Genomic DNA, 140,000 nt, shown 5'->3' on the forward strand with positions numbered 1-140,000 from the left:
CCAGCTATAAGGAGTCTATTTTCACATGATGATGAGATGATGTGCTATCACAATTATTAAAGCCTGTCGGTCACTATTGTTGACTTCCTGGTTTGCTGTGTAACTGTGGTGACAGAGAAGGAATAGGATGTACAGAACACAGCAAGAGGAACAGAGTAAATGTAGCGAGTCCTCTGCACAAAACATCACCCCGTGTGCCATTTTCAAACCGTAATTGAGAGTCCACTATCCTCCTGTGCTGCCTGTCCCTGAGCTGCTTCAGTCCGTGACACTTCTTAGGACACACTTTCAAGAAGATCACTCAAAAATATGTCATTTTGGTATCTTCAAGGAATCTGGGGCTCAAGCTGAAGACTTCATCTTCTTTGTTTCCATCTTTTCTCGTGCTTTTTTCTTCCAGAAGCGTTAACCGTCGAAGAGCAGCTCATTGCATTAGTTGCATTTGACAAATGTTCCTATACTGCATGCACTGCCCGTCTTGGAATCTTCTGCTAATTAATGTGCGTGATACAGGCTCGCAGATACATTTGCAATTGGTTCTTAATAAGTCTGCAGAGGAAGATAGCGTGAATAGAAATTTCCTTCGTTATCTTGTGACCGGTACAAATGGTTGTATAGCAAATGTAATTTCCAAGACATTTCCTTATCTCTGCCCTGCTTTCCCTTTACAAAAGCACTGCTTCTCATACTTCTGGAGCAATATGATCATGAGATGAATGACAACTATCCCTTTGTTTCATCTTACAATTGTGCCGCTGTTTTTTTCATTCTCTTGGAGCACTTCAGCGAGGATATTCTCAAGGAGTTGCACATGATGGACACGAGTAGGTGCCCTTTGCTACAGCTCAAAGAACAAAGCAGTGAAAAGGAGCCGTGAGTTTCATGATTGACAAGCTACAGCCGAGCCCTCTGTGGGGTTGTTAATCTCCCCCTGCGACTGCAGGAATTATCTTGCTGGACCTACTGCCCTTTCACTAAGAATAAGAAGTCAAGTTTGGGAATTAGACAGCACAAGGACGTGCTTCATCACGTTTGAGCTGCACACCGTTTTAAGGTGAAACCTCATTTGTCTAAATAACAAAGTTGGGCTGAATTTGCCAACAGTTTCATTCGATCTAAATTTAAACCAATTTTTAACAATGCAGTGTAAAGGAGACGGGATAATAGCTTCCTGGGGGAGATTGGGTCGAAAGTAAAAAAGGTCTTCAAGTAGCCGAGAAACTCGACCGGAGGACCTGACAGATGAACTGGTGAACTACACCGCGGGTGAACAGAGACGGGGGCGGTTAAGATAATTGTAACATCACGCTTCGGATTAAAGAAATCGTTTGACATTGACAACATTACAGTTCTTTGGTGCCGAGACTCAGATGAGAAGATCGATCTCACATTAATGTGGTCATCGGCTCGGCTCTGATCAGGTCCTGCTTTCTTTGTGTATTTTGGTCTTTTGCCCACTTATCACAAAAAGCGGGACAATGTGTAAGATGTGGGTAACAGTGTCAGAGATGTCTACTGACGTTAGCATGCTAACCGATTAGCGCCGGCCTGTCCTGGGAAACCCCACGTGTTCCTCTAGAGGCGATAGTGAGTCAGTGTAGCGCCCGTCTGACCTCTGAGTACAGAGAAGGAAGAAGTACAGCTGCCTAAGTAAGAGGTTTGTGTACCTTTTGATGTTTATTGGATTTGATCTAAAGCGGCAGAAACAACGACTCATGTTGTCACTTCATCGTCCTCGCAGAGTACTTTGCTACTTTGTGCTGGCGGAAGATGAGTCGCTGCGGCAGCTGACTAAAGCTGTCGAGCTGACCGCTCTGCTCCCGGGTGGCGTGGTCTCCTGGCCGCGGGGGGAGGATGAGACGAAGGCAGACATTTTGACATGTCTCAGTGGGGAACATGCAGGTGCAAAAAAACAAAAAAAAGATTAATGATGGCTGGAATCCATTTCCCAGTTTCATGGAAGTGATATGGTGCATGCTGTCACACTGTCACACTGTCACACTGTCGAGGCGTACTGGGACAGCTGCGTAGAACGGAACCATTGTCAATGTTGGTAACACCTGTGTTTTTCAAGCCAAACCGTCTGCTGTGAAAATAACTGTGGTTGAGAGGGATTCATAACAAGTGGAACCATCAATCAAACGCTGTTCTGTTCTTTACAACCGGGGGCGTGGCCAATGAACAAGACGGGAAACATTCGAAATACTCATGAATATGTGAATGTTTCGCATCAAAATGACTCAAACCGGTTGCAAAACAGTTTCAACACCTTTTCAATAAAGAAGTTCAAATGAATTACATGTTGACCAGCGTGTGTCAGCGTGTGTCTGACGTGAACAGCAACAGAGCCTGTGCTACTGTAAGATGTATTATTCAGTGGATTTCAGTTCCCTCTTGTACAATTACTCAGCAAACTGTTGTTTTTGTTTGTTACTTTCACACAGAACACGAGTATCGACATCATTTTTGTTTCCTGAACAAAGTCAGTTTTTCTGAGCACCAAGAATAAAGTCGTCAACCAATCACGTTGCTCCGAACGGACGTGATAGAGAACAGCGACACTGAGGTTCTGTAGCAAACAAAGACAGACAACATTATTACTCTTTTCAGTCCACTCCTTCAGTTCTTACCTTTCAAAATAAAAGCCCTAGACATATAAATGCGTAACTGTTTATCGCTCAATAATAGAGCTTTCAGTAGCTTATATGCTGCACAACAACTTACATCAGACAGACTGACAGACGCTGCTCCGGGTCAATATGATCGCGGTAGTTGTTCGTCCGCCTGCGACAATCTATCTATCTATCAAACAGTGTTGCAACTACAGTATTTAGCATTTTTTTATGTTGTTTATTCATCATCACACTCACTCACAGGTGTGTAAAGGGCAAGGCCTTCAGATGTTATGGACACATTTAAAGTATTTTTTCTACTTAGTATTTAGTCAGTAAAAGATACCTCATTCACACTACACATTCTGTCCATAGTTGATATAGAAATATTCATGAGTGCAGTTTTACTGTCTGTATTGGGATTTACATGCACATGTAACCATTGTGAGCAAAGGTTAGGCTATCTTCTCGTTCAGCCAAGGTAAACAATAGTAGTTGTTACTGAAATGTGTTGCATCTGCCGTATTATTATTCCAGTCACTTCTGTGCTCATGCTTTTGTCTTTTTTTTGGTCTGAGTTTCTCAATCTCTCACTTCCACTTGAGAGCACGCTGTTGGTTAATTGGATTTTTTTTTCTCCCTCGGCCAGCAAGAAGAGACATGCAGGCTTGTGACAGGGGCAGGGCACACACACACACACACACACACACACACACACACACACACACACACACACACACACACACACACACACACACACACACACACACACACACACACACAAACACCTACGAGCACACACACACGATGCATACCAGATCCATTCGCATTTGTCTTAGTATGTGCTAATTATAATTTCCATCAACACTGTACTTGTAATTACTATCATTATGGTGATAGAGTTGATTAGCTGTTGATGTAAATGTGAGTGAGAGAGGAAGCAGGTTAGAGAGTCAGAACCATTAACACTGTTCACTTATTTTTCTGTAAATATAATCAGCAGATGCATCAGGTGTCACAAGAGTTTAAACAGGGCTTCACAAGTGCACATGCATTCATCAATACGTGTTAACGTATTGATGAATGCATCATTTTTACTGATATTGAGTGAAAAGCTTATAGCTCCATTATGTTCTGGCTGATAGACGTCACGATGAGCAGCCAGCAGAGAGCAAATGAGGATTTTAATTTCCTTTATTTCTTTCCCTTTCTTTCCTGCCTTACACTTATTATTATTATAATTTTGTTTTAATTCACTTTCTTTATTAGATTTTCAAGAAACAATTCATTCAAATATAAATATACAAAACATACACAACACAAATAATCTGTTTAAATGAGAGATATTATATATATATATAAATGATCCTATAGCTGGTAATTACTGCTTCCCACCTGTTAAATCAACATAAGGCTTCCTCCGCTGACCCACTATATTAATAATAATTACATTATTATTATAATAATTATACCAAGCTAATTTTATGTTCAAGATAATTATTAGAAGGACCCCATACGTTTTTAAATAGTTTTAGTTCTCCCTTAACATAATGTATTTTTTTCTATGGAGATATATATATATATATATATATAAATATATTTTACTGTATATATATATTTATTTTAATTGTATATATTTTATATATATATATTTTTTTATATTATATATATATGTATATTTTTTTATATATATATATATATATATATATATATATATATATATATATATATTCTGTAAGCTTTTTACCAATGATCCTTTGCCTGTAACAAAAAAACAGATTTGCTCTTTCTTCTATGCTGTGTTATGTTACTTTGGATAACAACCTGGCCCATAGTATTTTAACATTTGCTTTACGCGTCACACCCGAGACCAACATGCTTCCAACAAGGCACGAGTCCAAGACTTAAAAAAAGACCGGAATCAAGTAACATACAGCTCTGAGGAGAACTGGAGGGGAATGAAGTGTAGAACAAAGCTCTACCAAGGTAGCCATTATGCTAGCTGCCAGGTTAATGTGTCGCTAATACAACATTTTAACTGTTCATTCACTGGTGGGATAACTTATTTCTGTTATTAGACGATTACTGTGGGACTTCTCTTTACTGGTGAAACATTAGTTTAGTTTGGCATATTTATTGTATTCATTATTTATATTGTGTATTGTATTTACTCCTGTGTAATTCATTTTTCATTTATTTATTTATTATTAAAAAAAAATATATATATATTATTATTATTAATTATTATTATTATCATCATCATTATTATTATTATTATTATTATTATTATTATTATTATTATTATTATTATTATTATTATTATTAAGATGTAAGCAAGAATATCAAAATTCAAACAAACGTTTAGAAAACTCATCTGTTTTATAATCTTCACGTGGAGCTGATCATCTGTGTTTACTGCACTGACGTTAACAGGGCTGTAGTCTGTTACGTCTGTAACGTTAAGTTTGTTTATTGGACTAAATCTAAAGTGGCAGAAAATAGAAAACGACCAAAATAGTCGCGTCGTCTTCCGGGGTGGCGGTGGACCTGTCAGTCAGACTGCTGATGTCTGTAGATATCTCTGCAACACAACACACAGACGTCTTTGACACGACGTCAACACTCTTCACACTCTGTTGATAATGTTAGTTCATTATTTTAATCTTTTTAAAAATGCTGGTATATCTTACACATTGAACCTTTAAATAACTCCAATAAGATGCAGCTCCTGCAGTGGTCTCTGCAAAACAACAACAGCGGAAGAAGCAGTGAACTGCACTGACAGCTCGATGGATGAGGTGGGAGTCATACGGGCTTGAGGTGGCCTTGCAGCGTTATGTATATTTCTACCCTGAGTGTGGAGCCTCCGCAGGAAGCATCTCATCAGTGGATGTCTGCGGGCAGGCTCTGCTGAAAGGTACTGAAGTCCCACCTTGTCTCTCGGCAATAGACTGAGTTCACCTGCATGAGTATATTGAGGGTTCTTTTGTCACGCTTCCTGAAAAGCTGAAATATGTTCCTGTGGTTTTCTGCCCGTCTCTGGTCATTATTTGAAGTTTTAGAAGCTTAAATTGGCCTGAATTAGCCGCACTTGCTGTTGCATCTTTTTAATGTATTCTTATTAGCTTCCAAAGCCTGCCTCGCTCTCACCCTACTGACTCAGTGTATGTCATTAGACGAACAATGAGTACCTGAAATAATTGATGAACAGCACCATCTCCAAAATACTGCTTGCCTGTGTGAGTCACACACCTCTCCATGAACCAGCACGCATACAGTGCAGCAGTGTGTGTGTATGTGTGAGGTTAACACACAGCAGTACTGCAGTCATTATACACATCTTTACATTGAATCCTCTAATATATTAGTTTCAGTCAAGTAGCTCTCACACAGGAAGTAAAAATGGTGCATAAAAGGAGCATCGCAGACACTACAGCTCATTAACTCAAGAAGTTTTGTGCAGAGAAAATTTCCTTTCCAACTTTTCCTAATGCTAAAAAAGGTTCCTGTGCTCCCCGGAGTTTGTGTAGGTGGCCCTGAAGTCAAAACAGAAAGTAACGCATCTAATGAATAAGCAGTGGCGGTGATTCTAACCACTTCATCTCATTTTGTGTGTGTGTGTGTGTGTGTGTCTCAGGGACAACGGAGGGAGATATCCAAAAAATCATGGAGGGCAACAGTTGGTGAATGGGATACATGTGAATCAATCTCTGGTAATTTAAAATGAGTACCAGCTGTGAGGCTGTTACCAACATGGAGTCATTACTTTACTTCTGTCATTTCATTACATCAAACTGATGGAGGCTCACTCATCGCAACTCGTGTCTGGTACTGTATATTTTCTGCCCAATTTAGCATGATTGGCATGAATAGTTATGCACTGCAACCTCTACGTACGCAGATGGAGCCCTTTCAGAGTCTGCACAGCTCGCCTTTGCAAAGATGAATGTTGTCATTAACACACATATCAAAAGCTGGTACTACTCGCATGACTGTTTTAATATGTGACTTGACTGTAAGGCAGGGATGCTGAACTTGCCAGTTTTGTAAAATGCCAGGATGTCAGGTTTCATCAGATAAAATGAATAAACATTAAAATGCCCATAACGAGTCTTTCTTTGAATTTCTTTTTATTTCAAATGAACGGAATGAGCCCTTACCCCAAGTGAAGGAGTTCAAGTACCTCGGGGTCTTGTTCGCGAGTGAGGGGACGATGGAGCGAGAGATTGGCCGGAGAATCGGAGCAGCGGGGGGTGGGGGGTGGGGGGGGGTTTACTTTACCGCACCGGTGTGACGATAAGAGAGCTGTGCCAGAAGGCAAAGCTCTCGATCTACTGGTCGATCTTCGTTCCTACCCTCACCTGGTCATGAAGGCTGGGTCATGACCGAAAGAACGAGATCACGGGTACAAGCGGCCGAGATGTGTTTTCTCAGACGGGTGGCGTCTCCCTTAGAGATAGGGTGAGAAGCTCAGCCATCAGGAGAGACTCGGAGTAGAGCCGCTGCTGCTTTACGTTGAAAGGAGCCAGTTGAGGTGGTTCATCTAGTAAGGAGCCACCTGGTCGCCTCCCTAGGGAAGTGTTCCAGGCACGTCCAGTTGGAGCATATATATCCTCACTGGCCTGGGAACGCCTCGGGATCCCCCAGTCGGAGCTGGAGGATGTGGCTCGGAGAAGGGACCCAACCCCGGACGACTCATTAACTAAACTTCTTAAAAGAATGTACTTGGCACACGGATCAAGGACGTCTTCATGATGAATAAATCAGATGTTTTACTGCATTTGAGATGTAAATGCTTTGGTTACATTATATACAACATTAAACTGGAACCTCTGCCATCATGCAATCACTCAAATTAAGATGCAATTCTGGCCCCTTGTTTACGCTGACAAAAGAAATGTAAATCCCATTGTGAATAGAAAACGGTCACCGGCACCTCTCTGCTGTGAGGACACGTATTTTGGCAACTTGCTAAATAAACTCCAGCAAAGATAAAAGTTTCCTCAAGTCAAAAGGCAGGCGAGGGTCAGAGGCAGGTAGACATATCGGGAAAACTTATCCAATAACGGATGAGACAGAGAATCAGGCAGGCAGTGTGAAGCACTAGGTGAATGCAAACTAGACACTCTGGCAGACATCCCGGTATATATATACTGCTGGACTAATCAGGCGAGCAGGTGAGTCAGCAGGTGGAGAAGGAAGTGTCTGCATCTGCAAAGACAGGGAGGGTTAGTATGTTCTACACAACTAAAGCAATGTTTAGGATCTACTTGAAGTCCTGACTAAATAACATTAAATGTGGTATTAAATATTGTCTTTATATTGCGCTTCCATCAAGCTCCTTTATTTCTAGTTGGATCAGTAACTTGTGAGACTCGCTGCATCTTATTAACATGATACTAAATGATTGTGTTATCATGCATGTAGCCATCATCAAATGGGCCTCTTGCAGGATGCAGCCGCTATCATTATCATCGTAAACGTATATGTGGTACTACGGGTGTAGCAACAGCAACTGCACATAGTTAGCACGGATATGATTGATGGTGGTTAAATGATAATACCGTCACCAATGACACCTGTGTGATTGGAGTGGGACACAATCACTTAGTGACATTTCTGACCTCGATCCCCGACCACATGTTGCCACATTGAATATAATTGCTGCTCACAATAGCTGCATACAAACGTATTGGGAAAAACCACATGATTTTAATGAACTGTGGAGCAAAAAGGGGGAAACCGGTTAGCATAGATAACAGGAGCGCGACCACAACCCACAAACCAACCTCACACCTGCAGGCAGCAGCCTGCTGACAGAAAGCTGTCATAGAGGTAAAGTATAAGAGTTATAATGTATAATTTCATACGTAGATAGTGTCACGTACTGCTTACACGTTGACTGAAATGTTGACACTTAAAGGCTCAACTTGTTTTTTAGGGCTAAAAACTGAAGATCAACACCTTGGATCTATAAATATTGAAAAAAGTCTGTGATGTGCATAACTTTGCATTTTTCAGCACAGACAAACTGCTATGAATAATTCATATAGAAGGGATGCGCATGCAAAGTTTCCATAGTGCAATGTTTTTGACAGTTTTGTCATGTTAGACTCAATCATGTTAGACTCAATCACATCACATCAGATAAAGCTTCTATGTTTTGTTCTCAAGGGACAAGTGACGCTTTGTGTTTTTAAATTGTGGAGGACTTGACAGTTTTAGTTTCAATTTAAGGTCGACTTACTTGCTCGTTCTGGAGCTCTCGAGTATGCGCATCAGCAGATTGAGTTTGCTCAGTTGCCAAAGATGTCGATGGATTGTTCTGTGCGTTTATTCGTCCCAAACAGCAAACGCACAAACTGTACGTTACCTGTAAGCTAGCTAGCAGCAGATGGTGCGATGCCATTGTTCTGACGGCCAATACATCTGAAACCACATCGGTCTGAAAAACCAGATATCCTGAAAACAAATGTTCTTATTGGACAAATGGACATTTTTTTTGACTATTGTGGTTTCGAAACAACGAGTCTTCGGCGCCCACCAACAATGTACGTGGGAGTGTGTGTTTGTGTTTAGCCCAGAACTCCCCAGAAACTCTGGTTCGGTCAATTACTTCCCTCCAGTCCCTCTCCTCTTTCCTCTCGTGTATCTGTACGTTCATGAAGGCAGTGATGAGCCGGTACGTTTAGTCTTCACCTGCAGTGTCTGCGGAGGAGAAGATCCTGATTTCAAACATGAACAAAGTGCTACCCGACAACGTTATGTAAATTGTCGATGAAAGTGCAGGTTACTTACTTACACGATATTTACTAATGAGCGAGCGACTCTCCAGCTTGCAAGCGTTGACAAACCCAGAGTGACGCGTGGGAAGTGACTTCTCATCCATGTTGGTACAAAATGTGCGCGAAGGAAGGACGCTGCTTTTTGTATCGTGTTGTAAAACCCTTGAAGCTCAGAACAAAGCTAAACGGTGAATACACCAGAATGGTACCGCAGGTGTTCGTACCTTTTTAATGCATCAATTATTAGAACACAATACAGCCAACATAAAGTGCTCATATCAAATGACCATGTACTGGACAACATGTGCATCCAACTCGATGCTCGATGCTTGCTTCTAGAATATGAAAGACTTGATACATAAACAGGAAAAGTAGGTCAACATCGAAAAGAAAAAAAAAAAGACATTAAATGCAAAAGTAAAGTGTGAAATTGTATTTGCTTTTGTTTGTGCACACAGTGCAGGCACCAGGAGGCACCAGGATGAGAAGGACGCTTGGAGTAGCAGGTGCTAAGGGCACTGCGTACCAAACTGTTTTCTTTGAAAATATCTGTACGGGCAGTTGAATTGATAAGCTGTACAACATGAATACATTTACATATGCTACAAATAGAATGTCAGACGCTTTTCAGAGTCACTCGCTGCACTCCTGACATCCTGTGTTAGCAGAGGATGCAGCGTGTGCACACGATCTTTATGATATCGGATTTTAAAAAAGGTCATTGGATTATCATGAGCACTCTGGTTGGTGTGGCAAAGAGTTGCTTTTACTAAATAATAAAGTGTCCCTGATTATTATTATTATTATTATTATTATTATTATTATCTTACTTTACATTTTGTATGAAATTGCAGTCATTAGCTGATTTGCAATTACAACTAGAGTGCGGGACTATTAAATGAACGTGTGTTACATTCAAGCCCTTGCCAGACAAGTTCACACAATGTTGATTAAAGCTATCGCTGCCGGGGGAAGCTGTATTTCACAGTATATTGGAGTTGTGCTGACGGTTGATGCATCTTATGTCAAGCAGCCAGAGCTGGAGGTGGCGGGGAGCGATATAGCGACGGAGCAGCAGATAAGCTACGGCGGAAAATCCTAAGAAGCGTCCAAAAAAAAAAGGTTTCCGGAGTGGATGCTCCAGATAAAAAAAATAAACTTGGTGTTTAGAGCAAAGCATTAAAGTAAAACTAAAGTTACATTAATTAACCGACGTCAGTCCTGCAGTGCATGCATGATGTTGAGATTGATGCAACGCTCTTTATGAAATCAGATCCAAATATATTTCTTCATTATTATTAATATTATTTCATTGATCTTTGTGTGCAGCAACCACCCACAGACATGTTTTTATGGTTATGTGAGAGTTAGTGATTAGCGCGACCATGTGACCACGTCTAAAGCCTTTCATGTTTTTGTTATGAGATCTCAAAACTTTTTTTTTACCGTCTTCTTGTAAATGCAATATTCATCAAAAATAAGTACAGGATATAATTAGATGAACTGAAAATAGTAAATTAGTTTTAGAATATTCTATACTGTTTTCCTTGTAATTGCCAAATTAGCATAGGCGTGCTGTATTTCATATCAACTTCCATAACTCATGACCATATCGTGCAATTGCAACACAATTATTCTCCAAGACATCCAATCAAAGTATATTCATGTCCAACACCAAGACGCATTCAAATGCTCTTCAAGCTGAGGTACGCAGCACATTTCTGGTGTCAAATGTTTCATTATAACCTTTCAGCATATTGTAATTCAGATGATCTGAGAGAAAGGCACAACACTGTCGAAGCAGCAGGCTAAACTATTAGAAACATTTCTTCTCCTCCAATCAAATGGTTTGATATCTCAAAGGGCTTTACAGGCCACAAGACTGCAGAGAGAACAGGTACTCGTAAAGGTTACAGTATGAAGCCTGTGCAGGGAGGGGCTTAGGACATAGAGGGCTGCAGGAGGAGGGCAGTATTTATTTAATTTTTTAAAGGCAACTTCCTGCCAACGATAAGCTGCATACCCCAGCTTTAAGTCAGCAGTTGACACAAGTCTGACTCGATTTTGCACCAAAAGCCCTTTTACTTCTGGACATGGTCAGCTACAGCATAATTCAGTATATGGATTTCTTAAACACAAATGACAATGGTGCAATGACGACATACAACACCTGTGAAAAGTGTAATCTAGTCAAATTCCTCATTTTTCCCACCCTTTTTGCAGCTATAATTAAAAATAAATGAAACAAGAAATGCATCTTTTCACATGCCAGGGAGGACCTGGAGGACCTGGAGGACCTGAGAACAACATGGAAGGCTCATGCCATCCCTCTCCAGATCCCCACAAGGTTGTAATCCCTCACTGGCTTCCCACCAGCAAACACGTGAACACTTTTGGACTTTGTATTGAAATGACTTGCTGGGAAGAAGACGCAGATGATCCTGTTTAAAGTTGTTAAAGTCAAACAACAGAGGATTAATCAATATATTCACTTTTATTATTAAATTATACATCTATACAATAGATCCTTAATAAAACTGCAGCTATACAAATCATTAAGAAGAAGTAACCACGTGATATTGCCTATTGCAATACAACCAAAACACTCTGAGAGGTATGTATTCATTCACTGATACTGGAAATCTGCAGACTATCACATCTTGAGACATACTTAGATAACGAGGACATGCACAGACGGGGCCCGAAGGATGAAGACCCCTATCTCTTGACCATGCCACTCTCCCGTGTCGTTTTCAGTCACGTAATCTTTAGCCAAACGAAAAGCGGTGGGGCTCCAGGAAAGTATATTTAGTCTTTCCATCCATACGTCCATCAGTGCATTGGTATGGAAATTGTTGGATCGCTTTCCTTGATATTTTTGTACAAACATTTATGATCCCCAAGAAGACAAATTATAATTACTTCATTCATTCATGACAGGATAATCAAGAAGAAAAACCACCAAGTGCCGCATTCCACATTCAGCTGTTCTTCGGGCTCAACCCTTACACTTTGCTTGTTAAGATCAAAGTACAAGTGGCGTTGACAAAGACAGCTAACCTGCCTGAGAGCGGCTGAAGCTGATGGATAATGAGCCGAGCCTGACTTTGAACCTTTGCTTTTCCTCTGACTCCACCTGCAGGTCAAAGTGTTTAGCCCCACTGGTGCGTAAGGATCTTTATAAAAAAAAAGTTTAATTTCCATGCTTTAGTTTTTGTTTAATGATGTGTTGTGTGCATTACAGCTTTGCAGGACCGCTAGGTTGGCTCTAAACTTGTTGCCTTGTTAGTGTGTATGGATTATTTTCTTAGTATCAACCAGCGTCAGATGTGTATAAAAAGTATTCTGCTTGAAATGTATAGAAAACCCCACTTATCCCTGTAGTCCAGGTTATACATAAAAAAACAGATTATGTCATGTGACATACAGTAGTGGCCTTTTTATTTGTTGCAAAAAGCTCTAAGCACTGCTGGCTAGCGCTGCAAAACAATGGACAAACTTAACTTTTGTTCCTTTTTGAGTCCGTTGTGCAACAAACAGCACAACTTGGCTTTTTCATATCAGTAAACTAGCAATTTAAATAAAAGCATTACAACCTTAAACAGTGGAAGAAACTCGCTCAGGTATTGTGACAAAGTGTAGTAGAGAAGGATGTGACTGACACATTGACCCTCGGGCTAACTGTAGCTGCACAAGCACCAATAAGCCTGCTGCTGTGATTGATTGCAAACTTAACTCGCGGGCTGTCTGAACCAGTTTCCTTAAGTGCTTGCTCAGCTCAACACTTCCTGTACACACCGAACTGCTGCCCGTGTGCCAAAGAACACCAAAGATGCCGCTTGGAAGCTTCGCCGTAGTGGTTACCAGTATCACTGTATGCATTGGATTTTAGCCGATACGATTACTGGCCGTCTGCAAAGGTTGATAGTTACACTCCTTACTGCACGTGCTTGTGTACGACTGCTTTAATATATTTAACTAGGATAATCCCTCACATTCATTTCTCCTTTCTGCTACGTTCATGATACAATATACGCAAACGCTTTTGGAATTTAATGTGCTTAAAAAAAGAACACACGAGCTGAATCTGCACAATAAAAAAAGAGAAGAAAATCCACGATGTCATGACATCAGCTAAATATTCCCTCCGACTTAATACACGTGGTCTGAATGAAGACTTGAAAACCTGAAACACTTGAAAGTGTTGGGTCTGTACAGAACGACAGATTACAGGATTTAGGTTCCTCAATTTAAATGCTGTCGCAAAAATGTGAAGTGAAATTAACATTACCGAGAGTCAGCCATTACTGACGGTCAAACTGGCAGATGTCGTGCATGACTGGGAAACTTTACTCTTTGTAGTGTGGGTTGCAGAACTGAATGACAACAAGCTCCTCTCTATGTAAATGTGATTGCTTTTGTGCAAATCACATGAATAACTTCTAGAATGTTCAAATAAAAACTTGTATGCAAATTAGGCACTCATACAGTATAGGCAGTATTGTCCCCTTTACTTCTTCTACAACATTCACCACCACCGAAAAAACAAAGACAGCAGCGAATGCACGCATATCTTACAGGCCTGGCCTACATTTCCTGACTCGCAAGTACAATTTAGAAGAGTCCCACCGTCACGTGGAAGTAGTCAGCATTTGAGGGTTTCAAACTAAATGTTTTAAGTTGTGCGCGTTCGCGATGGACGGCTGCTTTCGCTCATTGCACTCGCGGTGTCTCTTTGTCCACCCCTGCAGAACATTCATCTTTTGCTTTACACATTTTGCAACGACAGAAACCACAGCAGCTTGATTCTGACAGTTTCACCAACATCAAAAACACGAACGGCTGTAAAGATTCAGCCGCTTTGCTTGCACTGGAGCATTACGAGAGTGCACTACGGGCTACAGGCTTTTGTTGTTGTTGCAGTGTCTCTGGGAGACTTCCAGGGCAGAGAGATGTTTTGTAGTGAGAAGTCCTGCAGCAGTGCGTCCACCTGTCAAGTCCTTTATAAAGAGAGAGGTAAGTTTGTGGCTGGGGTCCACAGCGTGCACTCTGTGGTCAGATGTAGTACTCCTTCATGTTGTCCCTGACTGTGTTTTGGAGGTGCAGCTCTGTCCTGTAGTCTGTGTACATGCTGTGTCTGTTCTCCTCTTCTTTGATGCTGCTGCTCCTCTGGGCCCGCCGCTGCTGGTAGAGGAGGCGGCTTATCACAGCCAGAGCGCACACAGCGATGAAGACCACCGCTGTGACCACACCTGAGAACACAGCAGGGCAGACGGATTAGTAGAAACCAGGGGTCAATGCTGCCCCGCAGAACTGGCCCCTTAAAGCTTTTTCTGTTCCTGTTCTTAATTAGTTACAGTAAAGTCCATTTCCTTTAACTCGGTTGTTGCAGTTCCTTTAAACACAAAACGTTTAGACACAAAGTACAAAACCCGACGTCACGCGCTCATTCTCCAGAATACATAATATCAGCACAGAGTTTATTCATTTCTGAAGCTACGAGCCTCTTCGTCAAAGCTCTACACACATCTCTTTCATCTCACTTCAATCAAAAGCACATAAACTCTTCTAAAAATGCCATTTTCGTGTCACAGCTTTACAGACAAACGTCTCACAAACAGCTCGTTTCACACGCCGCCCGCACGCTGCTCATTTGTGCATGCTGTAAACACAGACAACACAAATACAACGGTGGAAACAATACAGTGTATTGCAATTACTCAAACACCTCTTGCGCTAACTCTCTCTCCAAAATTGGCCTCCGCTCAGTGATTTAATTAGTTACAGGTGTTTTCACTTGTGCATTCTGGGTGCAGGTGATTGATAATTGAGTGTGGGAACTCAATGGCACCGTTTGACAAACAACACACGCAGGCTTTTAGCTCTGAACCATAACTTTGTGTAGTTATTTTGCAAAAATAGGGCGTTTTAGAGTTTCAAACTTGGCGATGTGTTTATGGTTTAGCATATCAAGTACAAGCTCTTGTATCTTGGCATTGCAATGAAAAAACTGTATTGAACGTCGTTAAATCCATCATTACACAACTGATGTTCTGAGCTTCTGCTAGTGTTCATGATTTTAATGGGATTGTCCTTCATTGTGTTGTGTTTGGCTGCATTACAGTATGCACACGTGTTGTTTCAGATTATCACAGCAAACCTAGAAGAGATTAAAATGCTTGTTGTAGATGCAGAACATCATTTGATACATTGAAACACCATTTACTTCACATCACGTATTAATTCTGTGTAAATTTAAACTATTAATTAGCTTTTTGTATAATCTAAATCGAAAATGACCGTTGAGTGCTCCATGTGTTAATGCATTACCTCCTTTGACAGCTCTTTTCATTTTTCATGCTAAACCTGCTTTTTAAATGAATAATTGTACAATTTTCCATTTTATCTTTATTTCTCATATAAAAACACATTTTGAGGATAACACAATAAAGTCGATTAAGTTCCAAAATATTCTGCAGTTTTAAACTGATTTTATAAATTAAAAAATGTCTTTATGTAATCCTCGATCCTAAAGGAGAAGAACACGCTTTGTTCCCTTTCTTGTCGAGAGTTAGATTAGAGGATATATTCTCTCTTGTGTCTCTATGATAAAAGGGGGAGGGGGGGGCAGTAACTTCCTGGAGTCCCACACAACACCCTGTAAAATGTTGCACTCACACTAAACACACAAGAAGCAAAGTGTTGATTAGCTTTAGAGTCGCTGGAAGACATATTGTGCTACCTTTGGACAGATGCTAGCTGTCTCCCTCTGCCTCCAGTCTTTATGCTAAGCTAAGCTAACCTCCTCCTATCGATCGCCATATCTAACTCTCAGCAGGAGAGAAAATGTTTCTTAAACATGTTACGTTCAGCTCTTAACATGCTGCAGTTCAAGTGTTGAACAGCTCCCGGGCTCCTTCAAGGTCCAAACTAAATGTTGTTCAAACACCAGTTTATTCTTTAGCTTGAAGCTTCTCAAACTCCCTCAGAAAGCTGTTATCCATTCCTTCTACATTTGGGTTTAAATCTAAAATGCATTTCCCCGAAATGTCAAGCCGTTGGTTTAAATTATTTTATCAGTCTCACACTGATCTTGCGGATCAGCTCGGGGCATCTCTGTTGTCAACAACAATGTGCAAGGAGACGTAAAAAAGCAAAAAGGTTTCCCGTTTAGAGAGCACACAGAAATCATCATCATCATCGACTTCAATTCAATTTCAAACAAAACTGCGTTTTTGGCAGTAATGAAAATGAGCTTAAGCAATGACTGAGTTATCAAGAGACCAGGAAACAAACAAACCTATTAAAGATGGAGGCAAATGGAGAGAACGACAAAGAACAAACAACTGGGATTCATTTTCAATTAAGCAAAAGAAAAATAAACCAGCAAAGAGGAGTGAAAAACAGACCTGCTATCACAGCCAAATCCTTCTGGGTGCCGCTGCCGTGCTGCTCTTTATCCTCATTTGCTGTTACAGTTTGATCTGGAGAAGCAGAAACAGACACATTCACAGTACGTTAATATCTCTGGTTGCCACCTTTACCTGCGTACTTTGTTACACTTCACTGCTAAACTCTTTGTTAAATGACTTTTAAATGTCATGGTCTCATCTCAATATCATCGACTTAACTTTCCGTCCCTAATAAAGACGCTCAAAGCCGAGCAGAGTCAGCAGGAGGGTGAGGACGATGAAGGGTGATCTGCCGTGTGCTGGCACATTTAACCTGAGCCAAAGTGCCACACTGGATCAGGTGTGACGGGTGAATGAGCCTTGAAGAAAGTGTCTGGTGGCTTCGTTGCATGTTACAGCCTCAGCGGCAAAAACAACGACAACATTTTCCTGATGCTCTGAACGAGAGAGTCTCGGCGCCGTCGGCCAACTCTGAGCTCAATCTGCTGCCTCAACAGACGGGACGATTAGGAAAGCATCTGAAATGTATTTATCTTTTATGATGTATGTTTAAATATGTTGTGGGCACAATGGCATTGGCTAGAAGTTTGGTGTACCTCTGGTGACTGGCAGACTGTGTTTACATCACTAATGCTTGGTGCTCAAACACAGTTAAAGTTGATGGACAATGTTTCACTGATGTTGAATCTTTAATGTTAAAATGCCGGCCGTACTATCTGCCCTGAGCCCTTTTTGCATTTCCATGATTTTCTTGTGTAGCCTAATGGACTAAGCTACAGCTGCGTTGCACAAATGATCCTTGAATATTGAATATTGAATCCTTGAATGTAGGCAGAGCCCGGCCGTCCTCTGGGAGTCACTACCTCTGCTAACTCAACACTTTTTTGGTTAAAGACTTTACTTACTGCACCTTATGAAAAAAGCTCAAACCACAACTATGTGCTCCGCTACAGTGCATACTTTCACGCAAAACAAATATTCATAAAAATAATTGGGAATAAATGTATTTGAAGTGTAAAAAGACATTTGTGTCACCGTTACGACGCAGGCAGCTGCGCTGGTGAAACTTGAACTGAATCTGTTCTGTCTGAACAACACAGCTGGAATGTGTCCGGCTTAGACAGACTGTAATTAAATTCACAAGTCACGAGGTACAAGTCAGTTCTAAAAACTGTAAGAGTGCAACAGGAAGGCAATTAAACCGATAGTTCTGCTTTGATTCGCTCATTTTCAGAAAGCCTGCGGCACAAAAGACATATTTGTGGGTTAGCAGCTATTTTTTCAGGCTCCACTCTGGTTTTCTGGAAGCACAGAACTATGCCACTTCTAACCAGGATGGATCACCATAGAACCTCCTGCTGCTTACAGAAGAACCTTTTCCAACGTAATCAGATCATGTCTACGGGACTCTGACAGACACGGGGTTCCATTAGCAACATTTCCACCTGATTCTGTCTTCAAGAAACAGAAAACTTCTGTTCGACGCTCGTCAACAAACTCACGCCTACTGTTTTCTGTGTCACTCACTCACACACACACACACACACACAGACACACACACACACAGACACACACACACACACAGACACACACACACACACAGACACACACACAGCCTTGACTTCTGTCTGTGTGTGTGACGCCATAGAGAAGTGGTCGAGGAAGAGGAAGTTTTTAAGAAAGAGGCAGATACTTAATCAGCAGAACAACAAGGGCTTGAAATCTTGGCGTAGAATAAAAGAGAAATTAATTAGGACCGTAACTATCTTTATTTTTTTTTTATTGTTGATTTATGTGTCAATTATTTTTTTTAATTAATCTTTAAGTCTATGGAATGTGAGTTCATTGTGAAAATCACCCTCCATCATTTCCCTTCAAATACTTCCTTTGTCCCTCGTTCAGTTTACAGATATTTCCTGCACAATAAACATAAAGACATAAAGAAAAGAAACAGCAAGTCCACACATTTAATAAGAAGCTGGAACGAGACAATGTTGCCGAATAAATAACTGGGAAGATTAATTAATTATCACAAACTAATTGATTAGTGGGAACTGGACTGTCACTGAGTTTTCATCTCACTTGTGTTTGCAGGCTTAAAGAAAACCACGTTTTAGAATTTGATGGAAATAATCAGTATTCAAGCGACGTAGAGGAAACCTCAAACGCACCGCATCCAGGATTTTAGTCAACAGTTTAGAAAAGAAACACTCAAATGTGTGTGCATCAAACAGGTACCGGCCGATGTGGATCCCAGAGTGTGTCGCTCAGCGTGTAGCTCGACCTGGTAATGAGTGTTTTGTGTCAGCGTGCGAGGGCGAGTTAAACAGCTGCTGTGAGTGTTTTTACCTTGCAGTGTGTGCGAGGTGGACTCCGCCAGCGCTCCGCAGTTTGATTGGACCAATGGACCGCGGATGGTGACCAATGAGCTTCCTCGATTAGTCAGCGCTGCCTTCAGCGGTGCGACGTGATTGAACTGGACCGAGGAGAGGCAGCCGATGAACCCTTTAGAAGCCGCTTGCATCACTTCCTCGTTGAGGTTCTCTCTCCCTGCAGAGATACAGTTCACACGTGTTGTTACCGACGGTGACATCTCTTGAATCACCGTCATTAATAAGCATGCAAATCGGGGATGACGTGGGAGTTTTTATTTTAGCAATTTCCTGAACACCGTGGGAGGACTTACTGGTGACTTTGCCCAATGTCAGGGATCTGATTAAGATCAGCTCTGCATCGGATGACAGTGTGTACTTTCTGTGGATGTCCTGGTCGATCTGGTTGAGTGGAAAGAAATCAAATAACAAGGCAATTACAAGAAATCTAAACCGAGGTTACACCAGCAGCAGCAGCAGCACATTTCAATACATTATAGATTGAGAATCGTCTCCTCTACAGCTTCATGCAAAACTATATCCGCCCACAGTTAGCTTTGAAGTGATTTAGGCCTTTCACTTCTGCACTACACCACGCTGACTCCGTTGCATCGCTCAACTTGATCATCTGCAATAAAACACTGCAAGGCTTTGATTACGTCCACTTCCGTTTATAAAATGCTTACATAGCCAGCGGATGAGCCAGCTAAGAATAGATTTCATTGCAGTGGAAAATTAATTTGAACATCATCTCTCTATTGTCAAGTCTTTATATAGATTCCAGTTCCTCGCCGACATGCGATGAAGTTGTGTCGTTGTACGGTATGGATACAAGTGTTGCACATTGTAATAAAGTAGGCCTTTCCATTAGTTCACATTGTCGTAGAAATGTCACATATCTTCATTGTTCTGTTGACGAAGGTGATCACAGCTGGCAAACGCAATCTGTCTTTGAGATTGACAAAATCAGATTTACTCAAGCTCCACCTCCAAGCCTTTTAGGGAGCTGTCAACCACATCTAACAGACTCCATCAGCAGATGGAGCTCAGTTGTCATCATGTGTATTAAGTGTGGAAACTACAGTCGTGTGATAACCGCCAGTCCTATATATATATATATATATATATATATATATATATATATATATATATATATATATATATATATATATATATATATATATATATATATATATATATATATATATATATATATATATATATATATATAGAGGAGATTGTTATCCCTGCCAACGCAAAACACTGTTCTTCACCGCTGAGCAAATTCCATCTGAAAACGAAGACTGTTAGATGAGGCTGAAAGCTCTGCAAAAAGCTGGTAAGTGGGCCGCGAGTAAATATTATTTTGTCAATCTCAAAACCAGATTATGTTTATATTTGAGCTATGAGCACCTTTGTCAACATAATACAGCTCAGCCTTTCTCTACGCATCAGAGGGAATGCAAAATGTATTGTAAGTATTGACCGGGAGTGCAAAACTTAAAGGGGACATATGATGAAACATTTACTTTTGGGGGGGGGGGGGGCCGCCTAGCTCAGAAAACATGGGATTAAACATCTTGAGAACTACTTTGCCATTTTTCTCCTAAACCAATCAGAGCAGACTTTTCAGGAGGAGGGTCTTAAAGAGACAGGTGCTAAAACGGTGCGTATCAGAAAGAGGGTGAATGCAGGTATATTCAGACAGTGTGAGAAAAACAATTAGTTTTTTGCACATTAAAGCCTGTAATCATGTTGGGGGGGGGGCTCTGGCTGCTCACCTGCACATAAAGGTTTTTTCCCACTCGGTGGATTCTGATTCGATGGAGCCGTCCGTCTGCCAGGTTAGTGAGGACGGGGCTGAACACGTCTGGACTCCTGTCTGTCTGAAGGTGATACCAGATCTGCAGACTCCCTGGACACAAAGCATGAACAGACATGTAGCGCTGTCCTTTGTACAAACCTCCGTAGAAATCCCCATCCAAGTGCTTTAAGATGAGCGATTCACCATCGCGCTCAATGCATATTCAGCTGGAGTCAAGTCCACTGACATGAAAAGCACACTTTGGCTTTAAGTATGTGAACATTGCATAATAATGCCAAATAAGAGAAGAGAACACACACATTTGCTGAAAGGATGTGGCTGCTTATATATAAATAGTCGGCTATATCTAAACTTCTTCATTTGCTTTTTGAGATATTCAAATATGTATCTCATTGCTCTTCTCCCACACAGAATAAGTCAATATGTGCTCAGTGTTCCTCCCACACACACAATCGCTACCAGATCAAAGAGGCAGATAGCTATGCATTGTCAAGTGGAGCTGGGTCAATATTACAATTCCCGGTCTGTAGGTGAAGGGCTTTGCGTAGTGATTCATTTCAAATCCTCAGAGTGCTCCTATAGATGAAGGTCACTGTGGATGAAGTGTCTCCTCTGCCCTTCAGTGTTTACAGAGACCCGAGGAACATGGGATCTCTGATTTAACATGAGAGAATGTCTTAGGACACAGACACCGACTCTGACTAACAACTGCCCTGTCACTCAATATGATACTCTTAAGTTTGGACTCAGCGTAAACGCTGTCAGCGAGAAGCTTTGAGGCTTTTCTGTCAGAAGTTGAGAATGCTGAGATTCTGTGTTGACAGCAGGAAATAGTCTGTAACAAGTGAAGACCTTGTTCGGAAGTTTTCTGCAGACTTGAAGTGAAGTCCTTTTTTTTTTTTTATCATTTTATTGTTTTGTTTACTATCATAGGCAGGGGTTACAAACATACGGCCCGCGGGCCAAAACCGGCCCTCCAGAGGGTCCAATCCGGCCTGTGGGGTAACTCTGGCAGAGTGTAAAAATGACAGAGAAGACATTTGTCCACTAAATGTTTTGTAAGTTGTAACACGTGCATAATGTGTAAATGATAAACAGAGGTATAATATTGTTGACATTTCTTAAGAAATTTCAGGCTGTTCATTAAATGTGAACATTTTCAGAATGTACAGAATGTAACTAAAATAAATGGTCATTATTTGTAGGTTATTATGCTCTGATTTTACTGGTCCGGCTGAACTCCAATGAGTTTGACATCCCCTGATCTATCAATGCTTTCTCATGTAGGTACAAGGAGTTTTATTGTGCATATGGTCTGGTTTAATGTATTGGACTGTGAGACTCCCAGTAGAGGAAGATGCAGAGGAAGAGCAGAACTGCTGAGGGGATATCTATTCATTAGCCTATAATCAGTTTGCACAGAGTTGTGTGGGCGGCTCCGGTATTATATTCATGCTGGAAGCTGTAACACAGTAAGATGCACATTAGCTGTGTGTTCTCTGTCAGCCTCACTTTCGGTTCTGCTTAACACCTTTCCACATGTTGCTTCTCATGTATTTATGTGTTAATTAAGTGGCACCAGAACCCAGAAACACTCCGTATTTCGCACAATGTTTTGACAGGCTTATCTGCACATGTCCATGCAATCAGTTCTCGCCGTCGCGGCTACACGGTTGCTTGAGTGCAACGGGTTTTATGATTGAATCCTTTTAATTTAAGTGGATTTTTTTTCCGCCTAAAAATAACAATCTCCAAGTGAACTCTGGTCTATCTCATTTGTGGTGCGAACGCAAAGTGGACCGGCTCACTGTCAAGGAAGCGATCTCCTATGTAATTATGCCAAATGATTCAGTAACCATGGTAACACATTGGTGTCAGCATATCTTATAATCAGTAACTGAAAAATAAGGGGTTACATCAAAGAATCAGAGGGGTGTTGCACTTATATCCTTCCCCACAATCCCAGGTTTCTATCTGTTCGTCATTATTTAACACTTATTTCTAAATAAGATAAATGAAGAAGTGAGGTGTGACTTTGTTTACCATCGGTCCATGTAGTGTAGGACGACGAGTCACAAAAGAGTTTCCTTTCAATCTACCCGTCTCACAACTCTGTGCCGTCAGACAGAGGTTAAGTGAAACTGGACGGTCACACACAGCTAATAACACATAACAATAAAATGTTTTGTTGCATTAAAGATCAGCAGCGTTCTAATTTTAGCGCCTTGAGAATGCTTTTAGCTTTGAAAGGCGCTTTACAAATATAATGTATTATTATTATTAAATGACAAAGTGGAATTTGAAGCGGAAGAATTGCGCCGATTACACAATTTGAACAAAACGGCCAAAAATAATCAGAAAGAGAATAAAATAAAGAAACATTAGCACTAATTTACTTCACATTTAATCACTGAGCTGGAAAAATTGACTGCTCATCCAATGTAGCCGAAAAAATTACTTTGTCTGAAGGCGTCATATGTCACATAAGAAGTCTTTGCTTTCATGTGATGATGTAAACTGTGCAGCATTTAATATGACTTGAAATGGTTTTAAATAGCTGTGGGCAAACAACTGCATCATTCTTGAACTGAGATGCAGATGTGAAGTTTCCATATGAACAGAATACTGCGACTGACGCTTTGCTTTGGTTGGTGTAACGAGGTGGAAGAATTGTTTGCTAACAATACATTTGCTCACCTTATCCGGCTGCTTAGACTAAGTCGCTGTTTAGTTTTTTCCACGTCTGCGACAAAGGCAACTGATAACATTCAAAAATAAAGTATATAAATACTTAACGATATATATCATTGCCAAAAGTTGCGTGGCAGGTCTTTTGTCTTTCACACTGTTAATGTAAAAGCCGTGTGTACCGTTCTTGGCCAGGATGACAGCGATGTATTGCTGGCTGAAGGTGCTGACAGTGAGCAGCATGGCTGGCCTCTGGGAGGTGACGAAGCTGAAGGCCACGTCCTCTCTGGCTCTGCTGCTGCTCTCTGTGGAAACACTGGAGGCCTGCGAGCTTCTGTTCTGCATCACTGAGAAGGGCTCCTGGAAGGTGTAGGTCACCGAGGACTCCGTGTCAAAGGACACAGACACTTCTGCACATGCACAGGGACACACACACACACAAAAAATAAGAGAGTTTCAGTGCCGGGAGCACTTTCACAACTGTTTTTGAAACAAGATTAAAAGACTGAAACCCAGCTCACGGCCCCCAGAGGCTGCAATGTTCAGCAAAAACTCAGCATGTGAAAGTGTTAGCTGGAAAGATCAGCACAAGCTAATCAGAAGAGGGCTGGAAGACTGTACTCCCTTAACAAGCCAGCTTGTGCATATTCCATGTTTTGTTCTGTGAAAAAGACACATTTGTTACCTTACAAATTAAATGCATGCTCCTGGAGTGGGAAAGGGAGGAAAGTCACAGTATGCAAAAATAATATCTTATTATATCACTGTCTTGTTTGCAGTGGTGGGCCGTCAGGGCCAGCAAGGCCTTCTCTGCTGGCCTAAACATCATCAGAATATACATTTCATTTTTATATATGTTTTCCACAAATATGTATTAAATTATTCCCCATAGTCTATTCCCTTCATTTCATCTTTCCTCTTGGTTGCGTTGCTTCCAGCCTCAGATGGAGATGTGGAGGGCTGGCCTTTATGTTAGAGCTTTTATCCAATCATATTTCAGCCATGATGTGTTGCCAGGGTCCAAGAGATCTGCCCTGAGGCCTTCAGAATCAACAGTGCGGGCGCCTGTCGCTTAAAGTGAACGGAGACAAAACTGTGGCGTTAACCAATCAGATTTCGAGTTGGCGACATCGGGGCCAGCTAGCAGGCGTACGGTAACGTCAGCACGTCCACGTCTTTTGATTGGATACGCACTATTGAGAGGCAGAGCTAGCAAACTGAACTTGAACGAGCTAGTTTGTGTAGATTTCTACAAGCTGTTTATTTTTTCAACCCACAATGGCTGAAGGAGGAGAAGAGATCGATGTGGTTGACTCACAGCCGCCACTTTCAAATCACGAACTACGAGCGGTACCCCCGGCTCACAGCCTACGAGAGGCACTGCACATTGTACTGCTGGGAATGCCTGCTATTTACAACTAAATGTTTCGTAAATATTAATATAACTCTGTTGTTAGGGTGATGCAACGCCCGGTTATACTGCGTTTCTGTCTAAATGTATAGTTTCTAGAGCCATGGCGTCGTAATGATAATAGGACTGTGTAGGACATCACTGAAGGCTTAGGTGTGAACGGCCCGCCTCTGCTTGTTTGCCATTGCTGCAATAACACATTTACAATGAGAGTGCACGAGTAGAAATAATAATAATAACTTTTTTTATACAGCACCTTTAACAACAGAGTTTACAAAGTGATTCGATAGACAAAGCAAAAGAGAGAATTAAGAGAAGACAAAGGACGCAAAGACATAGTCGAGAGAAGACAAAGGATGATAACAGATAAAATAGAGATTAAAAAAAAACTTGTCATTAAAATAAATACATAAAAATAGCAATATAATCAATTAAAAGACGACATCACATAAAAGCAAGTCGATAAAATTGAGATTTAAAAAGGAATTTAAAAGAGATTACTGATTCTGCTCAGGCAGGGCCGAGGGGGTGACGGGGTCGCCTTTAGATCCAACGACACCCCCTAAACATCTGAGGATGCAAACCGGCTCATGGGGGGGGGGGGGCAGGATTGGTGTGAAGTTATGTCGTCTGTTGAAACCTGCATATCATTGTTGCTGGGTAAAGCACAAACATATGTGTGCAACATTCATTGTTAATCAGACCGGCTCTTTGATTACGCAGTACTTTCATTTTGTCGAAACTTCAACAACACAGAGCTTTGAGAATCTGCCGTCACGCCGCTGAAAGCATTTATCTCAGAGCTGCTGCCTCCTGGAAGTTTAACTCCCAGAGGGACACGGATCAGAGGGAGAGTCTATGACCTACGCGACACGTCTGATAGGCACCGCAACACAACGTGGCTAACTGTGCTGAGATCCACGTTGTAATAATGCAGAAATATCTTTCAACAGCAGTCGGATTAACTTCATGCTTGACATTGGCGCCGCTTTTATATCCGATGCTCTGACAGAGAGGAAACAGTAAACAGTGCCGTGTGGTCTGCCACATTCTGCAGCAAGAACTTCCATCTCTTGTCGCCCGAAATACGTCTTCAAACTATTTGTCTCTTCTGCGTCTGTGTGTCTGTTTGCTCAGCCTGCCGCTCAGCCCGGTTTCGCATCGTGTCGGTGTTTGTGCTCCGTACTCACACACTGCCGGAGATAATTTCCTCTAATGCATTTTAAATGTTCTCGGAGTCTGGAGCCAGGACAAGTATTAATTGCCCCTTGCATTACTTGCATTTTTATTGATGCGCTGTAATGAAATAACCTTGGCAATGATCGATTATTTATTTGTTGTAATCAACATTGCCCTATTAAAAAAGAATTACATTAAGCGTGGGAGCTTTTGTTGTCGGCACTCACCTTGGTCACAGGTGGTTCCCCCGTAGGCGGACTGGGAGCAGTCGCACACGTAGCCGTTGCTCTTCTCGATACACCGGCCTCTGTTGTGGCACAGGCTGCTGGAGCCACTGCAGTAGCCGGGACAACCAGAGGTCACCCCCGGCGTCATCTTGGCCCGCTCCTCCAGATCGAAGCTCACGCCGTTGACAGTCAGAGTCCTGATGCAGCCCAGGAAGCCTCTCTGCTGGGAAGCTGTTCCGCCTGCAAGCAGAATAACCGTTAGTCACATCTAATGCTCGCCGGCTGTGCTAGGAAGCATCTTTGAGGATTTTATTACCATGATTCCCTTTAAGGCTGATGAGGATTTACGATAAAAATGTACTTAATTGCCATTTCCATCTAGGGCAACTCTGTAGGCACTTAAGCACGAGAAACCTCATTACCAGTAAAACACAATGTATTAGATGAGACAGCTTTTCAAAAGACATCACTGTGAGATGCAACAAACATTTGTTACGTGGCGACAGCTGCTAATTTACACCTCATAGAGTTGTGAGACTGATGACTTCTGATGGAAAGGTATCATTCTTTCATGTCTGTGATTTATCCCAAAAAAAAGCCCACACTAACAGGTGGGTATAATTTCCTCTCATGATCCCACGAGGCTGATAAATGAGTTTTTTAATTTGTCTGGCATATGTCAAGGGGTTTGGTGTATTATGATGGCACGAACAGCGGGGATATCATACATACTAATGTTGCTACTGCTACCATCTAACATGATAGTCACTTCTAACAGGAGGGGGTCTCCGTTTCCTGAACCCCTGCTGGCACACATACATACTAACCTTATTAGCGGTAATCATAGACGGTATATAAGAGGTTGACGTAGGCACCGTGAAGTTTGTGCCCTAGCCTAGTTTTCAAGCCTCAAGTAGATTTTTGGTTGTCGCCATCTTTTTTGAAACCAAGACTCGTGAGGGTGACCAAAATGTTACAATTAACTTCCATGAACTGAAAACACACCGTGAAAGGGTTAAAGACACCGGATATTTGGGTTGCTATTAAAACAAGCTGCCTGCTGATGGTCTGGAACACACAGGACATGTCTCACTACCTGAAACAACTTTGTGTATTCTGGGTTGGTGCTAGTAATGCTAATAGCTGCGTCATGTCAGCTAGATTTAGCCAACTATCACACACACTGTGATATTTAGTAATTGCCTTTTGGAAATGATTGGAACTCACCACTTACACGTCATCGTCTACAGTTAAGAACATGGCTTACAAGCCACCACATCTGTCAGCACTAGTGTCGATGCCTTCATCATTTGGTAAATGTCATGTCAACATACACCTCGTCTGCTCCTAAACTGCCCTTTTGCTTGACTTCCCGCGGTGCTACTGCTGCCCTGTTGCTTGACTTCCCACGGTGCTATATATAAATATATATATATATATACACAGACAGGTTTTTTGCCCTATAGCTTAATTCATCCTTGATTGTGGAAACCTGTCTATACAGGAATAAACATTAAGTAGTTAAATTCAACGTATACTTAAAGAACAGGATGTATCACTGTTGACTAAAAAAAATATTATTAAAAAAAAATAGAAAGAGCTTTTGAATAAATAATTAACAGCCATATTGTGTTACATAATACACGGTGAAGCTATTGAATATTTAAAACATTTTAACAGTAGTAATCCTACGTGGAGTACTTGATAAATTCAACATTAGTATTAGAGTACTGTACTTGAATATCATATTAGAGAAGTTTGAACCCACCAGGTTAAATAAAGGTAAGTGTAGCTTAACATACATTTAGAGTAGCAACAAATCTCCTAATGGTATTTTTATTTTATTAAATCATATTTGAGCACTTTTCCAAACCAGCAATCAATTTTGAAATGGCAGGAAAAGCTTTAATAACGAACACAATCACATATTCAAATGAACGTTATGCTGTAAAATGACACCTTTGCACTTTCTTATGAAAACAATTAAGTCTTCACCAAATGACAAGTTCTTCTGAGATCAACAGAAGGTTATTGCTTCCGTTTCCTCCTCTGATAAATGATTTCTAAAAAGTAAATTACCCATTAAGTGCATGAACTGTAGGCCTACAGTAAAATGGAGAAGACGTGAAAAAAAAACCCCCCACTTTTTTTATTTTTTAAATGGGGTCTGTCCCCTCCAGAGGGTTGGCGTATTATTAAGGAGACACATTAAAATGTCAGAGGGGGGGAAGGCTGCTGCAGAACTGAGAGAGGAGAACGAGAGCAGCTACGCTTCTGAACCAGAGCAATAATGAAAAAATAATAAAATACATTACTTCTTCACAGAAGCTTACAGGGCAGGTTTGTGGTTTTTTTTCAAGGCAGTTATTGTTAGCTGTAATCACTTCTCTACATTTTACGTGTGAAGAAATACCTTTGCAGTGCGACTACAGTACAAGACAGAGGGATATAAAATACGCAGTCCTCGCTCTGTGCAAGTTCAACCACAGAGTTCTGCAGAAGCCTCGTGTTAAGCTGCAGCCTTACGTTACAATGCATTTCTCTCCACACTTCTTACAGCGTAGTTGAGCTACGAAAGGATCACCTCAAGGACAGTGCGTAGAAGAGGGATGATTACACATGACCAATACCTCTTTCAAAAGAATACATATCGATATGTGAGTGCTGTATTAAAGACGTGACCCTTCCCTTTAAAAGATGTGATGTGAATGGTGTTGCTCCTGATGATAAACCCCACATAGAAATATCGCTGACTCTGCAGTTCCCCGTTTTAATATATTTCAGCTCATTACTTTGGTTTTTTTAATTGCCCACAAATTTACAGTTTTGGTTCACTCTCGCTAACCTCCTTTCCAGCAGCGGACAGTTACAGTCGGTACAGATTGATATAAACCTAAGACTCTTAATATGTTAACAAAATGAAGCAACGATGTTAACCCTGGCCTTTTTCAATGCTCAGATGTCTTTTCATGAAGATGCACATGAGCACATATTTAATGAGATAATGCCTCATTTGCATATTTACATATGACATGTTTGAAAACTTGTAATAGAAAAAAGAATTGTCTTAATGTAAGTGATCAACTTGGGACGTATCGTTTAGATAAACTGCCTTAAAATAATATAATATTGCACTTACGTCAATGTTGTTCACTTAATGCAGGTTATATTGCATTATTATAATATAATAAACCCGTCTCTGGTGGTATTCAGTCTGACAGCAAGCCTACCTACAAACAGCTGGCTGCTGAGACGTAAGCGGAGGTGTCCGTCAGCCGGAGCCTCCAGGAAGCGGAGGGGAAGCTGGTCGACCTGCAGCGAGGCCTCCTTGGCGTTGCGCTCTGCCCTCACGGAGTGCCACTGTCTGTCATTCAGAGGGAGGTGGGACTTCATGGACAGGACCGCTGGACCGTTTCCCACATCAAAGGAGAAAGTAACCACTGAGGGAGCTGGAGGGCCAGAGGGGGAATCACACACACACACACACACACACACACACACACACACACACACACACACACACACACACACACACACACACACACACACACACACACACACACACACACACACGACAGCCAGGTCAGACTGAATGAGATATTAGCTTTTTTATTTTTCATGTTCTTCTCTATCCTCCCTTTTCTGATGCAATGTGATACAATGCTGCTGGGAAAACTTGATGACCTGAATAGATTTATGAGGGGCCTCCGCTGACAGCACGTCAATATTTTACAACGTCTCCGATGCTGCAGCAATACATAATGGCTCCAGATATGCTGAGAACTCCTCCCTCCGGTTTGTGAACAAAACCCAGTGTAATCAAGAATTTCAAATCCTTTTTTAACACCTATAATAAATGAACTAATCCACTGCTGCCGCCTCTCTCAGGACGGGATAAGTATTCATTACTGTACATTTACTGTTTGATCACGTCCCTGGATTCTTTATCCTCAAAAACCTTAGAACAACAGTGTATTTCTTTATTGGAGAGTCAATGATTTGTGACATTTTATTTCCTTTTTCCTCTCCAGTATATCTGCGAGGCACTCTTCGTCCATCGTGTGTGTTCATTCAGCTTTGCAACATAGGTAGTCAGGAAATGCTTTTAACGTCTCCTGTGACAGCCTCACACAGCTGTTGACTGTGTCATTAGGATTGCATCACGCTGTGCAGACCTGACAGCCTGCTTCTAGGGGAAATTAAAATGTCAACTACAGTACAGCGAGCATTTCCATCGGAGAAAAGCGCCAAAAAAAGAAATATCACCGACAGCTTTTGTGGGTGTTCTTATGTGTGCATGCCCTTGTTATGTACTTCACTTCCCCTACTTCTCTATTCTGGTCTGAACGTTGACTCACAGCTGAGCTCCACTCTGATGAAGTCCTTGAGGCCCTGGTTCTCCAGAAACACTCCTGAAGGAGCGCTAGTCTTGAAGTAGAAGGAGATATCAGAGGCGAGCTCGCCCTGTAGGGTGGGGAAGTAGAGGTAGGAGGATTCCTGGTAGAAAGACGCTGCGTTCCATATAGACTCTGAAATGAGAGGAAAGATGAAAGTCAACTTGAGATAGGAAGAGTACCGACTGAAGGAAGCAGTGATATAAACGAGGAGGCTTATTTGTCTCCTCACATTTGCAACGGCGACATAAGAGGAAAGGAGTTAATGAAATGTGTAAACAGGAAGGTGTTTGGTGTCACAGGTCTGACTCGACCTGTCTGAGAGGTTGGAACAACAACATGCACAGACATCACGGCACGGCAACAGGTCCATTGTCAGGAAAACATCAAAACATATTTCAACCGACAACTAACGCTGTTGCTTTCCGTGGCGAGACCCGTCTTTGTATCTCACACTGCATGCAGATTTCCACCAGCTTTTCAATGAGCAGTTTTATTGGAGCGCATTAAAATGCCAAGAAGCTTTGTTAGGAGAGCTCATTGCTGTGGGATGCTGTGATACCCGGGTTAAATGATGATGTCAAGAAAAAGACCATAAAAGTAAATCAGTTTCTAATATAAAAACCACTACGACTGAGAATCTTTTATTAGACGAACAAAAGGCATAACTCACGGTAATAATATCGTCTGGAAAGTAAATGTTATTTTACCAAAAAGCTATTTGTACCGTCAGCAAAGTGTTTGAAATACAACAAGTGTACAGAACATGCTCACACATGCATTATATAATAGTCCCGACTTATAATAAAAACGTCTCGTAATGTGTAGAAATAGTTGAGAAGGGAGGAAGTAAAATGGGTCACATCACAGGAAGTATTCTAGATGTCCTGTGCAGACACATTTCATGTCTTTAGGAAACGCTCTCTCCACTTGAATTTAAAATCAAAATCATGGCGGTCTGAACTACATTTGACTGCAGATGAGCTACTAAAAATTCCCTGCCCTTTGTCCAAAGCTCACTCTGGGACATGAAGGAGAAATATCTATAACATCTTTCATGTTCCATTGCTGCTCCCCCCCCCCCCCTCCACCACTAGCCTCGTGTTTCCCCCCATTCTGGCACTCCTGACTGGCTGCACAACACGAGTTTGTAAAGCCGGACCTGCTGGCAGGATCAGCGGCTTGTACGAGGTTACAGTCCGCACAGCCAGTTGTCTGACTTGCGACAGAACAGATTCATTTTAACTTCCTACCCGTGGATAAACAGACGAGGCATAAGGACGCCATCTGAGCTGCGTTTGCCTCTGATCGACCCTAAACCTGGGAATCAAGGTATCCATCTGCAACCAAATCTGGCACAGTAGCTTCAACACTGAGGTGATCACCTACTGTCTCCATAACAACGCAGAGGGCCGACGTGGTAGACAGCCTGCGAGCCCGTTCTGTTGGTGTCGCCGATCACTATCTGGCTCACTGGCAGGTGGTCTTTATAGGAGAGGATTCCCGAGTCATTAGCCCTGTGGCACACAAAACAACACAGAATAAATAGTAACACAGTGCCCTCGGGGTGGATGCCTTTCTGGGGATTCAGATAAAAAAAGGCGTCCATTCCTCTGCATTAGCACAGAGCGGAGAGTAAACACATAAAAAAAAAAAAGGGAGCAATCTATCACAACGCAGACAGCTGCCTCTGGAAATATGCAAACGGAAGTGAATGTAGAGAAGCTTTGCAGTGGATTAACAATCACTGAACAAAGACATTCAGAGCGTCTAATACAGCTAAACTATAATGCAGCCTTTGTCCCCCCCCCCCCACCCTTCCGTGCTTAAGAATTAGGATTAGATTGATCATGATTGTAATTGTGTTTTTGAGCCGTAATAAATCAATTTGGAGTAAACGCTGGTGTATGAAATTATGAATTTCGGACTAAATCAATCTGAATGTTCAGAAGATGGACGAGAAGAGAAACAGATTGTGGACTCTGAGCTGCTCTGTGATTTAGGAATATTCAATTTAAATTGATTTTTGTTGAACTCCCTGATTGATAAATTGGCTAATTAATCATTGAGATATACAGATACAGCACAGAGAGATCACCGGTGCTCGCAGCTACACAGTTACTTTTCACATTACAGTTCTTCATACCTTTTCTGTCCTGTTGTTTCAAACTGTTCTGATAAAAGTGAAGGATGAAGTGTTTCTTTATGTTCTTAACATGAATGAACTCTTGCATCGTCACAAAGCTGAACTCATAAATCAATAGCTTAGCTCAACCTTAAACATCTACAGCAGTACAAAATGCAGAATAAACATGAATACAGCAGAAATAATCATCCAAAAGCATCATATATATATATATATATATATATATATAAATATATAAATATAAATATATATATATATATATATATATATATATTATATATATATATATTATATATATAATATAATATATATATATATATATAAATATATATATTTATATATATATTTATATATATATATATATATATATTTATATATATATATATTTATATATATATATATATATATATATATATATATATATATGATAAGGAACTTTTCATACTTTATATGTATAATAATATGATAATACTTTGAATGCAGGAGTTTTACTTCTTCCACCTCTGCTTTGTGTTGCTGCTGAATTGATATAAATGGGGTGGACAAAATAATAGAAACACCACTTTCAATAAAAAAAATATTGCAAACAAGGAAGAACATATTCTCTCTAGACTACATGTTCCAAATTCTGTGCGTGTGTGTGTGTGTGTGTGTGTGTGTGTGTGCACGACGTACCATGCGTCTGCATCAGCGTCACAGTTGCAGAAGTAGTTCATGTCTATGCAGTTCTCCTCCAGGCTGCAGGAGCACTGCTGAACTCCAGGCAGGAAACCTCCCCAGTAGCTTCGCTTCTCTCCTTCCCAGTCCAGCCACCACGTCAGCGGGCTGCCATCTGTAACAACACACCGGACAGTCGGTGAGCGCTGATGCCTGCAGTGCCAGAGCTCGTGCAGGTCAAGGTCAGTCACGGGTTATATGTGGAGGATTGTATTGTTTTGCTTCACTGGCTCTCAAAAATGTGAAGAAGAAAAAAAAATGCGTATGGAAAACAAAAACGAAAGATTTCTAAATAAGCAATGCGACAGTAATACTGTTCCGTGAGAGGCAGCTGTGCCGAGAGGGTTTACATAATACCACACATTATAATGAGAATAACATCCAGAATGAAGGTAGAGTCACAACATCTGGCAACACAAAGAAAAACTAATATTTGGCCACAAGTCAACAGATTGTTGTCGAGTGTTTTAGGCGCTGGGAACGATTCAAACACTCATTCGTCCATTTGTAAGAATTTTCAATTCAAAATACAAGATATAATATATACATAAAGGCAGCTGCATACACTGGCTAAGTGTTGCATTCATACTGAACATATGCAGCACATACACACGTAGACATAAGTATATAAACATCCAAGTATACACGCTTTATATACATTACATCTGTTGCACCTTATTTGTATGCGACCGTGTTTATCTGCGTAGTTCACGTGAAACAAACTAATCACTCTTTTGTTATTTAACCAAAATTTTCTTAATAGCTTAAATGGATTTGTTTTAATATTCTGCCGGCGCTCGTCGACAAGTTGTCTGTGTGAACATGAGGCGAAACCGTAAAGGCATAATTCATTACCTCCACTATGGGGTTAAGTGGTCATCTGTCACACAACGTGACCGTGCATGGAGATGAGGCCAGTCAGCGAGGAAAAGCCCATTAAGCTACATGTCACAATACATAATCAAGTGTCACATGCTAAGATGCTTTGTCCTACCCAGCATGCATTATGGCTGCACGAGTGTATATGTATGGACACACATGACACATTAAGGTGACGCAGCAACGGATGTGCCATCTCCATGTTCAATTCTGCGTGCGTTCTTCTCCAAACAGGATCTGACTAACACTCTAAAGCCCATCATCTCAAGGCACTTGGAGGGGGGGGGGGCTTTAGTCTGGCGCTGAGGGGGCTCTTGCAAATTGCTAAAAGGGGGCCAATTTTTTAATTAACGCAGGAAACTAAGTCAGTGGCTGACTTCAATGGTCCCTGTGGAGTAACAAAAGTTATGTTTACAAGTTATGTATGTGATGCTTAAACGTATAAGTGTGTATCCTAAAGCTCTAAGGATGAGTGCTCTGTATTGTCAAATCCAGCATTAATGTTTCCATAAATGTTTACTAGCTTGCGGTATTTCTTCATCACTGTTTTTTCTGGTGCTTTGTAGCAGATCTGAGGCATGTTACCACCAGCTGTTGATCAGTGGATCAGTGTGAAACCATAGACTGTGTACGTGACGTGTGACGCAAACAAAATGCAAAGAACCGCAGCGCCAGGACATAATAGAGGTAAGAATCTCCAAAGGGCGCCTTTAGGACAAACAAAACAGGCTAGTCTCATCCTACTACGTAATTTTAATATTTAAAATGTACATTTTGAAGATTGCTTCTGTGGTTTAAAAGTTCTGTGCATATTATAAAATCCACTTCAACTGCTTTTAACTAAAAACACAAGGAAACAAACTCCATTGGAATCTAAATATTCTGTAGGTATGATATAGAGACATTTGTGAGAGTGAATTAACTCCTGAGGTCCTCCCAAACACCGTTATTCAACACATGTGTGCTTACTGTATGTGTGGCCTGTGTACTCACCAGCAGAGACCTCTGATTTCGGACGTCCTGAGCTGTGGAGGGTCAGCTGCAGCTGGCTGTTGCTGATCTGTAGCTCCAGCCTGTGTGGCTCCGGGTTCAGCTGCACAGAGAGCAGCAGCCCATCCGGGTTCCACGTCCGAAACTGGAAGCGAACAGAGAAACCTCCCGTGGCAGACGCCGCTGACGGAAGTGACAGGAAGCTGCTGCTGGAGCTCAGAAAGGTGCAGGCCACCAGCTGGGGCTGCGAACACGAGAAGGTCACGTTGCCCTGGAGGACGACAAAACCCAAGGACGCAGTTTTACACAAATCTTCAGCTACATGTTACGGCGAGTTAGTCTCAGAGGGATGTCCATTGTGACATGTCTGGATACAAACGTCATGTTGATTTGCACAAAAAGGGAACAGATGGGTAAAGAATTATGAGCAATCATGAGTTGAAACCCCAATAAACATATTTAAATATAACCTTCAACTAGTTAAACTGAATTATTTTGCATCAATTGTCAATTTATGATCAGCAGCATTTTGTACTACCCTGATAAAAATATGAATTCATAATAATGTGCACGATAAAACATTATGATTAAATGAAATGTTTGACATTTTGAGAAATAAGCCTATTTGTTTCTTGCCAAAGGTGAGATCGATACCACTCTCATATTTCTATCCATTATATGTTATATCTCAAACAATATATAACATTTTAGTGAGCTTCAGAGGTGCTGGTAGGCTGATTTTACCTTTGGACATAATCAGACTAGCTGTTTCCACATGTTTCCAGTCTTTATGCTAAGCTAATATAACAGGCTGTTGTCTGTAGCTTCATATTTCATTGAAAAAAGTCAACTCACACACTTATCGCCTCTGCATTGATTTATTGGAGTCGACGTTACGTTGAAAAAGACCTTTCTCAAGACATAATTAATCATAAAGTGGCACAGTGCATAGCCCTCATCCTACTGACATGTTTAACATTTAAGGGTCCCTGGGATCCCAAGAATAAACTACTGTAAAAAACAACCAATAGCAAAGTATAAACTTTTTTCCTCTCAAAACATTATTAGTTTTGTACTCAATGCCAAAAAGAAAAAACAGTTACAGTTAAACGTACAATATGTAGCCTAATTTTCTGTCACTAGGGGGCTCTCAATCAAAACAATAACGAAAGACATTTGTCATTGCAGTCAGCTTCTCCCGATTAGAATTACTTCATTGTTCATCGTTCAAGATATTTTTACCAGGAGTCTAATAATCCGCAGAGGTCTCCTCCTCTTCAAAACAAACAGAGCCGATGACTAAAGCTCAATAAAGCAGTTTCACTTTAAAAATCAGTGTTTCCCCGGTGAACACAGGGCGGAGCAGCTACGAGCTAAAGGCTAAGTTTGCTTTGCTTTAAAAAAAACAAGGATCAAACGTCTGACTAAAATCCTTCATCCAATAAAAACATTTAGTTAAGAAGGAACGAGATCGAGCAAGTGTATCGTAAAATTGTGGTTTGGAACTGGACGCAAATCTATTTTAGCTAGCTAGCTTCTGGCAGACAACCACAACGCTGATACATAGCCTACACACCGTTCCCTTGATTAAAATTATATATTTCTCTAGGTTTGAAAATTGTTGGAATATTTACACAACTCAACAAAATATATAACATAGGTCTAAATGTTTTTAGTCATATCTAATGTGGAACATATATCTTTAATTTGCATATTGTGTGTAACACATGAGGAAATTGGTCTTATACATCCGTCTCCTTTAACATGACTGAGTGCTCCTGCCCTCCCTGAGAGTGTGAGAGAATTTCAATTAGGACCCATGGCAAACATTTGATCTATTCTATTCTGTCTATTAAAACTGCATGGGCTGAAATTAGGTGCTTTTAACTTGCGTCCCCCAGGACATATTATATTGGTATTTGTAAAGAGTACTAATTAAAACAGAAATAGTCATATAATAGTCATTAGGAATAAAAGTAGATTGACAAAGTCATGAAAAATTGGAACGATAGAATAAAGCACCTGTGAGATGTGACAAAAAGTCTATGGAGGATGAGGGTTAAATTGCATGATAGTCCCCCAGCTGTGTTGGAGGTGTTTCCATGCACACACAAAAGAAGAAGCACTGTGTAAAAGTTTCCTCAGCTGTCAGGAACATATCATCCATAATGTACGATGAGTAGAAGACAACACGCACACCACTTGTTTTTTCCCCTTTGTGGCACAGGGAATCATAATGTAATTTAATTGTAGCTTTCTATTTATCACCCAGACATGAGACTTTTATTTATCTGCTCATCTAATAATTGGCAAGAGAGTGAATAAGTGCATTTCCCTCCTTTAAGAATGTATGGAGCCAAGGAAAGCATTAACAAAACTAATTATAAACCATTTTCAGCACTTTAAATGAAAGTATTTAATAGAGATTCATTTCCCCTGTGATAGTCCATGCGGATCAGAGGTTGTCTAAACTCCAAAGTAAGCCGAAATGTGAAAAAGAAGGATAGATCCAAGATGAATCCATGACATTTATTTGCTCTAAACCAAGATGTTAAATCCTTCAAGGATAAAAACCCTTTAAGTTGACATTTTTCAGTTTAATTCTGTGTGGTGTAGAGGTCGTGTTAGGTAGATTCAGACACAGACTGGTCGTGTCTGCTAAGGTCAGAGTCCTATTAGTCCCAGTGCCTGCAGGGCAGCACACCGCAATCACAGCTCTCTTACTCTCAATGTGATTCCCTCCCATCAACCTCAGGGAGATAGTCCCATTGAAATTCCATTACAGCTTTCATCATGACAGCCTCACTGCTTCTGTTGTCAGTAAAGGCTTTTTAACGCAGCAATCAGACTTTAAAGGCAGAGGGGTGTCTCAGATGAGATGTGGCGAGCGGATCTTTGGCCGACCCGTCTGATTTGTGTGTGTGTGTGTGTGTGTGGGGGGGGGATGTGACTCTTCAAATGAATCCATTCACACACTTGGAGTTAATGATATAGTAGTTAGGCTCACAATGGATGTCATGATTGTTTTTTAACGTTATGCTCTGCTTCCAGTTTCTAAGCAGAATGCCTTAAATCGGACTAATCAAATATCAGCCGATAAAAATGTGAAACCTCACAGCGAGGAGAAAATAGTCTGTCTGCCATTTTAGTCCAGACAGAAACATCTGTATAACTATTGGACGGATTGCTATACATCCAACGTCCCCATAGAATACATCCTAAAGATTTTCTCTGGCTTTACCTCTACCCCACCATGGGGTTGGCATGTGTTGCTTTGAATAACATATCACAACAACTACTGTAGGCTACGGATTGCCAGGGCATTTGGTGCAGCCATTAATATCCACCCTGGAGGAATTGTAATAACTTTGATTACTGACTTTTCCCTCTAGCGCCATCATCAGGTCCAAAACTTAAGTTGTGGAATATTTTTACTTTATGGCTGCAAAGTTAATGACATTCCCATGAGCCTCAGCGGTACTTTTAATCTAATGCTAATTGTTAAATGTTAGCATACTAATACGCAAAACAGAGATGCCTCACATGGTAAACACAATACCTGCTAAACATCAGCATGTTAGCATTATCACTGTGATCAGGCTAGCATGCTGATGTTAGCATTATCACTGTGATCATGTTAGCATTATCACTGTGATCATGTTAGCATTACCACTGTGATCATGTTAGCGTTATCACTGTGATCATGTTAGCGTTATCACTGTGATCATGTTAGCGTTATCACTTTGATCATGTTAGCATTATCACTGGGATCATGTTAGCGTTATCACTTTGATCATGTTAGCATTATCACTGGGATCATGTTAGCGTTATCACTTTGATCATGTTAGCATTATCACTGGGATCATGTTAGCATTATCACTGTGATCATGTTAGCGTTATCACTTTGATCATGTTAGCATTATCACTGGGATCATGTTAGCGTTATTACTTTGATCATGTTAGCATTATCACTGGGATCATGTTAGCGTTATCACTTTGATCATGTTAGCATTATCACTGGGATCATGTTAGCATTATCACTGTGATCATGTTAGCGTTATCACTTTGATCATGTTAGCATTATCACTGTGATCATGTTAGCGTTATCACTTTGATCATGTTAGCATTATCACTGTGATGAGGCTAGCATGCTCATGTTAGCATTTAGCTAAACTTCTTTGTATTAATTAATTTGAGTGTCTTAGTTTGTTTTTTATTATAGTTTTGGCCATTGTTCATATAATTAAGTTTAGTTTAAGCAAAAAATGCTAGAATAGAAAATGAAACATGCAATATAAAATCTACACAGTAGTTCAAATTTGAACGTTTATACATTACATTTTTCCCTGCAGATATGGCTGTTGAATTCCTACAGCATACGGTATTTATATCCTATACTGTAAGTATATCAATCACTGCTCGAAGCGAGATGACCTCTTGAGTTAATGGAACCAAAACTCGTACATACACCTGTCATACAGGAGACGCACATGAATGTACAACCCACATTTATTTGTGTCAGACAGCTGTCATAAGTTAATCTCTGGTCGTCAGTCAGTAGAGACTCCAGTCTGTGCTTTAGCTCTATGCACTTTACTGCTAAACCATAACACTACTCTTTTAAAAATCATTAAATCAGTTTCCATCCCTAGTAGAGATTATCTGCCATGTACCATTCTTTTCAAATGGAAAAGTGATTTCTCACATTTCTGAGCTTTTAAATGCAGTAATAGTGTTCTTGGTCGAGAGGCACACGGAGTATACAGAGCTCAAGGACGGACTCAACCTGGATTTACAGGGGAAGCTGAAGATTTTTCCTGACCTGGTACAAAGATTATTTGTCTTTGTCAGCAAGAGAGCCGAGCGATAGGTCGATATATTGTCCGATATTAACCTATCACAGTTTTATTGGTATATATACTAGTAAAAAGGAATTGTCATACAGACACGCAATAGATGCGTTTGGGTCAAATTAATATCACTATTACAAATATTGACAGCTGTAGTTACCTTTTATTTTTCAGCTGGTGCATTTCTATAAAATCACGTATAAGTCTGGCTCTGTTTTCCTAACTCAAGCTCCTCACAGCATATCCTATAGAGGGAGCTCTGACACATTTTACAGTACGTGTGTACAACAGACAGAAATGTTACTCACCACGCTGTGTATCTGTGGCTTGCGTCTCTTCGCCAGGTCTATGACATTCATCCCGTTGTAGTAGAGGTTTTCCATGCAGCCGTGGAAGTTTTTCCTCAAAAAGGTGCCAGGTTTACCAGGCAGTGGAATGCCTCCAAAACTCAGCTTTGATGAAGGGAACACAGAAGAGGGAGAAGCTTCAGCACGAGATGCACAACCGATCCAAAAAGACACGAGTACAAAACTGTATATTCATGTGTGCTATTTTCATTAAAAATAATATATAAAATTCTGTATTTTACTGTATGTTAATCTATCATAGTCTGAAAATACATGCACAGACACAGTCTCACCAGTTGCCGCATGAACAGATGAGACAGTGATTCAGAGAGTGAGAAAACAACACCCACTCACTGGAGCTAAACATACACTATGGTCGACTATATGCATAAAGTTTGGCCGGTTGTGGTCTGGGTCTGTTGTTAATGCTGTTAATGGCGTATGTTCTTTAGTTCCAACAAAGGGAAATTACGTCTCCTTTCTCAACACGACGAGGCCCCGTTGCACAAAGAGTTCTCCTTTAAAGAAAAAGGGTTTTTCCGATTTTCGCGTGGAAGAACTTGGCTGCACAGAGCCTATCAAACACAGTGACTGTGAGCCAGACCTTATCACCCAACATCAGTGTTGGACCTCACTAATGCTTATGAGGCTGAATGGAAGCAAATCCCTGCAGCCAGGTTCCAAGATCTTTTTGAAAGCCGTCCCAGAAAAGTGGAGGCTGTTATAGCAGCAGATTAATCACATTTTAGAATACTAGCTAGCTAATGAACCTTAGCTCCCTGAGTTTGTTGAACACTATGTGTCAGGCTGATTCATTTTAAAAAGGAGAACCCTCTAAAAGAGTTAAATATGCACTTCATGGCTATATAAATTATATGCCTATTATACTGTATGCCTAGTTACTGTTGCTAAACTATGATTGGACGATCACTGTCCAGGGGAGCGGTTAGTGAACATTCAAATAATAGGTTTCTAAATAACTGTAATATCTCATAATCTCTTGAAACATGGATTTAATCTTTTCAAAAGTATAATAATAAAGTTTCCACAGAATTCAATGTGGAGTAGCACAATGTTAAAGCTGGAGCAGGCATTATATTTTTGGCATGATTGGGCAAATATTCCAGAATAACCTTTCAGCATATTGTAATTCAAGTCTAGACTCCTGCACCTCCTCTCTGCGCTGGGTTCAGGCTTTAGACAATCTAGCCTGTGATGTGAACTTTAGCCAATCACGGGTCATTTCAGAGAGAGGGCGTTCCTCTTGGCTGCTCTACATACAAAGACATGCACACATCCCTTCAGACGATGCCAGCTCGATAGATACAGCGGTGGAATATCCAGAAAAAGTTGCTATTCCAGCATCGAACTACCTACACTGCAAAAAAAGGAATATGGACGTATCAACTAGAGAGTCTGATAATATAGGCGTGGTGATGGTCTAGTGGTACAGCTTCCAAATACAACACTAGATGGTTGTGAGTTCAATACCAGGGCTGCCACCATGAGCAAGGTACTTAACCCTGAGTTTCTCCGGGGGGACTGTAATGTAATGTAATGCAATGCATTTAACAGATGGAGAGAAATGATTGCAGCAGCTGTGAGCTAACCCTGTGTTATACTAGTAGCTGGGAGAAAAGCAACATTATCTCTAAAAAATGTTGCAGATATTGTTGCTAGCTAAGAGCCTCGAATCACACTGCGTCACCCCAAAGAGCTTTACAGGCACAAAAGTTTGCAAGGTTACGAAGTGCATTGGGATCACAATCATGATGCGGATGATGTTTGAAATGAATGACTAGCACTCGTACAGGTTAGTATGAACCGTGTGCAAATGCACGCGATTCATATCATACGTATACATATGCTCGTCTGGTGGAAGAGGATGAGGGTTGTATTTCCAAATGCATTTTTGTTTTTTTGCCCTGTCCAGAAGAAGTGCCTCCCCTCTGGAGCAGGGGTGTCAAACTCATTTTAGTTCAGGGGCCACATGCAGCACAATTTGATCTCAAGTGGGCCGGACCAGGAACATCACATCATACAAACCTATAAATAACCACAACTCCAAATGTTCCCCTTCATTTTAGTGCAACAAAATACATTCTGAAAATGTTCAAATCGAATCTTTTTACAAAACATTATGAACAACCTGAAATGTCTTAAGAAAAAAAGGAGCAATTTCAACAATATTGTGCCTCAGTTGATCATTTACACATGTGCATTTACTGATCACAGTGTATCTACAAAGGCACAAAACATTTCGTCACAGGTATCTGGAACAGTATTTTACTTTATGATCAAAACAACTAATTTTTACACTTTGCACGGGCCGGACTGGACCCTCTGGTGGGTCGGTTTTGGCCCCCGGGCCACATGTTTGATACCCCTGCTCTGGGGTAACACTTGAATTACAATATGCTGAAAGTTTATTATGGAATATTTGCCCTATGACGCCAAACATAACCTGCCTCTCCCAGCTTTAAATGCAGTTTAAAAGGCTGTAGAGGTCGACGGTCCTCAGTCCGTTGCTCCTTTGAGACGGGACAAATAACTGGTCTCTGCTCCTTTTTCTGTTTCTTTCTTTTCTATCATTCGTTATTGAAATGCCATTTCCATATTTGCCTCTTCCCAAGGGCTTACAGTGCATAGAATAAATGCTGTTGACTGTAGTACTCCGAGGCTCATCATTAACTTCACTGCTCACGTTATTAATGATAGAGGCGTCCCGCCCTCACTGGATGATTTCATTACGAGATATATTCACATGTAATTTAAACATCCCGTGGACTCACCTCGTAGTCCACCTCCAGTGAGTGCCCTTCTCCTTTGGTTTGGAAGTGCTGTGTGTGGGAGTCCACTGTGAGGTTAACCTGCTTGTTGAAGCGCTCCATATGAACAGAGTGCCACTGCTGATCATCCAGCAGACTGCCCACAGTGACGGCAACACGGCCACTGCTGAACCTCAACCTGCTGTCGTCTGCAGAAACACAAAGATAACAGCGGGAATGCAGTGAGCAGCTTTACATCTTCCACGGTGAACCTGTAAATGTGCGAGGGCATTCCCTTAGAGGACGTATACCAGAACAGAAAGCAGTAAATTAGCATGAAGGGAATCGTTATTTCGACAAGTAACGACCCGACTTAAAGATATGTGATATTTATTGTTGAGAGAGAGAGAGAGAGAGAGAGAGAGAGAGAGAGAGAGAGAGAGAGGCACAGGGAAGCACAGTTACCTAAGTTGAGGTAGAGGTCCAATCGTCCGCGGTGAAGCTCCAGGGTGATGTAATCTCCTCTCTGCCCCTCTCCGTGCAGTAAAACACCCTCGGCCTGATTGCTCTTGAAGCGCAGGGAGATCACGTCCTTCACCGTCGACATGGACTTCTGGTTAAACCGATACAGCAAGGAGCTTCTGCCGTCAAAGTCTGCCACATATGACTCTGTAGGAGAACCACAGTAACTCTTCAGTCAGTATTGCACTCAATGAATTAGGAGGAAAAATGTTGCAATTCTCACAGTCTGACCATTTTTTATTTACTATTAATAACTTAATCACATGCTTTTCAAAACACAAGAATACCTGCATTAGGAAGAGTGTGTTCAGAACGTTAATTGAAATGGGTTTAATTCTCTATTTTGGTATTGATCCTCAAAACATGATTAAGTACCGGTGGTAACGATTCTTCGGGGATGGATTCGCCTGCCTCTAGTGCAATGCTGTTTAATGTAAGGCATAACATAACCACTGGCTGCAACAATATGTATTCAATTCCATTATTTCTTTTTGACGCCACAATAATGAATTCAGCATTACCAGCATCAAAACCAAACCAAATGATTAGAAATGTATACAAGCAGCTGGAACAGGCGGCGCATGTCTTTCCACAGTGGAGTCAAAAACCTAATAGCTTCACAGCTTTATCGCTCTTCATGCAGTCAGACATGAGACGTGCGGCTCAGGTGATCACCGTCGTAGAGAAAAACTACTGTTCCCAAACCAGCGGCCACTCTATCAAAAATGGTGCAAATCCCAATCTCTGTTACACTCTCCCTGTTTCATTCTCAGGTGCAATTGATTTCAGGGAGGCCTGAAGAATAGATTTGAAACCCGTGGCATGTCGCCTCGAGATAATCCTGCCCTCAGAGAGACACCCCTGCACGGATGGCAGTCTGTACTGCAGCTGAACAATGTAACCTTTTCTATCATTTAGTAATTCATCAGTTATATTGTAATTCATTTGGTATCACGAGTAAAAGCAGAAACATAAATCCAAAAACAATGAGGACACAAGATTTATACCTGTTCATGCAACTTTAATACAGCGTGCCGCTGTGTTTGTGTATCGTAAAACTGACTGATCACCGTGGAATATTCTGACGGTGAGTTAATCCACCTGCTCGTCCAGTTAGTGCCGCTTCACGATGCCGATTGTACGTCTTTAATCTGGCGCCACACGGTCACAGAGGTCCAGTTTGTTTAAGAATCTCATTACAATTACAAGTATGGAATTCTTTTAATGTACTTGTTTGTGATTAAATCTTTCAAGATAATAATTTAAATTGTTTTCTTTTCGAGAACTCATTAACTTCAAGTGATTAACTGTAGCCATGCGCACTACTCCCTTCTTCTTCTTCTTCTTCTTCTTCTTCTGTGCTGAAGCGCTAAAACAGGAAGGTGTGTGTGTGTGTGTGTGTGTGTGTGTGTGTGTGGCTATGTTGGCCACCTTCCCTCTCAGGGTTTCTGTAGCTTCCATCATTTTATATGATATCATTCTTTTTGTTTCCCTTTTTCATTTGAGCTGCACTTTATGTTGGAAAGGTGCTATATATTTATATATATATATATATATATATATATATATATATATATATAAATAAAATGTACGAGACAAGAAAATAATGAAGTAATGATGAGAAGGAGAAACAAGCAAACGCAATTATTCTTTTGGTATTAATGGCCGAGAGTCTACGCATCAACAGCATCAGTAGTAATATCAGCGATGTAATGAGCTAAACTGTAATGAGAACATTTCTCCATCATCCGTCTCCACTTTGTAGTTCTTCCAACTCATTCTGTGTTTAGCTGCAGCATCTATCAGTAAAGTCAGCTGCGCTCAACACTTTGTTGTTTTTATAGCTGCTGCCTTGTGAACATAACTATAAAATAACACGGGTTATGTAACTGAGCAAATACCTGTCAGTGTACTGTATAATATAAAAGTCTATATAGCTAAATAAAAAGTTCACCGTGAAGAGATGATGGCGATGTTAGTCGACGACTCAAACAAAAGGTGTCTCCAGATGTTCCAACATTAAGCGTGTGACGTATAACTGAAAGTATTACTCTGGAAGTGTTGAACGAGAAGATAACCCTGTGCGTGTTATGTGTTTCACACCCCGGCTGTCAGATTTCTTTTTTTGATCAGCCATTTCACTGGAGTATCAAACGGCGTGTTAAAACCAAGTAAAGAGAAAATAGTCCTCATTACTCTCCATCAAGGGAGATAGGCTGCAGCGTCAAAAGGTATAAATGAAAAATGTTCCAGGTGGTGTAAACCGCAGTGATCTGATGAGTGCTTTCAGAGTGTTGTATCAACTGAACGGTGTGCGTTACTCACTGTAGGAGCAGCCGTACGCCTCCAGTCTGAGCCCCATCCAGCCACTGGAGTTCCACTCGAGCGGGACAAAACGCAGGAAACGAGTTCTCACTGGGTGGGACAGCTTGTTCTGGACAACAGCCTCCGAATTCACATTCCCGACGAATCTCTGCAGGACCATAGAGGGGAGATTGTAGTAAATTACCTCAGATCCAAAGTGAAAAGTTAGATTTTCAGCAGTAGAAGTGAAATAATTGAAATACAAGCGCAGTAAAAAAAACAACATAAATCCTTGAATAGCACAAACAACAATGTGCTGACAAGGCGAACCCAAGGGCGATGTCTTCTTCCTATCCTTGGACATACTATTTCATGTAAAGTGATAAGAATCTTCGTGCGGTGTCGAAATATGAGAAGATCCGACCGGGTGCACGTGAGAAGGAAGAGAAATCGCCACAGAGGCAGCCAGGGGCAATAAGGGCTCTCGTATTGTGTTTTCACCCTGCAGAGCTAAAAAAAACAAAAGAAAACCCTGAATACAATTGGGAGATGTCATTCTTCTCTTTCTACCCCCCCCCCTCCTCTCTCTCTACCTTCAGTCTGCACCAGACAAAGCCAGGGGACATAAACAGAGAAACAGAGAGAGAGATGGAGTCAGAAACAGAGACAAACAACCTCTCTCCTCTCAAATGACTGATTACCAGCTTCTTCATAACCGACTCTAGGCAGGTGACATATCAGATCAATAAGTACTCCTACTATAAAGCACCAGAAATATAGATCATTGACAGTGGAGCTCTAGGCTATCGTGGACAGTTCAACACAGTCAGACAAGGCCAATAATTCAACTTTCCGCAAGAGCAGAGACACAATTATCAGCCACACAAATGACCGTCCGATGCTTTTAGAATGCGGCAAAGCAGAGGCATCATTAAATGCACCAGGATGCTGCTCCTTGGCAGATAATCAAGGCAACAGTGTGACTGTTAAGGCTGTTATTGTGATTTATGCCACCACTTTCCACATTTTGAGCCATTTACTGAGTGGAGCCTGGTGGCTGAATCTTACCAACGCGTACGAGCCAGGCTTATTTACACATGCACAGTATTTCACGTCTGCACAGGAGGGATTAACAATCGGGCTTATACATTCGGTCGAATCAAATGTATTACTTTTAGAAAAAACTGCTTTTAGAGCAAACTAAATGTGAGAAACACATTGACCTCGGCAATAACACTACACGCATATATTCATTCACATTTTTGGAAATGCTTTCAAGCACCAACATCAAATGTAACAGTCGGTGTTTTATTGGGAATTAGGCTGATGAAAGCTCGTCATGCAGGGCTCTAATCATGACCTTGTTATTTACAGGCTTTGTGTGAGACACGCTGCGGTATAAGACTGTTTGATTGTTCCTCTGCTGTAATCTAAAACCTCTCAAAATGTTCAAATGTTAAGCATTTCTGTAGAGCATTTTCATAAAAAAAAGGAAACACAAAGTTTGGAATAAAAACACCCTCAGCAATTATTTATTATTCAAAAACAGTCGGCCACATGAGCACACACGCCACCGACTGCCTTACGCTCTGCTTCAAATGTTGCTGAACTCTGATTGGAAACACATGACATCATCTTTCCAACGGAGCCCCGCCCACTTCTAACCAGTATGAAAAGCAATGACAGGAAGGACAGAAACACACACACACACGTCTCAGGTGAAATAACCCAAACTGTGTGTGCTTACAGAACGCCGTCGCAGAGTCGAGGCGGACGTTTACTGTACGGAACATGTTTAGTACAAAGCTTGTGAAACTTTGCTTTTTTCCTATTTTTTTGTTATCATCATTAACCCCGTCTTTCTGCTCAACTCCCTGCTGAATGTCTGGAAAATCTAATGAAGCAAACAAACCCTGATTAGGGCTGCATTGCAGATTTTGCGAGCTATTCATTAGCTAGCAACATTCAGACGCTCCAGCGTGACTCATTAGTATTCAAGAGCAATACCACTACAAGAATACCACTGAGGCCGTCCTGAGCTGTGACGTTTGTTTTCTTTCTCTTTGGAATAACTTGCATCCGAACATCTTGTGTGTTTCAGCTGGGAGATGAAACGAAGCCTCGGAAATAAAGGCCTGAGGGTGCAGAAGATTTTCCAGAGGACCGAGGTCGGTCCTTATCCACATAAACAGCCCTAACCCCATTGTGACTTCATTATTTCTTTGCTTATGTCACTGTGGAACAGTTTCCCTCTCCATTCATTAAGATTCTTTACTCTTCCTCTCCAGCGATGAGCTCCCTCGTGTCAGATTTATTTTCAGTTGCATACAGCACAGACGCATACGTTTATTATAATCAATTCACTGGGGGATAAATCCTGCTGCCGGCAATGAAGACGCTACAGTATGTTCCTGAAAGGTCATCGGTCAGTTTAACAGCCTAAGGGAACAAATAGTGAGGAGAGAGCTGCGAGTCTGTGACCTTGCCAAGAGAGAGAATGCTACAGTAATCTCTGACCGGCAGTCAGTCAGCCAGCAGTCCCCCGACCAGGATCAACAAGGCCTGAGACATGTCTTCTATATATAAGAAGCAGCAGAGGGAACATTTTCTCTTATTGTTTAAGTCAACTAAAACTCCAGAGTTCAGTTTTGGGTTGAGGTTTGAAGAATATGAATTACATGTTATTAAAGTTCTATAGAGGTAGTGTCTGCAGCCACACTAGCATCCCTGTGAGGCTGCACAGTGATGCTTTGAGCTCCATGTTATCATCAGCATGGCAACGGTGACGAGCGCCGTCCACGCTGCTGATTCACTGTATTCACCAGTGGCTTCAATCCTGCTAGTGGGGAGTAATTAGGTAACAGTTCGCCTCATCGTTTGCGCCACCTTTTAAATCTTGCAATATTTACATTCTGGGTGCAGAAAGTTATTTAGTTATTTCCCTTGCCCATGCTAGCAGTAGCATTTTCTGTTTCTGCGTTGACTTCAGCAACGAAATAAAACATGTTTTTGAATCGGGAGCAATTTGAGGTTCGGTATCTTCGACATGCTGACTGCAGGGGGCGGGGATCGAACCACCGACCCTCTGGACGACCACTTTACATCCTCACAGCTGCCAACATGCTGCTGTGTACTGTAGCAGGGATGACGTTTAGGGTGTTAGCATGCACTAAACACAGAGTGCAGCTGAGGCTGATGGACATTTGGTTTTATGATCGTGATACACGAGCAGTTAGGGCATCACCAACGTCAGTAGGATTCATCCTCTGGGGACCTTGGATATCCGTACAAAATGTCACGGCAATCTTACAAATGTCAAGCTCATGGTGGCGCTAGAGGAAACATCAGGGGATTCATTTCTTGAATTTCCTGTGAGGTTGCATAATGTTGTAAAAGTGCAATCATGATACGAGATGCAATTACTCAGATACAATTAGCACGAATGCAAACACATTTTAATCCTTGTTAGATTCCCATCTACCTGAACTGCTAACAAGCATGGACATTAATGGATAAATTCCCCCCTTACAGACAATAATTTGTTCCACACATTTGTTCAAAGCTGCATTAAAAATAGATTTCTGAATAAGGCTTTTCAAGGATAATGAAGGTAATTGGAACCCCTTGCTAGAATATATTCCTCTTTCCACCTATGAATATTTGCAAAGAGTATCCAGCTAATTTACCGCGGGCTGGATTGCAAATACTATATAGGGAATTAGGTTAAAGCGGGATTTAAAACAGGGGCTCTGCGGTTTTTAAAGAGTTTACTTTAAAAGTACCATCAAGCAAAAACCTATTTTTTTTTTTTTTACATAAGGAAAGACATTCAAGATAAGTCTTTGTAAGTCACTTTGAGTTTCACAGCACATAAGCTGATAGAAGTCCATATTTAATTTCCTAAAAGCTTCTGCAGACATACTGTAAGTCATTTCCACAGATTTTCTCGCCTGGCCTTCACTAATTAGGTTAATATCAGCTTGTAGAGTAGTGCCATCATGTCGGTTCACTTGTTCATCTTGAACTTCGTAAAGCTTTGTTCATAAGATTCCCACTGACAGGACACACAGTGACTGAGGTCAGAGAGAAACAAACTGGCAAATGAATCGTTGACACGTGAAGGAGAGGTTAAATACGGACTTTTACTATATGTTTAAGCCTAAACGGGTCAATAATAATGTTCATTATTTCTATTTTCAGTGGTTTTATGTCACGCTCTGCTTCTCCCCTTACCTGCTGCACTTCTGTATTTTCTCACTTCCCCGCCTCCACCTCACCAGCCAGCCACTCCCACCTCATCAGCTCACCTCCAGCTGCAGCTCATCTCCAATCAAACGGGTGTTTAAGCCTCTGCTGCTCACCCGATTGTACTTGGACAATTGCGAGACTCTCCAGCACTTTGTACTGGACTCATTTCTCTGCCTGCCTCTTCTGAGTCCCGATCCTCTCCCCGGCCACGATCTACCGTCTGCCGCCTGCCTGTCCGTCTCCTGGTTTGTCTGCGTGGACCTTTTTCACAAGTACTTGTGCTCATTATCTGTCCTGCCCTGCACCTGCCAAGCTCTTGACATTAAACATCATTATATCAACTGTTCTTGGTTTTCTTGGGTCCAAATGTATCCTGTGACAGTTTAATTTGTTTTAGAGTGCCTTTAATACCCAGTGGAGGAGCTTAAGGATGAAGATGTCCTTCCATAAATACTGTCCAGGTTAACATAATATGTGGTCTGGATATTAATGGTCCTCAGAGGATGGCTGACATTGATTTTTGGAGACTCTCTAGAGCCATCGTCAGGGAGAAATGTACCACTAAACCAAAGCAAAAGGCCACTTTGCAGACTATTAAAGGGATATTTTGGATGTTTTGAAGCGGTGTTGTATGAGGTACTTAACCAAACTCTGTATTTCCTATAGTGGGCACGCCCCCAGTTTGGAGAAAAGCAATGCACTGCTGTGTAGAGGGGCAGCAGCAACACTTATTTCAGTTGCCTGACACCAAAACTAAATATCAGCTCACGTTTGTCTGATTTGGCAAATATTTAATTATATTCTACTAAACCGTGTTAAATATCCAGACTCCTGGAAGGACTTGACAAATAAATACTCATCAGTGTTTGTTCCGTACCATCTAATTTTTAAACGCCGCAGCATCTAGGTGATGCCAGCAGGGTTGTCGACCTTAAGACCCGTTTTTTAATTGAGCTCATTTTTCCATGGAGCTAATTTGGCTCGGCAAGCTAAGAATGACTGAGAGCTAAGAATGGCTGAGAGCTAGCAGTCGTATCAGCAGCTGCTGCTCTCTCATTAGTCCTCTTCAGTTCAGTTTCTGGCAGTGAGCAGTTACCTTTGAGCTTCACTTGTTAAAATGCCAGACGGATGCGAGTACGCATCAGCCAAAGGTCTCGGTGAACGCTGTAGTTAGTCAGCTCGAGTGTGAGTCTCAGAATCAGAGATTTTGGACTAATTGGCAAACATTCATCCTGCACTATATAAACGATACGATAAACCCAAGTTCACATGAACACCAAAAAGAAGAGCTGGGTGGCGTGGGGTTTAAATTGTCTTGAGCATTAAATACACATCAGTAAATGTAAAAGCTCAGTCACGGCTGTTTTAACTGCGTGCCAAGTGTCTGGGTGTGAAGCTGTTTTGACTGCAATGATGTACCGCTGTTTGCTGCGCAGTGTTTTATGTTTTTATGTGAAGTTATCTTCCACGGAGTAGCACAGGCAGGCTGTGGACAGTAGTCAGGGCTTTCCACAGGGACATGGAGGAAAATTAAACATATGAAAAGCTCTGCTCATAATTTAAGTGTTTTAAGTGTTTGTTGTTATAGTTCCACCAACCACAACAAAAGAAAATGTATTTTTTTAAGCGATTTGAAATTGCTTTCAAATTGCACATCTTGAACTCGTGTAGGCTGGGTACTCTAGTTTTCAGTAAACGTTACTCGTATAGTATTTGTTGTTCAGCCTTGGCTTAATTCACATTCAGTGTGACGGTGACAGTGTGAAGGCTTGTGGAGGGGTGATTCTGACGACTTCAAAAGAGTTGGCGCTGTTTCAGAGTTCATATTTCATCATTTTTTCCTAAACTCCAGTAGATTTAAACAAAGGTTGGACGAAGACAGATACTTAAAAACAACACTGTACATAATGTGGTGTACGTTTGTGCTTTTCTAATTTCAACACAATGGAAGAAAAGAACACGCTGCAGCAGTGACATGCCAGTGGGAAACTACACACTCTGCTAATTGGACATCTTGTCAGCAGCGCTTGACGTAACTGGGGCAAACACAATAAAGGATTAATAACATCAATTGTGTCAACATCAGGCTATTTTCTGAGAAGTTTAGTCCTTACGAGCCGTAACGAGCCGTGACAATACATGGAAGACCAATAAAAGCCGTATAATAACCATGCAGACACCAGACATTTCCCACATCTTGAGATGAGTCGGAAAAGGTGAGGACATGTAATCAGACTCTCACCTGTAAGGTCGTCATTAAAATTGGTCCACATGGAAAAGTGACAATATCTCTTGTGACTTATGTGGCTGAGAAATGGTGTGACCATGAACTGCAGAACTCAAAAGCAAGTTTTTACATTCAAGTCCCATCGGAAGCTGAAGGAAATGGTAATATATCTGGAAATACCTAAATCATTTATTAAAACAGAAGGTCTCATCTTGCACAAGTTGCTTACAACACACACACACACACACACACACACACACACACTCCGTATTAATACTAATAGGAACATAAAAAGCTTCTGATGAAGCGATCCAACTCATTTGAGATCGGGGAAGTTGACCAATCAGCTGTCTTTAAAGCTAAATACAATTTAAACAGCCCTTTCTCTGAGGATATAACCCACATACTGTATTCCTAATAAAACATACAGTAGCATACAGTAAGCTCCACATTCCTATTATTAATGTTTCTATCAAAACTGGGCAATTCCCAGATGGACGGGAAAATGCCGTGCAATGCCTATTTTTAAAATCCAGGGACGCTGAAGAGTTTAGCAACTACAGAGCAATTAGTCTTCTTCCAACTCTGTCTCGAGTGCTGCAGAAGGTTGTCTCAGAACATCTTCAGAGACGAACCTTTAGTGCAGCAACTTAATGTACAATGCAAGTAAACAGTCACTGTCAGTTTTATTGAAAAGGCTGTGAACAGTGTGTTAATGTTAATAACATCGACGTCAGGTCTTCAGAAGTACGTCCTATTGTCTGTCCTGTTTGACACTCAACACTAAGAGAACAAAGTTCCTCCGTCTCTCCGTTGAACAGCTACCTGCAACAGAATCCTTGAATGTTAGAATTAAAGGTGAATATCATTGAACTACTAACAGAGACGATGTATTGAGGGATCACTTTTAGATATCATATTCTCATATCTGTCTCACGGTGCGGCTGCCAGTCTGTAAATCTATAAAGGGGCATTGGACACAAGATTTTAAAATTTTGCTAACTTTATTGATTTTCATTATGCAAAGCTTGTGTTTAAATATTTAAAAGGCCTTGGCCCTCAGTATTTTCTGCAAAAAACACCCAGACTTTACGGAGCTTGAGCAGGTCCAGAGCTTAAAGTGGAAACTGTAAGGTTGCATTCTGCAAAACTTGCTTTCCTCAGACATGTTTCTGTTAAACGAGCAAAGTCTTGCTATCGAATCACTTGCAACCACATCCTAGTTAATTCAGCATCCAACCTGCACTCATGTCTCAACTTTTAAATTACTGTTGCTGTATTTAGTTTACCTTCTTTTTTCTTTTTTTTTACCTCTTTTTACTTCCAGGCCCAATTTCCTCAAATTCAAAGACCCAACAAAGCATAGTTGGAGACACAGATCAAAGTTAATTACTGATACAACACTGAGAATTGCTATAAAGAGAAGTAGCAGGCTTTACAGAAGCTCACAGACGACAATTAAAAAGAGAGAGAGAGGCTTGACTGTGTGATTGCTTCTCATGTGTGCTGTGTTACAGTGATAGCAGACTATGTGGTCTGTTGGCTTCTCTAACAAGCAATATATTGTGCAAGATGAGCATTAGAGACAGAGACGTATTCATGAGTTAAAGAGCTTAATTTCTATTCCTGCACAAAATATATAAATTCAAGCAAGTTCAATTATCCGATATTTATATCATGTTTCAAAAACTTTCATGACAACATTCACGAATGTTCAGGAACCAATGGGAACCAATGGAAACCAATGGAAACCAGGTGCCTTCTAGGTGTTGCAAACATGCATCGCTGCAAAACATGATGATGCATCGGTTCAGGGTTAGGTTTCCAACTCTCAACAAGAAAGCAAATAAGCATATTTCCACACATCTAATACAAATGAGCAAAATAAAACATATAATATTGATCTTGCCTGGATTAAATTAGTTTACAGAAAGCTGATGTGCAGACTCACCCCGACGCCGTCCTCGTGCCTGTACTGTTTCCAGGCCCGGCCTGTGTCACTGTAGAGTAGCAGGTAACTGCTGACCCAGTCCCAGCTGTCATAACGACCCTGTGTGGCCACGGCCGTCACCTCCATCTGCTCCCTGAGGTCCACCTGGAGCCATGGCTCTTGGTCTGTCACCATGGGAGACCAGCCTCCGGCTCCTGAGAAACACAAAACATCGATATTGTGGATATCGATGCGATGAACAGTGCAGTGTTGTGATTAATGCTAAGTCGCCACAGGGCTCAAATTGCAAAAATATATTTAGTCCGGATGTGAGTACAGGGAGTGATTGCATATGAAAGGCTTCAAGGTGAAGTTACACACCAGCAGACACAGTGGAGGTCGCTCAGCCGCCTCACTTCTTGGAAAATAGCTTATTCATTTTGAAATGTGTACAGCCCGACTCCAGAACTTATGAAGAGCAGAATCCGGCAAGCTCAACAAGCTTACCTCTGTCCACAAGCCTCCCCTCCACAATATCCAGTGTGTATCACTTGTCTCTCTGGAAAACTGAAACTGGAGGTTTTCTCTTCATATTATCGACAAATGGTAATATTTTAGCACCTTTTCTACAATCTTCTAATTGTTTTCTTTCTTGTTGTTAGAATTCATCAACTGTGGCTCTAATAACATTTTTATGGAATATATATATATATATCTACAGGAGAGGATACATTTATCCTCTCTGGGAACCATCACCTTATCGTGGTGGAGAGGTTTGTGTGTCCCTATGAACCTGAGAGCTGTGTTGTCTGGAGCCTAGTGCTCCTGGTAGGGTCTCCCAAGGCAAATTGGTCTCAGGTGAGGGGCCAGACTAAGAATGGTTCAAAAACGACTTCATGAAAGAAAGGAAAAGGAAAGGAGAGACCCTGCCCGGAGGAAGCCCGGGGCCCCCGTCTGGAGCCAGGCCCAGAGGGAGGGCCCGACAGCGAGCGCCTGGTGGCCGGGTTTGCCACGGAGCCCGGTCGGGCACAGCCCGAAGAATCTACGTGGTGCCTCCCATCCATCCATCCTGTGGGCCCACCACTCATGGGAAAAACCGCTGGGGTCGGGTGCGCTGTCACATGGGTGGCAGTGATGGTCAGGGACCTCGACGGACCAGACCCGGGCAGCAGAGGCTGGCTCTGGGGACGTGGAACGTCACCTCTCTGTGGGGGAAGGAGCCGGAACTAGTGCGGGAGGTGGAGCGCTACCAGTTGGATCTGGTGGGGCTTACCTCCACGCACAGTCTTGGCTCTGGAACCGTACTCCTGGATAGGGGTTGGACTCTATTCTTCTCCGGAGTTGCCGAAGGTGTGAGGCGTCGGGCCGGGGTGGGGATACTCACTAGCCCCCGGCTGAGCACCGCTATGTTGGAGTTTATCCCGGTGGACGAGAGGGTCGCCTCCCTACGCCTTCGGGTTATGGGGGGGAAAAGTCTGACTGTTGTTTGTGCCTATGCCCCAAACCGCAGTTCTGAGTATTCGGCCTTCTTGGAGACCCTGAATGGAGCCATGCAGAGGGCTCCAGTAGGGGACTCAGTAGTCTTGCTGGGAGACTTCAACGCACACGTGGGAAACGATGGAGACACCTGGAGAGGCGTGATTGGGAGGAAGGGCCTCCCTGATCTAAACCCGAACGGTCGTTTGTTATTGGACTTCTGTGCTAGTCATGGAATGGCCATAACAAACACCATGTTCGAACATAAGGATGCTCATAAGTGCACGTGGTACCAGAGCACCCTAGGCCAAAGGTCAATGATCGATTTCGTAATCGTATCATCTGACCTGAGGCCCCATGTTTTGGACACTCGGGTGAAGAGAGGGGCGGAGCTGTCGACTGATCACCATCTGGTGGTGAGTTGGATCAAGGGGTGGGGGAAGACTCTGGACAGACCTGGTAAACCCAAACGGGTAGTGCGGGTGAACTGGGAACGTCTGGAGGAAGCCCCTGTCCTGGGGATCTTTAACTCACACCTCCGGCGGAGCTTTTCAGCCATCCCTGTGGAGGTTGGGGGCATTGAACCTGAGTGGGCGATGTTCAAAACCTCTATTGCTGAAGCTGCGGTGATGAGCTGTGGTCTCAAGGTCTTAGGTGCCTCAAGGGGCGGTAACCCTCGAACACCGTGGTGGACCCCGGTGGTCAGGGAAGCCGTCCGACTGAAGAAGGAGTCCTTCCGGGTTATGTTATCCGGGAGGACTCCGGAAACAGTTGCAGGGTATCGAAGGACTAGAAGGGCGGCAGCTTCTGCCGTGTCAGAGGCAAAGCAGCGGGTGTGGGAGAAGTTCGGAGAAGCTATGGAGAAGGACTTTCGGTCGGCACCAAGGTGCTTCTGGAAAACCATCCGGCACCTCAGGAGGGGGAAGCAAGGAACCATCCAAGCTGTGTACAGCAAGGGTGGGACCCTGCTGACTTCAACTGAGAAGGTTATCGGCCGGTGGAAGGAGCACTTTGAGGAACTCCTGAATCCGACTAACACGCCCTCTATGGTTGAGGCAGAGCTGGAAGCTGATGGGGGATCATCGTCAATTTCCCTGATGGAAGTCACTGAGGTAGTCAAAAAACTCCACAGTGGCAAAGCCGCAGGGGTTGATGAGATCCGTCCAGAAATGCTGAAGGCTTTGGGTGTTGAGGGGCTGTCTTGGTTGACACGCCTCGTCAACATTGCGTGGAAGTCTGGGACAGTGCCTAGGGGTTGGCAGACCGGGGTGGTGGTTCCCCTATTTAAAAAGGGGGACCAGAGAGTGTGTGCCAACTACAGGGGTATCACACTTCTCAGCCTCCCTGGTAAAGTCTACTCCAAGGTACTGGAAAGGAGGGTTCGGCCGGTAGTCGAACCTCTGATTGAAGAGGAACAATGCGGATTCCGTCCTGGTCGTGGAACAACGGACCAACTCTTCACTCTCGCAAGGATCCTGGAGGGGGCCTGGGAGTACGCCCATCCGGTCTACATGTGTTTTGTGGATCTGGAGAAGGCGTATGACCGGGTCCCCCGGGTGATACTGTGGGAGGTGCTGCGGGAGTATGGGGTGAGGGGGTCACTTTTGAGGGCCATCCAATCCCTGTACGCCCAAAGCGAGAGTTGTGTCCGGATACTCGGCAGTAAGTCGGACTCCAGTTTCCAGTGAATGTTGGCCTCCGCCAGGGCTGCGCTTTATCACCAATCCTGTTCGTGATTTTCATGGATAGGATATCGAGGCGTAGTCGTGGAGGAGATGGGTTGCAGTTCGGTGACCTGAGGATCTCATCGCTGCTCTTTGCAGATGATGTGGTCCTTATGGCATCATCGGTCTGTGACCTTCAACAGTCACTGGATCGGTTCGCAGCCGAGTGTGAAGCGGTTGGGATGAGGATCAGCACCTCCAAATCTGAGGTCATGGCTCTCAGCAGGAAACCGGTGGATTGCCTACTCCGGGTAGGGAATGAGCCATTACCCCAAGTGAAGGAGTTCAAGTACCTCGGGGTCTTGTTTGCGAGTGAGGGGACAATGGAGCTAGAGATTGGCCGGAGAATCGGAGCAGCGGGGGCGGTATTACAGTCACTTTACCGCACCGTTGTGACGAAAAGAGAGCTGAGCCAGAAGGCAAAGCTCTCAATCTACCGGTCGATCTTCGTTCCTACCCTCACCTATGGTCATGAAGGCTGGGTCATGACCGAAAGAACGAGATTACGGATACAAGCGGCCGAAATGGGTTTTCTCAGACGGGTGGCTGGCGTCTCCCTTAGAGATAGGGTGAGAAGCTCAGCCATCCGTGAGAGACTCGGAGTAGAGCCGCTGCTCCTTTACCTTGAAAGGAGCCAGTTGAGGTGGTTCGGGCATCTAGTAAGGATGCCACCTGGGCGCCTCCCTAGGGAGGTGTTCCAGGCACGTCCAGCTGGGAGGAGCCCCCGGGGAAGACCCAGGACTCGGTGGAGAGATTATATCTCCTCTCTGGCCTGGGAACGCCTCAGGATCCCCCAGTCGGAGCTGGAGGATGTGGCCCGGAGAAGGGAAGATTGGGGTTCCTTACTGGAGCTGCTGCCCCCGCGACCCGATCCCGGATAAGCGGTAGACGATGGATGGAGGGAGAGAGAGAGAGACGGGAGAGAGGGACGGGGGGGAGAGAGAGAGAGAGAGAGAGAGAGAGAGAGAGAGAGAGAGAGAGAGAGAGAGAGAGAGAGAGAGACACACAGGAGAGAGAGAGAGAGAGAGAGAGAGAGAGAGAGAGAGAGAGAGAGAGAGAGAGAGAGAGAGAGAGAGAGAGAGAGAGACAGGAGAGAGAGAGAGAGAGAGAGAGACAGAGAGAGAGAGAGAGAGACACAGAGAGAGAGAGAGAGAGAGAGAGAGACAGAGAGAGAGAGAGACAGGAGAGAGAGAGAGAGAGACAGGAGAGAGAGAGAGAGACAGAGAGAGAGACAGAGAGAGAGACAGAGAGAGAGAGAGAGAGACAGAGAGAGAGACAGAGAGAGAGAGAGAGAGAGACAGAGAGAGAGACAGAGAGAGAGAGAGACAGAGAGAGAGAGAGAGAGAGAGAGAGAGAGAGAGAGAGAGAGAGAGAGAGAGAGAGAGAGAGAGAGAGAGAGAGACACACAGGACAGAGAGACAGGAGAGAGAGAGAGAGAGAGAGAGACAGACATAGAGATAGATAGAGAGAGAGAGAGAGATATATAGAGACAGGAGATATATATAGAGGATAGATATATAGTATATATATATATAGATATATATATATATATATATATATATATATACACACACATATATATATATATACACATATATATATATACACACACAGTACATTATATATATATATATATATATATATGTACTGTGTGTATATATATATATATATATATGTATATATGTATATATATATACAGTATATATATATATATATACTGTATATATATACTGTATATATATATATATATATACAGTATATATATATATACTGTATATATATATATATATATATATATATATATATTAGATTATAGGAAAGGAATTTATGACCTCACGCTGATTGCACGTACATCATTATACACATAATGTATGTACTATTGTTGGCAGTACATTAGTTTTTATTTTCACATTTAGTTAACTTCTGTACAGTCACACTAGAGTTTGTCTTTAAATAAATGTGCCTTAAATCGTTTTGTTTTTTTAATTCCTTGAGTTAGCAGTGCTGTAGTAACATCCAGCCTCCAGCATCGACTTACTGTCATGTTGTGTTTAATTTGTATTATAAGTTCTTGTGTTTGTCTTTGTTTCCCTTTTGTTTCAAAAATGTTTCTCTTTGAGATCCTTTTGTTAAGTCAGTTTGTCATTGTTGGGTCAGTTTACTCAGTTATATGTAGTTTATGTTGCGTTAACAAGCCCGAGACCTTTCGTTGCATATCTTTCTGAATTGTTGTTTCATTTTTGGGTAAATAAAACCTCTTTTTGTAAATCCGCCAGTGACTCCTAAGCTCGTTTCATCACAGTCATTCTCATAAAAGTCCCTTTCTTTGTCATTTAACAGTCACAGTAGTTGCATAATGTCATTAAGAAATGAGTTCTTTAGTTTGATACTTTATTTCAGTCCACCAGTTATTAAACAAATCCTCTTCTCATCTATTCAAATGTCTGAACTCGAGTCCCTCTGAAAGATGCTGTAAATGTCTTCACACATTATTGCTTCATGGTAACTGCTGGTAAAGCAGGTGGGTGCTGCATATCAGAAATACTGAATCAATGCAAGAACATCCGCTCTTGTACTCACCGTCTCTTCTGTTGAGCTTGGCGTTGTGAGCCGCATAACTGACCGAGGACTGAGAGGAGCTCTGAAAGGATGAATGGGGTAACGTGGACAGCAGAGGAGCATTGCAACTATCTGTGGAGAAAGAAACACATAAACAAACAGAGGCCATTAACTGTGTGTTCATACATACGTGTGTACAAGTGGCCGCAGCTTATTGTTGCACATGAGATGTACTTCACATGCAAATATGGCTATTTGAGGAAAGATTCTGAAGGAGTTTTACTGCTTGCCATACTTAGGATTTATTCAGATGAGAGAAATAATATAGAAAATTAATCCTTAAGGAGCTTAACATGTTGGTTCAGAGTGCATCTTTACCTGTCGGTGGTGGAGTTTCAAAGCAAGAACTGGGGGAAAATAACATGGCTGCTCACTTATCCAGTTCACAGATGCCTCAAACAGTCTATTAACCCATGCGGTGACCCTTGAAAATAGCACAGAAAACTATATGGCTCCCGTTGTGTGCACATGTGTGTGTCTGTGCGTGTTCTTTTTTAATCCCACAGTGTGAGATTACATCACATCCAACAGGCAGGAACCGATTAAGAGTCCAGTGATCTAAACCTGTCAGTCTCGTCTTACTCTGATCCACCGCGCCCGCCACAATAAGAGCAGCGAGTCAAACAACAACAGCAGCCTCTCCACTGTTGGAGTGCAGAGCTGCATTAAGGCCTGTATCAGAGAACGTAATGAAAACTGGCACCAGCCTGATTACAATTATCCCTGTACTCTCTCCATCAGCGTGCAGTTCACTTCTCTGAGTGCGAGAGGCTTTTTTTGTTTTCTGATGCCATTTTACTCCGGGTTCAGATGGATTCTAAGCACATCTGGAGTGGCAATTGGCCATCCATCTGGTAGACAAGAGCACAGCAGAACTGACAGCATGTGCTCGTTCTCCTTTTGGGCGTCCCACCGAATTTCGACTGACCTGATTTGATTGCTCTCAGATCGCTTGCCAAGAGATTTCTCTAATCCTGATTTCAAGTGTGACTAAAGTGGATCAAGCTGTTTAGTCCAAGACTCAAATTACGGCTGAGCTGCAGTTGCAGATGTTCATTGGGGGAATGAGAACAGTGGCATGCTACTGGAACCGTGTTTACTATGCAAGCACAGCACATCTTAATCTGTCAAAAATCTCCCAAATCCCACTTTTAATCCCTTAAGGATAACTCTCACTCCTATCTTCTTTTCAATCTGTATCCACAACACCCTGTCTTGCACGATGCATCTATGGTTAGAGAGGTGAAAAATGCCCAGACAAATGCTTTGGCGCTTCATTCAATGCACCCTTCACATGACACTATACAACAATGAGACCTCGAATTGACAGGTGATGTGAGATGCTGTGTGAGTTTCTTCATGCGCAAAATGTGCGTCTTGCAGACCCTGTTGTTGTTTACAGATTTGGTCTTGTGCCAAATGCCTGGCTGTCAGTCAGGAAGACTTATGGATGGAGGATGATTTGCCTGCAAAGCTGCTCCTTGGCCTGTGGGATAACTGAAAATCCTCTGAAGCTGACTCACGATCTCTACGCGAGGCTCAGAGGCTTGAATCTTACAGCCAAATGAACCCAGACGTGCATCTGAATGCATGGACATAAACACATGCACACAGCTACGAGCCAAGAGGGAACACTTAATCTCTTTTGAAATCACAAGTGCACAAGCTGAAATCAAGAGCTTTCAGTTTCAGTCACAGCAGTGCGAGGATGATGTGTTTTTATGTTTCTGTATACACTAAGAGGAGGTAGAGTGGTGCCATGTTGACGCTTTTGGGTTTGCAGCACACCAGAGGTTATCACTGATTGTGTCGGCGATAAGAATAATGGATGAAAAAGAGCAGTGGCTGCACAGCGACTCACAGCCGCACATTTATTTAGTCCGACTGAAATCCAACTATCGTCTATTTAAATACTTTTTTGTATCCCAAAAAAACCACATAAAATCAGCGCTGCTTTGGTTTCTTTTGACGATATAAGTCTTTATTAACGGCTTTCATTTCTTAAATTGTAAAGACATGTCTGACGATGCAGTTTTTAGCAAGCGTTACTCAAACGAGAATAAATTGCACATTTGTTTGGGGACTATTTTCAGCTGTGGATTAATATATTTGGTGTTCAGTGATTATCTCCAGCTCTGGAACAGTGAATGTGGGATCGACTGAAAATAAACAACAGTGCCTGCGTTTACCATAATGAGGGAACATGTCACGATGTGGCTCATTTCTGTGTTTCCACAATGGAGCTTTATGGCAAAGAGGAATAAGCCACAGTACACCGGGCTTGGCTGCAGAGACATTTTGTGTTAGCAGGATCAATTCTTTGTTGGTTTTGATCTTTTCATGGGATTTCTTGACAATAAGAAAAAAGATATAATATTGCCAGCCAAATCCTTTAATGTTCTTTTTCAAAAGCCTTGCACCATTTTCCATCCTTTCATTTTGAAAAGATGTCCTCTTCCTAACCATACATTCTCCGACGAATGATTGCAAACACGTTTAGATTTAGAACGAGATTCCACTCTGCGGCCCGGTGTCCCGTCTGTGTCATTTGAAATTAAAAACTCTAATTAACTTCATACAAATAATCTTTTCAAGGACATCAGGCATCTGAGAGTTGAAAGAAAATGTGAGATCTTTGAAACTACTCTCTTGTGCTCTTCATTTCCAGCTGTACATTAGATCAGAGATGAAAGAAGGATTACGATCATTGAATTAAGTGAAAGTATAGTAAACGGTAAATGAACTGCATAAAAAGTGCCGCCGATCGGGAGCAACTTGAGGATCGGTGTCTTGCTCAAGGACACTTTGATGCGTGTGAACAGGAGGAACAGTCAACCTCGAGATTGAAGGACAACCCACTCTACACAGCACAACATACTCCAAAGTCCTGCATTCAAAACCTTACTTAGGTAAAACTGTGTAAGAATTATCAGCAGAATGTACTTAAAGTGTCAAAAGGGTTAGGGTTAGGGTTAGATAGATAGATAGATAGATAGATAGATAGATAGATAGATAGATAGATAGATAGATAGATATCTATCTATATATAAATATATATATATATATAAATATAAATATACAAACTCCTCTGAAAACTCACACTTCTTGGAACACTGATTCTTGCACATAGATATAACAAGACAAACTGGCACAAGACGAGGGGAGACAGGACTGTTTATACAAGAGGTGAGTGAGCACAGGTGGAAACAATCAGGGGCGGGGCAGACGCTGACGATGGCGGGAAACCACACAAAGACAGGAAGTAAAGGGATCTGGGTTGAGAAACAAAAGGTAGGTACAAAATAAAACAGGAAGTGACAAGACAACATGAAAAACTCAACAAACTCGACGAGACATGACAGTTTTACTATATACAATGTTTTTAGATTAATATCACGGCTGCATTAAAGTATATGTTGCATGTTACTGCTGTATATTTAAGGTTGTGCTGATTTCAACTCCATATTGTTTGGTAGTTTAATCTACAGCGAAGCATGAAATTCTATAAGAAAAATGAGCTCAGAAACACAGCTCTGTTCTCAGCTTCGTGGCGATGCAGCTGAAGGTTTTTAAATAGTGTATTTAGCTAAAGAAGTAGGATCCCTTTCTCATCACGAAGGAACATTCCTTCAGTTTATCAGAACAATTCCAAACCAATTATTTTAGTTTTTACTTTCATAGACAGGCATGAACAATTGTAATCTGAAAAAGTAAAGCTGTCGTGCAATAAAATGTACAATATGTGGCCATGAGATGTAGTGGAGGAGACGTATAAAAGAGAAACAAAGTAAAGTCAAATTTGTACTTAAAGGTGCTAAATGGGAAATTCAGAGCATCTCTATGGTTGAAGGACGGTAACGGGAATATGATCGCAGTGAGCGGTGACCATTAGCCAGTGGGACACAGACACAGGGACTCACGCGCACTGACATGCTCGTGCGTCCATCCTGCCAACCAAAACAAAGAACAGAGAAGCTCAGATTACAACACACACGGAGGGAGTGAGACTCCACCATATCGTCACAGAGCTAATAGTTGTTTGCTGCTATTTTTAATCCTCCGAACGCCACATATAGAAGCTTTAAGCACATTTTTTGAGTAAATGAGTCTGTGTTTGATAGTTGCATTGTCTCAGCCGTAATGTACATAAAGCCCTGTTTCCAATGCTCTCCCCTGCTCATTAGCAAGCCCGCCTTAACCTGAGTGCACAAACAGATGCTGCTCCACAAAGAAATCAAACTCAATTATCACAACAAAGTGCTTTTGTAACACACATGGGCAGGATATTTTAAGCTCTAGTTGCAGAGGCATAATCGCACCTGAAGACAACTACACGCCCGAATCAAATAAACACGGCTCGCCAGATACACGAGGATGCCTGAGTTTCCTCTTGGATATTGAGTCTGGGGGAAATGTACAAACAGTTGGGATGTGAGAAAATGCCAAAGGGATTTCCTAAAAATAGAACATGCAATAGAGAGATTGTCCAAGGGCAGAGCGTAGCAGAGCAGACTCCTCAATCTGACCTGATCCTCTTTTCTGGGTGGAGCAAACTCATGTGATTAAGTTACAGCTGCAAAATCAGACTGTAACTCGCAAACATAGTTCAAAGAGCATTATAGAAACATCGTGAGGAACAGGTGAGATGATGTGGACGTAGACGGATGACTGGTCTACTGATGTGCTGCAGATATTTGTTACATGTTAACAATCAGTGGTGCAGTAAGTGAATTTACACAAGTACTGCAATTTCTGAGGTATTTTACTGTAACGTATATACTAAGTATTTACGTTTCATGGAACTTCTGAGGGAAATATTGTACTTTTTACTCCATTACAAGTATTTAACAGCTGATACTACAGGTTACATTTATAATTACACATTAGTAAACATGAAAATAATCCAAATTGATCAAATACCAACTTGAAATGCCGTTTACACATTAATGCACAGAGCAATAAGTATAATAGGTACAATAATAAAAGGGTGTATTCTCCTGACAATACATAGATTAAATATCTATCTGTTTAGTTTAATATACTTTAACTTGTTGCATTTCTACTTTTCTGCAACAGAAGTAGCTCTGCGCCACACAGGAGTTTATGTTGCTCATATTTCTGTGCACAAAAAGTGTTTTATTGTAATAAAACACATTTAAATGTCTGGTTTTATTATTCTTACAGGGGGTTTAAATAATTAAATTACTTCAACCGCATAAGTCCTTGTTATTTATTCAAATGTTCCGAAGTACACTAAGGTCTAAGAAAATGTAATTACATTCTGAATAACTGATGGCCCGTGCGTCTGTCCCGTGTGTCCCGTGTGTCCTTGCACATAAAGTCCTCCATCATTGAAGAGCTGACGCAGTATTCTGCTTTTCCTTTAACAATGAATGCATTTCTTTCAATTAGCAGATTCATCATTCGTGGTGGTCCAATGAGAGCAGAACTTCAAATGAAAGATACAATTAATAAAAGGCTACAAACTGTTTTAGAAGAAACACAACTAAATGTAATGACTTAGAAGTCTATAAAATGTCAGCTGCTCGTTACAAGTTACTCAGCATACATCAAAGCATAACTTTGCATAGCTGTGAATCACACTGTTTGTATTTTCTATTTGACAAATGAGTTAAACATTTATTCAAGTTGTCATCTGTTAATATCCTGTGAGTGATTATTTTGACTAACGTCTCAGCGGCGTAGAACCGAGTCTTTAGGCCAGAGACAGGTTTTATGAAAAGCAAGAAATCATGACTTAAATATTCTCCACTTCAACCATCACTTCCATGATATATACACGTGAATAGTTTTATTCTGTCAACACAACCTATACATAACACACTTGTTGACATAATTATAATTATAGAAATAATTCAATGAAATGCTTAACACCTTCACGGCAGTGATTAACATCACGAGAACAAAGGCAGTCTGCTGGAGCGTAAGTTCAGTCAACACAGACCACAGAGTCGATAATATGAAAGGGGGCAGCGATGCTATCGTGTGACAGAGAGGCCTCCGCCTTCTGTGTGGTATCGATGAAGCTTCATATGATACCTCGCGTGCACTGAGGCTTTGGGGCTCAGTGACCTCTGCTCTGCGATAGCCCGAGTAGATCTAAGGTATCAGCTGACAATTAGTCCCAAATGCTGGCTGAATTCAAGGAAACGCACATCGATACAAATGATTGAGAAACACGGCGTGGTTTACTGTAGCACTTCATTTATCTGAGCACTGCATACAACCTAAAGGGACCTATAAGCATTTACAGGCAGCCGGCGAGATGTTTTACTGGACCATCGACCGCGTTAGTGATTATACACATCTCAACTGGCAAACATTAATTATTCAACCCTGATTCAGGGGCGGAGGGAAGCAGGATTTGTGCTAATTTTACTTATCATCTTGGTAAAGACGAGATTAGATATTTGAAAACAAAGGGTTAATAAGGGCAATTAGCAGCAATTAGGGGCTCATATCTTAACATTCATGATATAATGTGTGATGTCACAGGGTGAAATAAAGAGAAACTCTTTTACTGGGTTAATGTAATTTGATTACTCGCGCTTCCGTCCAAAATTGGGCAGTTTGCTTTAAAATGTTCCTCCGCTAAATTGACTTGAAAGGGTTGGGCGATATCGAAATCCTCCGACGGACCATATTGCTTTAAGAAAAACAACGATATACAAATGTATCGTCCAATAACGAAATGAAGAGAGAGACGCACGTAGATATAAATATCTGTGGAGTGGAGACACATTTGCTGCAATAAGTGGCCAATATGTTTAAGAATGAGATCAATAACTCAGATCGATTAACTGGTGAGGTTATTTTTTATCATTATTGATTAACTAACACAGATGTAAGGCTACATTGTGTCCCCAACCTATACGTTTTCATCAGCGGAAAACATAGCAAATGATAATTATTAAGCAATCGGCTGGATGGTTAGTTATGAGATGTGATCTCTTCTTTCACGTTCTCTGGCTCTTCCTTCTTCAGTTGGTTCAAAACCAAAATAATTGCCAAATATGGGCGTTTGCATTCTTTTTGCTGACATCTTTCCTGCTGGAGTTAGAGCTACAGGGGTAATTAGGTACGGTAGCATGCTAGCATGTTGTTACTTACTACAGTTATGAGGTGAAACATAGAGAAAGCACGAGGAAACGAGAATATAGCGCAGAATTCATAACAGGCGTTGCATAATTGAATATCTTTTTGTTTTTGAACCAAACAGTATCGTGTGGACCAATAGTCAGAGCCTCCTCTGCCGCAGTGGCCCGTGGATCGAGTCCGACCCAGGACACTTTGCTGCATGTCTCCTCCCTATCGGCTCTGCCTTCCCTGTCTCTCTCTCACTATCCAAATAAAGCCGAAATGCTACAATCATCTTAAATCTAAATCTATCCAAACAGTTATATATATTATATTTTATATTTACAAAAGCAGCATTTTCTTCTGAGTCAAAAGAGCCAATATTGATTTAGACTTTGGTAGAGACAGGAAGAACACATCTTTGGAGAGAGAGAGAGAGTGGTTTCTCATGGAGTAATATAGATTTTTAAAAAGAGGCTTTTGTAACCAGTTTCTCCTGCAGGGAATGGAAGTTCGGGGAGTTTCACACCAGTGCGAGAAGTTGATTGAGTTTTTGGTCTTGTAGCTTTATATAGTATTTGGTATGTGAGTGTGGTCGTGCATGGGCAGTCACTCAAGACAACACGCATTTATAGATATGATGCCAGTGTCACAGTGCTGCCCTCAATCTGTTTTGAGATATGTATTTGTTCAAAGCTTCTGCAACAGGCAGAATAAGCCACAGCGATACACAGTAAAACCCACATGTACATGTAAGAATATCGACTTATAAACGGGTAAATCCTCCGAAATAAATGACAAAACACACGTGTTTCTAATCTGTTAATATACAGATCAGTGTTCCCTCAATAGGCATTCAGTTTATATGTTTTCTACATTTGATTGGACACACTGCTATACATATTTTCAAGGTTTTTTGAAAGACTGCATTGTGTTGCAGCTTTCTTTTTCTCTAAGTCTGCCTGTGAACCAGCACCTCCAGATTACACGCGTTTGTTTCAGCCTCCTATAAATATATCATAATCAATATCCAATCATAGTGAGTGTGAAAATGCAGGACTGTGTCTGATTCTAAGGATAATCACACAATGCAATTACATAAAATAATAAACGGTGCTCTACGTAATGTTAAATCTGAGCGAGCACTTGGGATCTTTTAATTTCGTCTCTGTTTAAAACAGAATCTTTTTTTTCTTCCCCGTCTCGTTTTTCATCACTGCGAGCGTCCCCTTGCTGATTATTGCATCAATCTTATTGGCACAGTCGATAGAAAGTGGGTGTTGATAATCCTTTCAAACCCTCTGCCAGTAACACTGAAAATAAATAGAGGATGGAACTTACAGACTCTACAGCTATTTGAAGCATATTCATTGCACTCTATAGATTAGGGATTGGTGCAGCATCACTGTGTGACCAATGCAGCTGGAAATGGAAAGGCCTCCACTGGCGCCACATTCATCACAATAGATTTTGTTCTGCTCCCGAGAGACCGGGCAGAAATTATTTCTCTAAATAGTCTTATATCATGTGTCCATTTTTCTTCCTATTCATTACAATCAAAACGCATTTTGTTCTGGATCTGCAGAGGACAATGTGAAAGCGTCTGCGTGCAGAAGACAGTAAAACACATATACAGCCTGACATTCAAACACTTCTTATCTACGAGGGGTGAGTTACATAACGTAGAATATTGTGACATGATGTGCATTTGTCTGCTTTCAAAGGTTTTTGCAATATCTTGGTATCAATCGCTTAAACATCACAGGATGAATCAGATTGTAAAAACGATGAAAAGCTATTAGCACAGATGTGATTACTTTAATTTTGCAGATATTAGCTGAACATTTCTTCATATCTGGTGATTTTATTTATGAAATAATTCTAAATAGATTTTCCAGAAAGGCATTATTAGGTAGATAGATAGAAGTCTCTGCAGAGCTGCAGTCAGTCAGAGATCACACACAGAGCTCCGAAATGCTGTATTTACTCAATTTAACCAAATAACAATGCAGTTCTCTGTAGCAGTACAGAATAAAGTCCCTCTGACGGAGATGGATTTAGATTGAAATATAATCTTGTTGTTTTTCGTTGGCGGAAATGAAGATGTATAGAAGCGTAGTAACTGCATTAATATACAGTCGAGGAAATTGTGTTTGTGTGAATTCTAAAACTGATTCTTTTGTTTTAGAGTTAGGTTTAAAAGGTTTTCATTAAAACGTTCTATTTTTAATTATTATAAATATAATTATATTATAATTAATTAATATAATTAAATTAATTATTTTAGTCCAGATTAGATTAAATGCAAAAAACAACAAAAAAAACATGATATGACAAAAATAAAGAATGTTATTCCTAAAATTCCTTTTTATTAAAAACATACATCTGGTACCAAACTCCAATATAAATTTCATACATATCAGAAAAATCGTTTTCACACATTCTCTGTGGGATCAGAATAACGAGGAGAGTAATCCTTGTGACATTATTATACACTATTTATGTATATACTGTCATTCTTTCGTTCCCCCGCATTCCTTCCAGTTGGGTTTCTCTCTCCAAAGAAATGCGACGTATGTTTAAACATGAGCAAAAGTGCCTGTGCTGTCACAAAGCAGTGCTCTGCCTCATTTACCTTTTGATCAATTCATCAGGCCTTGAATATGTACAGCGGTAGGTGTTCCTTGAGTGCTTGCTTCACATTCATTAGACGAGAGAATCTGCAGCTGCATGGTCTCCATCAAACTCGCACACACGCACCCTCACTTCTGCTGTGATGCTGAATGCCAGCTCTGCTACAGCATGTTCCAGGTGCTACGGATGGGAAATAATTAGCTGTGAAGTATCTGTTTGCTGAGCTAACTTCAAGCATGAAATTTTAAATAAATATATGTGTGTGTGGTGCTTTGCTAAACCGGAAACAGATTCTAGCTTATAAAAGATAAATGTCTGGCGCAGCGGTCTCCACCTGCTGCGAAGGGGAAACACTGAAAGCGTAGCAATATTCCTCCCACAGACCTGTGGTGAAGAATGTCATATCATCTGGTAATAAAAGCCTTCCAGCCGAGAGACTCATGTTTCCACTCATGGCAGGAAATATTCCCTAAAAGAAGCCTCACTTTGGCCTACAACAAGGCCGTGGTAGGCTGTATATAGCGAGGTAATTAGCTGGGGGAAGCGGATTATGAATTATGCCATAGCCCTGAAAGACATGCCAAACATAATATGACAATCAAAAATACATTAGCGAAGAAACAATTAGTCGATTAGTCAACAGAACATCGTCAGTTGCTGGATTCAGCTTCTCCAATCTGAGGACTGGAGGAATCTTCTTCTCTTCAGTGTAGAACATATATTTTGTTCTGGTTTTGGACTTTATAAGCAATTTTAAAACATCAAATTGGACTCTGGGAAATTGTGATGACCCACAGCTAGCTTAATGTTCAACAGCTAGCCTAATGTTCAACAGCTAGCCTAATGTTCAACAGCTGGCCTAATGTTCAACAGCTAGCCTAATGTTCAACAGCTAGCCTAATGTTCAACAGCTAGCTTAATGTTCAACAGCTAGCCTAATGTTCAACAGCTAGCCTAATGTTCAACAGCTGGTCTAATGTTCAACAACTGGCCTACTGTTCAACAGCTAGCCTAATGTTCAACAGCTAGCCTAATGTTCAACAGCTAGCCTAATGTTCAACAGCTAGCCTAATGTTCAACAGCTAGCCTAATGTTCAACAACTGGCCTAATGTTCAACAGCTAGCCAGTGTGCTGCACGTTCACAGCTCATATACCTTTCAGCTCTAAACAAAACTCAACGTCTGTCCCCAGCGGTTAGCAAAGAAGACACGACATGTAAATAGAAAACTTGGGAATTATAAGAAATCACATTCATTCCCCCAAAGTCCCTGAGTACTCGTCTTAATGCATAGTGATAAAACTAATAATACTAACTCTCCCATCCAATTCCTGACCAGACTGCAAAGAAAACTTGCCTTAAAAATGTCTGAATAACTCAGTTTGATCAAGTCAAATATGGCAGCTTGCAGAGGCCCTATGCGTCCAACTATGCCGCTCCACGTTCCCACTATAGCAGGGGTCGGGAACCTATGGCTCTTTCGATGACGCCATATGGCTCACGGACAATTTTGAGCTCTGTTTTGCAAAGGGCAGGGCTTCGCTCCCGACACAAACACATGTGTGCACACAACTACAGGCAGAGACAGAGCGGAGGAAAGGAGAGGAGTAAACAAAACAAAAACATCCACGCACGCACATATTTGGCTTTTATGGCTCTCCCACTCAAAAAGTTTCCCGACCCCTGCACTATAGCGTCATTTTTGCATGTGCAGGGATGCCTCTAGTGGCCAAAGTAATTATGACGGGAGCATAAGGACTTTCCCCCAGGGGACTGCTGTTCATATCCTCTGTGAAACCGAAAGTCACCGTTGACGTATTTTAATTACGTCACGTATGTTACGTACTTAACTTACAAACGTAACTGTATGCAACAAATGTAATCTACTTATTTCAACCCTCGCCAAAATGCTTTGTTTGAATTCACAACATCAACCACATTTAGAAATCTATCAAACTACCCAAAAAAAAGACACTAAAGGGCTACGCAGGGCCTTAAACCGCCACGCTAATGGTCCCGACCAAGCGTCAGTATGTGACGAGTAAGTCTCTTTAATGTGATTAAGTTCTTACTTTAAAAAACTGATGAAATTCACTCAGCATTGTAGTAATGCACAACCCTTAGTGTCCTCACAACTGATATGAGTGCAGGAGAGCACCTTGTGGTTTGCAGACGTCAACACAAATTTCCAGCAGTGGACAATTAAGTTGTAGAACAATACAAGTTCACCACAGGAAAAAAAAAAAATGTTGTTTCAATACATGTGTGAATAGCTCCCCTATCATTTAGCAATTAAAGTAAACGTCACGCCAATACAGTATCTCCTCCTGAGATCGAGTGTTGACATATCAAATGACGTACTCTTCTCTCTGTAAAGAGCAGAGGGTCTGACAGGAAGTTGCTGCCACCTGCGAAGGCTCCACACACCCGCCATGACACGTCTCTGCTCCGCTCCTCTTGTTTCTCACTGGTAAATATGAGAGCAGCTCTTTGACCTCCAGGAGCATCTCATTGTTTCATCTCAGCACAGCAAGTCAGACCTGATCACTGCACACATTTGAGAACCACAGGACTGCCATAAATGAGTAATGCAGCTGTCAGTTTAGCTCAGTTCATCACCTTTAACGTGAACTGCGTTAAACCCCAACACAAGCCCGGTGTCACACTCGCCCTCAGAGAGCAAACATAAACCGAAAGATCAAATGATGTCACGCCGCTGGTGTATTCGTTTACTGTTGGGAATCACTTTAAAAATGACAAAAACAGAGCAGGAAAGATCTTAAGTGCTGCTAGAAAGCTTCATTATTTGTTACATTCCACAACATCATTTTATTATTCTTAGTAGCTTGGCTAAAAATGTAAACTTTATTCAAAGGGTGTAGCTAGAGACAGGCCATGGAGTCATTACAGTCAAATAAAACTGTTTATCCCTTTGGGAGCATGCAAGAATGTGCTGAGCAATAAATATTGAAATTTGAACATGAATTATCATTTTAAATGAGGTGATAAATATTGAATGCAAAGTTGAAATTGTGGCCTGCATGTGGAGCTAGAAGACTCGCAGGGATGGAAAGGTTATTGTCAAGCCATAGAGACTCAAGCTATCTACATTATTTCTAAAGTTGTCTTTAAAGAACTACCAACACTAGATACATGTGGGAAATCATAGCAAAAATATGAATCAGAAACTGGCAGGAGCAAAACATACCGAAACAAAATGTCTGAATATTCCTGTTAATAAAAGCTACTGTGGGTCCCCACTGACAGACTGAGCTCTTATATCACAGGTCTGTTCTTATTTTGGCAGTTTGTATTTTAAATAACATTTCTTCTTTTATATATCCACTTTGTTATGCTTTGGCAACACACATGTGGTATGTGATGCAAATTAAGCAAATTGTAACATTTGTTAAGTGTTGGTTGTAGATTCTGCAGGTTACTGTAACACCTGAAGGCAGCAGTGTTTTATCAACATCTTACATTTACTGTAAAATCAACAATAGAAGTCCAGTTTACTAGCTCCACCTCGCTACTATAAGACTGATGCAATCGAACAAAACACCCCCACCCAGTATATCACTGGCAGACTACATATTATCTTGATTTGCAGCTCAACTAGGTGTGTCCCAGTCTGTAGGACTTGTCAATAGTTTGGGTAAAATGTTCATTGTTCCCACCGCAAGGAATCTCTGCAACATGGCTTAAATATAAATAAAGAAAATAGGTTTTATATGGATACTATTCTTATAACAAGTTCATTATCATTTAAACTGCTCGTTTTATTCTTCCTTCCTTCTATAAAATATAACAACTGTCCAATATTAAAATTCCAGTCAGTATATGGAGAGCAGAGAAAGAGCATTCAGAGAAGCTGAAAACATTTTTTGCTTTAAAAAATGACTTAAAGGATTGATAGGTTTATTAAAATTATTTCTAATCTCCACACATTATAACCCACACATATTAATGACACGACTTAAGCAATTAAATCCAAAACTAAAGCTGCACAGCTTCATATTTTAAAAATGTAACCCCCCCCCCCCCCCCGTGGGAGAGCAGCAGTGTCTTTTGTCGAGGCTCCAGCAGCCTGTGTGACTGAGTGTATTTCCACGTAGGTGTCGACCAGCATAACAGCAGCTGTCTGTGCAGTGTACAGCTGTGGCCAGTCAGCAGTTTCTGTTCCCCAACACACACCAGCAAAACATGTCTAAAGACTGACTCAAAACAAAACAGCTTTGTGTGCTAAATAACCCGAGGAGTACAAAGTAACCCCGGGCTGCAGGGTGAAGCTCAGCCCCTCCACACTGCGTTTGACTTGTGGATGCAATGAAATGATCCTGTTTGTTTGACCTTCATCGCACAACAATATTCCATCCTGCTCAATATAAAATAAAGACAATGATCAACTTGTTATCTGCACGATACTGACAAAAAAAAAAGGGCGTTTAGGTACAATTCAAAGTACACTTGAAAATGACCAACAACAGCGCAGCTCCAAGTGTAATGGTCACGATGCTCCGGCTGCAACAACAGCAGGACAAAGGTACCAGCCAGGCGGCAAAACTTCAGCTTCTATTCTGATTCCGTGCATCAGCCTGCAGACCGGAGAGGAGTTTACAGGTGAGCTGAGGAGGAATACTCACAGTGAGTGACGGCGGATGCTCCGCTGAAGACGCTCAGAGTGTAAAGGGTAACCATATGCATCAGAAAAAACATCTTCCCAGCCGTGGTGTGGTTATTATCCGTGTGTTCGCAGAGAGGAAAAAACAGAGGAGAGGTTCCTCCTTGCTCCTCCAGCACGGAGGGATAGAAGGAGACAGATGTGGAAGAGCAAACCGCTCAGACGACGACACGACTCCCTCACTGTGAGGCACAGCCCGCCTCTCTCTCTCTCTCTCTCTCTCTCTCTCTCTCTCTCTCTCTCTCTCTCTCTCTCTCTCTCTCTCTCTCTCTCTCTCTCCGTTTCAGTCTATATTGGCAGGAGAAAGAGCAGTGTGATGCCCAAGCATTGTCCTAAAATAATAAATAAAAATGCACCACAGAGGAAAGCTGTAAATGCAGCAGCAGTTATTCCTAAATATGCTTCAGAAAACTTTATTGTAAAAATAACAAGTGTATAAACCTGTGTGCTCTGGCAGGTTGGTAATTAATGCAATTCTCGCTAACACTATTGGTTTTGTAGGGAGCCAATCAACGTGGAGCATCTGCTCGGATTGAGGTTTTTTTTCCATCTCGTCATGTTTTGAACATCTACCAGTCTCTCTGTTTTAAACCCGTTTACTGGCACGAGCACAGGTCTGACAAATTTGGCAAAAGGTGTGTATAAACAAGATTAGGATATAGACCAGCAACAGCAGGTTTTATGGAGGCCGTGGGAGGGGACATATTCATCAAGGGGCCCCATTAAGGAGCTCATAATATCACAATACATTTTTTCAACCATAAATCTAATTTTACTGTTTCTTTTTCTTTCTCACGACTGTATTCTATAAAGCAGAATAAAATAGTGTGCTGTGCATATGCTGGCAGTGTTGTCCGTCTGGAACTCCTTGAAAGGGCCCCTTGACCTTCTTCCCTTTACTATTCCAGTCGACTTTTAAATTCTGTGAGAAAATATCTTTCAAGAATGTTCCATGTTATAATATATTCCAGTTTGAATATAAATAAGTCAATTAAATGTGTTGTGTTGTCCTTTTTTGAAATAGCCTCGTTTAGGCAGTACCTTTTCAGGGACAGTGCTACAGGACAATATCAACACTTGTTGTCGATCTCAATCTTGACCAAAGTAATAGAGTAATCTCGTGTTGGTGAAGATCAGACTGTTACAACAATTACAGTAGTTTGCACATATACACACCGCTCAATTACACCTTAACTAATTGGTGCAAAACATGTAAGATATAGTTGACGATTAATTGTAATTGTAAAAGTAAGAGACATAGAAGAACAGCGATAATAACAAATCTGAAGAGGAAGCATATTTCAAAAGAGCTCATTACAGCTCTGTGTGTTTTCCCTGTGGCTGTTTTGCTGCTTCTATACGGAATGGTCAGTCCTCTTAATTTCCCTTTGGTCTGAGAGAGCATCATATTCTTGGTATTTGAGAATCTGCTTCTTATGTGCTCGTGCAGGCTGCAGTGTAACAGGAAGTGCTGCTCTGTCTCTGCATCTTGTTGTTGGCAGAACTGATTCAGTCTGTTTTCTCTGGGTTGCCAGGTTTTTCTTTGACAACCAGTCTTAATGGCCAATTTGTCAGTTGTGTGGTCACTCAGTCTTTTTTGTTTGTTTCCCAATTTCTGATCGCTCGCACTGCACAGATAATCCACTCTGAATTGTCTGTTCGGTGCTAAATTTACCTTCAGGTATTGCTTTTGTTGTCCAGATGCTGGTGCCGTTTTCGTTTCCTGCTTCTGCGTCATCTTCTCTCCATCTTCTTCTTTTGGCAACACATCTCTTTGTAATGGTAAATCTATGTTTTGTGGGCCCACACTTGACGACCATGTAATACAATTTTGTTTTGATTATGGATTTACATCTGCCTGTTCAAATTATCTTCATTGACATGACCATTATTAACAAACCATGTTGTACAAGGTTTACAAAGTAATATTCAGAATGTAACGACAAATTACTATACATGACACATTAGTCAACCCTTTGTACACTATACTACATTATACAACTATGTTATTATATTCCAATAATGAAAGAAAAACACATTCTTAGTAGAGGCATCTATAGACAGAACATATCTGATATAATACACTATAGTTCACAAGTGGTTCTTATCGGTGAGAGCCATAGAAAGAGAGACAGAAACCAAACAATGAGAGGGGGCAGATTCTGAAGAAGTTCAGCACAGTTTCATATGTTGTTCTGCTGGTTTTCCCTCAGGCTCTGACACATATTGCTGCTTCCCGGGCAGCGTTAGTTTATTCCCCAAGTAAATGTTGAATTTTGTTTTGGTCCGAGAGTGTTTCATGGCGTTTCCTGGAATACCACTACATCACTATACAGCACTGTGCAGCATACAACAAGGAAAGACAAAGAAATCATTGAAAGAATATCCTAAAAAAAAAAACGATATAATAAGATGAGACGTTCATGATTTGAATATTTGAATACGCTGCCATGGTAATGTTGGGAAGCACAGAAGAGAAGACATCAAGACATTTTCAGCACCACAGTTGTGGACAGCTCCCTCTGCATATGAAATTAATGGTTTCACTCTTTGTAGATCCATTAATTAATCGAATCAAAAGAGTCCAATTTCTTATCATTTCAGTGAAAGGCACTGATACAGAAATGCAATTTCATAGGGAGGTTCCGGAAAAGAGCACCATTATTTTGCACTTTCAGGATATTAGTTTCAATTAACTCCACAAAGTCATTATTCAGATTAATTTATAAAAAATGTCATGTTTTTCTTTAATATTCCAGAGACATTTGTCTGGAAATCAACAACTATTAAATCTAACGTTACCCCACATTATTGTATTATTAATATAGGACTTTTACTATGTAATGGAGTATTTATATATTGCAGTGTCTTAAATTTGAATATGTATTTATTGATTATCTGTGATGCTTTGGAACAGCTGTATAAGCTGTAACCATATATCACCCTATACAATTAATAGTGTTTGTGGCCACTTGGTGAATATGAGCCTAATGAGCCTAATATCTGCTTCAAGACTCTGCTGCTGGCCTACCGTGCTGTGAATGGATCAGCACCTTCCTACATCCAGGCCACGGTCAAACCACACACACCAGCGTGTTCGGCCAATCGGCTCGCCACTCCCTCATGAGTGGGACACAGATTTCCCTCAAACAAAACCGCCTGTTTGCTATCCTGGCTCCAAAATGGTGGAATGACCTCCCCATTGATGTCAGGTCAGCAGACAGCCTTCACACCTTCTGTCGCAGAGTAACAACTCACCTGTTTCGACTGCACCTCAGCGAATGAGGAAACAACAACAACAACAAAATAGTTCTTTGTATGTTGCACTTCCATTGTTCTTGCTTATTAGTAGCTAATAGTTGAATTCATATTCTCTTGTTTTTGTATGTTGCACTTTTGTTTGGCATATTTGAAGGTGTTCTGCACTCGTAGTTCTATCCTCATGATTGTTTGCAGCTTATTGTAAGTCGCTTTGGACAAAAGCGTCAGCTAAATGAATTGTAATGTAATATCGTCTCCTTTTAGCTCTGTTTTCGTCTCCACCAACTCATGAGGAAAATATCTGCAGCTAATACCAGTTATTATGACGTCTGACAGCCGCTTCTTGTTTCCCTATTTGTTTCTGTGTGAAATAGCCTCCTAGCTTTAAGTGTGTGATGTCTAAACATCATTAAATATATACAGCTATTATGGGTCGTCCTCGCTGGGGGCGGGGGGCTACCTTGCCTAATGGTCTGCCCTTGAACTCAAGAAGACATTTTCATCCCACCCACTAAGTGTAATTTTAACTTCCGCCTGGCTGTTTTCTGGTTAGTTAGGAGGCTGATTGTGAAGGAGAACACTCTCCCCTCAAGGACACTATCAGAACAGAAGTGCTCAGGCCTAAATATGAGAGTTCTTTGCATCTGAACACCCCTGCTCATCCATCATGTGCAAGAGTGAAACTCTCTGCAGTGTCTGTGTTTCCCAAATTAAATTCTCCACAGTGGCTATATCAGAGGACGATCCACTCAATAGTTTTGTGCCAGATAGAGGATCCTGACAAAGCTACAATCAGATAGGTGTCGCAGATGCAGGTGATCTGTGAGCCCCAAAAAGGGAAATGTAGACTCTGCTCCCCTAGATGGCCTCAGCAACACCATTTACCAGCTGCCAAGCGGACAACATCTCTGTAATTTCAGCACCAGAAGGGGAATTAAACTCAGCTTGAATGGTCCTAATGTCTTCCTGTATCTTGATGTAGGCTTTTTTGTGTCCACATAATGCAAACATAGTTCTCATATTCAAATTGCCTAAAGCTGTAGTCATTGAAATAAATGTTCTGAAATGTTCCCCTGCTCTGTATTGAGCTCCAGAGAGTCATGAAAGGATCAAAGGAGCATGTCGCTGCGAGGAGCTGAACACGCGCAATGCAAACGGAAACGGCCAACTGACATTGTCAGCCACTTCATTTTAATTGCATGGATTATGGAGCTCGTTTCCAAAGCTAATGTTTCTTGTTTCATTGCCTTTCACATTCCTCCATGCTTTATTGCTCTCTCATAGCTTTTCTTTCCACTGAAAAGCCAATTAAGTCCCTTCATGCTTTCATTTGAATCTCATGGCTTTTTTCGGTCACTCCGACAAAAATGACCCACATGGGAAATGTGGAAGAGGTCATTATTGCTGACTAGAATACACTGACTAGAGGTTAGGAACAATCTCTATTTCCTACAAAAACGTGGATGGAATTAAAGTTATTTCGAGCTAGCGCTTTGTCACATTGATCCTTTTTGCTTTTCTGGTATCAGAATTGACAGAAGTGTCCTCGTCTTCTATTGTAACCCCGACAAAACGTCTTGATTTTATTCTCCGGTGAAGACGATATCAAACCAGGGACTGCAGCAAATATCCTCCAGAAGTATTTGAAAAGCAAATCAGTCAAGACTTGCTCGGAAAGTCTCAAAAGCAACTTAAGAGGAAACCAGCGAATCAAAAAATCACACACAAAGAAAAATAAATTACACGACAGCATTGTTGGACACAAGAGCTTATTTCCAACTTTCACTTTGAAAATAAAGTCCACTTTGTCAAAGGCTGCATAATAAATATGTTGAATCAAATAATGCTTTCTTTCTTTTTTTATTTATGAGACTGTGTAATTTGTCAAATTCTGTCTGGTCAGAACCACTATCCAATCACTTCAAAAGAAAAATCAAAGATCAGAGAAACAGAAACAACAAGTATCTTCTCCAGCAGTATAATATGTTCGTCCGATGCCAACAATAATAAAACCACAAGAAAATCTATAATATAATTAAATCATCCTGGATAATAAATACACGACGGCTGTGCTAAATAAAAAAACATGACTTGGCAGAAACAACTAAAGCAGCATCTTCATTCACTGCCACAGATTACTGTAACACTGTACTGCATCGTGTCGGGAATAAAGACTGTGGTGATGAAAAGCTTAATATTTTTGGGTATGAACCACACCGCACCGGGCTCTGGCACCACACATTCAATTTACTCTTAAGCTCACATGATTTCCACCTTCAGCACCTGCATTGTTGCTGTAGTCCGCTATATTCCTCCGTGTCACATTGTGCACAAAACAATATGCTGCAGTACTTGGCAGAAGAATCATATTTGGCAAGGGATCTGAAGTGGGTCTGTGTGGGGTTTTTATAACATTTCATTTCAGATACTTAATAATTTACAAAATGTGCTGAATGTGTGCTTCTCTCGATTCATTTCTCACATCGTAACCTCCATAACTTCCTCTTATTACGAAGCATAAAGTGACATTTGTTGTCCCATTGTCATCAAAGCCTCTGGAAACTCAAATCCACATATATATGTATGTAATGTAGTCTTATGCACGTAATAGTAAGCATCTCAAGAGTGTTAGAAATGAGTTTCCAATCCAAACTCCACTGGCTTTGTTTGGACATTTATTCTGGAAAAGACGCTTGTTTGTGCTGTCCCTGCGTGCACATCCACCAGCGGAGATGACAAAGTCATTCTTTTACTGTCTAACTGTAGTGGAGAAACAGCGGGCCACATTTTAGGTGAGAAGTTGTTCACAAAAATTTCTGCATATACTGCACTCATTTCCCCCCACGATCTGTTGAATAACTTCACCCAGAGAGCTGTAACTGCTTCATCTATCAGCTTGAGCTGCATCCTCTCTCCATCCACTTCAGCCTCTCCCTCTGCACACATTACATGTATCTGATGTCCCCAATATGGAGAATGAATATGTAAGCTTCTTACCACAGATACTGTTTAGCTATATGTAATATGTAACTGACTTATCGATCAAAACGTGATCTGCCACGCCGCCACAGTGTTATGATTCTGGCTTTATGTTTCCTAATTTATTTTGTAAAGTTCACTCCCCTTGTGTCGTGTCTAGTTGTACTTCCTGTCCTTGTGTTTTTCCCTCTCCCTGTGATTGTTGATTTGATCCTCCTGTGTCCATTCACCCTGCCCTTGTGTCTTTACCTTTTTCCCCCAGCTGTGTCTCGTTCCCTCGTTTAGTGTCCGTCCTGGTTCCTCGTGTCTTACCTGGCTGGTGTTTTTTCAGTTTATACGTGTTGCCTTGTTTTGTTTGTATTGTGTAAGCTTTATTTCATAAAACTCTCTTTTTGTTAATTATCTCGTTTTCTGCATTTGGGTCCTCCCCTGTCCTTGAACTGTGACACAGTCTTGAGACATGATGCTGGGTTTGTTCAAATAGTTACAAACGTTTATTTTCACTCAGATCTTTGAGGACACAGTCAACATTTAAATGCATTTTTACTATTTCAAGCCCAAATGTCCGGTGGCTTTAGACTTGTGTTCTTTGTTCTAATAGACATTAACTTCACACACTCCAGCCTAAGAAATAATGTCCGCAGTGCATTCACAAAGCAGCTAATTAAATGGATCCGCAGTGCATCTCGTTCTCATTTTGATGGAACAGATATTCTTCACTCTCGTGCTAATTATGTTTTTCATCTCTTGTTCACTTCTAAGTACTTCTACACATCCCATTGTTACTCGTCAATGACTCACCTTTTCCTCGGGAATATTTCCTTCACAGGGTTTTCAACCGCTTCTTGTAATGCAAGCTGCTGTCGATTGTCAGCTTTGTTAGACAATAAAAAAACTAAAACAAAAAAAAGCAGTGAACAATATAGGCTATGACGTTCATTTTCCGCTTCTCTGGACTGGAATTGTAACAGTTTCGAATGCATGCATCACTTCCATATCTCATAAGCAGCAGTAAACGGCTCTAACAGGCTGTGAGATAAGATCAGTTATTTTGCAGACTAAAAGCTGAATAAATACCTGCTGTAAGTTCCTAATTTTGGCTGCGGAAAGAAAACCCCTGGTGCTGAAATGAAAATGGAAAAACTCCAGAAAAGGCTCAAGGTTCAATTTACTCTTCCATAAAATGATGGAAATTACAGCGCTCGCATTCTTCCAACACTGTTTCCAAAATATAAGACATAAATACAAAGGAAATGAAACCGGAGACGACAATAATATAAAAACAACATAAAACATTTGCACCGTTCAATCCCCTCACCAGCTGTTTGTAAGACGAGTTGTTCCTAAATATTTACTAACTGCAGTGGTGGAAGAAGTACTCAGATCTTTTACTTAATTAAGTAAAAGTAGCAACACCTGCATACAAAACTATCTTCATTTATAATATCATTTATAATTAAATGTATATTTTGTATTAATTATCCAAATTCTGCAAAGTAACTTAAGCTCTAAAATGTATGTCGTGGAGTAAACAGTATAATATTTGCATTTAAAATGTGGTGCAGTAGTACCTCAAAATTGTACTTATATGCCACATTTCCGCATTTTAATATCTAAAAGCTACCAGGCATATGTTGTATGTTTTGTTGAGTTGTGTTCTTACATTATCCCAAATGTTTCAAACACAGATAAATTCATATTTGTTATTGAAGCTACCGCCTGTTTTGTTCTGGTTTCATTTGAACTCACTTTGTGAAAGTATAAATTAATAGATATGTGATGTCACTGCCCATCTAGGAGTAGATCTAAATATATATATATATATATATATATATATTTATATATTTGTGTGTATTCCATCACATGAAGGTGTTGCTTAGATATATTCTTATAGAATATAAGATACTTTATTCGTCCTCTTGGGAAATTATGACGTGTATAATAATACTTTCGTCTTATTCTCTCAGCTGCAACCCCGACGTTGTGAAACTGATTTGGGAACAAATAAAAAAACATAAATGAGCAGACTTGCTTACTCGCTTTGAGTGACTACATATTAAATATACTATAACTACACAGATAAGTGAACAGATACGATTTGATATAAGTGCTTTTATGTATGCTGTGAGTGTGTAGGTGTTATTAGATATGAACGTTAACCTATTTACCGCTTTGAATTATGTTCTTATATTTATTTTTTATTTGCTCCCAAGTCCATTTTCACACCATCGGGGTTGCAGCTGAAAAAAAAGACGAAAATATTGTCATTCGCAACATAAGAACACATCTAAGCAACACACCCGTTTAACAGAATACATACATGTAATTATAGATACAAGCCCTGTATGTGGCAGTGATATTTGAAGCTCACTCTCCTTCCTGCACTTGGCAGTTTAAACTGTGTTGCATTTAGCCTTCATGACTTCATATAGTCTATAACTTCTTTGTATTTGTGTAATATTATCTTAAGATCCGTGCACTGAGCTCTGATTAGTCAGCAGACACAACCAGATCCGGAGCAGGTGAGGTAGTAAGTTACCATGGAGTAACCAACGTCGTAGGACTGAAAACTCGGAGTTAACCCTGAAGTTACCTGCTGACCCCACATCTTGCCTCGCACTACAGGCCTCTGCTCTGTTTGTTGTGGAGAGGAAAAGCTGACAAACTCCCATGAGCCCACACTAATTCACACTGACACCAAACATCATTGTTTTGATTGAGACCCCATGTGGCAGGAAATTACATATTGTGCGTTTAAGTCCAGTACTTGAACACACGTTCCACCGCTGACAGGTGCAACTGTTTGTTATAATGTGACCTGTTTAAAGGAGTAAAAGAGACGTTTCTGACACTGGAAATTGTGTTGAACAATGATATAAACCAGGGGTGTCAAACATACGGCCCGCCAGAGGGTCCAATCCGGCCCGTGGGATGACTTTGCAAAGTGTAAAAAAACAAACACATGACAAGTTGTTTAGATCATAAAGTAAAATCCTATATTGTTCAGTTCCAGATATCTGTGACTAAATGTTTTGTGCCTTTGCTGATACACTGTGATCTGAAAGTTGTAACACACATGTGTAAATGATAAACTGACGCATAATATTGTTGAAATTGCATTTATTCTTCTTAAGAAATTTCAGGTTGTTCATAATGTTTTGTACAAAGATAATTCATTAAATGTTGAACATTTTCAGAATGTACTTTGACTTTTTTGCACTAAAACAAAGGGAAACATTTGGAGTTGTGATTATTTATAGGTTATTATGCTGTGATGTTACTGGTCCGACCCACCTGAGATCAAATTAGGCTGTATGTGGTACCTGAACTAAAATGAGTTTGACACCTCTGATTACATCACACAAAAAGAAGACATCAACACATTTGAATCTGCATCAACAGATATAAACACATACTCTGCATGAGTTGGGTTTCAGTAACACTGTTATTTCTGGTTGTTGTGTTACAGCGAACAGATTTTTCCTCCAACACATTTACACATGACTGAGGTTTTCACTTGCTTTGACATTCTGGATGTTCTGACAAGTTCACAAACTAAGTGATGTAGTGATGAACAATCAAATGATTCTCACGGAACATTCTGGACACCGTCACAGAACACAGTGGTTCAAAACAGACACACACATCACTCTGTAACATCTTCCTCAAGCAGCATAAACATAGCATGATGATGATGATGATGATGATGATGATGATGATGATGATGATGATGATGATGATGAAATGACAGCATCAGTCGTTTGGCAGCTGCAGGAATGATGACTCTTGTTTAACGTTATAACAGGAGTCAATTCCACCATGATCTTTACTGAACCTTAACCAACTGGTTATTTTCACCTTTATTTGTAGAAACGGGGGTAGAGAGAGAAACAGAGAGGGAGAGGGAGAGAGAGAGAGAGAAAGAGAGAGAGAGAGAAACGGAGAGGGAGACGGAGACGGAGAGAGAGAGAGAGACAGAGAGAGAGAGAGAAACAGAGAGGGAGAGAGAGACGGAGAGGGAGAGAGAGAGAGAGAGAGACAGACAGACAGAGTGAGAGAGAAACGGAGAGGGAGAGAGAGGGAGACGGAGAGGGAGAGAGAGAGAGACAGAGAGAGAGAGAGAAACGGAGAGGGAGAGAGAGACGGAGAGGGAGAGAGAGAGAGAGACAGACAGAGTGAGAAAAACGGAGAGGGAGAGAGAGAGAAAGAGAGAGAGAGAGGGAGACGGAGACACAGAGAGGGAGAGAGAGAGAGACATAGACAGACAGAGAGAGAGAGAGAGAGAGGCAGACACATAGACAGGGAGAGAGACAGAGAGAGAGAGAGACAGAGAGAGAGAGAGAGAAGGTTTTAGTACCGTGCAACAAAGTCCCAAGGTCAGAATCAAACCTGGGATATTGCAGTTGTAAGGCCGGTGCTGTTACCTCTTGACTAACAAGGCGTTCCACCAAGAGGTTTCTCCAACTTTAACTAACCTTAACCTTAACTCTCATGTTTGCGCCTAAACCTAGTCTTGTAAAGTCCGGCTCCACTTATCATCATTCTGGTATAAGCAGGAAAAAATGCTCTGGCTTGTTTTGTATTACTTTAAACCAACTTTAAACCAATCACAATCCTCTTGGGCGGTGCTAAGCACAGGATACAGCCCTTTAGAATAGATGGTGCATACACAGTCCACATCTGGTGAGTCAGACTACATCTAACCAAATCTTAATCCAACATTGATCCTGATCATGATCCATGTAATTACCCTCCATGAAGACCTCTCCCAGGTATTTATAGTGCTCTACAATAGAACCCATTATCAGCACATGCTTTTGTTTTTTTACAAAACTCGGGTATCATATCTTTACTCTTACAACATGCTCTTTGAACAGCTCTTTGCAATTTATGCCACAATACTGTATGGAAGAGGTGATTTCATGCTAATAATGTCTCGTGAGAGACTTGCACATTGTCTAACAAGATATTTTAATTTGTATTTTATTTTTTTTACCTCATGCAAATACAGCGATTTGGTAAATCCACACGTCTGCACAGTTGTTCTCCACTGGAGGTTTAGGGAGTGCCTCTGCATTGGTAGTGAATTATGACCCGAGGCTGGATGTGTTATTGAAAACTGCTGCAGAGCAAATTATCAAGTGTTTGTAGCAAAGTGATCATGAGGGACGAGAATCTTTTACATTAGAGATTGTTTTAAAGCTGCATTACTTGCGCTTTGATTTTTATTCTTAATTACATTGTCTTCATGAACAAAGTTCATCATTGCCATGGAATCAAAGGGAGCAGATTGGTTTCACCTGTATTTTGATTAGAGCGATGTAACAGCAAGTTGTTATGTTCTTTCCAGGGCGGTCTTCCACTGACAAAACCTTCTGATTATGCTGCTGATGCTCCTCAAATAAAAAATAAATGTGCATTGTTATAATCCAATTTTCATTTTCCATTCCTGGCCGTTTTTTTTACTAGCTTTCACCTCCTTTTCTAAGATTCAAAATAAATCCTCTGATTGCTTGTTGGAGAGTCATATTCATACTGTATGACCTATTCACTGTCATTTTCTCAAGCAGATGGAGGAGGCAGGTGGACGCAGCTGCTGGAATCATTCTGGGCCACGAGGCTCCTATCCAGCATTGTAATATATTGCAAGCGCGCTCTCATTTTGAGGGAGATTTGTCATAATACAGACTCGGCCAGATGCGTTCCCAGGGTTGTAGAAGCTTCTCCTCGCCCACTGGGTCACCCTGTCAAACACAGAGACATATACTCTTTGTCATACTTGGGCTCCCACCATCTTACATTACAGAGAGGGAGGGAATGGAAAGACCTTGGCTGAAAATCACAAACCTGAACAAGTTAGAGCTGCAGATTAAGCCTGTGCAACTAAGTGTATATGTGTGTGAGGGAAGGAGTGTGTGTGTGTGTGGTCCTACACTGTGGGTAGTAGGCATAATAAATTAAGGGCTGTATTCACACAACGTATATTATTTTACAACAGAGTCTTGAAGGGAGCTAATTGCTCACATATAAGAGTTTCCACTTAAACCCTAAAGCTGCTGAAAACAAAATTGAATTGCAGAATGGAGAAAACTGCTAAGCAAAGACCTATATTGGCATAAAATGTTCGTTAATACAGTTTACAGAAGTGGGAGTTACAGGTTATAGCTGGATAACAAGACACATAGATGGAGAGACTTGATGTGATTGGTTTGACCAACATATACTGAACTGTCTGCCGTCCAGGAAAGACAATGTAAGCTTTATTTATGGATTTTTAGTTTCCAATTATAAAATAGAAAGTAGGAAACTGTTGAACAATGTTGGGAATGGAAAGAATTTGACGGATAATTATGCAAATAATTAATTTGCAAAACATTTTTTAGTAGCGGAGAGTAGATTGTCTGCTGCAACCCTGCCCGATGCACCGCCATCAAAATACGTTTTGAAGTAAAAGCACAGGTGTAAATAATGAAATTAATGGCGTCTGCTTTTATTTCCTGGTATGGAGCATGCTTCCTCACTGTCACTCTCACTGGAACACTTGAACAGAACGGAGCCATCTTTAGCGTTATTAGCAACACCTGTGCTGTTTCTACTGTGACAAGTCAATATGTCTGCTGTGAGAAAAGCCTATTAAGCTTCATAATTACTGTACCAGCAGCTGATTTATCTCTACATTTCCCATTTTTTAGTGTTGAAGATCTTTAGGACGCTTTTGTAACTGCAGCTCCTGAACTGTTTGTTTTAAAAGAGACCTTGATTATCCCACTAAAGAGAAAGCACACGGCCTCGCAGTGAACTGTTGTATTCTCTCTGTAGTGCAGTCACAGAAGCAGGTGGCTTGAATTGTATTCTGGTTTATTTAGGGATTCTCTTTTGTTTCTGTGATAAGCTTGTCCCAGTGTTGCTGTCGATCATTGATGTAACATTACAAGCCCTTTCTCTTTGATTCTGACTGACTAACAGAACCTGATGTTTACCACTTTTATCATAAATATTTTAAAGGTTTTCTACAGTCAACATTTATTTTAGCTGAGCAGCTCTTAACGTTAACGCTTAACGTTCTAGTTTAGTGGTCTTACATTGTAAAGTGTTCTCCACAGTGGACACACTGGTGGGGAGCCAGCATCAGCGGCACAGCAATACATTTATGTCATGTCTCGTCGAGCTTGTTGAAGTTTTCACGTTGTCCAGTCTTGTCAGTCACTGTCTCTCATGTCACTTCCTGTTTTATGTTGTACCTACCTCTTGTATCTCAATCCAGATCCCTTTACTTCCTGTCTTTGTGTGGTTTCCCGCTATCGTCAGCGTCTGCCCCGCCCCTGATTGTTTCCACCTGTGCCCACTCACCTCTTGTTTAAACAGTAAACTTCTCCATTTTTTTTTCTGCAAATAACTATCAGTGTGTGTTTAAAAGCAAAGACAATCTCGAGGTACTCGGACCAAAACTTGGCATTTACAATTGATGACTTACACTCACACTTTATAAGAGATTTCCATCCATTATCTGACATTTATTGCAGTGGCAGAAGGCCAAAGTAATCATAATATCAAACTCCAGTAGCTGGGCTGGAACTATCTCAGTTTGATTATCTGTAGGTGAATCGTACGGGTGGCAAATCACCAGATTGTCAAAACACAACGACGTCGAGCCAAAACTTCAACCTACAAATTACACGGTTCAAAACGTAATTATTATGTCTTGACAGAATAGGTTGCATCATGATGTTTGAATACTACTGATAATAAAATCCTTGTGCATTGTATGAAATTACTTACTGACACAAACAAGACACAAATCACCTTTACTGTTAGTCCTGGGAGTTTCATTCCCCTTCATGCTCATCGGGGTACTTTTATAGATTTTCTCATCCACAGAAGAAAGTATAGAAACCCTTTGTCCCCCGAGTAGCAACTGACAAACACAAGCAGTCCAGCAAAGACAACAAGCAGAGAAAAGGAAAAGGAATTCCATTGGTATCCATCTTGAATGTGACAGACAGCGCTGTGTTCACTTCCTCTGGCTGGAAAGGTTGAGTCCCCGGAGACCTCAGAATGGTAATTATGACAATTTAACACCAGTTTGCTCTAAAGTCAACTTGCTGATGATAGCTTTTCCGTTGGCATCATGACTTTATAAAGGAACGCAGTGTCCTATAATTTACTTCACTTTTACAGTCTTCTATTATAGTATGTATAATGAAATACTTTTTCAGTGACACTGCTGACTTTTCATTATAATTTTCTGTGTCTCTGCTTGAGGACAGGAAAGAGGTCAGAGTGAGCGCACTCAGCCGGTGGCAGAGCTACCAAAGCTTCACATAGAAGCTAATTCACAGCGCAGCCCTCCACCATCAAAGTGCTCGGTTGTGGATTTAATTGAGAGCGGCTAAGCTCCCAACTGGGGATTCTATACCAAGGCCGGCTGACACTAGCAAATCATATCACCTTGTCATAAGTGAAGCTCTGTTTTTGTGCTGAGACAAAAAAAAACGAGTTTATAGATACAATTACATTAATCACCACCATAATTATTCCCTCCTGAACATCTCAGACGCTGCGCTGTGCCGCTACGAACCACACGGCTGTTGTCTTAATTTGAAATGGGTATCCCTAAATTAGCTTTTTTAAGAAATAATGTTGTTGTTTTGACCTTAAGAAAAAACATCTGACGCATATTAAAACTTCTGAAGTTTTAGCAGTTCCATATTGAGGTGGTATAATTGGCCCACACAGTTAAAGAATACACATCGACATCCAGATGGCTCAGTATTCACAAAGCAACTCATGAACAGACAGATAATCAAAAAAAAGTCCTTAACATGCAGTTGCATGTAGAGAAAATTACAATGCAGCGTTAATGATCATCAAAAACGACAAGATACTAACATGACTGAAAGACTTATAAAGTTCAACGATGACGTCACCCTTTAAATGTACATTTCTGCATGAAGCAGTAACCCTCCCACTGAGCACTGAGCAGCGTCCTGGCTGCTTTGGGATAGTCACACAGTTCCATATGGGAGAAACGTCTGCTGGCACATATGTAAATGAGCATATACAACATATATGAACGTATACAGAGCCTATTGATAGCGTATCACGTACTGAGGCCATGAAAAGTTTTTGAACATGCAAAAAAAAATGTTCACAACCTCAGCGTTCAACAACGTACACCAGCGTATTGCCGATATTTCGTATAAGCCGGCACAGTTTCCGCCATACAGCGAAGGAATACGCTAGGAATGCATTATGCATCTGTTGGGCATTCGTTGAAAAGTTGGCCATACGCTCCGATACGTGTTGTGTAAGTCCGTGATACGCTATCAATAGGCTCTGTATACGTTCATATACGCTAATTTTCATATGCGCCAGCATACGCTTCTGCAGGCACCTGTTTTCCTTGTCTATACGTTTATGCTTTGCGTTCATCAACACAACAATGCTGCGTGTGCAGCGGTGACATCATTAACTTCCCTGCTGTATTGTTCATTTTTAAAGATGCCGATGTATTCTTTTGATTTTGTGCCTCCTGTAACCCAAACCTCCTCTCTTCTTTTCTCGTCTAACACAAAGTTAATTGGCAAAGATGTACCCAAAAAGTTTCCTTAATTGCCAGTAAAGCATCTGCTAAATATTCTTTGTGAAGATAACGCTTAGAAATGTGATATTCCTGCTGCCAACTAAATGTCATTTTGCACATTCTCTGGGATGCACCACCTGCACATGCTGAGTCGGTTTCCTTCTCTGTTAAGTCTCTGGTGGCAGCCAGAGTCCCTGTGTTTATTTAATCAAGAATTACCTGCAAAGTGTCTTTGAATGATGTTCTTCCTACAATGTGGAATTCAAACTAGGCAAGGATAAAAGGGAATATGACGAGGCCAAGAGTATGGGAAAGATGTTATACCAGGCATTACTGTTTACATGAATATTACAGCATGAAAGATACTCATTGAGGCTTCGGTCAATGTATACAGTACACCCAACAGCTGCTTCTGGCAAATGTCCCCATCAGCAGCTCGACCTCTCACAGGTCTCATTGACTTGACATTCTAAGGGTGCGATGGGGTTTGAATTCTCATTAAACTTCAATGAACCCGGATTAATTAAAAGCATTTTCTTTTGTTTGTTTGTGTCTGCATGTAGAGCTTTGAGCTTTGTTTTCCTTCAGAAGCTAACCTGCCTGGATGGACCAGGAAAACATCCTCCGTGTAGGAAACATGATTAATTTCAAAAAGGTGGGTTGTTTGTATTTTAGATGTCGATAAATGGGAGATCTTTTATCAATAGATGCAACTTGTGTGATTGTTCTGTGTGCAGCCGCGGAGAATGTGGTTTCATTCGCCCTGTGCCTTACCCATTACAGGTCGAGACAATGGAGGACGAAATTGGGGGTGTCTAGCTTTGACCTTTTGCAGTGTCTCAATCCTCTTCTTTTTCAGCAATGTTCTGTAATGATATTGTTTAGATACTTAATCATTGTGTTTATTGGTAAGACTGGAAGATTTAAATTTGGAAATGCAGCTAATTAGTGAACGTGCTAATTGGTTTCACGTTGTTAGTTTCTCCTGAAGGGCTGTCACCAGCGGTGTGAAGTTGAATGTTGTTCGACTGGTGTGAATTGTTTATTCTCCAGCGTTGCAGGAAATGTGAAGTACAAATATTGAGATCTCAGTGTGATATTGGAAGGTAAGAGTTTAGATTTGAAAGTTGATTGAGCAGGCAGACACCATTACCAACTTTTGCTTCATGTCATCTGAAAAATAATGTTCACTTCAGCACAGTGGGTCATTACAGGATTAATGTGTGTTTTTGGCTACCTGAGGGCATCTCTAATCTGATACTTCACCTCCTGCAATCTGTTAATACCGGAGAAAGCGAAAGCTCATCCCCACAAGGGATGGTGTGGACTGTAAATGTCTAGAACTGTGATATTGCCAATAACAACTCTGTGTAGACAAATAGTTTAAGCCTGAGTGTGATTATACACTCCCAACCTCATCATTGACTTCCTGTCTCTGTCTGTGTGTTGCTCTGTGGAAGAGATAGCCTCACAGAAGCACAAGGAGTCTGGAGTAACCTTTATGTAACATGCCCAAATGGACACTGTCCTCATTAGAGCGAATGCATTTCTATTTTCAGTGCTTGATTATCACAGACAGAAGATAAAGTTCTCATTTAAACCGCCACCACACATTTGATTGGAAGCAATGAACACAGATGTTGGTGAAACTAACAAAGAGGGTCAAAAAGTGGGTCGCTGGTTATCGCTGGTTTTGTAATTTGTGTAATTCAGTCATGTGTCACACTGACTTTACTTGTCTATGTCCACATCAGAGTTTGATTGCTTCTCTCTTCCTTAAGCCCTCTGCTCACACTTGTCTATTGATCATTCAGTCTGATATGTTTGCTTAATACTTTACTAAGGTGTTAGGAAGAATGTCAGCACTGCCCTCAGACCCCACAGGCAGCAGTGGTAATTGGACACGGACAATGAATGTGCTGAGTAATTTCTATTGCAAACTGCCCATTAGATCAGAGGACTTTAACCTTTTTGGTTCTCTGGACAGGCATCCAAACCTGGTGCACACAAGTCATTTGTGAGCACTGCTTCCAGGTAAACAAGACCAGGAGTCTACAGCCATGCCAAGGCTAGATACATGGAGGTAAATGCTACAGCTAGTGTGTTAACAGGCTGACGTTAGCAATAACAGGCAATGCTGATGGGAACGTCATTAGTTTAACAGATATTTGGTCATAAATCAAAGTATTAGACAAGGGAAATATTGACCTGATAATGGGACTAGATGAAAAATAAGGATCACATAAGAAATTGGGATTAATCATCTGGAGACCATGAATGTTTGTCCTCAATTTCATGGCAATCCATCCAATAGTTGTTCAGACCTTTCACTCAAAACCACAGATGTAAACCTCGTGGTGGCGCTATAGAAGAAAGGTCATTAAGATACATCCTCTGGGAGCCATGAATGTCTGCAAAAACCTTTGTACCAATACATCCCGGTAGATGTTTTAGCATTTGAAAACTTTGACCTGCTGGTAGCAGATGAGAGGTCAGGGGTCACAAAAGTGATTAAGGTTCATCTTCTGAGCACCATGAGTGTCCGTAGCACATTTCATGGCAATCCATGTAGCGATGTCACTAAAAGTAAAAAATGTCAACATGCTGGTAGTCTCAGTAGGATGGATGATCGAGGGGAAATGACTGTCGTGGCAATTCATTCAATAGTTGAGGCGATATATCAGTCTGGACATAAGTGGTGGACCAACTGACAAACATTGCCATCTTGATCCTAATCTCCAGGATTTATGTTGAAAGCTGATTTCCTTCTTTTATCTGCGAGCTTCTCTTTTTAGTTATGCAACATTTTCATCTTCACTATAGTGTTTAGTTTGTTTTCCACCCATGAGAAGCTCCCCGCTCAGTTCAGCTGTGCATTCCACTGTAAAACAACGGTGTCCATCCACATCAGTGTCACAATCAAAGATTTAGTGATTTTAGTCTACATAATATGCAGCTGCAACATCCTGTTGAAATACTGTGGTTACTTTTCTTGTATTCTCCCTCAGCACAAAAGAAAGCAAGAACAGGCGAAGAAGAAGAGAACAGCAGGACAGGGGATCTTCAGGAGTCCCTCTTACCCAAGAGATGTAGCTGGTTTTCTCCAGAAGGCACACACTAAAGAATCACAAGGATGCTCATCTCCCTTTGATGTCTTTCTGTGATGAGATATAAACCCTGATGGCAATAACAGACCTCTTTGAACAATAAAAAATCGAATCTCAGCGTAACAACACCAAAGGCACGGCGAGGCAGTGCTTTTGTAAACAAGCTGTTCCCTGGAGTGGATGAAGCTGCATCTGCAGGGTCGCTGATGCTGAGCTGGATCACACATAGATCCTCCACTGCCCTATAGTAAACACACGATATTACTGTCTCCTTATCAGTAGACATGTTTCAATGAGTTATAGATGTTTAACGCACTTAGCGCAGTGTACTAACCTTGGAATGTGTGCCATTTCGTCAGCGTTGCGCTTCCTGTAATTTCCTTTTCCTGTATTTTTTCGCTATAATGTAAGTACTTGTTAATCTAAACGTGCACACACACATTCACACAAACTCTCAATTGATATAAATGCAATGCTGCGCAATTACAGATAAGCTTGACTTGATACTTATTCCGAGAACTGGACCAGAAAAGTCTGGAAGTATCAGTTTCCATGGTAACTTAGCTCAAGTTGCTTTGTGGGACTCGACGGTATGGAAATGAGGCTGATATACTGACACAGTACGCCTTGCTCGACTGGGCTTCTGCCTCACTCCTCTAGTACACAGGAAGGTATAAGATACACTGCAGGTGTTGCACCAGGATTAACCCTTTAGCTCAGTGTTGCCACTCATGTTGAAGTAAAGTGTGTGATTAAGATGGATGACAGTGATTTGAAGACTTGTGTTTGATCGTGCCGCAGCTACACTGAAGCTTTTGAAATACAATCTGACATGTAGACAACAGTTCACTCCCATTGTACGACTGTACTCACAGCATCTGATATTAACAGTCTAAGATGCTTTGATTTTCTATTTTTAATATTTTATTAAACATGTTTTTTTGCAGTACTCATCTACTATACATGCATCCATCAAAGTACAGTAGTTCTTTTGGGGTTAACTAGGCTTTTACTCTTGGATTTAAATTATTTATCCTTTTACCTTTTTAGCTTTTATTTCTTTCATTTCAGAGCCGCATGTTTCAATGCCTGTAATTGTAAGCGTGAATGTAACTGTGAAGTTCTGCTTTAACTGGCTTTTGTATACAGTACAAGGTTATTGTGCAAAAGACAACTGTCACCTTTAATGTCAACACCAAATAAAGGTTGAACCTCCAGTACTCTCCTGATACAGACCTCTGAGTTTTTGTCCACTTCTCTGATTTGTTCAGCGAATAAGTGAAGTGAAACGAAATGGCAATTCAGCCAGTCAGACTGAAATGCTTTTGAAATAAATGGCATTGGAATGAATGAATTATTTAATGAAAAACAGAGTCCCATTTATTCTTTTAAAATGTATTTTTCTTTTATTTTAAAAATAACTGGATTCAATTAATAATTAAAAACAATTAAATCAATAGAATTCCAAAAACAGAACATTTTCTACTCTTTTTATTTTCGCTCTGTTGATTTAAAGCAGTAACAGAAATAATCCTCCAGCATTTTAAAATGAAACACAGTTGAAGGGACTACACTGGATGCAGACATACTGGACATGCATTTCCGGGTGCATTACATGTACAGAAAAACGCCTACATCGCAGGCACAAATAGAGATTGATTTCATTGTGTTACTGTGATCTAATAGAGGGGTTTGTTGCAACACTCAGCACTTCCAGCATTCAGTGAGAATGATTAGTGCCAAGAGTGCAGCTCTCCACAGCTCACTGCCAGCTGTAACTGTGTCACAGCCACTTGCTATGTCAACAGGCCTGCCTTCCATCATCAATATTTATCAGAGAATCTGCACACCAAGGGGAGCGCCGCACCCCTCTTATTACACTCAGCTCATGCGTCTACATACTGTTACTTTGTTAGAGGAGTCTCCTGAGCTGGCACTGCACGCGGGGTATAAAGAGACTACTCTCCACCATGCTAAGTGAGGTCAAGTTGCCAAATAACCACATATTGTAGCTGAATGGATTATCTTATCTTGGGAAACCAGACAAAAAACAAGTTCTGGTCAAAATATGTGAAACATTTAACTTCTTCAAAACGAATAACTTGAAAATATGTCCAGATGTTGTTGATATGATGATGTTGTTGATATCATGTTTGAGTCAAAACCTTGGTCATACATTATGAATATTATGTTATATTTGGGATGTAATTTTACAGAAACCTGCATTGCATTTTATAGAGTTCGAGGGGTCAATCTCACACATGCTATCTAGTCCATTACTTCAGTGAAACTCTATTTCCCTGTGTCCTCCATGACCTGGATTTGAAAACGCTGTCAGGCTAAATTCAAGCAGCTCTGTTCATGTGCAAAGTGTCTTGGAAGAAGCTGGCACCGCCACACCAATGAGCAGATGTCTGGGAGAATAAATTGGCTGGAGAAAGTTTTTCAGGCACCTGTTCAATCCATGCTGGTAGGAGACTATACAGACACACATTTGCAGCAGTGACAGACTTTCAGGACGGGATGATGTAGCAGACAGTGTGGGTTGAGGTTTTTGTGTTGTGACTCAAAACTTTATCAATGACAAAAAAAATAACAAACCAAAGATAAAAGGACAAAAAGTTTTATTTGGTCGGGACAAGAATCTTCCTGGAGTCTTTGATCGTTGTCGAGCAACTGGTTGTGATCACAAAAATACACAACCCTCTGTGTAAAATGGCAATTTGTCATTTTAACAACACCAATTTTGTATTGATTAAAAAAAGAGACAATGTTAAGAGCTTACGAGGTGGACAGAGCCAGGCTAGCTAGCTGTCTTTGTGCTAAGCTAAGTTAGCTCGCGGGTGTAGCTTCACATTTATCATATTGACACGAGAGTGGCGGATTAAAGGGTGTCAGGGACCCCGAGGCTACTCTTTTAGTCACCCCCCCCCCCCCCCCTCTGACTCATCATGCCTTACCAGAAAAAAATAATTTAATTCAATGTGTGAAAGTGTGCTAAGAATACAACATGACCCACACGCACACACTCGGGCTCACTGGCATACAAACGCATTGAGACAGTTTCTACCACATGCCTTGGGTAGTCGTGGCCCATATCTGTGCTCTTGCACATGTGGGGCCCCTGGGCTGCAGCCTAGGCCAGCCTGTGCATTAATCTGCCCCTGGAGAGTGGTACCCATCTTCTTCACAGCAAAGAAAGCAAGAAAAACATTATTCCTTATTATCTTAATAAAGGAATTTGCAACTTGAACGGTGTAAAGAGCTCCACTAATTTTACATGCGGGTTCTCATTTATCTCTCAATATGACAACTTCATTATCAACACATCCTGTCTTATGGCACTCAATTTTAAAAACCATTACAAGATATCAGAAAGTTTTCTCTTGATCATGGTGCAGAACAATGCATTACTTTTAAATCTCGGTATATGTGGTAATTACTGCACTTTCACAGTTATGTATAGTCTCTGCTTCTTTAGACTTGCACTCTCTGGGGATGCTTCTTCCTCTCAAGGCACAGAGGAATTACTCCATTATGTAACTTGAAAACCATACCATTGAGACCTTGAAATACAGAAGCTCATTATTTTAATGCGATGCCCAATCTCCACTCTAAGTGTAAACAAAATAGTAGCTACACACACAAATTGGATCCCTCTATCTCTCTGAAAATGATTCATTGCATAGGGACTACCACCACACAAGAACAACATCTAAATTAACTCTTAACTCTTCTAACACTGATATGTGCAGTCCTTCATTCTCTGGTGCTTGTTGTCATTTCCCTTTCCCCCAATTCATTCCAGCTGAACGTCACAGCTCCCCTGAGTTGATTGGAGGGTTATTCAGATCACCTGTTGGCTCCTTATTAACAATTGAGAGCAGCTTGGTGCATTTCTCCTCTCGACCAATCAGAGTGTGACGACGCCCTTTCTTTAGGGCTTAAGAGAGGGAGGGAAGTGCATACCCATGATGTTCAGAGCCGACCTTGACTTAATGCAAACCTAATTTTAGCAGATATGTCAGCTAGAAACTCTTAAGGACACCTTTCCGTTAGGTTATCTGCATCAGGGCAAGTTTCAGTATTATTCGTGCAAGAGTTTATGGTTGCCTCACGATAACCTAACGCCGGCAGGCTTTATTCTGTTTATTGGTTTATTTTTTATTGAAACTCCATTTCCTTATTATCGAGAAGGCGTTCATTTATTATTAGAGGCATTTAATATTATTAATGAGGCATTTTATTATTGAAGGAGCACTTTCTCATTATCACGAAGGATTGTTTTTATTGTGAAGGTACTTTTGAGATTTGATTCTCCATGAAAGCATTTCATATTCTTATGTGGGGAGGAACTGGTTGTCGGGCATCTTTCTGATCAGCAGAAACTGGGACATATTGGCATATTTTTTTAAAGAAGTATCCGTGAGATTATATATGTGAATATACTTGTGATTATGTAAAAAGTTACAATTGATTTAGCTTGGAAGACATGAAAAATCAATGTTTCATATATTTGACTGCAGAATTGTAGCGATCATGTGACCTACGTATGGACAACAGAGGGATGGCAGCATTTCCAGTACTGATGAAAGCCAAGAGATGTGTTTGAAAACTTTTTTATACTGGACATATAAAGAAAAACTTCCCTTTTCCAGTGCTTGTGCACAGACGTGTGGATATTTGGAGAGTGTGAAATAAGACATCCCAGTCTTATTGTGGGATTAACATGGGATTTATCCATTCAGATCTGAATCTGTCCACAAACGGCTTGAGAACTATTGTTGCATTAATTTCTCATAAACCAATCCGAGCAGAATGATCTTAAAGAGACAGGCGCTAAAACTGAGCTTTTCAGACAGACGGTGAATTAAAGGTATATTCAGACATAAAAACAATGTGTTTTTTTTTACCATTAAAGTATGTAAACACGTTCTAATAGATACTTCTGAAATCTGAAAATTGGAAAAATATGTCCCCTTTAAAATCAGATTATTTTGTCACGCATACTTCCCAAGGTCAAGAATAAACGAGACTGTGCTCCCAACAGAAAGTACAAATACCCAAAAATGATTACAGGAAACTTCCTCTTTCAATTTCTGTATCAGATCATAATATTAATCTTTTTACTGTAAATCATGAATCATTATTTAGAATAAAACATATTTCCAGAACACGTCCAGGGTCGCTGAATCTGGGGTTTATTTCTGCTTTCTTATTGACCTGAGTAATAAAAAGTAAAAGATATAAAGTCAATAATTACATGTGTGCTGTCTTCTCTGCACTTGGATCCAGTTGAGCAACATTATAGAGATAGAATGACAATTGTAGTTTGACTTCCCATAATCCCACAGTACAGCGACATCAAGCAGACAATTAACTGGGGATTATCGATACCAAACAGATGCTCCCAATATAAACAAAATACCCTCTGCTTATAACAATATTTAATGTTGTAATTTAGTTCATAGAGGCAATTATCTCAATTCAAACCTTGCGTCACAAGTATCCCAAAATACAGCGCGAAGCACACAACCTTTTAAGAACTAGGTGACACTGAAGTGATCTCTTCCATTAAAACGTATTGATGTACTCGCTGTGTCTCATTCACATGAATCATTCTTCAAATTGTTTCACTTCCTGTCTCTGCGAATCAAGAAAAACATCCAACCCAGCCGCTCTTCATCTCTTTTTCTGAGGCTTGCAGCTGTGTGTGTGTGTGTGTGTGTGTGTGTGTGTGTGTGTGTGTGTGTGTGTGTGTGTGTGTGTGTGTGTGTGTGTGGCCATGAATAATGCAAACCTGTCAGCGCTGTGTCTGCTCTGTATCCTTTAAATGGTTAGCCCAGTTTAAAAGTCAGTTTTGAGTAATCTATTATTTATTCTATTACTCTGCTATTGTCCTGAACTCTGCTGAATGCTCTTGTCACATTTTCATGAAATGTTTTTGAAAATGTGCAGCCTGGTTAATATGCTAATGCTGACAGCATGTGTTTTGCAATTTGACCACTGTGCGATGAATGCAAATCACATTTGTGTTTTAGATCATTGCCACATACGCTAATACAATTAAACCTGAATATAAAATTGATAGTAAATCATGACCCAACATAGAAGTGTTAGATTATCTAAGTTCTTTCTTTTCAATGTGACATTTCTCCAACAAAGCTCATAAATGATCTTCTACTTCTGCCCTATAATCGACTACCCATTTGATATAATGACCAGTATGACCACTCTTGACTGTATCCTACTGTGTTTAGTCCTGGTAATTACATGCTTTCTGTCTGCATTTTGATCAAATCCATTTTTTTTAGCATGGAAATTACCCTGTCAAACCATCATCACTGAGTGTTACTTTATCATGACTAATGGCTTCACTGTGGCTGAGAGAAAAGAGCCCTGCGACCGCGGAGAGGTGATGTGAGTGGTATGAAATATAAACCCACACAGCAGGAGGTCGTAGGGATGCGGTTAACCTGGATAGCCGACTTCCACACAACACACTCGCTGCCTGCATCTGATATTTTTTGATAATACAAATGATTAAAATATCAACAAATCCTGATAAATACATGTTTTTATGTGTTCGGTTGTTTTTGTTTTGTGGTATTCGGTATTTTCTTCTCCTAAGTGTAGGTGTTTGTATCATGTTATGAAAAAAAAACAAATTATGGAAATAACTAAAATATTAATAAAAGGGATAAAACTCTTAAGCTTTGTTGTTGAAGTAGGTCAAGTGAAAGAGAGGCATCACATGCATATCAATCAGACCTGAACTGATCTTGAAAGTTATGTAAAAGAACAGCATTGATTGACACAGTAAAATCAGATTCACTACATAAACCAGGGGTGTCAAACTCATTTTAGTTCAGGGGCCACATGCAGCACAATGTAATCTCAAGTGGGCCGGACCAGTAACATCACAGCATGATAACATAAATAACGACAAGAAATCCCCTTCGTTTTAGTGCAAGAAAGTACAAGTAGATTCAGAAAATGTTCAAATTTAATGAACTATCTCTTTACAAAACATTATGAACAACCTGACATTTCTTAAGAAAGAAAAGGTACAATTTCAACAATAGTTGTTGCCTCAGTTTATCGTTTACACATGTGTGTTACAACTTACAGATCACAGTGTATCTACAAAAGGCACAACACATTTTGTCACAGGTATCTGGAACAGTATTTTTCTTTATGATCAAAACACATTTTCACACTTTGCAAAGTCATCCCGCGGGCCGGTTTTGGCCCCCGGGCCGCATGTTTGACACCCCTGACATAAAATATGGGGCTCAGAGGTGGTTGGACGAGTCCTTTAATGCCTTGGTGAAGAGTCTTGGTGTGACCATGAGGGGGACAAAAAGATGTCTTCCAAACTCGTGTGTTCTTCTTTACTTTGTTAATATTGCACTTTGTATGCGTGGTCAAAATCACTTGAATGTGGTGTTTCCATCCTTTGGGAGAAGACACTGTGACATACATAGAATATTTTATTTCATTTGATTGCATATAATCATTTAAAACTTCCTGGAAAATACCAGGATCATACGTGGTTCAGGAGGTAGAGTGGTCGTCCAGTGGCTGGAAGGTCGGTGGTTCGATCCCCAGCCCCTGCAGAAGCTTCTGATCAGTGGAGAACTGTCATTTGTTAGAGAGGAAAAACACTAAAACAAACATGTTTTAACGACAAAAGTACAATGATTTGTGCAGAATGTAATCAAATACTGTTAATGAAACATTATCGAGGACAGACTATTGAAATGTTCAGAACTCACAGCTTTATAGATCTTCAATCAACACATCATCAGTGCACTTGGTCCTAATTGCATCTTAATTTTATTCAGCTGGTTTGCATCGTTTGAATTAGAAAGCTTCCACTCAGTATCTCAATTAGAGGAACCGTCGACTAATCAGGTTCAATATCTGTGACTGATCTGTCTTTGAGCTTGCTTAATTAAATGAATCAGTCAACTAAATTCATTTACGAGATGAAAAGTCCTTCTCCTTGTCTGGAGTATCTGTGACCTCAGAATCATGACAGCTTTATAGAACAGGACTCTCAGTCAGTGTCTCTGGTGACTATAATTTAACGCTGGAGACTGCAGTTAAGTGTTTGTTTCACTGCTCAGTTTTGTCAGATTCAGTATGGTCAGGATTCTGTAAGTTACCCGCAGTAAATCCATCCAGACAGCTCCCACACACAGAAAAATATACAGACCGAATGAAGACCTGTGACAGTCCTCAGCCCCAGCTTAGCAGTTATTTAGGAAACGTCTCAGTGAGAAGTGGACAAAAATATGATCCCTGTGAATCTGTAGTTTGGCCCTGGGTACTGGGTATGACACTTATAGACTGTCAATCAGTCTCATGCACAGAGGGAACCACACTCCACAATAATAATATAATACGGCTTATTAAGGTTTAGTGTAATTAGTTTCAAAAATAAAATAAAACCCTTCAACCACCACCAATTTTGACAATACTTGAAATTTGAATATGAAGCGTTTGAGACCATGAGGGGTTGTTAAAGTGGCGTGAGACGATGCCGCCCGTCTCCTCACCCACACCCGCTCCCGTGACCACATCACCCCCGTCCTGCAGAACCTCCACTGGCTCCCAGTCCCCCAACGCATCCATTTAAAAAAAATCCTCCTACTCACCTACAAAGCCCTCCTCAACCAGGTCCCCTCCTACCTCACCCACCTGCTCCATCACCACACTCCCTCTCGCACCTCCTGTCCCTGCCACAAAGGACCAAGCTCCGGACCTGGGGGTGACAGAGCCTTCTCCATCGCCGACCCCCTCCCTCTGGAACTCACTCCCCAAACACATCCGTGACTGTGCCGATCTCACCATGTTCAAATCCCAAATCAAAACCCACCTCTTCAGATCTTCTATATGTTTTAATGTTGCTGTCCTGTTTTTCTTAATGTAATTTTTAATGTTATATGTACCTGTAAAGCTTCTTTGAGTACCTTTTAAAAGCGCTCTGTAAATAAAATGTAATATTATTGTTGAGTCAAACTAGCCTGCAATAACTGATTATCTTTGGGGAACACACCATGACATATTAACATCACTATGGTGAAGTTGTTATCAAACAGTTGCTTATTTATACTAGAGCTGCAACGATTCCTCCTCTAATCGATTAGTCAATTGACTCTTTGATAATTGATTAACCTTTTAAGGAAATTTCTTCATGCAAAAATGTCAGAAAATGTTGTTTTCAGCTTTTTCAAATAGCTTTTTTTGTTTGATATCTTTTCAAACGTAACGGATTCGACTGACAAAACATGACATCTAAAGACACCACCTTGGACTTTCGATAAACTGGAATCGGCATTTACCGATGTTTTGACAGTTTATAGACCAAAAGATTAATTGAGAAAATAATCGGCAGATGAATTGATAATGAAGATAATCTTTAGCTGCAGCCCTAATTTATGCATCCGGCAGGTTTGGACCAACATTATGGTTCAGTCTGACCCTCGCAGCCGGAGACAGCACAATCTAATACTTTCTCTACACGTTCTGGGACAGAAGTTTGCAGTAGTTGTGATCCAGATCCGCCAATCTACAACAACTAAATATGTATCATGTGATTCATTAATGTTATTTAGCATTTGTTGAAAGTTTCTCCTGCATCCACGTTGAGAAAATGAAGCTTTCTCCAGACCGTCTGTCACAGTAGCGAAAAGGTGAGGACTCAAATGCAAGACGGCAGACGAGGAGATTAACAAAAAGAGGGCTTTATTCCAAAAAGTTTACAAAAAACAAAAAGGTAAACAGTAAACTGAAAAGACAAACCAGGATGACACGGGGAGCACGAGGAAGAGCACGAGGAAGAGCACGAGGAAGAGCACGAGGAAGAGCACGAGGAAGAGCACGAGGAAGAGCACGAGGAAGAGCACGAGGAAGAGCACGAGGAAGAGCACGAGGAAGCATCTGCAAGGGTGACACCTAGAAGGCGATCTGACAAGGAACACTGGGAAAGACAGGGATATATACACACAGACACTAAATGAGGGGAACGAGACACAGCTGGGGAGAGAAGCTAAAACACAAGGGCAAGGTGAACGGACACAGGAGGAACAAATCAACAATCAGAGAGGGAAAACACACAGACAGGAAGTACAACTAGACATGACATAAGGGGGAGTGAACACTTCAAAATAAAACAGGATATACAAAAATCAAGACTGTGACACCGTTCTCATCTTTAATGCTTCTTTACCTCGGGGGCCTGAAGGGCTGAGCTTCTTTGCAAAAAGCTTTTATACAATAAGAAACTCTTAGAAAACAACATAAGAATTTTCTCTACATGTCACCACTAAGAGTAACATTTAGTTGCGTGAATATAATGGCTCCACGGTACATTTATTCCTGCAGAGATAAACAAAGATCAGATCCCCTCATTATAAAATACTTCTGGTAATATTCTATATTGTTCTTACTGTCAACAAATCCCATTAAAAACACCAAAACCAGCAATACTTTGATCTTACTTATGCTTGTTTTATCAAGCCATAGAGCTCCACTGTTTTCCAAAACCTTTTAAAAACGCATCAGTGAGCTACACTGTTGCACCGTCTGACATGTTCCTTCATTACGAAGAAAAACAGGAACACTGGAGTTCATTCTGAGGCAATCTAACATACACCGTCATGCTACTGTAAATACTCACTTTACCACAGCAGTCCCCAACAAATGCACTATTTTCTCCTGAAAAAGATGTATGTCCTCAGTGGGAACACACAGGGGAGGGAAGTGTTGACAGACTAGTACATTGTTGGTTTTGGTCTTTTCTCAGGATGGATTTACCTTTTAACCTGCGGCCCTCTTAGTACATTTTTCAACACGGCGTTTGATCTGAAACAACCTTTTCAAACTGTCTGACCTTCTCTCATTGTTGCCTCTGTTGGATCTAATTTCTTGATGTCCTTTGCTCTGTGAGCTCTCAGCAGTCAGCACTAAGCCTGTTGCTCTTCATAGGGAACCTGACATTACTCTATTTTCCTCAGCCCTTTTACAACAACTGTCTCTAAGTGACGATACATGCCACGCTGTGCTTTTATCTACTCTTTCTACAATAAAGAAAAGACATCGCAATATCCATGTCCTGTGGAGAACTGGTACTACAGAGAAAAATAAATTACTACTTGAGGTAAACTGCTATTAAATAATACTCTTGTTGTATAGCAGTGGAGTGGTGAAGGGTGGGGTGTTATTTCTGGGTGTACTTGGAGTAATTCCAATGTTTGGACGCACATGAAACTGTTCTGGTTGAGCCATCGGCACAGAAGAATATCTGGTTTAGTTAGAAGGTATGGATACCTTTATGGATACGAACGTAACACCAGGCTGAGAAGCAGTGTTTTCACTGTCCTCTCTTCTCTCAATCCTGTTTCACCTGTTCACCAAGCTTAACATTCTGCTGCATATTCTGCATTAGTCGTGGAGGATTTCAGCAACTATGCTGCTGTGTTTTCTGTTCTGCTTTCGCAGCTTGGGTAATATTAACCTGAACATTGAAGCTGCATACATGTTTCATGGAGAAGAAAACCGCAGCACAAAAACAACTCTGTAAAAAGGATTAATTTGCTGCAATGTGCTATCAAAGCCAGAGAAGAAGACTGCTCCCAAACAAACATGTAGGTTTCGACTTCGCAAATATTTAATGAGGAAGGGAATACATTCAACACGCTTGTTAGACCGCAAGGATGCACACGGATCAGGTAAACAGAAACTCTGTTTGTTTACAAGAAAACTCCACAGGGCACCTTTAAATCTGCATTAATGGGATTCTGGCCACTAGGGGGCACTATAACTTCCAAACAAGCTGACAGACACACATCCCAGATATATTATTGCCTTATTACGTTGACATGTCAGCAAACAATTGCCCATTTACACACACAGTGGACACATAGCATCATTAGCATTTATATACAATTGTTGCTCTCCAGTTGGTGATTAAGTCCTACGTTCGCTCTCTTTACAGCTCTTTTGGCTATTTGCTTTACATCAGCTCCTGAGAAAACGACATATGTATCTCCTCATGTGCCAGATAGTTGTTGTTTTTACAACCTGGTATATTTTCCTGGGTTCCATTTTTATTTTCTGCCCATTGGTTATAAGAATTGTGTTACCAACTTAGAATAAATAACAAAGTCGCCTCTAGAAGTGACTGGTCGCAAGTTAGAAATAAAATTCAGGAAATTATAGTATTGAAAATGATTTAAGCAACGATGTAGCTTTTACCTTAGAGAACTGTAGTATGCTGTTATTCACCAAGAAACACATTTGCCTCATCAGTGTGACCAGAGCAGAGGAAATGTCCCTGACCCAGCGACAGTGAGAGGACAGTTTAACAGCAGATGCTCGTGAGTCATTTATCTCACTTGCACTTTGACACGGAAGCCGTTATTGTCTGGCCTCTGCACAGAACAGCTCAAGCCTCTCACATAAAGGCAGCTGCACCAAACAACTCATAAATTGAGCCATTTCAAAATCAGAGTATGATTTATGAATGCTGTTCCGCCTGAAGTGCAGAGAAAAGGTTTAGGTCTTTCACAGAAAAAGCCCAGAGAGAGAGAGAGAGCTAACATGACCAGAGAAATTACAGTTTATTAAACATCTACAACATACAACAGTTATCTGGGGCACCAGTAGCTCAGTCCTCTAGGGATTTGACTTGGGTACCAGAGGGTCAGCAGTCTGGGGCAGCAGTAGCTCTTTCCTTTGGGACTTGACTTGGGTACCAGAGGGTCAGCAGTCTGGGGCAGCAGTAGCTCTGTCCTTTAGAGACTTGGCTTGGGTTCCAGAGGGTTGGCGGTTCACGTCCCCAGACGGACCAAGAGTGGCGTGTGGACTGGTACCTGGAGATGCGGCAGTTTGCCTTCTGGGCACTGCCGAGGTGCCGCAGAGCAAGACACAGAACCTCCCGGCTATTAGAGAGTGAGTGACTTTGCATGGGCAACCCCCTCGCTCTTACACCTCTCCATTAGTGTGTGTGTGTGTGTTTGGGCCTATCAGGGCTCCACAGTGCAAACAATCTATCAAGTGCAAGTCTAATTTTCTTTGGTCGCACCGGTGCGCCTGACATTTAGAGTGTGTGTGTGTGTGTGTGTGTGTGAAAAACCTATATTCCTTCTGAAGCGACATCACAGCCTTAAAACATACTGGTAATTTAAAATGAAGAGAACTATTGATGTTTTGTTTTTTTTCATCAAGCAAAAAGCTGCGGTGCCCATTTCACCTGTCCCTGACACTGAAAGGCTCAGACCCAACATCAAAGGGGGAGGTAACCGCTCCACCACCTGCTCCCTGTTACCCGGTAAGATGCCTAATCTAATTCAGAGGCGCTGGATTCATTTCAGAACTGGGGAGAGTGGACAAAAAGTGTGTGTGAGTGTGACACTGTACATTTAATAACACAAGGCAACTTTGCTGATCTTCTCTTTAAACGTTTTAAATGTTTTTTTCATCATCTACTTACGTTTGCAATGTGGGACAGGGGTGTATGGAATGTGCTAAGAAATAAAAAGAGATAATGCTAAAGAAGGAAGCTCATCGAGCTGTGTCCCCTCCCTAAGTCTTGACCCCCCCGGGTTCCTTAGACTCTGCAGCCGCACCACTGGCAACCCTAACCCCTCTCCTCGACCTCCCAACCCCCACTGAACACGACCCTCACCCAATCACTCCTGAATCCTCTCGCCATTCCATATAAAACTACTTTTTATGCTGTGTTTTTTAGTCAACATAGCAACATTTGTCTTTCCGCAAGACATACTGTCAGTCGGTGTCATTTCCATCCAGTATGTGATGCGGAAAATGAATCACTGTGGTACTGGCAGAAACTGTTGATGTGAGCTACATAATTGCCTTTTATCACCCTGAAACATATTTAGCCTTCTAAATGATTCTACACATTATGACATATTCTAATAGCGCCCAGGATTATTACATTGTTAATTTACAAGACAAGAACAAAAGTTAATTTTAAAGCAGTAACTTCCACATTTTGATACGTGGGAGAACTTCTAATGTGATGTAAACTACTTTAGCATTATTAGGACAAGAACATTGCATCATATGTGCAAATACTGATTCAGATGACACTTCAGGGTGAAAGATGTCTTATTTCTCTCAGACTTAATTTCCCAGATTCCTTGTTTCTCGACTCTTTGCCCTGCATCTCTCTCTCTCTCTCTCTCTCTCTCTCTCTCTCTCTCTCTCTCTCTCTCTCTCTCTCTCTCTCTCTCTCTCTGTCATGAACTGTGGGAGACATGAGGAAAGGGTGGAAGTTAAAGAAAATGTGGCTGTTGTATGCTATTACCCTTAATGAACCACTTGATAACAAGCAGTCATTGCAAAGCACTAACTGGTAATCATGGTAAAGGCATTGGCCGGAGTGAAATGAGAAAAGTCCAATTGAGCTGAGATGGAGGCTCGTAAAGTAACTCAACAGGACAGTAAATAACTTCTGTAATTAGCCACATTTCTGCCTTTACTCCACCGGTTTTATTGTTAGAAATAAACACCAGATCCCTTCTGCTGATGCATTACAAATGACTTCACATATTGTAAATGTTTTATGATATCAACATCACATTAGGAGGACACTGTGAGTGTGTGTACATACCATATTTAGTTGAAATACTTTATAACACCATTTCAGGACAGTAACTCTCAGACAAGCCTGTGAAAGCCTCAATAAATACTATACTTCTTCAGCTACAGGCTGCAGTGCCAAGCACTTGGAGTAGATGGGTTTTGAAGCACTGTATCAAGTCAATTGGTGTGTGTTTACAATTAACTTTGGCTTGCAGTGTGAGTAAAACCCTTCAATGTAAAATGCAAAAATTAACCCATACGCCACAACAGCAAAGGTAGATAACTGGATGCAGTATTTGTGTTCACAGGCCTTATGTGGAGGAACATGTGGGAATAAAGATCTTGGAATCCATCAATAAACAATTTGACTGGCTTTAACAGAACTTTGTAACACTTATGAATCTACAGCAAAACCCTGACAGAGAGAAATGTTTACAGCAGAGGATCGATCCTCCGACCATGAATCTGGACAACTGCCTTACAGATATTAAAGAGGCGAAAAAACAAACTTCAAACAAAGATCAATGACCTGGAAGAACGATGATGAAACAACATCAAGACCATAGTGACACGGTGACGGCCAGAGGCGAAGAGTTAAGGTTGTAGTTTGTCCAAGAAGACATACAGCGTGCGCATCAATCAGATCTTGCATATAACTACCGTCAGTGACACGAGAAGTCGAGATCTTTAGATCAACATTGATTGATAACCCTTCTGGAGATAATGTTAATATGACTTTATTACAAGTCGACTGAGCTATTCTGTTTTTCTTTCTGATAGAATGTAAATAAGAAATGTTTTCAGTGAGAGAATCAATGGCGGAGTCTGCGGCGAGTGAGTTGGAGATTGGCTTAGTTTAACAAAAGTATAGTAAAGAATTTCAATAGAAGTAAAAGATTATACTAAGCACTACTTGTCATGTGCTCGGGACCTTATCTGTGCTTGCAACATGCCTTTTTGTTCAAGTGAAACATACATGTGGTTAGCATAGATTTACAGACACTATGGGTAATCTCTTCAAAAGCTGGAAACCAGGAAGGAAGCATGCAAATCTGTCATGTCAGCACAGTGCACAGCGGAAAGAGCTGCACTTACAGCTTGTGCTTCAAACACAATCACAACCACGGTTATATTCATTATTTATAAACTGCTCTAACTCTATGGCTCACACTACGTCTAAGTCTAAGAACAATACTTTGTTATTCTGACTTCTTCTTCTTCTATCACTGGACGGCTGGGTCAATGTTGCAACCATGTGTTAGTGCAAAGTATCTGCATCACCTTTGTGACATTTCTTACAACTACTTTATAAATGTGTCGGAATCTGAAACACACCTTAAGATATATATTGTATTATTAATCTGTGATGGCAATATGTGCACAGTTTCTGCCTAGTTTATTTGCTCTTCCCCTCTGCACCACTGTCTTTGAAATGCTTCCTGGTTTTAAATTACCATGTGGTTTGTACACGCTATCGAGTGGACGCTCCACAGCTCTTACTGTGTGGCCTGTTAGTCGCTGGTACGGTACACGTGCCGTGGAGCAGAGTTCTCTAAATTGAAGAGTTTCTTTCCTCACACTCACCATGAGACAGATTATGCAGGTCAGACCTCATTTGGGAAGCAGCGCTTGGCTTTAACACAACATAAAATCATATCAAATTTAATTTGGACTCAAAGGGTTCAAATAAAGTAATTCCTTGAAGGTAACAGGTGGTCTAAGTAGATCCTTTTTTTTCTGAATTGGCATATGGCAATTCTCTGTCAGATTGCATGGAGAGAAGACCGTCTAGAGGTCGATAAAAGGTTTATCTTGAAATGTATCATTTCCCCACTGTCCTCTGACAGACCATCCAGTTTTATGTGCCATTTGTGTGTTTGCATTTATGTCTTTTCTTATATCGTTTCTCTGAAAATGTGCCATTGGAATTTAATCCAGTCTTAAATTGTAATGGAATGGAAACATTAAGCATGCATTATGGTAAGTCCTGGGTATGTATGTATGCAAATACATTTAGAAATTAAAATACTTTAGGTGTGTCCAATGCATGAAGTGGTTTGTTTAATCATTTCAGAAATGACGTGCCTTGTGCAACACATTGTGTAAATGTAACACGTTAATATGTCCAAATACCTTGTAAACTAATAACATGAACATGAGCCTCAGCTGTATGTTGTGTCTCACAGAGCCACCAGCATGGCTGTAGTCTCGTCTTTACCATATGTGAACGCAGCGTTAAAACAATCGGGAGGAGTTTGGAAAATATATGAAGCTCATTTTAAAGGACTGCGTATATCTGATCAATAATATCAGAGTGGCTTCATCTCCAAAATTCAATGTAAAAAAAGTCTTTGTTTTCAGTTATTACTGTGAGAAAATTACTTTTCTTTTCAACTCCTCAATTAAAAATGTGAATGTAGAAACATGACCTTTAATAAGGTTCAAAGCCCTAAATATAACACAACTATGTTTCTAATTTAAAACCTTATAGATAGTATGAAAGGTTAGGTAAAGCCACCAACGGTCCTACATGCAAGCGCTAACTCATTTTCCAAAGCAAATATGTCTTGAGAGTAAAGTTCTGCTTCATGGTCCATTTTCACCAATTTAACGAGGAAACGTTTTTAATGAATGTAGCTGCAAAGAGTTCATAGAAAACTTATCGGCGTTACCTTTACCGGCAATACATTTCATTTTTTATGAACCCCAGTTGTGGGTGTCAGAGTCATCGCCCATCTCTTGTGTGGTACAAGAACACAGAAAATACTTTAAAACGCATTCTGTCCAAACAAACAAATGAATAGTGTTCAAAAATAATCTTTAGGACACGTTTCGATTATGAAGCTGGACGTTTCTGCAGTGAGGCTTCATACTCTGATGCAGTTGTGACAGCAGCTGAAAAATTATCCATCAAAGTTAAGTGGAGCAAATTTTTCTCTGACTGAAAGACTTAAAAGTGGCCAAGTGTTGTGAAAAGGTTTGGCTCCACTAGCCTGGTCTAATTGCATAAGCCTTGGCCTTTCTCCAGGGGCCTCCCTTCACTTTATAAATCACATGAATGTCTGTTTCATGCTACAGCTCTGCAGTCATTGGTCATTTCTGCTGCAGGTCTTCAATCCTTGGTCGTCCAATATTACTTTCCTCTCCACCTAATAATTCATAACTTCCATCAATCCTGCAGGCTGATAATCTTACACTCTCGATCGATTTCGAGGACACAGCTACTGAATCATAATCATGGAGCAAGTTGCTCTGAGTTGTATAAAAGTTTGAGTTGTTGCGCATGAGTGCGACTAATAAAAGGTAAAGAACCACAGTGAACAAAGCCATTCTTTGTTAGAAAAGTGGCAGTGATGGCTATTAGTCCGGCACTCGGAGGTTGGCACCGGTCAGGGGAAGGGATGGGATGTCTCCTTTAATCAGTAAACTCTTCACATGCCTTTCAGTGGGTGCCAGATCAATTTCACAGTTTTCTTAGATGGAATTTCTCAGCCTATTTTCTAGCAATGACAACAGACTAGATCCAGGGATTCATTACAGGATTAAATTATGATTTTGACACAGCACATGTCAAATTGAGTGATGGCAAAAATATCTGAACAGCTCTGTAGATGTGTGTTTACCAACAAAATGTTGTTCTCGTAATGAAAAACAATCACGAGTGTAATTTCCAGATGGGACGGAAATGAAGGGATGCAAGTACACGGGCTGATGTGTTTGGATAAATGTTATAAATCTGAGCGCAGGGCCGTTCATCTTTCCATGATTCATCTGACCAGGTGGTTCCCAACGAGTCCTGTAAATGAAGAGATATGAGGCAGTAAAAACTGACCTTCACAGGTCACACTGCCCTCTGGTGCCTTCTCTCTTCTTCTCCAGGTAAAACACACAGTGCTCAGGGAGACTTAATGAAAGCTCAATATGTAGTTACATTACATCAAATTAATCCCTATTTCTTGTGTGCACACGGCAGATAGCCTTTACTCGTGCTATTATGCATTTGCAAATAACAAGCTGTATGCCACAGGACTGAAATGCATCACACTTAGCTTTATAATTAACATTCTCATACGTTTCCAGGAGGAGTTATACATCCACAACAGAAATCTCACACAGTATTATGCACAGTTTCCTATTGACAGTAGTTTGTGGGTGCATTCTCTGTAGAGAACTCCTTCTGGAGCATGGTAAATTGGTTTCACAAACCTTTGATTAGACATTCCCCCCTACTTCCATTATGTTTGCTGTCTATGAGTGATTGCCTGCATGCTGAGATGAAAGACCAGTCCGGGAACTGAGGCGATGAGGCGAAGGGGACGCGATAATGAAATGAAATGAGGCGTGAACATTGTCTGTTGCTGTTATCACTTAAGGACATGTAGAAAGGGTAAAGGGACCTGAGAGATCTTGGCTCTGCCTAATTCTTTACTACCTTAATGGGCCTTCTGCTATCTACTGATGTTGGCAAGTTCATCTATATTCTGAATACATCTCTGAATATTTTGATTCAGAGTCTCTGGAGGGAGAGAAACAACGAAACAAATGTGTCTAGCCTCAGCCCTGTTTGCATGTAAAGCATCAGGATAGTTACCGTAGCACTGTATACATTTAAATATCCAACGTCGCGATTTGCTTGACTTATGTTATGTTGCACGCTCAGGAGCAGTCATGTCCCATGAAAGATGAAAGATGCTCTTAAATGAAGCTTGTTCCGGGAGTGTATTCCCAGGCTTCTAAATTGCTGTGGTCCTATATTTTCCAGTTTAATGTTATGTTAAAGGTTTTATATTCGGCACTCAGAAGATTAATATAGCAGCAAACAACTATTTGTTTTGTGAAAATATAGTTTAATGGTGTCCTGAGCCTGGAGTCACACTCCCTTTATGTGTGTGTTCTTGTTCTGGTAGCCTACCGTGCATGTTAGTGCATGTGAGTCCCTGTGTGTGCCATATTGGCTACTGGGTCACCACCCTGCATTGCGCTCATGCCATCATTGACATCGTTGCAGAAGCGTTACCCTCTGGTTCCCCCTCAACCTTTAGCTGCGTCATCACTGTTGCTATTGCTTTATGAATTCATCTTGTTGGATTTAGTTTTACACATACATCTCCTGCTCTGCCTCTTCAACCTGGAACATGCTACAGCAGGCTACTCAAGCTGTCCAATGTGATTCCTCCAGGGTATTTTAATATACTGACACCATTTTATATGCCACTGGCTCTTCTCTTGATGTGGCGCTTGCAAATCCACAGAGTGCTTTTTGATACATTTCAGATCTCTCTGATCAAACATATGCTTGTTTTAAATTCCGCAGAACTAAATGTATGGTAGTCAGCCTACTGCTGCACCCTTTAATGTTCTGAAATTGAAAGTGTTGAATATTATAAATGCGTGTGGAACACATATCAAGCTAACTGAAGTTTAAAATTAGATATGAAGATTTGTATAGAAACAAATCATGGTGCTCTGTTCAAAAGAGCATTGTACAAACACCTTAAAGCCTCTTGACTCCATGCATCGCATTGCCCTGCGCTTTATCACAGGTGATACATTTCTCGATCCCCAAGGTGGGAGGCCCTTCTTAACACACAGAAGGGAGCAGTATTGTATGTTTTTTTATTCATAAGGCTCTAATGCAAACACTGCCTCGCTGCCTCTGCTCTCACCTATATATTGAACTTACAATGTGAGACCACGGGACATTTTAACATTAGCTGTATCTCTTGTTAACACAGAATTTGGAAAAAGTGACTTTGCTGCATACAAATGGATTGAGCTCAAACAAAGACATGTAGTTTTAAAATGTACTTTGTAATTTGCAAACACACCTGTAAATGCTTTTTGTAATTGTGCAAATCTATAATGAACGTCTGTGAATTATCTCTCTGACTGTACATGCTTGAATTGAATATGTGTTTACATTCTATGTACACAGGTGTCTCTTCGTAACAAAGCATTGTTTCAGAGATCCATCAAACTCCTGGACAATGTTCTTATATTTACCTGAAAATACGTCTCCTGAAGGAAACACTGGGCTCCATTTTATCTTCATAACAACAAGTTGAGTTAAGCTGTGAACATGCTATCTTGTTCCTAAAGCTGAAAAGAGGATCAGCACTTTTAACGTTCAACACCAGTCAGCCTCAGAGTCTCACTGAATTTTCTAGCACCTTGTCTGCCTTAATAAAAATAACAGAAATCTCCATATTAAGTCATATTGAGTCCTAAATATCCAACTATTTTCTTAAAACAAGCAAAAAGATAATGCTAGTAAGGTCATTTACTATGTTTCTACCAATATCTCTTTATTACAGTCAACACACTTTGCTTAAACGTGTTTAGTCTCAAGATGTGTATTTGAAATTGACTCTCACAAAATGCAGAAATAGCAGAAGTTTAAATTCCTCTTTAGGTATTATTTGTAATCGTTCGTGCCAGACTCAACCACCTTCTACACACAGAAGACAAAGCAACATATAATCCACCCAATTTCTCAAACTCGAAAAAACGATTTTTCCTTTTAGGTGTAGCCGGTTTACCTGCATTCTCTGTATGCAGACTTGTGTTTTATTGTCGACTATTGTTGGGTTTAATATATTCCTAATGCAGGTCTTATGATCTACTTGACTCCAATGTGATCCGAGCAGTGATTTATGGTGTCACCTTCTTATTTGAATAATAGCACATTGAAAACGGCATTAATGTCCAACAATCCGTAAGTATTGTAATCAAGTCCTTGAATAATTCCTTGCGATAATCAGTGGTGCAGAGATCCTGGGGTGATTTATTATCAGCTAAAATGATAACTGGAGTTGACAACGCATGAATGCATTAGAGGGAAGAGGCTGCTGCTTTAATCCATTCCATCCAAAAATACATTCTAGTTTCAATGAATAAAACAAAGACTATAGGGAACAGCTGAAAAATATACAAAAATAAAAATGATAATGATTTTCTACAGCTCCTACAGAAACTGGCTCCACCAATTAAGCGGCTCTATTTATGTTTAAAAATGTATATTGTCAAAGTTAGGGATGTGATGTTACGCGATGGGTTAGGGTTAGGGTTAGGGTTAGGGTTAGGGAGCTTGATTAGCTCCCACGACTGTTGCTGTGCACAAAGACCACACTGTATCAAACATTTTAGCAACTATCTGTAAACTGAAACTTTCAAAGGTCCCCCTGTATTACCGGTGGGAATTTAACCTTAATCCATTTATCGAGATTGTCAATTCAAACGTGAGACAGACGACAAAAACCCACAAATGACTTTAAAGAACATCAGGACATGTTTCCATAAATCTAACGGACCATTAGACATGCCGCATCAGTCATCTGCTTCCTCATATAAACAGTGCAGGAGTGAATACTATATGTGTGCTGCTCTGCTACTGATATGTCACTTGGGGTTATCAAGTGGTTACCTCTTGTCACAAACGTCTCCTTGAATTAGGTCACTGAACTCAAAAGCATCAGGCAGAGGAGCAACATAGCAATTTGAGCCACGGTGGATTCACAGCTCTTTTCAGTCACAGCATGCTAATGTCAAATTACAGTATGCCAATGTCCTGCGAGCATGCCAAAGCTAAGATGTCACCATGTAAACATCCCCTACAGCATGCCCACAGGAAATACTTGAATCTGATTGGCTGCCAGCTGCCAGGACATCTCAGATATAGTATGAAACTAAATCTCCCACTGCAGACCGCGCTGCAGTTCTGTTATGACGCGGGTTATACTCCAGCAGAGCAGGGTTATACCAAATTGGATGGTGTCACAGAGCTAATGCGATACATTCTTCTATTTTGGAGTCTCTGGTTTTCCAGCCCCTCAAAGGTCGGGGCTTTGAAGGTGATTTTAAATTGGTCATCACTGTCTTGCTTACTGCTGATATCTTTATTAATGTATAACATATCGTTGTAGTGAATTAAAAACTGTATGAGTTATTAAAAATATATAACAATAGTAAACAAGAGCGTGCAGGAGTTTCATTTTTTATTCAAGGTGTGCATTCCTCCGACTCACCTCTCACATATTTGGGTGTGCAGAGACTTTTTTCAATTTTAGGGGGAAATTGGATTTCTACATGTTGACCTCCACATGTCAGCTCCACATGGATTTTCCTCATCTCCAGCTGAAGATCTGTTGATCATGGCAATTCCATAAAAATGATTTTGGTCCAACATTTTGCTGCATACTGTCCTTAGACTTCTGTGTCCACTTCATTTTCCCATGTTAAATGACATTGTGTTGCACCATTATTTACATATAATATCGCTGTAGAAGTAGATTTTGAGGTGCTTTTTAGTGAAACAAATAGTTTTAAATTGTCCTGCGAATAGGGTTATAGTGAAAGCACTTCCAGTTGGTGGAGAGAGAACTTGGAGTGAAAGTTCTTCAGAGGAACTTGTGTGGAACAGATGCAATCCCTATGACCGGACGTTCACCCTTCAATCCGTGGCTCACTAAGTAACTGGCTGAAACATGTCTTTGGAAGAGGAATATACAACGATGATAGGTTTTCGTGATGGACTTAAAACATTTATGACAATTGCTTGTGAAAAACTGCATTTCCTCAGCTATCATTGAAAGAAAACATCTTCTTTTTTCTATATTCATAAGGAAGTGCTCTTTGCTATACTGTGTTCCTGACAGAGTTCTGCAGGAAGCTCAGGAACTCGGCTTGGGTCACAAATGAGACATTGATTTATTGAAGAGGAGCAAGTAACAGTAAGTAAGTAAGCCAATCCTATCTCAAGAGTTTGGAGGTTGTTTTTTTTAGCTTTCAGTTGTGATTGGCAGACCAGGACATGATAGGTCACTTCTTTCTTATAGATTGAATCATTATTGACTGTACAGACGCGTGGGGCCGAGGAGTGGTGGATTTGGAAACAGTTTAAGTAAGAACATTTCCAGTGAAAGATTTTGTTTATGATTGATTGAGGTTGGTCACTGGCTTTGTTCTTAATGCTCCCCATTAATCTTTTTACATTATTGTGAAGTCACCATCGATTTGAAGTGGCCCGTACAAAAACAGAGGCATGAAAAATGGTGGTAAAATAACTCTGCTATGAGTCAGACTCCAAATGCCTTTACTTGATATATTATAATCGTCATCTGTGTAGAGGAGTGTTTAATACAGTACTTGAAAAAAAGCATTCTGTCTCAGTTGATCATATCAGTGCCATCTTGCTTTTTCAGCTTACAATACTGGTAAATGTTTATTAGGTTACGTGGTTGGTTCATGACACGAGATGCTCCATCCTCTTTGCTGCAGAACGTTTTCTTCAAATTTAATATTGCAGTTGCCAAGTGCCAAAAGTCCTCATTTGGAGGAAGATGGCGAGAGGATAAACAGTGACTTGACAGAGTGAATTGGGACAACGGCACATTTCCCCTTGAACATGCAATCAGAAAAGGAAGGATTGAAAATAAAGTAAAAATAGGATGCAGCAATTGAGGGAAAGGGGCCTTATCCTTGGGAGCAGACACGGTGATTACGGTGAAGGATGTTAGTCTTATAAAGGGTGGAGGTGAACAGTGCAGCTAGCGCAGTGTAACAGTAAGTCAGGACAGACTCTGCTCTAATCTTACAAACAGAGTTGTGCTGGTTGCAATATGATGTGAAAGTCTGAAGAAGAGCACACAAGCAAAGCAGGACAACAAAGTGTAACTGTCAATTTAACACCTTTTCTAAATTAATACGCATCCATCTGTTGCTCTTTGTGTGAATCATGTTCACACAAAGAGTCGTACTCAACTCAACTAATGCTTGTTCTTGGAGCAGTATGCAGCGTTTCTGATTCTAAAACGAGACAAAGGGAGCCATGCATTGCAGTTCATTGTCTTGCAAACAGTGCCAGTGACGAATAGTGCTTGAAGAACATGATTAAAGCCATCGCTGCTTTTTCATATTCACCGTAGCTAAATAACGTATTGATCAATCCTTTGCATTTGCTACTCAACTGATGATGCTGAAGAACGTACTTGAAGTATTAAGGCAGATTTTGGAATCCCCGTTGAAGAAAATAGGGCAATTCATCTTGACACATGCTAAATTAGCTTTTTCTCCGTTACGTGTTGCATCTACAAAGCAATACAATTGATTAATTGTGTAATTACAGCTACTTTTATCTTGCTGCAGTGACTCATGCACTCACTAGGGATTGTAGAGCTAAGGATGTCCTATAAATGGAAGACCCCAACCTTTTAAGACATAATATAATTTTAGTGCCTTCTATAAAGCTTTTTAAAAAGTTTCAACCGAGACTCGAGGAGTAGCTCCACACATTGTATGTAGGTGGAGATTTGTCAATTTTACTGCTTCATAATTCACTTGCGAGAATCATAAAAATGACATACTGCAGCTGTATTTATTATACGTTTGCTTGCCGTGACACATGACAGGAATTCCAAGACGATAACATTGCATGTCCACACATATCTCATCTCAAGTCCTGATACATTCACACAAACAGGTGGTTTGAAGAAATGCGTAGCCATTAAAATTGGGGTTGGAGTGGACTCACAACGGGCCACTAAGAACAACGAGGTACATCTCTTTTTTTATTTGAATTGAAAGAGCTACTTGAGTGGAAATATCGGCTCAGCTTTACTGAGTCTGGGGCGGTTTTACAGATGCTCTCCCAGCACGTTCAATCACTCGCTCTGTGGAGAGAATTGACACTCTTCTCTGCTCGGACATGATGGATGCAATCAGCCCTGATCATCAATCTGTCATACATGCATCCTGTACGGAAAGAAGAAGAGGAAATAGGAAGCAGGTTATAGAGAAACAAATGATTACAAATGTATCAAACCTGTGTTTTCTCGTTTGTGAAAAGGTTTCCTCAACATTTTGATGTGTTCCAAAAAAACTGTCATGCAATCCAAAGAAAATGTGACAATTCAAAATGAACCTTTTTTTTTTTTACATCGTCATTTCGCGGAGATTTAAAAAGTGAATTCAATAATTATTTTATTATTTTGATGTACTGTCAAATACGCACTTCCTTGTAATAGGTCAGTGACACTCAAATGGTGTTTCAGTTTTTAAAGTACAAAAGGCATGCCGAAAAACTCCTGATATATTCAACACAATTATACATCATGGTTTCCAAAAGTCTCCACTGTTTTAACACAATGCCTGTAATTCAAAGTTTGTACCTGCATGTACAAAGTGCTAAGTGGTAATTAACAAAACTGAATATAAAATTGATCAAATAACTTACGCGTTGTTACGCAGATGTTCTACTCTCAGGGTCCTTAAAGGTGATTTTTAACAAGCCTATTACCTCAGTGAGTGCGTCCTGGTTGTTTGTGTTGCTATACTGAAAGAAATCCCTTCTGTCATTGAATGAAATGGTGAGTAGATTATTGATATTCTTGGATCTCTTTGGAAGCTCATTGAACATTGAACCCCACATTGATCCAGATGGCCAGGTGTGTGACTGTGTTGGTTAATGGCTGAATGAAGAGCTTTGACTTGCTACACCCTACAAAATCAATGGGTCAATACAGCAAATGCAATACTTGGTTAACTTTACACAGTACCCAGATGTAGAAAACCACTCAAAACCATCCATTTATCTGTCCATTCATTCTGTAGTAAAGTAAAGTATTCCAGACTTCCCTCTCCCAGGCATCTCTCCAGTGTGTTCTGGGTCCACCCTGGAGCCTCTCACCAGTTTGACCTGCCTGCAAAACATCTAGCAGAAGGCGCCCAGGAGGCATCCCGATCAGATGTTGAACCACCTCAGCTGGAACCTTTCGACACGAAGGAGCAGCTCCCTCCCTCCGGATGTCTGAGCTCCTCACTTTATCTCTAAGGCTGAGTGAAGCCAACCTATGAGAGAAACTCATTTTTGCCGCTTGTATCCTCAATCTCATTCTTTCGTTCACTAACTCGCTCATGACCATAAGTGAGGTGAGGAACGAAGATGGATTGGTAAATCTAGAGGTTTGCTTCCGGCTCGGCTCCCTCTTCACCACAGCAGTCCTGTACGACTCCCACATCACCGGTGACGCCTCACCAAACCTCCAGTCCATCTCACGCTCTTGTTTTTACCCAAAAGCGTGTGTTAACCCAGTGTTAGGGGGGTTTTTAATGTTCTGGTTGGGTTATTTACCCAAACAAACAAATGATATGGTTATGCATTGTTATTATCTTTTCTAGCTCGTATTAGTCTTTCATGCCACTATTTGTTACTGATTGTTAATAATTTCCTTTCGCCGTTTTGAATGTTATGTGTGCATCACTTTGTTCATCAAACAGTACAATAGAGTCATTAATTGGGTAAAATGTGAGCTTTTGTGTCAAAATAACGCATTGGTGCTTTATTGACACAAACTGGGTAAATCTTAGACACAGTGATTCCTAGTGTGTAGTTGAGTTGTATAAAAGTGTTTTACTTCATACAGCTTATTTGAAGCTAATAATTGAATTTGTATTCTATTGTTTCTGTATGTTGCACTTACATTTGTTTGACTTATTTGAAGCTGTTGTTCTGCACTTAAATGATTTCATCTATCGGAAGTTAATGTACCTGCAAGATTCTTGTTGTATCCTCATGATTGTTTGCACTTATTGTGCGTCGCTTTGGACAAAAGCGTCAGCTAAATGAACTGTAATGTAATACAGATGGTGAAATGTAAAAGTGTTGTACCTCTATTTTCAGACAATGAATGATTTGTATTCATTAAGAACAAAACTGAGAGAATTATAAGCATAACAGATCTCCAAATGTTACTTCGTATGATCGGATGTTACATTTTCATTATGTCAAATAACAAATAAAACCCAGTCTGAGCATATACAGAACGCAAGCAAGTAGGGCAGAGTGAGTTTAGAATTTTCTTCAAAGTTATTTTTCATGTTTTCAATGATTAAAGGGCATCACATAAAACAGCCCGGGAGATTGATGTGGAAAGCCTTTACTGCATTTGGATGAACTCCAGTGAGAGTTCATCTGTTCTCTGAAGTTTGCCAGTTTTAAAGGTCAACAGCTCCTGTGCTGCTTTAGCAGTTTGGTTCCGCTATGAGAACTGGGGGCCATTTCTTTACATAATGGACAGCTGTAGGACACTCACAGCACTGCCACTTGGACTTGGACTCTGATAAACCTGATGATGGATAGTGGTGTCAGTCAGGCATGAATGGGCCCCCAAGATGCACCCTTGCATTCTTTTACAGTGGAGCCAGACACTGACATCAGCAGCTATATGCCACACTCTGCACTATCCTCCCCTGCAGTCATGTCACAGGTCAGCATTTTCACATTCTCTCACACTCTACGTATTCATGCGTTGTTTGATTGACGATATCATGCTTCAACAGAAATATTCTTCCATTTGCATCCTTAAAAATAGAGATGCTCACTAAAAAGTGTGTGTTTTTGGACGTACTACTGTCTTGACTTCATCAACAACAGCACTAGATTAAATTAAATGTGTCAAACGCTGTGGAAATAGCAAAGCTATCCTCCTCTTCACTGTGTGAGGCGGGATATGTGGTGTTCCTGCTCCAAGTACAGTATGTTCTTCTCAACAGATTCCAGCTATGTGAGTGCACCTTCATTTCTGCTGAACTTTACTGTTAAAAAAAAGTAATTTAGTTTCATGTGTTGTCATTTTTGTGCCTCCGGGAGCCATGATGTCAGTTCTGCTTCATTTTTTATAACTTGTTCCCAGAAATAGAGAAGTGGAGGCATACTTGCATCTACCAAGCAAAAAACTGACACATTCATGTTTGCTGGCTGATACTAGCACCATTTAGTTTGCCCCACCAGCGACAGAAGAATAGCAACGTCAGTCACATTCATCTATCATGCCTGATAGATGGCCGTCTGCCCAACACTTTGGTCCAGAACAAGATGGCTCGACAACAACTGGCAAGATTGTGATGAGAGTTGCCTATTCATGGCCTCCAGACAGATGACTGATCTTTTTTGTGAGACTGTTTCTTCTATCTCAAAGAAATATCAAAATCTAACATACAGACTGTCAAGAAACTGACTAAGCGCATTAATGCTTCTCAGAATAATAACCCTTTTCATTTTGAGCTTTCCTCTAGCGCTCTGCTACAGCACCAATCTCAATTGTGTAGACAGGATACGATAATGGGATGAAACTTCATGTTAATCTCAAACTTTTACACTTTCAACACAAATGTTGCTGCCGGAGACACAGGTGGATGCTGGGACGTAGTTACTATTGTGGGCCGGGGTCGGAGGTTCGATCCCCGGCTCCTGCAGTCAACATGTTGAAGTGTCCTTGGGAAAGATACTGAACCCCAAACTGCTGTGTGTGTGTATTTATCACTACTGAGGAGCTGATGTATGGCAGCCTCTGACTCTGTATGAATGGGTGAATGCTGACATGTGTTGTAAAGCGCTTTGAATGATCGCAAACATTGGAAAAGCGCTATATAAATACACTCCATTTACTATTTCTGCACTTTGCAACAACAAAAAAAGCAGGATATGTTTGTTCTGTAGGACATTTCTTCACAACAACAACATAACAACTAATAATAATAATAACCATACAAAATAGGATATGTAAAGACAGTAAACATAAACAGCCTTTTACGTGCCAATTAGCTCATAAAAGTGGTGAAGTTTGTACTAATTTTCTAATCATCTAATCATCATTTACTTAAGAATAACAAGTGAATGTGTATCTTGTTAACGAGCACAACCTGCTGAAACAACAAGTTGTGCTTCTAACTTTGATTGCTTATTGTAAGTGTTTTCAGATATATTTGTATAGAAGTTATGCGAGTGACATTACGATAGTGTGGTTACGCCCATTGAGGAGTCAGTGTTCACTTTGAATGTCAAGAGAACACAAAAACACACGTCTAAAATGGAAAAGAGCTGTTGTGCGATTGACTGTTCAAAATGTTCACGTGTCCCTTTCATGAGTGGGTTGAGGAGGAAAATTACTGTTGTCAATCATGATTTAATGAGCTCTTCACAAGAAGGTAATATTGACCTTGGTCATTTTTCAACCTGGACTCTATTTTCCTATGTTTTTGTGTCTGATTAATGGGGACAACAATCTTCAAAAATGTTCCAGTGTTGAGCAACGTAATCCTGACACTCTCAGACAGGCTCAGATTGTTATTATATGTGTGTACAGAAAGCACCCTACAGATAAATAAAAAGTTTTTCAAGATTTCTCCTTGAGCGAAACTTGGTTAGACAAAACAAACAGAGCGGATCAAGCGAAAGGTAAAGAGAAATGTTTCTTGTTTGGTCCTTTCGATAACAGACTGAACCTGTCAGTAGCACAAACACTCACTTTAAGTTGACGTACATTGACAGTGTGCTGTTGCTATTGGGTGGTGATGGCCTAGTGGTCTAGTGGTACGCCTTCCAAACAAAACACTAGAAGGTTGTGAGTTCAATACTAGGGTTGCCACCTTTGTACCCCTGAGCATGGTACTTTACCTTTAGTTACTCCAGTGAGACTGTGTTAATGTAAGTTGCTCTGGATAAGAGTGTCTGCAAAATGACCTGTAATGTAATTGCAGTGAACAGCTTTTTGCGGCCGCAATGCTCTCGCTCAAAACTAGAACTATTTCCATATTTGTTGTCCCCAAAAGTCACGTAAACAAAGAAATACCGAAGATACACTTTAATTTCTCTGATCTGCCACCTCCATCATTAAGGTTGGGATACGTTTTGGACAGATACATTATTAAGAGTGTGAAAAGATTGATTCTAGTCCAAAAACATTTCACAGTCTCTTGTCAACAACAAACTGTTTGAATAAAGCACCGGCTGAAATCCTGCAATCTTTCAAACTAAAAGTACAATTCCAATCATGGCATTCAATCTGTTTTCATCTGACAAATTGTCACTTAGGACTACTGTACAAAAATCCAATTTCTTCTTTCTGCCTTACTTCCATGTTTACTTGGAACTACTGACATTTTGAAGGAAATGGCTTAAAGATGGAAACGCCTGGCTGCTAAACATTAAGATATGTCAAATAAAACTGTAAAGAGAATTTCTTTTCAAGGGATCGGCTAAAAGAGACAGCAGAAAAACATTCCCAATTGTGGAAAGTAGGGCAGAATTTATTTAGCCTCAGAACTTAAGCTCTGATAAAAGGTTTCCAAATGGCTTGGTTTGTTTTGCTGTGTTTCTGTCTGTGAAATTAACTTGAGAGGATAGTGTCATCCAATTACCCAAGAAGTTTACAAGCGGGGCATCCCAGCATAATTTTTTATTAATTGGACTCAGTGGCTACTAAACATCAGCGGCTGTTTTGGGTGCAACCTCTAAGCTGACCATTATGTGATGCTAGCTCAACAGTGTCCACAGAGGGAAACTGCTTTCGTAATTAATTTACTACAGCTTTAAATGGAGTTGTGAAAAGAGCCTTCTGGAGCTGCAGATCAGTATGCTTCTTTAGCTCTTCAACCCTCTGTGGGGCTGTATCACTGTAGTTCGTCTTTGCCAAGTAGCTGGGCATGGCTTTGAATGGGGTTGGTCCTTCGGGGGCAGATAATCATCCCCACTGGTATCATACCAAAAGCAGCTGGAGTCAGTCGTTGGATAATATTTGGTCCCTCTTCTCATCTCCGTTTTATTTGCTAGCTTCTCCCACTGGCAAAGACACATGGTAAAACACAAACTGGCAGCTTTTAGCCTAAGTAGACGTTGTGTAAATGCTGAAATGACAACTCACATTAGCTTGGTAGAAGGACGTGTCAGGACCACACAACCAGCTCAGTATTTTCACTCCTCACGATGTACCTTCAGTGCCAATGCGGAAAATAGTGTAGCCATAATGTGGAAAGGGTAAGGGTATGCGTGCAGAGGTTAGTGCAGTGGTTGAGCGTGTAGCATGTAGCAAGTATGCTACGTTAATTTTGTCATTTATTTGCGAAAACCTTAATCTGTTGCTGCATGCGGCTCTTTGCCCAGTTTCATGCGGCTCTTCAGTTCATATCGAATTTTATTTGTGAGTGTGTGTGTGTGTGTGTATGTGTGCTGTCAGTATGAGAGCATGACAGTGCATCTAATTTTGATGTGGCCCAAGAGCCAATCACAAAAATGCCTGCGATGCAGTGAACCAATCACCTTCGAGGGGGGAAAAACCTATCGTAGAGTAAACACTATCTGACCATCTGAGTTCGATCTTAAAATTGCAGGGAAAAATGCACAGCTAAGCGAAAATATGAAGACCAACATAGGACATTTTATTAGAGTGGGAGAGTTCATATTCATATAAAAATGCTGCCTGACCTAGTGCAAAGTGTATTTACGTGTGTTAACAAACTGAAACTAGACACTTCTTCAAAAGGGAGAATTAGCGCATTTTCCCTCTCTGCTAAAAGCAAGCGGACAAGCCGAAATGCAACATTGGTTGAAACCCTGCACGAAGACTTTGCGACCCGGTTCCATGATCTACAGCTGAAAAGGTCACAGATTACGTTCCTCGTCGACCCTTTTAATGCTGAGACGGACTGTTTGAAAGCCCCGCTAGTCCATACCTGTCAACATTGGAATTTCAAAATAAGGGAATTCTTTTGCCGGACTCCGCCCGCAGCAAACAGCTCTCAGCCACCAATGTAAACGTAAACACATAAGGGACATTCAGGAAATACATGTTTATTTAAAGTATGTATTACTTGTACAGACATGTTTATAAGATTTATGTATTTTATTTGATGAGTTACCATCAATTTATTTGATGATGGATGAGTTGTGTGGCTTTTGTTTCCCCGACGAGGACTTGTCAGAGTCGGGAAACATGTCCGCTACATTGCGACTGAAATCACCGCAGAAGCTGAAGGCTACATTATTTTTAGCTCAAAATATCGACATCTTTCCCTCAGCTTTGGTCACTTGGTTTGCCTCCGACACAGTTCTTGTCACACATGAAGTCATTGACAGTGTATGTTTTGTGCCTCTTGGGCGTGCTTGTGCTTGGACGATTTTTCTTGCTGGCGAACATCGCTTATTCCATCGTGTGCAATGGCTGAATGGCACACTTTACAAAATGCACGAGTTTGCCCGACTCTGCTTTTAATAAATAAGCGAAGGTCTCCTCATTTGTCAGGTACTTGCATAACGTTATAACTTGTTTGGCAGGTACAACTGCGTCTCCATCTATCTCCCGTTCACTGACTCTCATCCATATGTTTTCTTCTTCTGTGTGTTTACTCGCGGATAACGTTAAACATAATACTGCCACCTGCTCTACCGAAGTTTACATTTACATTACATATTTGACATTTACAATAAATCTGTCTGAGCAGAGGTATGTGTTTCTGTGTGTGTGTGTGTTTCTGTGTGTGTGTGTAAAGTTTTAGATTTTAATTTTGTGTGTGTGAGGGAGCACAGAGAAAGGTTGAGAACAAAAGAGAGAAGGGGGGGGGGGGGGGGGGGGGGTGCGCATCTGTGACTGTGTGTATGATGTGGCTCTTTGCAGTAACATAGTAACATTTTTGGCTCTTAACCTCTGACTGGTTGGCCACCCCTGATATATATATTGTAAACTTTGGCAAATTATTTTGTCATTGAACGTAACCTGGTGTTTCCCGAATTGTCCAATATCTACGTCATTGTCTGGCAGTTGGTTTGACACAACATGAGCGTCCAGCAAAGCATTATACAAACTCTACAGCTATGCCAGAAGCCACAAGAGGCCCTGTCAGCAGGGGACGACAGTAGATATGTCAAATTAATCTTGAAGGAGAGGTCAGGAGCTCTTTCAAATCAAAGGTACGTATGTAGGCTAGTTAGGAAAGTCATAGAAAGTTAGAAGAAAGCTCAAAATGGAAATGTTCATTCTTTGGGGAGCATGAATGTGCTGTGTGCTCTTTTAATACTGATACTTTTATACTGTTGGAAACTTTGGGGCGGTGGGTAGGAAAGGAAAAGGGCATCACAAAACTCCGACAATACAAGTTAATGAATTATAAAGATATTCTGCATTGACCCCCATCCTTAGATACATTCATAGGAACGTACCCGTATAAATAGCATCTAAACAGAGATCCCCTCGCGAGCTACTCATAGGACATTAACACTGGTGCTGTTGAAGTGAAGTGGAAAACCAAACAGTGAACATTGAAATCATTGACTAATAACTGGAGCTCCAGTGTGATGAAGTAATACAATGATGATTGTCTTCCTTCTTGAACTAAAAACTTCAGTAGTATAAGTTTTGGGGTTTTTATAAAATCTGGGGACCGTTAACAATCACAGGCGGTTTAAAGTTTATATTTGATGGTGATGCAAATCTACACTCACTCAATAATATTTAAATATTAAAAGTCATGCCAATCTAGACAGGAGTGCAGCTTTAGGCCTGCAATAACAATAACAGGATACAAAAAAAAGGTCCCTAACACCATTTTATAACAGCGAAAAAGTAAATAACAGAGTGGGGATCAAAACAACTTTGGACCTTGTTTTTGTAGAGCTCTGAAGTCTTTGAGCCGCTGACTGCAGGGAGAGGCAGCAACACTTTTGAGAGGTTGAAGAGAGAGGAGACGTGCTGTGTCAGGTTAAGATGAAGATGACAGTGAGCGGTACACCCTCAAACACAGCTTTGGACTGAAAAGGTCAGGTCATGATTGTGAGGGAACTTATTGAAATCAACAGGTGGAAGAAACCTGAGCTGCCCGGCATTGACACTGACTCTCTGGAGATGAGTGATCATCAAAAGCAGGAGGTGAGCCATCCTAACCGCAGGGAGAGGCTCTGAGGATGCGAATGGCAGCTATGGGGAATTACTCTCACCACATTAAAGGTGCTAAGTAAACAACACATATCATAACATTTACAAGCTAACATTAACACAGTCACACTAAGTCAGATAAGGCTCAAACTGAGTTTGTCTTGGGCTCAATAGTGCAGCCGGGTTAAAATCTACCAACACATCATTTGTGAAGTGATAAACAGAGGCAGCACGAGGTCTTGCAAATAAATTGACGATGACAGATTAATGATTTCTAAAGTAGTTATTGATGTGGCATTTAGACTCTATTAACATAACATTTTGTGAATTAGGACAAAAATGACAATGTTTCACTGAGTCTATGCACTGCTGGAGAGGGTGGAGGGGTAAAGCATTGAATCTCAATCTGAAGATCATGGTGGTGATGGGGGAGGTAGGGGTTGTGCTATAATAGATGTGGAAGACAGGATCACAAAGATGTTTACAAAGAAGGCACCCCAGAATTGATTGGTTCATGGGGGAGGAACACTAACAGCATGAGAGTGACAGAGAAGCTGGCGACGATCGCCTAACAGTCTTTAGTACTGAACGTTCGCCAAAGCGTCATTTGAAGAGTGTGTGTTCATCTCTGAACTCTTGTCTTTTACCAGAAACTACATTTTTATCATTATTCACATTTGTTGAGATATTTCTTTTTTGACATTTTATTTCTTTGCACAGTGAAACAAAGCAGCAGAAACCAACAACAACAACAACAACAGAAAAACAAATAGTGCATGTGAGATCTAAAAAACCTGTCTGGGCTTATAGGAGAAATATCAATAAGCGTTACAAGCAAATACAAAAGTCAAAATCAACAAGCAAGCAAACATGAAATCAATAAGAATAAGAAATAAGAACATTAGAAAGTTGCTTTATACAGTAGCTATCACTGTAAACATTACAAGTGGTGCATCTTGGGTCAGTTTGTGTCTTTTTGAAGCATTATTGTTGCGTTATTGTGTATAATAAATACGCAATTCACGAATTACGATCACAGTTTTGACCACGTGGTTAATGTTGTAAATTGAAACAAACCAAAAATGCAACAAAACTACTTGGTTATGTTTAGTAAAACATCATGCTTTGCCTTATAATAACAGTGTTTGTTACGTTATTTAAGTTGCGGAAATAGATTATAATAAGCGAACGTTGCCTTTTTGTTTCACACGCGACTCGAACAACGTCTCCCGGGTGAAAGTCCTGTGTGTGTTGGATCCACTCATTCACCCCCACCCTCCTTCCTACACCGACTGTGATTACAAAAGTAATTGTGATGCATCCAAAACAAACGTAGTCCGGGAGAAAACATGTTTCCCTCTGAAAGTATTTGACGATGCAGTTTCGTTGTAAGGGTGCATCGTTTTTCGGGGAGCAGGCTGAAATCAGACACCTTCGTAGGACCTGAATGTCAGACGTAACCAGACACACTCCTGACACTCGCCTACAAAATCAATTAATGAGGTCATTTATAATTTAAATGCATTGACCTGCAACAGCAGCTTTGCTACTGTGTTAATAGACTTAAGTTGCTTTTTTGTGTGAGAAGCAGTCCGTGTTATCTTCGTTGTACTATTTCACAGAGTTCTGGTTTGATGGAGTTGTTACGGGATGCAGCATATCCATGACATGGCAACGACAGGCTACATTACTCTGGAACATTTAGACGAGTCAAGGTGAAATTAAGAAGTTCGTTGAAGTGGCGCGATTCCCACAGAGACGCCATTGCATGTTGTACGCCTCATATGAATAATAATATGACACAGGAAACGGTAACCATTGTGAAGATGAAGAGCTTTCCCTTTCTGACACTGCACAAACTGTACGGGATGTATATATCTGCATGATACATTGTTCTAGTGCAACCCACATCCCATTTTGCTATATTCTTTCCATTTATTAGTTGAATAATAATTTGTTATTTGTCAATAGTTATGCCAGTGTGTGCCTAAAGCTAGAATTATGCTTCTCCGAAGAAAGCCTATGTGTAAACGCCTCTGCAATCCTACGCAAAGAAAGCGTGTTATGTGTAACCGCAGACGGCCCCCGGAGGAGGAGAGCAAGTTATTTGTTGATTCAACGGGTTCAAAAGCAAGAGGCCCCACCTGCACGTTAACCTATGTGCAGCACGGAGAAGCATTCTTCCACTTAAAGATTGAAAAAGCTGATATCTGAATATAATAAGTACGAAGATGTGCCTCACTTTATTGCATCTTGTTTTCAATTTCAAGTTTGGGAATAAAGGTGGCCTCCATCAGTGTTTATACCTCCATAAAGTGTTTGTGAATGGGTGAATCAGGGTAAAGTGCTTCATAAATACAGTCCAGATACCAAGTTTAAAGTATGCTACATATTCCTGTTGTTGACAAAAGATCCTTCAGTTTAAGTGGTGAATATTACTATAACAAACACAAGGATAATCTGTAATATATCTTTAAATTATAATAATGAATGCACATAATTACAGAATATCCCCCTTATAATTATTTATATTAACTGCCAACCTAAATATACGGTATAATAGAAAGTACATATATAGCATGGCCATACGTATGTGAGCACCCTCACATTACACTCACACTGTTTAACATCTCATTACAAAACCAAGGGAATTAATCTGCAGCTACAACAGCCTCCACTCTTCTGGGAAGACTTTTCACAAGATTTTGGAACCCGCCTGCAGGGATTTGCTCTCATTCATCCACAAGAGCATTAGCGAGGTCGGGCACTGGTATTGGGTGATAAGGCCGGGTTTTCATTGGGCTTTAGATCAGGGCTCTTTGAGGAAGTTCTTCTGCACCAAACTCAGAAAAACATTTACGAACTGGCTCTTTGACAACTGTCTTGTGGAAACAGGGAAGAACCTTCTCCAAACCTTTGCTACAAAGCCAGGCAGCACACCAGTGTCTAACATATCATGGTAAGCTGTAGCTTTATGATTTATCTTACATATCACAAAACACAGCTTTGCACCAAAGAAATGCAACGTAAAAGACATGAATGTCCGCACAGTACTGGCAACAGAGTGTATATTTTTTAAATCTATACACATCCGTTATGTAATAAACTTAAAAACACCACTGCGATGCATTAATGGACCTTTGAATGACTGCAGTGTAGTCATTGCTGTACATGGGATGTTATCAGATCCACGGAGGCCGTCTCTCTGGTTGTAAGTAGATTTTCTGTGTGCTCCATTTTTGTGAGGATTGTTTATTGGCAGCCCTCACCGTCTCAGCAGTTCCAGCTGTGATAGATGAGCCAGGTGGCACGCTCCATCCTCCGGTTGAGGAGAGAGAGAGAGAGAGAGGGGGGGGGGGGGAGAGAATTGCTGCTCCATCATTTCTCATGACCTTACATGCCTGATTATGCTGCTGCAGATCCCTGCCAGCCATCACTTTAACAAAGCAGCCTCATTTGCATAAATGCACTTAATGATCACATTTTCTCATCAAGGTACTGTAAAGTATTGCACGGTTTCCCTGCAGAGCTCTTTTGACTTGACCGAGGGTCTGCTCTTTGTGTGTTTTGTTGTGCACTAAATGGCTGGGGATGTGTGTGGAATCCTTAATGCGCTATCAGAAAAGCGAACGCCGGCTACAAGATGTGATTAAGATGAAGAACTTGAGAGAGGCGTCTTGGATGACAAAGTGGTTGGGTTTTTGCCGATTCCTCCTCTATGGCTGCTGACTGGCTGTCGGTTGGAGCCTGGCCTGTGAGATCAGATAACTGCAGGGAGGAGAGAGTCTGCCAATCAACAGCAGCCACAGACACTTTGTTCTGCAGGGCTGTGATACTATAGAACTGGAGAGTGTAGAGAGAGGACAGCAATAATTCAGCCACACAGTGAGGCTTTCCTTAGGGAATGACTGCTTCATAAATAAATATTCTTACACAAGTTTGTATGGATTTACATCATGGCAACAGATATAGGGAACTGATAATTAGCCGATGGTGTGTGTTGTTTTCAGGCGAACTCACGGCTCGGATAAAGCATCCTCATCAGTGTTCTAAAAAAACAAACATGGCCGTTAGAGAAAAAGCTTTCACTAATTCTAAAGGACAGAACACACCACCAGCGTTTTTCAAATGTTTACAATTATAAACTTACATTTTGCAACTTTGTCAAAGAAAAATAATGTTGTCCAGATTATATCTATTATTCGTTTCATTTGTTTTCCTCTCACTATCTCCTCGTGGCAACTACAGCTTGATTAATGTAAGAGCCAAAATTGACTATAAATATAAATAATAAAGTGGAGTTTATTATTATGTGCATATTATTATGTAGAACTGAGAATTGAATTATTATGATAATTCTGTTTATGTTAGTGAACATTTTTTTTTATTTGAAGTTTGGATAGCGAATTAATGTTTTAATATATGTGTATATTAAGACCACATGTGGAGTTTGTTCACTGAACTCACAGAAGAAAGTCTATAGATGTAAATAAACAATCAAAACCAGAAAGGATTTCTTCTTTGGTTTTTATTATTCTTGGTGCTTAATATTAGAATACGAGTCAAAACCTTCTGTCTTTATGATTAAAGTTTTATTATGCTCTCATAAATAACACTTTATACTTTTCAATATTTATGCAACTGTGATCTCTGCCTAATTTTAAAGTGTTTAAGTATTCTGAATGTGAGACAGGACACAAAGTCGGGTCTCTGTACATATAGTAGTATATAAACGTAAAGTTTAGTCTTTTTTTTAGATCTGTCACTCGTCCGTCTCACAGAACAGATGCGCCTCCATTTTATTTTTTCCCAATTAACGATATCTACAGCAATCGATCAAGGTCCCCACAGCTTCACTAAGAGCTTTTCACTTTATTGACATAAAGCCATGGGGATGAAATCAATGAATCAAAACCCTTTTCTTCCTGTGTACATATGTAGTATTCTTGAAAACTGTCATGTCCGCCGCACTGATCAATAATTTAGATTCCAGTTCTGACACTGGTGAAGACTGACTGGTTGACAGCAGGGCTGTACGTTAACACAGACATATAACTGCACTTCTGAAAGCACAGCTGCTGAGCCCAATGGACGGTGAAAACCATCATTCTAACTCTACCGGAAGGAAATAACCAGCTTTCATCAGAATCATCAAAACCAATGGAGAGTGGCTTATAATGTTGCTTTTCACCCAGTAAGTTATGAAGAATGTCATCCACAGCTGTTATTGTAACACGTATGTACATGTAAAAAATCATAAAAACAAGTCTGCTGCGGATGAAGGATATTACTACTCTCCAGAAACAGTGGTTGATTTAAAATAGCTTTTCAGAAATCGGCTTTGTAAATGTTTTATGACCAAAGAAAGAAGTTTCAACACATTTGTGAGCACTCGGGGATAAACACGGTGCACTTTGGCGAGTAACACTGACTGTAAACATTACTTTTGTTTGTTTACAAGGAAACTCCAGAAGCCTTTAATGAGCAGCAGCAAGGTGTGCGGAGAGCGATTTGGGGACATTTGTTGCCCTGGGTCTTGCCTTCAGACACGCTGCCATACCTTAATGGTGAAGGTTGTTGGGCCGATACCCAGCCCGAAATAAACACCTGCAGACGAAACTCAGGTCGGAAAACAATTGTTAAACTTTTTTGTTGGTGTCTGCTCATTTAATTAAAATGTGATCTATTTTTTAACTTCATCATTGCCTTTGTGTTAAAGTGTGACCACATGTGTGCAGTTGTGGGTTTTTTTTCATACTGAGGCAATTTTGCCAGAGATAAAAGTTCAATCAGCAATGTGTAAAAGTGATATAATAACTGCAGTATGGATCCAGAGGTGAAAATTGTCCTCACCGGGTGACTTGTGTATTATCGTCCTCTGTGGCAGGTCTGTGTGAAATTGTACTATTATCGCTGTCTTGTAGGGAGGACGAGAAAGACTGGAGTGTTAGCTTTTAATATCGTTTTTTTAATAAGTTAACAAACAGTTCATATGATGCGAGCTCCAACCATATCACTCTTTAAACATGCCAGTTTCCAGTGTTTATTTTTGGTGGGAGCCGAGTGGAGGACTTTAAGTCTTTGAAGATTTCAGTATTTGGGTTTCAGGTTTTGCTGTCAAATGTTCTGTTTGTTTGTGTGCCAGAAGCTGCAGCAGTGCACCACAATGTAGTGTATTTGTTTTCCGGGAACACCTTCAGCAGAAGACCAGGAATGTGATCTATTTCTCTTATTCAAAAACGTTTTGTCAGCAGTTAAAGTAAATATATTAGGAAAACAGTGTAAGGCTGACTCTGTGTCATGGATGGAGTATGCTTGACTTACACGGACATAAATCATTGAGGAAGTCCTTTTCGTTTTAAGAGTCTAAAAGACTTGTTTGTCATACATATTGATTGGCTTTTCATTTCTACTGTTTCTGACACAAAAGACTGCAAAGTGTTCATTGATAGCAAGACCAGAAGCAGAGTAAGTATTGGGTTTGTTTGTTTCCAATCCATTATTGTAGTTGTTTGTCAAGGTTCTCATGCTTCCACTGGCTGAGATATTTTAAAACAAAGGTCTTTCAACGTGACAACCCGTCAAGGTTAAGGTCACACGTAAAGGCATTCCTTTTAGCATAACGTGATTTGCAACTTATTGGGGACAAATGCCAAAAGTGTCCAGAGATTCATAGTATTCTTGTGTGAGAGTGAATGCAGTCAGTCAGTAAACTTCTGCTAGAATAAAGACGAGTATATATATATATATATATATATATATATATATATATATATATATATATATATATATACACACAACGGTATGTAGCAGACATTCTGTAAGAGATCAACATTAAGTTGATAAAAGATAATTTAAACATTAAAGGAGCTTCTGTGTCTCTCATCTGGCAGGTTGCCACGTTTAAAGGTTATGTCTGGATCGTGGCTGCGCCTGTAGCCGCGGTCCTGCCCCAAGCCCAGGTTATTATTATTTTTGGAGGCACTTTTTGACGTACTCCTGGATCCATCTTTTCCATATATGCTCACATTATCATTTTGTCATCTGGATCGTGCACACGACGTCTGTCAGACAGGGAGCACTAACTGCAGTTGATTATCTGAAGGAAGAGTTGCATCATCCAGTGAACGTGTACACATCGTACCTGTGAAATGCAACTTAAACATATTGTCAAAATAGGTATGAGAAAGATGTATTGGAAATGCTTGGAGAGAGTGTTGCCAACACCTATTCCCGGCAATGTGAGGTGAGCCGTGCAAAGTACCATCTGTGCTGGTGAAGGAACGATGATCATCGTTCATAGGTGTTAAAGCATAATATGGCAGCAATCTGGTTCTTTTCCTGATCACCCATCAAATAGAAAACGCCTCCGCTTCTTCTGCTAATTTGGTGAATAAAGCTGTAATACTAAAGCAGGTTCAGGGTGTATTCACCTGCAGCGTTTCACCTGCGGGTTCAGTTCGGTTTGGGCATTTGTGAGCAGAGCAATCACAACTCTGGAGTGGTTTGTTTGAACAATTGTTGTGCGAGTGTGCGGCGGTATGCACCCATCAGAGCTAATCTCCGACGGCGAACTCTTGAGGCGGCACGGCTTCTAATAACATGCATCAGGACATTGTTTTCTAGTCGCAGTCGTGCTCGCCGGAGCTGGATATTTTGTCCATTTAATAAACGGTGGTATATTAACCACATAAACACAATGGAAACAATAAGCAATACACACTGCTGGTGCTTTATAATAAGAAGAAGAAAATGAAAGAGAGAAGAGGAAGCGGTTTGATGCAAATCTTCCCGGGAACATTTCTGACCAATGAGAGAACGAGCTTGCGCGTTGCATGGCATGACGGCTCTTGAACGTTGCCATGTGAACACAAGCGAGCCAGTGGGGAAAACGCAACAATTTTGTGAAATGAATCCCTGATTCAGAACAAAGCAAACGGAGTGCAGGTCTGAAAATGCCCTCACATAAAGTAGCCAGACATCATGTCCTTCAAAAAGGGAACTTTCACGTGTCCTTTTTTTCCTTCATTGTTCATTCATAGTTTCACAACTTTATTCAGATCTAGGTGCACTTGTTCTCTCTAAAGTCCTTTGAGATATGCCTTGTGAAGGGAGCCTCTTTGTTATAAATAAATCTTCACTTGACAGCTTTGTTTCTTGTTCTCGTTTTTTTAACTTGTTTTTATGTCCAGTTCCTCTAAGGCTTTGTGGCCATTTTCCAAACCGCTGGCTGCAAATAAATCTCTAGGTGTGGTGTAGAAATACTTTTTATATGTGAGCTATAATTTTACAAGACAAATACCAATAAATGCAGATGTAAATGAGAAGAAATGTCAAGGACTTGTTTGACTCATTTGGGCATTATTTGAATGCAGGTTTGTTTTGCAATATGTGGATGCTTCTCTAAGAGTTTAGTTTAAGGGACAACATGCATATATTATTACATATTATATATATATATATATATATATATATATATATATAATTTTTGATTAGTTGAATGCAAGAAAATTGGTGCTTTTCACACCGAGCAGTATCTTGCTAAAGTGTTGCTAAAAAGAGCTTTGTGGGTGGACACAGTACGGAGCAATCAATCCTTCCTGGCCATATGGCTGAATTTCCTACACAATTTTCACTAAGAACGCTTTAGTTGTTTTTGAACATAAACATCCTTGGCAGAGGTAAGAAAAAGAAAAAAAGAAAACACAAATTAATGATTGTGTAGAAATTAGAAGTACTTACCCTCTTTACCCTGACACAGCTTAATCATCACAGGTGGAGCCACCTGTTTTAGAAGTGCCGTTGCACGGTGATCATCTGTGCAATAAAGGTGTAACGAGTAAACTTCATCTGTGTGTCAAAGTAAATTACTGTTTATGCTTTTACATCATATATATATGTTTGAATAAACATAGTAAAACATAGTCAAACATGATAGGACCGTTATTGATAGAGTTGCAATGTTCGTACTATATTTGGCAGATGGTACACAAGAGAGAGTGCTGCTGAGAACAGCAGTGTTTAATGCAATCGTTCAGTCCCAAAGCATAGTTAAAAATAACAAGACATTTATAGCTCTCATTGAATTTCTATTTTAATTGCTCATATGCTACATTTAAAGTGTTTTTTTTATAGATGTGCATCCTGTAAAGCTGTTGAAATGAATAAAAAGTTGGAAATGTAGAAACACCTGACAGTGATTAACATAATTTTCTCTCTCTCTCTCTCTCTCTCTCTCTCTCTCTCTCTCTCTCTCTCTCTCTCTCTCTCTCTCTCTCTCGTTTTCTCTCTCTCTCTCTCTCATTTTCTCTGTCTCTGTCTCTGTCTCTCTCTCTGTCTCTCTCTCTCTCTCTCTCTCATTTTCTCTGTCTGTCTCTCTCTGTCTCTGTCTCTCTCGCTCTCTCTCTCTCATTTTCTTTGTCTCGTTTTCTCTCTCTCTCATTTTCTTTGTCTCGTTTTCTCTCTCTCTCTCTCTCGTATTGTTAAAACAGGATTTTAATCTGAAAGTGTCTGAACACACAGCATCTGAGAGTTCAAATGCTGGTTATTCAATCCCCCGTCAACAACTACACTGAAGACAAAGAACCACTCTGAACAAGTTTTTGAATAGTTAAATTAAAATGAAATCTCCAAGGCACTGAATATATATAGTCCCTCAGTGCACAGCTGTGAGATGCTGAGTGTGTGAGAGTGGTCACGAAGAACCCATTTACACTTAGTCATTAAACGCTTTTTGGATGGATTTGGAGGTGCTTTTAGTCACATGTTGAAAAGGTTTAAATGAACAAATATTTATTTTTATATGTATATATTATATATAACCACTGTCCCCTAACACTGGAAATAGGCATCATTCTCCATGTTGAAATATCTTCCTCTTTTCCTTCTTCACAGAACTATATTCAGCCCTTTTTGTTTGTACAACCAAGTGGAACACCATGAAAGCGTTCGAGGACAGACTGTCTAGAAGTGTGCACCATTATCCCCATGCATACGATTCATTGTCTCTCACCACTTTCTATGATGCCAGGCTTTTTTTCCCCTTCTTCAAGTGCGGTCATTCAAAACAGGCTTAAACACTTTTGCCCTTCGACTTGCTTGGATGCTCACATGCTGTTGTCCCCGTTTATTTAAAAAATACTGAAGCCTTAGAAAAAAAGACAAAATCCCAAGAAGCAACCCTCCGATGCTGAGAAATGAAGCCAAAAACATGTTGGGTTTACAGACTCTTGTCGGGAACAGTAGTTTGCATATAAACAAAACAACACAAGCCGGCAGAAGTTCCTCAAATGGTTACTTAAGGCTGGCATCAAGAGCAAGTCAATCCCCACGGACCCCCTTGATAAAATGACCAACTTTACATACTTTAAAATGCCCAATTTGTATTTAACTCGCTCGTTTTAAATTCTGTTAATGCTTAAAGTTATGCATAAGGGTGTGGCTGCTTTGAGTGACAGGTGAGTGTCATCACAGATCGCTGTAGCTGTTAGCTCTGCTGCGTCACGCTTCAGCTTCACTGACATTAGCCGGGTGCCAGGCGGTGTCGGCACTGCCAAGATGGCGGCTGCCAGAGCCACCCACTTTGAGCTTTACAGCGGCTCTTCAGAGACCTGTGGGTGACGTCATGTTAGACCACGTCCATAATTTATACAGTCTATGCAAAATTGCAATAATAAAGCCAGATTAAAGGCACCATCATTCTGTGGTGAAGATACTTCCCAGCTGCAAGCCCCGGAGGTATTATGAAGGTGAATGAATGCAGAAAAACACTGACAAAACACCTGCAGGAAAACCTGCTGCAGTCTGACAGAGATCTGCCACTTGGGAGATTATTTATTTTTAAAGCAAGTCAAAAAAGAAAGCCACGGAGAAATATGTCCAAAACAACAATGACCTCAATTCAATTCAGAATGTTTAGCGGGGCTTATATTCATCAATCACAATCCTCATTATACTATATGGAAACATCACCTCATGGACACCTTTATAGGGAAAACAAACATTTATTAATGTAAAAAATGACATATTTACCTCTAAAATGTAGAAGAATAGTACTATGAAGTATGAAAGTGCCTCAAATGTCTTAAAGAAAATGTGTAAAAATAAATGTAATTGGTTACATTCCTTCACTGCATGTGTGTTTATCTGTGGACTGTCCTCGAGCAACAGGCGGCAGACAGTCTGTGTTTCTTTCTGCGGCGCAGATGGTCTATTAATGATTGCTTTGCTGTATTGTTAGTATTAGGTGACAAATGGCAAACCTCATTACTGTAATATTTGGTTGATTGTAATGCCTCATAGTGCTTTAAGTATGAAGCATTACTGTTTATGTTTATCACGGCGCATATGAGAAATGTAACATGGCACATGAGGACTATATCCCCACTATGAACATCTGCTTCCACAGCTGTGTCCGATCCGGTTGGAGCAAGTAATGCAACACACTGTGGATGTGCGGCAGCGTGAACCAGCTACTTTATCCACAGAGAACAACTCGAGCTGCATTAATGTCTCAAAACGGCAGTGGCAAGTTAAGTGTTTGATTTCCCCATAACAGGCCACGCAGCCCTGCAAAGCTGCTTATGTACCGCCTGTTTACCCTCCATCCCCGTGCAACAGTGAGCAAAGCTTATACAATTACAGTCAGTTTACTTCAACATCTCAGATGTTACTCAGATGTTTGAAGG

General features: G+C 40.8%; 1 protein-coding gene and 1 long non-coding RNA gene across 2 annotated transcripts; one reads left to right on the top strand and one right to left on the bottom strand.

Moving 5' to 3' along the window:
• Nucleotides 1-11,872: 11,872 nt before the first annotated feature.
• Nucleotides 11,873-75,184, bottom strand: LOC115026556 (contactin-associated protein-like 5). The gene is made up of 19 exons (XM_029459413.1): nt 75,027-75,184; nt 60,614-60,724; nt 54,855-55,048; nt 46,450-46,597; nt 44,068-44,271; nt 43,627-43,811; nt 40,796-40,939; nt 35,641-35,908; nt 33,727-33,883; nt 32,295-32,422; nt 30,870-31,040; nt 29,742-29,960; nt 26,512-26,751; nt 23,877-24,104; nt 20,963-21,096; nt 19,496-19,583; nt 19,159-19,359; nt 16,807-16,881; nt 11,873-14,649 (listed from the first exon to the last, which is right to left on the bottom strand). Exons 1-19 carry the CDS (start codon nt 75,097-75,099, stop codon nt 14,453-14,455), a joined length of 3,165 nt encoding a protein of 1,054 aa, XP_029315273.1. The 5' UTR covers nt 75,100-75,184; the 3' UTR covers nt 11,873-14,452.
• A 13,587-nt stretch (nt 75,185-88,771) lies between these two features.
• On the top strand, nt 88,772-95,185 carry LOC115026601 (uncharacterized). Its single transcript, XR_003834304.1, has 3 exons — nt 88,772-89,362; nt 91,451-91,542; nt 93,896-95,185. It is a non-coding gene; the product is annotated as an uncharacterized LOC115026601 (long non-coding RNA).
• The last annotated feature ends 44,815 nt before the right edge of the window (nt 95,186-140,000 follow it).

The sequence above is a fragment of the Cottoperca gobio genome, chromosome 21 (assembly GCF_900634415.1).
Source record: "Cottoperca gobio chromosome 21, fCotGob3.1, whole genome shotgun sequence".
Lineage (NCBI taxonomy): Eukaryota > Metazoa > Chordata > Actinopteri > Perciformes > Bovichtidae > Cottoperca > Cottoperca gobio.

Excerpts from the sequence above, each read along its gene's own strand:
- LOC115026556 (XM_029459413.1), bottom strand. The coding sequence starts at position 75,099 with ATGTTTTTTCTGATGCATATGGTTACCCTTTACACTCTGAGCGTCTTC. Across the intron at positions 31,041-32,294 it reads TCTGCGTTGTTATGGAGACA|AGTCTATATGGAACGCAGCG; the intron begins GTAGGTGATCAC and ends CTCTCATTTCAG. Across the intron at positions 29,961-30,869 it reads CATCAGAGTGGAGCTCAGCT|CTCCCTCAGTGGTTACTTTC; the intron begins GTGAGTCAACGT and ends CTGGCCCTCCAG.